Source organism: Plectropomus leopardus, chromosome 10, assembly GCF_008729295.1.
Source record: "Plectropomus leopardus isolate mb chromosome 10, YSFRI_Pleo_2.0, whole genome shotgun sequence".
NCBI lineage: Eukaryota > Metazoa > Chordata > Actinopteri > Perciformes > Serranidae > Plectropomus > Plectropomus leopardus.
In genome coordinates, this window is record NC_056472.1 from 29,339,597 (window position 1) to 29,460,839 (window position 121,243).

The following is a 121,243-nucleotide window of genomic DNA, read 5'->3' on the forward strand; positions in this document are numbered from 1 at the left end:
CCTCTTAAATTCAGTTCATTTCAGTTTTGTTCTTTGTTTTTTTCATTTGCGGCTTGTCCCCCTCCCCCACTCATTATTGCTTTTGGCCACAATAATCTTATAATTAAAATCTGATATTGTGCCAGCCCTAGTCTTCATAATCACAAAATTGTCTAAGAAGGTTTTACAAACAAACACAAGCACACTTTCAAACCTCAGACTATCAGTTCAGATAATCGATGGTCTAAGAACAGAGAGGTTTTATTTTTGCTGTTGGCTGTTTGTCTTATTGCTCCTTTGTCCTAACGTGTGGGAAATCTGCTGAAACAGCTTTTTATTGAGTCAAGTCCACAGCAGGTAATGACGTAAACATTAACTTTGCTATTTTTCCAGCTAAAAAAGAAATAAATACATGAATAAAACTTCACATTCTCTTGTGTGTGTGTGAAAAGTTAAAGCCATGATGGACAGCCGTCAGGTTAGAGTGAAAGAATCAAATGAAAGGCTGCATGAATTTGCGGCCCGTGTCCGTGGGCTCTGCTGTATTTAGTCTGATAATAAACCTGGGAGAGACAGAGGTGGAGGAGCTGAGAGCCTCGCCAGGGCATGATAACACCTTGACAATTCAACCCACATGTGCCGCGGCGTGCTGGGCCGCAGCCTCGGGGCAGAGCCTCAACCAGCATGTGGAAGAGGTTTTCCACTCAGCTGAACGTCCAGTACCTCCAGTACGGCCGCCCTGGAGCCAGATCTAACTCCGCGGTATTAGGCATCGAGGCCAGCTGTGGATTAACACAATTTGCACCTCCTCTCAGTGCAGGTAACACCCACACCTCCCCGTGGAGGTCCAACTCATCAGATTTAGCCTTTGGCTCCACCTTCACAGCCTTTTGTGTCAAAGCCAAAATAAAACACATAAATTCAGACACACACGGAAAGACGCACGTCTCTCAAGAAGCCAGGTTTTGTTACCGAAGATATTACATTTACAAAGAGTAAATTCAATTCAAAAGCCGTAATGAAATAAGAGCGAGAGAATCTAATTTAACATCACTGAACCCCAATGCTGTTTTAAAATGCTTGAACAACTTCTCGAGGCGTTTTGTTTCATTCGCGGCGAGCTGAGACACTGTGGCATTCATACCGTGTTCCCTCACATCCTGCCATCGATCCATCACTTACGGGTGGGGACCCTAACATAACAAGCTCATGATATCAAAGGTTGGGACATCTGTGATTTATATGTAAAGACTCTCAAAACACCTGTCAAAGTCCACACTCCACTTGACAAGTTTGACATTTGCAGAAAGAGCCGCGGCTCCTCACAAGCTTTTTGTTTGTGTTTCTCTCTGCTTTGTGCATATATTTGATCGGAGTCGGATCGAGTCGATTACTGTCAGACTCTTTCATATAGTGATCTGAGATTAAAATGCAAATGTCAGGCATTTTTACTTGAAGAGCTCTAAGCAGAGGTGAGACCAAGTCATTGTTTAGCAAGTCATAACTAAATCTCAAGTCTTTGCAATCAAGTCCAAAGTCATGACAGGCAAGTCCCAAGTCCTTAGCTTTAGTTTAGAGACCTAAAAAAGTCATAATGTCCCCCTCAACAAATGCAATGAAATTTACAAATTTACAAAAATCACAAACACTTTCTAAAATGTGTGTTTATTGTTAAAACAGGTTTTTAAAACAAGTGTGAACTGCAGTAATGTTGACATTTTACTTTTACCATAATGTAACGAAGTAATAATATCTGTACTTTATATTAGTTTTAATATGTCTGCAAGCTTTAACTTGTACTACAATATCATTCCTAATTAAAATGCATACTTTTAACACTGTGGTATATCACATTATTAACGTGTACCACCACATACTGTTTTTGTATGTTTCTGTCTTGTTGTATTTAACTCATCTAATATTGGGAAAGGTCTAAAACTTGCTCGTAACAATAGACTTGGGGGAAAGAATTAGTTTTTTCAAGTCAAAAGGCTAAAGTCCAAGTGAAGACACGAGTCATGAAGGCCAAGAGTTGCAAGTCTTTTTTATTTTGGTGAGTCTAAAGTCTTCAAATTTGTGACTCAAGGTCTAAGTCGAGTGACTCGAGTCCACACCTCTGGCCTCAAAGAAAAGCATTTAATGAGCTATCAAAATAAAAAGCTAGTGTTTATTTAGCTTGTTTTTAGTTGTGCACTCAAGATTAACTATTAGCTAGGAAGGGGTCAAGAATGTAAGTTTGGCACAATCATTTGTCAAAGACAAACACACATAAAAACACTCTGACACTGATCAACTTTCTTAGACGAACAAATGAAAACAACATTAGACATTCAGGAAATTTAAATGAAATTTAAAACACAGAGAGAAGGGGCTGAAAGTTTGGTAGAAAAGGAAACGAGGGGGAAGAAGAGAGTGACAGGAAGAAAGCAGAAGAGAATTTAAGCAGAAAAGAAAAATGGAGGAAACAAGTATCAAAAAAAGGAAGGAAGGATGAGGAGAACAAGGAGGGAGAAAAAAATAAAGAGGAAAGATGAAGCAAAGTAGAGAATGAAGGTGTAAGGGACAGGAGGATGACAGGAAGTTTTTTTTGCTCCTACAAACAGTTGACCTGGGCGAGCTTTTGGTGTTTTTTTGGCGCACAGAGAGGCCGGGGATCAGTGCTGACGAGAGGCTTAGCTGGTGTTGAGCCACAGTGGGCGGAGCATCACAAAGTGAGGAGGGGGGAGACGGGTGGGTTGGAGGGAGGGGTATGGGGGGTGGGCTAGGGGTTTTGGGGGGGGGGGCTGGACTGCCCTCTGACACGACCCTGTCATATGAGAGGGGAACCATCAAGTACTGTGGGCCTGCCAAGAAGCTCAGGTAAAGGTAAGACACTGATTTCATCAACTTCTGTAACTGGATTTATTCACTGTTTTTTTTTTTCTAATTGAATTCAATTTTAAATTGTTAACACCAGATAAATTATCTGTTTTTACACCAGATAAATGAATAACAGGTGTAAAAGCTGTCAGGTTATGTTTGTATCCTGGGGATGAGCAGCACTCCTAACCAGTGTCACTAAAAACAGAACAATCTGTAACAGAGGCTTTTTAAATCTTCACCTTGTTTAGCTTTGCTCGCTAAATACCATACACCAGGTATTCTAGAAATTCACCTGGACAATGTGCTCTCAGCAGCCATTCAGCGGGTCTCAATGACCGACACCTTTCACAGCCTACACAGGACAGAGGCTCACATTCATCACACACAGCCAGCCACAGTGAGGAAAATAAACCTAAAGAAAATAATAAAAAATATATTCTGGTAAGAAAACTAATAAAACATAGCAGAACCACCAAAATATTAGAACATGTAGTATATTTAAATATATATATATATATATTATATATATATATATGATAATAATTTTTAACACAATGTTTTAATAATCATAACTTTATCTATGTCTTTTATGAGCCTTATCTAGCAAGTATTTTTTTAAAAAATGTAAATACGCTCAAAATTATTATTATTTTTTTTTTTACCTTTCATAACCCTAAAAAATCTGGTATGTAGAGGGTTGTACTGTATAGTGTAACACTGTGTTTCCTAGAGTAACAGTTGTGACATCAGAGGTCATTTTTCTACAGTCAGTGTGTATTGTGCATTACTCACACACGCAATAAATGAAAGTCTGCTTGTGTTTACCTGCTTTACACATACTGAATGGAGCTTTGAGAATGGACTTTCACTCAGTATTGCACTGCCCTCAAGTGTTCACAGTTGAAAGTTTGTACTGTAGTTTTTATACTAGAGAGGCTTTATAGCATGACAGGAGGCGTATACTTTGTCTTATATAAGGATTCTTTGCTCAATATAAAAAGAAACAAATACAAATGTCCAAGTAAAGGTTATTGCAGTTAACTAAAACTAAACTAAAAGCTACAACTAGGCGTGGAAAAACATTTTAGTTAACAGAAATATAAATAAATAGTAGACTTTAGGGGAAAAAAACAACTAAATGAAGTGACATTGCGTAGTTACAAAACTAACTAAAATGAAATAAAAATATTCAGGACATGTCTTTAGTCTTTGTCCTTTTGGTCAGGAGGTACGCCTTTTTAATGAGATTGGGATATCTTGCTGTGAGTAAACTGCCTTCATAAAGTGATGTGTTTGCATTTTAATTCCCTGTGGAATTCTTAAATCTTTCCAATAACAAATACCTTAAATATTACGAAAACTAAAGGTAATATTGAAACTACTAAAAACATATGTTTTGTTTTTTTTTATTGTTATGACAAAAACAATTAACTGACATGAGCAATGCCACGCTGGAAACTAACCGAAACTAAACTGAACTGAAAACAAAAAATAACCAAATAAAACTAAAACTAAAAAAAACCTCTGCTCCAAGTATAATTTGAATAAAATGTCCTACATTATGTTCATTTTCAGGTATATACTTAAATTTTGTGTTTGTACTAGAACAAATGTTTATGTGCTTTAATGTTCAAAAACACATTGTTTTTCTTACATTGTACAGGCTATGTATGAGCCTGTCTTTCTCCACTTTAACCATAATTGTTATATCTGTAAAAGTTAGTTATGCTAGTTATACTAGTATTAGAAATTACAGTTAAATGTGCACTTACATTTCCACATATGCTGAATAACAAACACACGCACATAGACGTATGTCGCAAACAACATCACACACATATACACCAGAATCTAATAGCTGAATTTATACAAGCAGGGTTGCTGCTTTTCATATTTACAAACTGGTGGTAGTATTATAGGTACTACCAGTAGTAGTGGTAATACTTGTTGCAGTCATCAATATCCATAGCAACAATACTGTTATTGTGGTAGCATTGGTATCACTATGTTACGACACAGGATTTGTGGCAGTAGCAGTCACGTCAGTATAAGTGGAAGTGGTAGTAGTCGAAGTATGAGTATTGTCAGTGGCAGTCATGGTAACCCCTGTGCTTTCTGTTCTGTTTGTGGACTGTTTACAGGTTATGTGTTATTCAAGAGAGGAGAAGTTCAGCTAAAAGAGAATGAACATTTGTTATCGGTGAGTAAACTTTATAGAGGGAAACACAACAGAAAACCACTGCCTCCTCACTGTTCACACACTCAAAGAAATGATTTGGTTGTCAGGTTTGCATGTATCAATTACATATAAAACTTCTGTCCTTTCAAGTCAAGCCATTCGAACATCAACCAAAAAATATCATTAATGTAACTAACTCAAATAAAAATGAACAGATGAACAGGCTATGAGAATGTATGTAATAATTATAGGTGATAGAATTTACCTAATTTACTTTAAATTAAGTTTGTTCAACTATTGTTGAGAAATTCTGTGTATTTCAAAAGTATTGATCAGTATATTTGAAATACACAAAATTTATTGAAACTTATTAGATAAACCTTATTGAAGTGAATTCAAATATAATACATAAATAATATCCTTTTTTTTCTTTTTTTTTTCTTTGTTTTAAAAAGGAACTTTTTAGTTCATGTTATAATTATTTGAAACAAGGGGCGACCAGTAGCTTACCTGTTAGAGCGGGCACCCAGTGTACAGAGGTTGTGTCCTTGAAACTGCGGCCACAGGTTTTGACCTCGACCTGTCACACTTTGCTGCATGTCATCTCCTCTCTCTCCCCATTTCACACTTAAGCTGTCTTCTTTGAAGAAAAGGCAAAAAGCAAAAAACAATCTTAGACCAAATCAAAAGGATATTCTGTCAACTTTTCCATACCTTTGTTAAGGACTAAGAGTAAACACAAATATTATTTAGAAGGTAGAAGGCAGATTTATTGGTCATTTTTTAAACAAAGTTTAAAAAACAAAATTTCAATTATCCTTGAGATGGTGTGTTTACTATTTTTAATTGAACTGAATTATTTTAAACCCTGAAATTACACCATAAATATAAAAAATCATTTTATAGACCCTTAGCAGATATGAGATCAACAACACAAATGACTGTCAGTGAGTAGAAGAGGTTTGCACCTGTACTGTGTCGTCATGTTGTGAAGCAACTGTTCCAGCAGCCTGTTGCAATGTAAGTTGTTTTTAAGTCACTTGTGCATTCAACGAGGTGCTTCCTCAAGAAATATCTGCTTAGTGTAAACCCAAACCCCCGCCTTTTTTTTTTTTAGGGTAGGCATTTGACTACAGGTAGAAACGGTGTTATACTTTCCATTATACAGGAGTCAAAAGGAGGAAAGTGCCTCTTCAGTTTCCAGAACAGTAATATATTCATTTTCATTAGCAATTAGTCTTTTTTTATTATTAAAAAAATGTCAATCGAAACATGAGATGACACCCTTAAAAAACCCAAAAATTTAACATTTACACTGATGATATCAAGCAGATTAAATCAGAAAATTCTCATATTTAAGAAGGTGGATCAGCAAATATCTGTCCTTGACTGATGTTCTGTCAGTTTTAAGCACAATAGTTACCTAAGATTTTGGGAAGTCCACATCACACTGAGGGTCTTTAAGAGATTATATTCGTCAATGAGGATATTTTCCCCCAAAAGTTGTTTTATTTATTACATCTAAACGCTGCTTTATTTCAATAAATGACCTCAGTATATGCATGTAGCATATTTAGTTAGTTTGGACTTGATATGGCCTCTACAACGTGCTAAGACTATAATAACATTTCTGTTTCTAATTTTATTTGTGTTCTTCGCATGTTTAAACTAGAAAATTTAGAAAAGAAATCTTCACTCTAAAAACAAATGATGTGGCTCAACAAAAAGAAATTAGCCCAATGGTTTGCATCACTCTTTTTGAGTTATGGCAACTTCTAATTATTGCAACGAATGTGTGACATTGAGTTAGGGAAATGTATTTTTAAGTAGCGCTTGCCTAATAATTTATAGCATAAATACAAGTTTTAAGCTAAGAAAATGTCCTCTGTGTCAGAGTTGTTTGGCTTGCAGGTCCCTAACACATTTGAACAACATCTGAATTTGTCCCGGCATGTTAAGGACTTGAAATCCTGAACTTTAGGTGGGGAAAAGTTAAATTATCAAACTAATTTCATTATGTTACTATAACTTAAATGTTGTTTTAAATCAGTTGAGGCAGAAATTACGTCACACATAGTATTAGGCTGACGTAATTAGAAACACTTCAACACCATAATACAATAATAATAAATAATGTTTGCGACTTAATTTTTATCCTGCTCCCAACCATTTAATTAGGTGGTGGTGATAGGTCCCTTGAATAAATTTTTAGAGTGTAATTAATAGAACTAAAACATTTATATTGTTGCTAATTTGATTGTTCAAAGTGACATAATTGTTCATTAGGAGCTACTATTTCTCTTCAAATGAAATTTGCACTGTGATAACATAAGACAGCCCCAGTTACATCTCAGAAAACAAACACAACGAGTATTTTACTTACTTTTTATTATTTTCTTATCGTTGGCAGTTATACCTGTCCAAAGTCGCAGGTGCACTGACGTCAGTTGAGGTTCTGTTGGTATAAAACAGTAAAGTTCATCAATTTCTTCTTCTGTCAAAACACAATACTGTGAAAATGAATAGTACATACTGTATTGATATATAAATAATTACATTTCATTGAATATAATTTGTGAGGTGATATTTTCTCCCTGTTGAGTACAGGACACTAAACAGGCGTTAGCAGGTAGTGAAATCGAGGGAATGGGTTGCTAGGCAACAGACAAAAAAATGGACGTTGTCCTTTAGTTAACGGTTAGCTAACATTAGCTAGCTTAAATGTGCGATTAATTTCGCACTTCAACACTATATTTATAACTGTTAAGTGGCTAAAAAAAAGTTTAAGTAGTGCTCCAGTAAAATCTGTCTCACCTGAAGGTTTCAAGTGTCACTCAATATCGCGAATTTGTTCACTAAAAGTTCAATAACGTCAAGTTAACGGTGCCTTTCTTACGCCGTCTCCCTTCCTCCCATTAAAAGTTAACTAGTATGAGCACTTCTGATAAACTAAAAGCCGTTTTTCACCGCCGAAACAGCCTTGTTGTGTCTCCCAAATGCGAAAATATAACAGCCTACCTTAGCTTGAATTAACGGTTAGCTCGAGTTAGTCACCTGTAGCAGGTGTTACATCGAAATGTGCTCCCCGGTGGGATAGTGTCTCCACCCCGCTGATGCGTAGCGCCCCCCTCGGTAGTTAGCCGAACAGCCAACGGTAGCGTGAATGAAAAAAACAAAACAACACCTGACATCATTTTCCCTTTTAAACCTGTGCAAATTAACTTTATTTCTTTCAAAAACAATGGAAAAAGGCAAGTATAGACTTTAGAAGAAATAACACAAAAAATAGCAAACAATGTAAAAAGTACAGGAAAATTGTCTGAAAATGTGAAGAAACAACAACAAAGAAACAGTAACAAAACCAAACAACCTAAAACGATCTGAATAAAATGTGTATAAAAATTATTGTAATTCTGTAAAATAATTTTAAATATAATACATGAAGATTAGTTTTGAACATTTTTTCCTTGTTTTTTTTAGAATCATTGTCCAAATTTATTAATTTCTTGCAATTTGTGGAATATTTTTTGGCAAGATTGCCCATTTTCCCCACGTTTTCAAAAGAAAGGAAATCAATTTCCTGGTGATCTGAAGGATTAAATACTTGTGAAGACATCTGAATGCACCATAAGAAACCGATGTGGCTCCAGGTTTCCGCATTGTCTGAACTGTAGTTTACCAAAGGTGCAGTTTAATGAGCTTTATGTGACATGAATGGACGCCAACCATGGGAGGATTATGAGACAACAGGCCCCTGGGCAGAGACATACAGAAGGCCCCACCACCTCTCCTACATAGGAACAAGACACACAGACAGAGGTGGTGCATCTCTTTGTTGTCATAATGCAGCTTTTTGTTGTCATTTTGTGTCTCCTTGTGGTTGTTTGTGTCTTTTTTGTCTTAGTTTGGGTCTCTTTCAGGTAATTTTGTGTCATTCTTGGTCGTTTTGTGTCGCTTTATAGTCATTTTGTGCCTCCTTGTGGTCGTTGTGTGTCTTTCTAAAGACGTTTTGTGTTTCTTTGTGGTTGTTTTCCCATTTTTGTAGTCATTGTGCATTTTTTTGCAGTTCCTTTGCATCCCTTTATGGTCATTTTTAATCTCATCCAGGTCGGTTCTTGTTAATGAGAATGACATTTTGCAAGAGAGGGCCTGTGCGCCCATTCAGTAATCCATTTACATCTGCATCCCAGGGCACAAAAATTCCTAAAAAAAAAACCCAACAAACAAACAAACAAAAAACATATGGCACATCTGTGCACCAGTTGTCCATAGTAAATCAAGTAAAGTTAATTTAAGTATTGTACTCAAGTAAAACTTTGATTTATTTAAACTGCATTTAATTACCATTTTATGCTCATTTATATTTAATCTGTGGTACTTCACTGCATAATACATGGGACTTTGGACTCCAACATTTATTTGACATCTTTGGTAATGACTTTACTTCCAAAAATCTGAATATAAGTATGATGCACCTCACTCTTTTATTTATAATTACAAATTTCTACACTGTGGCATTGCATGAAGGATCTGAACACTTAGGCATAAGTAGTCTTAAGTAAATGTTTTGCAGCAGTTTCACCAAAAACTGTGTTTAATGATTAACATTTTGTTTATGTATTACAGACACTATTCAGATTGAACTCACTGAACTCTCTCTGAACAGCTTTTAAAAACTGATCATTTTAAACTGAAGACTGCAAAATAAAAGTTATCACATCATTATCCCCTGTGCATGTGTGTTAGCATGTAAGCCTGTGTACACAGCATGCTAATGTGTGTGCCCATATGTACTACTGTATGTACCATCTGGACCACAGAGCACTGTGTCAGACGCCTCTTGTCCTCACTATAGTTGGAGTCACCATCAGCACATTTCCAGCTTGTGTAAACACAATAAGAGCAAGGGTCACCCTCGGGTCACATACACTGTCGGTGGCTTTCATAGCGGCTCTATGAAAGTTAGGTTCTGACTGACACAAAAGCAACACTGTGGACACACGGACTCATATCTGTTCAAAAAAACCCAAATAGAAAATCTAAAAAAGTCATTTTACTTGCTCAGATGTCAAAGTGTGGAAGCTTGACTGGTGAGTTGTTGACGACGTGATTGGGCTGCATTTGCTGATACGAGGGGCAGTTTCAGTTTGAGCGGTGATGTTGCAACTTCAGTCCTACATGGAGGCTGTGTCGTGTGAGAGTGGGGGATTTTGTTTGTGACAGATCGTTTATTTGTGGTAAGTCTTTAAGCAGAAAACTGTTGAATTTTGAGTCGTTTTTTCATTTTGAACTTGATAGTGTTGTTGGTGCCTGTAGCTGTTTGTCTCACATGCAAAGCAACAAATGCATTTTCCAGATGGCTGGGTGGATAAAGATATGAGGAGTGACTGGAAAGATAATTTATTATGCTTGACAAAGCCAGCAGTGTTCTTCATTGACTAAAGAGATATTTTGAGTGCAGTAGTTTTATATTCTTGTCAAGAATTATCCATATAGTCAGCACATATGTTAAAATCTATCTCCTTAATTATCTCCTTCCTTTTTTTGCATGTTTTATCATCAGTGTCAATAGGCCTCAAATAAATAACTAATGCATTTTTTTCTCACACAGAGAGGGAGGTCGCTGTGCAGAGATGGCTATGGTATGCCTGACAGACTTTGAGGAATATGCTAAAGAGCATCTCTCAAAGGCTACCTGGGATTATTACGCAGCCGGAGCGGACGAATGCTGCACCAGGGACGACAATCTACTGGCTTACAAAAGGTACATTGGGGGATAAATAAAGTTTACCCAGACGTTCAAGGTCATCCCAAACACATAATTCAACCATCTCGATAGTTTTTTTTATTTAAAGACACTCTTTGTCATTTTAATTATCAACTATGACAGCCTTAATCTATGGTAACCATGACATTTATGACTGCAGACAACATTTGTAGCAAGACAAACAAACCTAAACTCAATTAGCTCAATTCATTCACTGAATAATACAAAAATGCCCCATTGGGATGTGACATAATGTATGTGTGAATGATTTTAATGCTCAAACTGAGAATCCTATGAGGGCACAGCCTCTAAAAAGGCCACAAATTAAAGCTTCTGTGGACTTTGGATGGCTGTAATTGATTTCTGTGTACAGAATGTGTGGTTGCGATGTCTTATAATCACTAACAGGCAGTTATATTTTACTGAATACTGATGCTGCCTTGTTCCTCCCTGCAGTGAATAAGAAACTGTTTTGAAAGTTGCATTACCAATGGGACAAAAATTCAAGGTCATGATTTGTTTTATACTGTCATAACATGTCCTTCGTGCATTCCTCTCAGCTTTCCTAATGTCTCCATAAAGACTGATAGACTGCTTCTCCTCACTGTTATGGGTCTGCATATATATGTTTTCGCTACAACAAGCCTGTTTCCAAGGGTTTGTTTGTTGGTGCATTTGGGGTCGGATTAGAGAATTTCCCCCTACAGGGATAAAAGTTGGGTTGTTTCTTGGAAAGAAGATCTTAAGTCATCACATTGGGAAAACCCAGCATGTTCTTTCTATGCTTATTTGGAGAAATATGACTTGTCCACCAAAAACAGTGTTATGTCATCTCAAGAGGGATTTCTCTCAAGATAACGGCTTCATGTGACAGAACTGGATTTTAGGATTTTGCAATGCTTACGAAACACATTAATTTGGTTCTATGTTAAAGTCTCTGAACGAGGAAAAATGAGCTTGAAATAACATAAAATTTTATAGTTATACCTTTTAAAACGGTAAAATGTTGGCTAGACGTTTTTTACAGAGTTATGACAGACTACTCTAAAGATACATATACATAAGATGTATATACTAGATTTGCCTTTTTAATAATTTTCTAATAATGATATTTAAAGTGAAGCTTCTATTAGGGTCAAGCAACTTAACCATACATACTGTAAAATACAATAAAAAATTGTCTCCTATCAGAGATATTCATATTAATAATGTTATGTTCAGTTTCCAACTACAGTCATGCCCATAAAGCCTTCTTGAATTGAATTGATCACTTTAAAGGAATGGTTCAGATATTTTTTAAGTGGAGTTGTATGAGGTATTGATCCATAGTTAGTGTATCACCCACAGCAGATGGCAGTTGGCATGTCCCCAATTTTGAGAAGCATGCAGGAGTGCCGACATGGAGGTTAAACAATGTCCCGCTGTGGACTTGGGCATCAGCAAAACATATGTCTGCAACTTTAAAAAAATCAGAAAGTTTAAGTGCAACCAGACAACCTTTGCCGACAGAGAACTGAAGCCATTATGTGCTCTCCTTAAAGCCACCAAACTCCAGTGACTAAAACAGTCATTTAGCTTGCTAAAAACGGGTGCTGCTCGTCTCCCGCTGCCTCAGCTAGATGGTTTGTTAAATTGTTGTGGAGTTTGGTGACTCTGATCTAACCTTTCTCAACACCAAACTAACAAACTAACTGAGGCAGCAATAGACCAGCAGCTCCTGTGTTCAGTGATGTTAGACCACTGTTTTTCTCAGTGGAGTTTGGCTTTGAAGGGAGTGTCTGATGGCAAGGTAAAGTGGTGAAAATGTTGTAAATATAGCGTACACTTAAACTAAAATAAATGTTTTTTGGAAGCTAAAATGGTACAATGAATAGTACCTTATACAACCCCACTTGAGCATCACTGTTCAATACATGGCTGATATTATAAAATGATCATCTGCTTCGTTAGATGGTCCGAACATGCCTTTTTGCCAAATTGTCACATTTGTTTCAATAGCTGTGATTGGCCATATTTATCTGAGTAAACCTCTTCTTCCCCTGTTACATCTGTTTTTTTTGTTTACATGATTATCTATGCTTCACACTCAGGATCCGTCTGAGGCCTCGTATCCTCCGGGACGTGTCGGTGAGTGACACAAGGACCACAGTGCAAGGGACAGAAATCAGCTTTCCAGTCGGTATCGCTCCGACTGCCTTTCACTGCCTGGCCTGGCATGAAGGAGAAGTGGCAACAGCTCGAGGTAAGGACTGTGACATAAAGTCTGATAACCCCTTTATAAAACAGAGTTAATCAGAAGAGACTGTTGCTCAAAGTTCCTGACAGGTTTGATTTTTATTCAGTTACAGTGTTAGTACACATTGCCAACACTAGATGGGAGCATAAGGTTTCAAATATCCTATAAGAAATGAGAAACACATCATAGATAACACAGTTCCCAAAGAACACCAGACAAAGAGAGAGAGAGAGAGAGAAAAAGGAATGACATTTTAAAAAATAAAATAAATAAGGACTGAATAACTCAAAAATTCAAAACAAAAACAAATAGACAAGAGCATTAGTGAATGATAAACTAAGGTAAATCCGGATTAAAGTTGTACTGGTGTTTTTTAAAAATAATAATACAGCCAGTAACACTGTTTCTACAACCCTGAGAGTCACATGGGTACCCAGACATTGCAACATTGAACTTCTCAGATCTACATTTACTTTTGATCTTCAATGACCACAGTAATAACTTCTCCACTTCTGCCTCACAGCCACGGAGGCACTAAACACCTGTTACATCACCAGCACTTACTCCACCTGCTCAGTGGAGGAGATTGTGGCAGCAGCACCGAACGGTTACCGCTGGTTCCAGCTGTACGTGTACCGGGACCGCAAGCTGTCCGAACAGATTGTGCATCGTGTGGAGGGGCTCGGCTACAAGGCCCTGGTCCTCACTGTCGATGTCCCGTACACCGGAAAGCGCCGCGACGACATTCGCAACCAGTTCAAGCTGCCACCACACCTCAAGGTCAAGAACTTTGATGGAGTGTTCCAGGTAACTTACTTTGGTTTTAACATATTTAAGATATTCGAGCCAAGCAGGAACTTGTTGGCAGTAGTTTTGTTACCAAAGCCTAAAGCAGTTTTAGTGGCAATAACTACGTTTCATGAGACCATGTACATTTATTTTGAAAACCACTATAGCATGTACTGAGCAGACATTGACATGCCCAAACCTGACACTGGAGGGGTTCACTCATCATAGTTTGAAGCTTAGGGCCACTGACCGAACAGCCATATTTCACAAGTTGGGAGTGAGAACATGTCATGTAACAGCAGTGTCAAAACTACCCCATTAAAATAGTTTAGGCATTATCAATAAAAATACAAGCAGTAGTAGTTTAGAATACATTTATACACTTCTAACCGTTGCACCACATGCACTGTAAGCAGGAGACTGCAGCTCCAGAGGAATACGGGATACCGGCCAACACCTTGGACCCATCCATTAGCTGGAAGGACGTGTACTGGCTGCAGTCCATCACCCGCCTGCCCATTATCATCAAGGGAATCCTGACCAAGGAGGACGCCGAGCTGGCTGTGGAACATGGCGTCCAAGGCATCATTGTGTCAAACCACGGGGGGAGACAGCTGGACGGAGGCCCAGCTTCGGTACTTACTGAACATTTTACTTATTTAGTTATATTAAAGATCATTTTGTCTTTAATGTCATGTCAAAAAAAGTGCTTAGACAGTCCTATTTCAAAATAAGAAAGCGAAAAGTCGCCTGAACAGGATCCAATTTGAAGTGTGAAGTTTAGTATGAAAATCCAGTTGGAAACATACGTACCAGCCTGTGCTCTGCTCCTATAAAATACTGTACGTTGGCCTTGTTCTCACCTCTGCTGCTGACAGATTGACGCTCTGTCGGAGATTGTGGACACGGTGCAGGGCAGGATCGAGGTCTATCTGGACGGAGGCATCAGGACAGGAAGTGACGTATTGAAATCGCTGGCCTTGGGAGCCAAGTGTGTTTTCATTGGTCGTCCAGCAGTGTGGGGCCTTGCATACAAGGTACAAACAGTGCCACTGACCAGTGTGAGATACTTTTAGTGTGTGTATGTGGCTGTATTTGATGATTGATTATCAACAAATTACTATTACTATTATCGCTTTTTGTTGCATTCTTTTTTATGGAGCAATTTTAGAGGCAGGGTTCCCACTTGTCAATATTCCACCAAAACAATTTGCCCTGACACCATTTTGCAAGGATACGGTCGCTGCATCGGGGGCTTAATACCCGAGACGATTGTGATTGGTTCAAAGAAATACAAACAAGCCAGAGCATTTTTTTTCCCCTCTATAGCTAATAATAATGTGTGCTTTCCGAAATTTCTCTATTGCTGAAACAACATTGTGGAGAGAAGTCTGGCGATGCAAAACTGTGTCACTGTTTGCAACTTTTGGACCTCCTCTGCTATCTGAACTCAATTGAAACAGCATTCACTGTATGTTTTGTCTTTATCTGTCTTCGGCGATAAAAAAGTAAATAATTGACAAATGAAATGAAAGTTTTTAAAACTTAAGATAATGTTTACTGATGTTGATTATATAGATAGATTACAGGATTACAGATTGTATTTTGTCTTTTGTGTGTCATGGGTCCTGTGTGATTTTTCAGGGCGAGGAAGGAGTGCGGGAGGTGCTGCAAATCCTAAATGATGAGTTCCGTCTGTCCATGGCTCTATCAGGTGAGATATATGACATCATGGCACTAAAAACTGAATATACTTTGTACTGCAATATATACAGCACTGTACTAAAGACACTATAATATTTATCTGATCCAGGTTGCAGGAACGTGGCGGAAATCAACAGGAACCTCATTCAGTTCTCTAAACTCTAACAGAGCAAAAGAGGGCGCCACTGAGGACGATAACGACACCCACTGACAGGACTGAACCAAACCAACAGTGTTGAACGAGAGCCTGGGACAAAGAAACTGAAAGATGTTCATCTCAGAACTCATGACTTTATCATGTCAGGAAACATGCTAAACAGCTTCATGCAAGAGTGTCCGAGTGAGACGGTGTCTTGGGGAAGATGAGGGTCGGCGGCAGATTTAGCAAGTGAATAATGAAAGTGTTTTTTTTAGATTTTGGATTGGAGTCGATGGAGGCACTTTTCATGAAATGAGACATAAGCTTGTAATTTGGTTTAGTTTCCAAGCTGACTGATAATGACGAACACTACGGTTTGAGATGCTGATGGTGATTGTGGTTGAATAAACGCCTGCTGAGGTGATGAAGATCTGCTGCTCCATTTTTGGATTTTTTTTTTTTATAAGCAGATACAAACAGACATAGTTGTGGAGCAGAAGTCTGTCTTTTGTTTTTGTTTCCCAGCTTTATTCTTAAAGGGACTCACCCCAAAATCAAAAATACACATTTTTCCTCTTTCCTCTTTCCAAGAGTTGGCGTGTGTTTGAGGTATCAGTCGTGGAGATGTCTGCCCTCTTTCCAATACAATGGAACTAAAAGGCACCCGGCTTGTGGTGCTCAAAATGCCAAAAATGCATTTGAAAAACTCAACAGCAATGTCTCTTTCCAGAAATCATGACCCAGTTACTCAAGATAACCCACAGACCTTGTTGTGAGTAGTTTCATGTAGGAACTACATTTCTTTCTACTGAACTACACCTGCCATCCGTATCATCGCACAGACTGAAGTGTGCATCTATTCAGGTTGTTGCAGTGCTCGCTCATATACCGACAAAAATACTGCACCACAATTAATATATAACCAGTGTTCAGTACCATGTGAAACTAAGTGAGTTATTTAACAGTATGTCATCACCATACTTCTTTCCCTAAATCTAACCTACACAACTTACATTATTAAGCACATAACTTTATGATGCCCAACCACGTTTCGTTTCTTTATCCTAACCTATTTAACTTTAGTATGCCGAGACCTAATCGTAACTTTACGTTTGAGTATTTAACATGACGACCCGTAGCCATGTTTCTTTTCCAAAACCTCATCTATGTAACTTGCCTAAAGCTGACCTGTGTAATTTTCTGTGAAGTACCAAACATGACATCATTCGTGGGGTGCTAATTCCGTAGATATCTTATGAACCGATCTATGAGGATATGTTGACGAGAGGTTAGTGCTTGTGATAGTGTGAGGCGTATGCACTAATCGTGCCCTCCTCAGCTGAGCTGTAAAAATAGCTAGCTCGGTGATGCTCGGTAAGCTAGTAGTAGATCCACACTTTTGCGCGCCGACACAGATGTTGGGTGTAGTTCGGCAGAAATGAAACTGATCTAACATGAAACTGTTCACAACAAGGTTTGTGGATTATTTTGAGTAACCAGGTCAAGAGACATTGCTGCTGAGTTTTTCAAAAACAAAATTCAATTTTTAAATTTTATTGATTTATTCATTTTTTTGCTCAGATTGTGAGCACCACAAACCGAGTGGCAGACATCTCTACAGCAGATATCTCCGACACTCAGTAACTCACACCAAAACAATCTAGACTGATAAATGGCGCTACAGGTAAGAGGGAAAAGATGTGTTTTTAAACACTGATCTATGGCTCTACACTGTTTTAGCATCAGTTCAGATTCCCACGAACGACAAACTGCCACTTTTAAAGGCCAAAAGACCATTTAGCATGTTGTCTTTGCATTGGATTGGGATGTTTTTATCTTTTATACAGCAAAAGACATAAAAAATACCATTAAGTGTAAGAATAATTGATGTTAGACGACACACTTCTGCATTTGGGTTCTTCATACTTGTCTTATGTGTGTAGGCAATCAACGGCCTGCTTGTGTGCATATACGCTCAATTCAAAACTTTAGAGAACAGATTTTGGCACTTTCTGCTGCTTATTTCACTGACAGCACTACAAGTGTCACACTGGGGTGGGGAGATGTAAGAAAGCGCAAACAGTGAGAAAGAGAAGTAGCACAGGAAGTCACTGAGGTCTCGGTTCAGGCAAAGAAACATTGATGCTCGCTTCGACGCTTTGACTCTCCAACCAGCTGCTTCCACTGCAGCAGACGTCTTCTGCTCAGCGTTCCTCTCAGAGTTTTGGGTAGACAAGCAGGCTGGAGGGAGGCCTCGGGTCCAGTCTGCTGAGGAGGATTTCTTCCAGGTAGGTCACCCACAGGTGTTTGTTTTAGGTGTGGATCCATGTGAGGAAACAGCAGGGACAGTACATGAGAGTAAAGCACCATAGATTTATCTGTAGGACTGTTTCAGCGGTACAGGGAGGTACATTTAGGCTGAATTTCATTTCACTCACTTTAATTATGTTTTGTAAGTATTTGTGATGAGTTAATGTGTCTTTTCACAAATACACCTGTCCGCTCAGCTTTAATGGTCAGGTATGCAGTTGACTGCAGTTTTAAGTTGCTTTCAGTGTATTTACACACAGAACAATTTACAGGAAGCTAGAAAAAAGAAATACAGTGAAAAACAAAGGACAACAACACTGGAAAGGGTAAAAGGTAAAATAAACTAAAATAAGTAGGTGAAAAACAGGTTTGTATATAAAAAAGCAACAGTGACCAAATGTCTTGAGTCAGGTTCTCTGTGGACCAGGGATACTCAACATGCTTTGCCCAGGGGTCCTCCAGTAGCACTTTTTTTTTTGTTTTTTGTTTTTAACAAGTTCTGTTTTGATGCTCTTTCTGCATTCTGGCACCTTATTTACCTTGAAAGTACAAGAAAATCCCAGAGTGAATCAATTTATTTTCACTGGGGGCAACTGGCACCCTATCAAGGGCCAGATTTGTCCTGTGGGCTGTAAGTTGATTATCAAAGCTGTAGACAAAAGAAATACAAAGGGAAACAGTTCTAGATATATTTAGATATATGTTTACATAATATATATGGAGTTGGTGGTTGTATACAGTATATACATTTCCAGTATACATGTCTATATAAAGAATATATAGTGTGCAGGATTTTTAGATGTATGGTATGGTACACATATTAAGGTACACATACTCACCATGAACTAGTTGCTTATTAGCACGCATATGAGGCTCTTTTTTGTCATGATAAATACAAAACATGGAAAACCCAAAAAGTTCCTTATTCTGCCTTTCAAAGATGGTGGTACCACAAGAATACTCATTCTACCACAATCCTTTATAATATGGTCTTTTTTATGTAACAAAACAAAAAATGGCTTGCACCTGTGAGGCGCTTGTCTAGTCATTTGACCATTTAAAGCGCTTTCACACAACAAGTCACATTCACCTGTTTACACACACACATTCACACACTGGTGGCCGAGGCTACTGTACAAGGTGCTACCTGCTTCTCAGTTTAACATTCATGCACAATCATACACCGATGCAATTTGTGGTTCAGTATCTTGTCCAAGGATACTTAAACATGTTGACTGGAGGATCAAAATGGCAACCTTCCAGTTAGTAGAAGACCTGCTATACCTCCTGAGCCACAGCCACTTCCAAAAAAACCCTGTCAAGTTAACTATAAATTCAAACGTTCTAAGTCTGAATAAGTTGCTATTTCTAAATTGAAGTCTTGCTCATCACCAATTCACTAGTAGTTAGACACTTGATAACGGACACAGGTTCCCTTTTCTAAAGTTGCCTCAGATTTGGCGCCCTGTAAGCAAGCTGTGCCATATGTCAGCTGTTTGCCGTTTAAAAAAAAACACACCCTCTGATATGACTGATTCACTCTGATGAAAAACACACAAACGGAAATGTATCGGAAATAAATGCTTCACTGTGCAGGAAACAAAACCTCAGACGTTTCACTGCCCACGAAGTTTGTCAAACATATTAAGAAAGATAAATGCTGTTTGTTTGATAAAAGGTTTGACAGTTTTGCTAAAAAGATTTAGAAAAGGTCTAAAGTCAAGTTTAGAGTCATTTTTACTGTCTGCCAACAGCAAGGCCACTTCAAACGCATATACTGTATATTATCACACTGTGAAAAAGATACCATCAAATCAAGGTAAATAACTCTGTAAAATGAACAAAATAAATAAACTCTAAGATAAATATGACCTACCAGTTGAGAGAGACATAAAAATAGTGTCAAAGATTAGCATTATTACAGAAAAATGTATGTTTTGCATAAACCTGGATGAACATTTCCTGTTGATGCCTTCTTCTGGGGTGCAAACATTAAACTCTCTACCCTAAAAAATAATACTGCTTCACTCATAAAATCTATTTCTGTCATTGAAGCTTTTATTTTGTGTCCATGTAGGAAGTCTAACCAGCGTAACAACCAGCGTCTTCAACCAGAAGAGGCCAATGAAATGGGGTAATGTGTTTTCTTGGACTTCAGTATATTTACATTTCAGTGATATTGCACCTTTTTTCCCATCATATTCCAACACCTTTGTCTAACACTAGTAACTCATTACGTTTCTGCAAAGCACAGATACATTGCATTTGTATGTTATTATGTATTGAAAACGTCAAAACTTTACGATTAAATTATTTTCTGGTTAGCGTGTGGTTATATGCACAAAAACACTCAGCTAAGATTATCCCAGCAGGACACACAGTGGTGAGTCGGTAAATTCAAACAGAAAAACTAACAATTCTTCATGGCACTATCTGACTGGAAAACAAGCTAAAAACTCCCATGTCAGGTGGATAAAAGGTAAATTATTTTTTTACATAATGTACATTATGTAGTTCGTTGTAATGTTTCTTCCTTTCAGTATTTTCTACTATACTTTAAATTCCACCTGGTCTTACTGTATGTGGGCAGCGTGTCAGGAAACAGCTTTAAGCAGAAGTGGTTCACATGAAAACACTTCCTCCTTTTCAGATCACAGGACACACAATAAAAAAACAGATAACTGACTTTTGTGAGCTACAGGGTTCCTTCCAAGAAACAAACTCCATTAATCAAAAGCTATAAATTACTGATAATAAAAGTCAGACTTTAGACCATGTATGCAGTTAAGGTCTGCAATTACCTGAAGAAAGTGGTGTTTGTACACAATCCAAGAGTAAGTATTGAGAGACAAAACTGAAAACTGTTTATAATACTTATTTGTTCAGTCTGCTGCTATTATTCACACATTCAGATTGCACTGCAAAGAAATTCTAGTGTCAGTTTGTTGTGGATTCAAAACTGAGTCAGTAAAGTATAATATATAAGTATCCTCCTCTGCAGGGGAAGTGGAGATGACAGCGGGCCGGGGAGGCTGAGCCGCAGGTTGTCTCGCCTGGGCAGCAGGCATCAGTCCAGGGATCCTCCGAGACCTCCAGCTCAGCCGGAGAGACTTCCTGCTCCACCTGACAGACAAGGTGTGTGAGTTTACTGGCTCCTTGATTTCTATTCACACAGTTATACTCAATCTGACAAAACTTATCAGGACCCAGCAGTTTTCTTCACCTGCAGCAACAACAGCATCATGATGACTCTCCTCATCTGTTCATATCTGTTCTCAACAGATGACCGTGCTTCTCCACCAGCTCCTACTCCACCTCCAGCTCCGGCTCCAGCTCCTCTCCCCCCTCCTGTAGAAATGCCACCTAAACGCCCAGACAAAGCCACAAAGCCCAAACTTCCCCCTCGGCCGCTAGCCAAGGTGTTCAGTAGCTCTCTGCATGGAGCAGCCGTGTTGCAGGTATATAATTGTCACTTATTAATAATAACTTATTTTGGGGCACAAACACAGAAGAAAATTATTTCTTAAATCTTTGGAGTTGGTGGGAGATGCCCCGTCACCCTAATCATCAGTTCAGGGTGGAGTTGTACTCTGGCCCTGAATGTACAGTTGATGTATAGCTTTTTCACCAGTTTATCATTTTTTTACCTAACAGTGGCTGATTACATGTTGTCTCCTGTTACGAGGTGTATTTTATTTCTTTTTTGAATAATTTATCTTGCACCAAACAAAAGGTAAAAAAACATCTTTAAAATCCAATTTTTCACAAACTGTCTAACATGTCAAGCTATTCATCATTATCATTTTATTTAATATCTGCAAACACTCTGTGAAATAATTGTCCATTTCAGTGGCACCTTCATACATAAACACAGTTAAAATCATTGTTTTTCTTGCAGGGCTTTGATGCTTTTCGGGCAGACGAGACTCTCTGTGATGTCATTTTGGTTCCTGGAGACAGCAAAGAGACTTTCCCCGTCCACAGAGTCATCATGGCTTCATCCAGTGACTATTTCAAGGCAATGTTCACAGGTGAAACTTCTTGTTTAATCAGGTGGAGAATGAACTTTTGAGCTCAAGACATGGTGTAATACTCCACTATGTAATGCAGCCTAACACAACAGAAAGTGGGACCTGTTACTGTGTTTCCACTGGGAATCATGCCACAAAAAGAAAGGGTTTTTTTTATGTTTTTTTCTTTTAAATTCAGACATTGTTGTGTTTAAAAAACCAACACATTTATTGCTATCAGGGTGCCACTACTTATACTTTCATTATAAAACAAACATTCATGAATAGTAAAAGAAAGAGGAAGAACTTAAATCACTTCTGCATTGAACTTCCAGCTTCACAGTTGTTATCTTTGGCAACATAATTAACTACAGTACCTTTATTATCCTCACAGCAGGCTCGACAGCCTCAGCTGCGTCTTTGTGTCTTGCTGACTGTGCAGTTTGTCATCACACCACCATAAGACACATCTTCTGCGATGATGCAAGATCATCGTTCACCTTTTGTCTTTGTACTTTGTTTTGTCCTTGTGCAGGAGGCATGAGGGAGCAGGAGATGAGAGAGATCAAGCTGCATGGGGTTACTAAGTCTGGGTTAAAGAACATAATAGACTTCATTTACACATCCAAAGTCAGCCTCGACATGGGTAATCTCCAGGACACGCTGGAGGCTGCAAACTTCTTGCAGGTCATGCCCGTCCTGAGCTTCTGCAATCAGCTTCTGAGCAGCGAGGTGAGAAAATTTATGATGATGCATAAATTCAGCTGCAGCTATAAAAGGAGGTCTCGCTCATTAAGCAGTCAGATCCCTCTGGGTGTTTTACTGCCCTTAAATGCCCTCTCTCTCAGTGTCACTGTACAAAAGACAATCATTCTTTTTAATCATATGACTTTATTCCCTTTATGTGGTGTTTTTAAATGCAGATCACTATTGATAACTGTGTGGAAGTGGAGCGTATCGCCACAGACCTGCTCCTGGAGGACGTTCAGCTGAATATAGGTGAGCACAGTAAAAAAAAAAAGGGCAATCTTTCTTCTTTATAAATACTTAAATGAGGTGAAAGGTGTGATCAGAGCTTCTGTGTTACACTTTTCCAACTCTTCAGACACTCAACAATCCCAAAACCAGTCTGTCACTTCATTATATAACCCTTTGAACCCTAGATCAACATCAGTTTTCTTGTGTTGCTTACAGATGCCTTTCACAAGCTTTGATCCTTTGAAAAGTGAGCAAAATCGGTGTGATTTTTTTGTTTCTATTTTTTAACAAAAAAAAGTAATGACTAACTTGGCAAGAAATGTCCCACAAATTTTCAAGATTTTTTTTTTCTTTTTTACCTAAAAACTGTTTTAAGTATCCAGAAACCTATAGTCATAATTATTATAATTTTATAATTACAATTTTGTTAAAAAAATAACATAATAAATACCTTTTTTCCAATACTTTTCCAGGAGATGTTCTTGTTTATTTTTCCCATCTTTTTGTGCTTAATTTTAGGTAATTTTCTTGTAATATTTTAACAGATCGCAATTTTTTGTCCATCCCCTGGTTAAGTTGCCCTCTAAGTTTTTAAAACAAATCATAACAACGCTCAGGTTTAAAAAGATTAAACCTACTTTTCCATTTTTAAAGGTCCAGTAGGTATTATTTAGGGTTTTTTGGGGGGGCATCTACTGGTGAGGGCTGCAGATTGCACCCAGTTGAAACTTCTTCCAAATCCTACACGAAACTAAAGATTTATATTTTGGGCATCCATTTGGTTCAGAAACTAAGATAAACTAGCTGATCATGACAATCATCGTTGATCTTCTTTGTTGTATCAAATGTAGGTGAGTTTGTGAGCCAGAACCTCTCGGCGTTGGTGGAGTGCGGCCGCTACCTGCAGCTGTCTGAAACCAGCATGGCCAACGCCCTCGCCAACAACTCCCTGAAGGGTTTTTCTGAGATGGAGCTCTACCACATCGCCAGAGGATGGCTGGAACACAACATCCCCATTCACCACTCCTCCGTCTATGCTTTGATGCGCAACATTCGCTTCCCGCTGATGAGCCCCAGTGAGCTGATACAGATCTCCCAGGACGACGAAGAGGGAGGAGACTCCATGATGCGCTCTGAGACGGCCTGTGTCAACCTCCTTCTGGAGGCCAGCAACTACCAGATGATGCCTTTCATGCAGCCATCTCTGCAGACCGAGCGGACACAAATACGCTCAGACGACACCCACATTCTGGCTTTGGGCGGTGTGATGCGACAGCAGTTGGTGGTGAGCCGGGAGCTGAGGCTGTATGATGAAAAGACGGGCCACTGGAGAGCGCTCAGGCCCATGGAGGTGCCGCGTTACCAGCATGGGGTGGCTCTGCTCGGCGGCTTCCTCTTCATTGTTGGAGGTCAGAGAAGTATATCTATAATTCTTGTAATTATAATTTTTTTAATTATTTTTCTGGAAAAAAATTAAAAATATGTAGGATTTTTTTAAACTCTTTCTTGAGGTCACTTTTTGTTTGTTTGTTGTTTTTACACACATATAAAACACCATATAGAGGCACCTAAAATGTCAATCATTGTCCATGCAACTACAGAATAGTAGGAGCCCAGTATAAGTGTGATTGAAAGCTCTTATTCGTTTGTTGATATGAACCATGGACCTAAACTAATCTAACAAGAGTTAAGCTTAACCTTTGGAGGTTACACAATTGGTCATCATGCATCATTCAGACTCAAAGTATAACTGAACGCTTTTCCAAAAAAATTACTGACTCGCTATAATTTGTCCTCCACTTTATTCACTTTCTAACGCTGAGTCTTGTTGACGTCTCAGGCCAGAGCACTTATGACACCAAAGGTAAGACGGCCATAGACAGCGCCTACCGCTACGACCCGCGCTTCGACAAATGGCTTCAGATTGCTTCACTCAACGAGAAGAGGACTTTCTTCCACCTGAGCGCTCTGAAGGGGAAACTGTTTGCAGTCGGAGGAAGGAACGCCTCAGGAGAGATCGGTGAGCTGCTAATTCTTGCCCTACAATAGCTGTTGTGTTCCTGGCAGCCTGATAAATGTGGGACCTATATTCACTCTCACTTTTAGCTCTGTTTTGGTCTCCACCAACTCTTAATGGAATATCTGTCTCTTTAGCTGCTAAATGCACACACTGTCTGTCTGCTGTTTGGCAATCCTGAATATCGCCAGATGACAATGAGCCTCTTAAGGCATCACTTTGGTAAATCTCTGTCAACAGATATCTGTATTTTAATGCAGATACATTTTTAAAAAATAATGTAAAGCTAAATTGTTGTCACATGATATCATAATGGGTTTTTACATTGTATTATGGCCAATTTGTTCTGCCTCTCCACACAGCCCAGTGTTCAGAGGATAATGTTGGCATTGTACATTACTGCAAACCACAAATATACAGTATCATATGTACTTCACTATGTTATGCAACCCAACATAACAGCAAAACTACAAGTAATGTACATGTATGTGTATGTAAATTTGGTTGGGTAAAACATTAGATAAGACATTTTGGAATACACCACAACTTATCATATCACAGCCAAGTGGTCAGAAAAACAATGTTGGCATTGTACGTTTCTTCAAACTACAGATATGCTACATTTGTTTGTTTCATATCATATCATTGTTTCCAAAGTGATGTAGTTTATGAGATGACTTTGTCATCAGGGCCTGGGGGGGGGGGGTGATAGCTAGGTGAGATGCCTGCTAAACTGCACCTCACAGTTAAAGACAAACAAACAACACAACCGGTTGTGTTTTAGCGAGTTATTGCTGTGTTTCATGTGACTTTGTAGACATGAAAATCTGCCGTTTTTCTTCCGAGACATTGCTGCCTTTTTAGCCAGGATTTAGCCGAAAGCATGACACAATCTTTTCTTGAGTGTAACCAAGTGGTTTTTGTGCCTAAACCTAGCCATATGTTAACCACAGTGTTATGGAAACCTAAAGTTTCAAGTTATTTGCTACATAGTAATGCGCAAATATAACTTATCTGTGGTTTGTAAAAATGTACAATGTCAAAAAAAAATTCTGACGACAGGAATGAAATTAGATTTGATGCTCAAATAAAGTTAAACTTTTCTTAAATATTTTTCGTCACCTGCAGACACGGTGGAGTGCTACAACCTGAAGAAAAATGAGTGGACATTTGTGACCAACATGGTGGAGCCTCACTATGGACATGCTGGGACAGTCCACGGGGACCTCATGTACATCTCGGGTAAGAGAAAGCACTGTTCAAGACACAGCTCAAACTATGTCTGATTCTCCAGTCTCTTGATCCTTTGTCATTTATCAAGAAGATTGAAATAAGTGCAAATGTGTTGCTTTTATTGCAGACACACCCAAAACTAGGCACAATAGATTAACTGTATGAGGTCTTCATACCGAAACAACAAAACAAAACTTTCCTACACTACCGCTGCGACTGTTTCAGAAATGACTCAAATGACCATTTTTTTGTTCTGCTACCTGCACGATTCATGTCTGGTTAAGTTTAGCAAGAACTAAGTGGTAAAGGAAAGGTCATGGTCATGTTTGCCCTCACAGAAAGCTTGCCTTCGTGGTCAAACGAAACCAACATTGCAAGCTCTCGGGGGGACGCAACTTTGACACATAGTCAGCACTGTTGATGACACATGCTCTGCATGCTCGATTATCCAACCTCACATCCGCAATACGTTTTTTTTTTTTTTTTTTTTACAGCTGTCTTACCACATCATACAACTTCTGCCTTTATTACTGAGAGAGGACAGTCGTTGTTCGTTGTATGAGCCTGTTGACACCTTCACTTTGTGATCAAATCATAAATCATAACTCTGGGCTTACTTACCTTACCCTGTCTGCACCTATGAAGATTTTAAAAAAGGTATAAAAGGGAGTTTAACATCACTAAAACAGATTTTTGAAAACACTTTCTAAGGTGAATATTTTTCAAAACCCCAGTTAGAGTTTTCTCTGTGGACATGTACTTACAACTTAGTGTTTGGGAAACAATGTCATTTCCTCAAATACATGCATGCTCACTGTTGCATTGTTGCACAATGGAAGACTACCAATTTGTCATATTTTTTAGTACTGCGTGATGCTGTGCCAAAACGCCATAAAAAAAAAATTCATTACTGCATTACTCACACATATACGGCAGCTGGAATAGTTTTGGAGCAGTTTGCAACTCGCAAAACTTCACCCTCAACAGCTGTGGTTGTGCCTGCGGTAGCTAGGAGAGGCAGCTAACGGCTAACGTGGTTTGCAGTGAAATACAAGAGAAATTTGGATGTAAACACGCAGGCTCCGTGCCCTGAAGCAGAGACAACCAAGACACTAACACCAGTTATCAGACTGTCACGGCAGCAAATTACACACCCTAAGTTCACTTTCCACGCATGTTTGGTGTGAACACACAATAAGTTTAAGCGTAAAGTAGTCATTACGGTGTGTTCACACCAAACGTGATGTGGACGCGAAGCAAGTCAACATACAAGTAAATTCAGGGTTAGGCAGGAATTTCACGTGACACTATGTTGTGATAACCTATCAGCATTAAGATCTAATTGAGATTCTGCTGACGTTACCGAAATCCAGAAATGAAGGATAAACAATGTCACGGTCTGTGGACACATAGGTGTTCACTCAGTGCTGCACAGAGTCAGAACAAATAAGGACCTGAAGGGCTCAGAGATCAGTGAGCAAAGCTAAAAAGCTCATGGTGAGCTCTGAAAATACACCATTGTCTTGTGAAAGCTGCTTCTGTTTGGTTGCTTCTCAGCAAAATGCCCTGAGTCTTGGTCTTTTATTGTGGAAAGTAAACGACGGAGGGTGTCTAATTTGCTGCCTTGACAGCCTGGTAAATAATAAAGAGTGTCTGTCTTGGTTGTCTCTGCTTTTTTTGCAAGTCGCGAACTGCTACAAAACTACTCCAGCGGTGTCTGCTGCGCCCAGGGACAGTTGGTCCATTTCAGCATCAACCCAATAATGGTGGTAAACATTTAAGAGTGAAATTGTTGTTGATGAGGAGTGGAAGGAAAACTTTCACAAGTCATTCATATCTTTCAATTTCTTCATCTTTATGTTTAACGAACCAACAGTTACGAGATCTCCAATAAGTGTTTTCGAAAAGGTAACGGTAGTCTGTATACTTTTCTAACTTTGTAGCGAGTGGAGCCTTAAGAGATGTTTTTTCTAGTGTGGACGGAGATATTTTGTAAAATCCGTGTACACTTACACTCGGACTAATACCAAGCAGCTGCGTAAAATGCCTGTCAACAGGGAGTATTGGCAGGAGTGTGTGTAGTGTCGCCTATGTGTCCTTGTGTGTGTACAAGACAAATACTTCAAATGATAATTAATAATGATGTTTTGTCTTGACCCCCTGCAATAAGCCTGGGAGCCTGAGACCCTGAGATTTTCATTCACAACAACCGCTTGTGCAATTGATAATAAATAACTTGAAACTAGCAGGTATGTCTGCCGTCAGTTTGGAGTCTGAACAGCTCAGTCTGCTGTAGGACTTGGAGCTGTGAAGGGATCTTTGAGTATATCATTTTTAATTGCATTTAAAGCTGTTTTTTGTTAGGATCATTTATAACCAAAACAAAAAAACAGTTCAATTTCGACAAAATGAATTATTGACAAAGCTTGCATGGCTGGCGGATTTGAAACCACTTCCTGTTAAGCAGCAAACTCTCATGTACCACTCTCAGCCTGATATCAGGCAGGTTTCTAAGCAACCTTGGACAGGAAACCCGCTTTTGTGAGCCGAAACACAAGTTTCACATGTAGGACTGAGAAGCAGGAAACATAAACAGACCTGAGGTTAAAGTGGGTCATAGTACAAAGCGACAAATTAAAACCAACAACTCTCAAAAGCTATAAATTAGTACTTTAACACCACATTTTGTATATATACATCGTATATTTATTTCATTACACCTGCCAGTTTTTGAAATAAAACTCAGGCTCAGCATAAACTAAACAATAAATACAGACTTGAGCAATAAGTGAAATGTTTAAAACTGCATGGAAATTTAAAAGTTGTATTTTTTTATATCTGTCATTTCATGTTATGTGCAACTGTGGATCACTACAAGAGAGAAAGATTTAGAATACAAACCAGCGAGCATTTAGCTTATCAGCATGTTATGTCTACACCATTTTAACACAAATAACTGCCTGACATACTTACACAACTCGACATGAGACTGTTCCTGGCCTCATTTTTAGTGTCAGTCGTGTTTAATTTACTTTGTTCTGCCTGCTTCTGAGAAATATACTTGTCTCCCTGTAGGTTGCTAAATGCTGGACTATATTTCCTTGAGAAGTCAATTTGTGTGAGCTCCTGTACTTCATGCAACTGATTCCCACCCGCGAGCAACACAGTATTGGATATATTGTGTACTTCCTACATGCAAGGAAGTGTGTTCACGTGTGGCACGTCTGTTGGCCACCGAAAACAACTTGACCATTACCACAGACTCTCCCACATACACTTATATTTTCTCATCCTCCTGAGAACAAAGTTTTCTTGGGTAAAAAATTCTTGTCGTAAATGTCTTTAGATAAGACAGACCAAATTGGAGGTTGATCAGGTTAAATCTGTAGGAGTCCCTTAAAGTATGACCCCTGTAAAGGGCAAAAACAGTTATCAATAATAATAATAATAATAATAATAATTGCACAGAATATTCAAAATTCCTCTTGGATTTGTAGTACAGCTCCAAGAGACTTTTTTTTTTTTATTCTTGAGAGATGTATTGTGCATACCCACTTTTATATTTGTGTGTGTGTATGTAAAACAATTCTGATGCAATTGCAAAGTTTTATGAGTTTTTGAGCCGCTTTAAAATTACAATTCATTTGCAAAAATAATAATTATTCCTTGCATTACAAAATGATCCTCACACCATTTAGTACTGTGGCCGGAATCAGCTGCAACCCTACACTTTTCAAAAATGGAAAACATTAATATTTACGACATGATTAAGTGTAAACATTTTCCTCTTTTAGTGAAACACATGTATGATATTTTTTTAAGGATTATTTGTAACATACTGTTATTTATCTATCGCCACACAGGTGGCATTACTCGTGACACCTTCCAGAAGGAGCTGTGGTGTTACGATCCCACTGCCGACAAGTGGAGTCGTCGTGCCGACATGATGGAGCTCCGCGGCCTGCACTGCATGTGCACCGTAGGCGACAGACTCTACGTCATGGGCGGGAATCACTTCCGAGGCAGCAGTGACTACGACGACGTCCTGGGCTGCGAATACTACAGCCCAGACACGGACCAGTGGACAGTGGTGGCACCAATGTCACGGGGCCAGAGCGACGTCGGCGTGACGGTGTTTAACGGGCACATTTACGTGGTGGGAGGATACTCGTGGAACAGCAGGTGCATGGTTGACATTGTGCAGCGGTACGATCCAGAGCAGGATGTGTGGGACAGAGTGTTCAACGTGCTGGAGCCTCTGGGGGGGATTCGTGCCTGTACGATGACCGTTCATCTGCCAGAGGGGTCAGTGGACGAGGCTCAGATACAGGACTGTCCGCTGCCAACGGCTAAGAGCTGATACTGCACCAAAGAAGGGGGCTTTCTGACTCTGTCAGACCAGAATTGGCATGACAAAATTAAGCTGCATGCTGCGGTGAAAAAAAGGCAAAACAGGAAACAGCGTGGGCTGTAAGCAGAAGCAGGTGCAAAGCTAACATTAGCATTCAACAGTTTGAAAGTTCTTCATCTGTTTATAACCTTAATGCTTTTTCATGTCCTTGCACTTAGTGTGAGCGATGTAGCATTTGTCCTCCCTCACTCATTGGTCTCTCACTCCTCAGTTTTAGCAATATAAATATCAATGAAAGATCAGACCCAAACTCCATCTCAAATTGGCTTTGATCAATTGGAAACTAAGTATTTATTTTTAGCAGGTCAAAGTGACTAAAAGCAATCAGATTAACCCTGTAGAATAGACCAAATAGACCAAAAACAATGATCCTTTATCCTGTTAACACTGTGGCTCTCAGTTGACTGTCAGCCGAACTCTTTGTGTCACACACGGATGGCAAAATGTCATTAAGGAACTTAAATTGGAAATTCTTCTTGGAAAATCTGTTAATTAGGCTTGTAAAAACCACAGAAAGCCATGATTTTCCAAATAAAAGTGAGCCCATCAAAGCAGAGATTCAACACATATGTACAGAAATGCTTGATTTGTTATGTTTTGTATGTTTATATATATGCAGAGTTATGAAAATAAAATAAAATGTTGAACACAATCGTCACATTGTTCACTGTCAATTAAGGCCACACAAGAAAACTTGCACAGGCACAAACATATTAACAAATACACACGCACACATAGACTCTTTATTGCATCTGATCCAAGTGGATGACGATGAAAGCGTCCTTGGGACTTCATCCTTCGCCTTCCAGATAAGACAACAGACAGCTGTGATATCAACTGCTACACCAAGGACCACAAACATTGCAGCCCAGACAGCAGAAGAAAATGTCGGTATTGGACATTTTAAAAAAACCACTGATACTTTACATTTGTATGTTTCATAAGTATCATATTTAAGTTTCTACAGTGTCGTACATCAGCTGATTTTATTATCAGAGAAGTAGAGGTGATGGTGGATGTCGTGCCACAAAGGCAAAATGCCTGCAAAAGTCCAACAAACAACAAACTGGGTGTTTTTTTTGTTTGTTTGTTTGTTTTTTTAATGAAATATTGCTGCGTGTTCTGTCGGTGTAATGAAAAGTGGGTATTTTAAGCCACGAAGATCTTTTCCTAACCATAAGTGGTTTTTGTGTCTAAACATGAACCGTTAACCACAGCGATGTTGAAATGTAAGGTTTCAATGTATCTGCTACATAATAACGACGTGTGTAATGCATCCATTTTTGCAGATTCGTACAATGCCGACATTTTTTCTGGCGATTTGTTAGATCCTGGGGCCTGTGTATCAAACAAAACATATGGTTAACCAGACTCAGACTGGCCATTGGACAATTTTTGTGATCTGCAAGGTTAACACCATCAGTGCTGGAAAAAATGTAGCAGGAGAGGATCAAAATACTCCTTGAAATGTATTTGAAATGATCTAATTTATGCTTATTCGACTTGATGAATTATTCAACACATTCTCATCCCAACTCGCCAGATGTTTCTACTTTGCAGTGGACATCTATTAATTACGTTTTATGTAACCTTCTCATCTGCTGTTTACATTCTGGGATGGCATAACCTTGATGTCAACAAATGCTTATGGTGGGATGATGGGGCACGTGGTTATGTTTAGACAACACAAGTACATGGCAACCAACGCCAGGACGTCAACAAATGCACATGTTGGAACGATTGTTAGGACAAGTCGAAAGACGCACATGTTAAGGGGTAGAAATAAACATCACATTCAGAAGGAAAGCAAACACTGAACTCCTGGATGAAAGCCTGCGGTTTGTAGGATCCATGCACCGCCCTTGCACCCTCATACTCTTTGTATTACGTCATAACTGTCAGCAGTTAAACCTGATGCAAATCCTGCCACATTTCATGCGGACACTGCAATAATAATGATAAATAATAACACGGCCATCGATCTGCGCTCTCATTTGACACCGTCCAGCAGCATTTCATGCACATGCAAAAGGGGTCTTTTGGTGTCACAAACTTAAGCCAAAAGCACTGTCAAAGCAGCGCCATTTTATGAGTTAGGAATGAGAACAGGCTGAATTATTGAGTGCAGTCTGGATTTTCCTCTTTTCAGGCTGTGGTGGGACAGAGCTCACTGGTGCATGTAGATAAATGTTTTACTTGAGTGATGATCAAATAGGACACTATGAGAGAAAAATGATTCTGAACAAACGTATGACTTGTGCGCTGCTCGTGGTCATGGTTTGATATTTTCAGAGGCCTCAAAATCCGTCACACAGGTCATGCATGCATGTCAGAAATAGACCAAAAACAACAATAACTTTATCCTGCTAATGCTGAACTGTATGACTGTTGTCCATGATGACGCACGACCTGAGATGAAGTGTCAAACTCCAAAATGTGGCTCATGAACTCCAAAATGTGGCTCATGAACTCCAAAATGTGGCTCATAAACTATGTTCATGATATCGGAGGTGGGTGGTGCCAAGTCATGAGATGTGAGCCTGACAGCATATTTTTATTATGATTTTGAACTTTAACTTCAACTGGAAATTCCCCAATTAAGCTTGTAACTAATTCTTAAAAGCCACATTTTTCCATATAAAACTGAGTCAATTAGAGCACAGATCCAACAGAGATGCACAAACATGGTTGGATAAATGTTTGATTTGTTATGTTTTGTGTATCTATATTAATATGTAGTGTTTTAAAGGTAAGTATGTTTTCTTTAGTGTATAATCACTTGAAACTAAGAGTTGTGTTTTTGTTGCCTGATAATGAGCCATTTATAGAGAGCTGGTCCTCTTCCACAGAGACGTCGCATAACATCACTCAATCGACAAGCAGTCATCTCGCAGTTGTGTTTTATCGACATTTCGAAAATATTGCTAGAGTTTTATGAAAATCTGTAATGGAAACTCGCCGATTCTTCAGTGCATCTGATGCCAGTGAATGATGATGATGAGGGACCTTCACCTTCCAGATAAGACAACAGAGAGCTTATATTAACTGCTCCACCAAGGACTACAAAAACAAGCACTGAAAAGCGGACAGTTACTGGGACATGCTCAGAGCAGTGCTTTTGACATGGCCTTGTGTCACTGTATTCCTTTTGTACTTAAATCATCAAAAGCAAATCGTCTGCATAGAAAAAAACTTCAAAAGAAACTCAGCATCAAGAGACTGAATGTTTTTGGCTGCTTAAGAAATGAAGAGTGGGAAATATTATTATAAACACGATAATACTGGTTAGAGTTGGTTTAAAATCCTGCAGCACTTGGAATTTCCACCACACAGCCACATGACCCACTGTGCCATTCAATGAGTAAACCATGGACAACTATATTTCATCAAAACAGAAAACTTGTTTGTCCACCCAGCTGACAAATGTTACCTTGAAATGTCAAAATGTGGTTTATTTGTCTGATCTAACCTTGTACCTTGATCAGGAGAGATCTTTTTATTTTGGTAATGAACTGGAGAAAATTGACTTATCTTTACTTTTAAACAAATTTCATTAAACTGTTGCTCTGAATTTCTAAACAAAGCTTAAAAAATGGGTCTGTGCTTGTATATAAATAAGCCCTTTTGTCTCCTACACCATCACAGACTTTTTTATTCACTATTTTTGTCTTACAAGTTAAAGCTTCATGTGATCATTTTTTGAATTACTAAGTGTTTTAGATTGAACTACCCAACAGTATAAAAAGTGTGATGACTGTGCTGTCTCTGTGCTCTCTGCTTGCAGGCAGGTGATCGTTAGTGCAACTGGGAACACCTGCGAGTGTGTGAGGTTATTTCGGCCTGTGGGCAGCTGGTAGCTCAGTTTTGAGCTGAACTTCAGTTTTGCAGCTGCATAGCCACCCCTCTTCGGTTTTGTCACGTTTTTCTTTGTTTGCTTGTATGCACCTTTACAACACCAGCACACATTTTCCACTCATCCACCACCACACACATGACTGAGATCACTGACGTCCCCACGGCACACTGTGAATATTAAGTTGATCTTTATTAGGTTTCATTTGATAAAGTAGATATATTTTGTTTAAATGTACCAACGTTTGCTTTTAAAACGATGACAACATTAATCTTCTGAAGCCTGGATCAGTATCAATTTTCTTGCTCTGCTTTCTGCATTTAATAATTTTAATTGTGAGCAAATTCATTGGATGTCTTTCAAAAGCATGGGGGAAATGAAAGAAAAAGAAATGTCACACAAATTGCAAGAAATTAGTAGATTTGGAGTTTTTTATTTATTTCTTTAAACTAGTGAAAAAGATGTCCAGAGAGCTATATTTGTAATTATCATAATAAATTATTCAAAATTATTTTAAAATAAAATTATTTAAAAAAATATTATAATTTTTAAGCAGTCTTTTGAAGTTATTTCCCTTTTTAAATTTTTCTTTTTTATTCTATTGTATTTTATTTTATTGCTATTTTTTTTTCTTTTTTTGAAAGAAATCAAGCCAAAGTTTCAAAGCATGAAATGCAACTAACATGATAACATCAATGAATCAAATTTCAGTAATGACAATATGATAAATATAACCCTCTGAATGGAGCCATTTCGCATTATCAGTTTAATATTGGATATTTTAGTACATTTTGCTGCCAGTACTTCTGTACTTTTACTTAAGTGAGATATTTACTTGAAACTGAGTATTTGTTTTTGATAGTGGTACTTTTACTTATGTCAAAGATCCCTGTGTTTCTTCCACCATGTATCAGTCCACATTTTGTAACATAAAAGTATTCAAAAAGTAACCTATTAACTCAGCTATCAACCTTGTTTTTCTCCCACAGAGAGAGTAACCGTCCTTGGCATTTAAAACGTTCCAGCCCCTCATTTTATCTCCAAAGGCATCACATTCCAACATTAATCAGCAGAGCTCGTCCCCTTTTTTCACACTGCCTTGGAGCAGATATTTTTTTTATGGTTAAGTTTCTGGGTTTACAAAAAGTGAAAGTGCTGCAGCTGGGAGGACAGAAGGTGCTGTTGCTCTCACACAGAACCCAAAACATCCACCAACACAAAAGTTGTATTTTTCTTTTTTTTCACTTTAAGCCTTTTGCTTTGTGAAGACTCTTCAACAGATCCACTGGAAGAGACGCTTTTTTGTCCTCGTGCTGAGAGTTGACCTGTGATGTCTCTGAGAGGTGAAGTGTGTGTGGTGACGGGAGCCGGAGGATTCCTGGGAAAGAGGCTGGTGAGGCTGCTGCTGGAGGAGGAGAGCGCGGCTGAGATTCGACTGCTGGACAAACACGTTCAGCCACAATTTCTCCAGACTCTGGAGGGTAAAATCTGTCTGTTTTTCTCCTAATATTGTTTAGATGAAATACTCTCAAAGTGGGATAAGTTTGTCTCCATAGCGTGCTGCACTTCACAGAAAACACTGAGTATTATACCAGTTATCATCATATTCAGGATATGGTGTTTACACAAGTTCATATTCCCAGTATCCCAATTTCTTTCAGAGTACTTCAGCTAGTATACAGTATTCGGTTATCTCATAAAGAGAATATGATGCTTCAACATATAAAAATGATACTTCAAAAACCAGAGCATAAACAGGTTCTTCATGATACTGAAGGACGCTTACATGAAACAGAAGAACAAATACAAATACAAGATAGTACTACAAAATATAGAGGATATGATGGTTCAGATTGGGGAGGCAGTGGGAGACAGGTGTTGTAGGCTTTTTTGCATCCTATCAGGACCAAGACCTATGATCGATAAATGACTGGGTATTATTACATTTTGAGGGAGTGTTTCTGTTTTAACCGGCAAACCATCATTGTGATTCTACATATAAAATAACCAAATCTTATGTTAATTTATGAGAGCTGCTTCTTGATTTTCTGTGTATCAGACTGCAGAGGCGACACAAAGTTGAGTGTTTTCGAGGGCGACATCAGAGACGGTGACTTCCTGAGAAAGAGCTGCCGAGGTGCATCAATCGTCTTCCACATCGCATCCATCATTGACGTTTATGACTCAGTGGAGTACAGTGAGATATACGGGGTCAATGTCAAAGGTAAGGACGTCGCTAAAGTGTACTTTTATCGAAATCGATACCTCAACTTCTTTCAGTAATTCAACTTCAGGCATTTTCACACCTTTCTTCTCTTACGGATTTAAATGTATTAAATGATTTTCATTTCTTGAATAATTATCAAGAAATGATATTATTATAAGAAAGAAGATAAAGGCACAGAAAAGTAGGACTAAACACTTTCTCTCCTACAGTTTCAACTTCAGTCATCGCTCAATAAAAGTGTAGATGCAGCTCTCCTAGTTAAACCTGAACAAATTGGTTCAATGTCTTTCAGAGCCATGGGAAAAGGGCAATAAGCAATGTAAAACGTAATGGCCCAAAAATTAGCACAAAAAAGTACATAAATATATTTTTTAAAAAAGAAGATAAAAAAACAGCAATTAAGAATGTAAAAGTGCTTTAAAATATTAATAATTTTGTAAAATAATTTTGAAATATATAATGATGATGATTATAAATATAGTCTTTTGGACATTTTTCCTTATCTTTTAAAAAAAATATTTTCCAAAGCTACTAATATCTTGCAATTTGCAGGACAGTTCACATTGCTCAGTGCTTTTTCTCCGCATGTTTTCAAAAGAAAATAAACCAATTTGCTCAGATTTCGAAAGTTTAAACGACTGTGAAGGAATCTTAACACAGCACATGAAAACTGATATTGATCCAGGTCTCAAAAGGTTAATCTGCTAACTTTCTTGTTGTTGTGACTGAAGTAAAAGAAAGTTTGCCTTTCTCTAGATAGTGATTAAGATTCTTTTAAAAACGTGTGTAAACTCAGTTTGAGTGTGTTTTCTTCGCAGGAACGCAGCTGCTCCTGGAGGCCTGTATTCAAGAGAACGTGGTGTCCTTCATCTACACCAGCACCATCGAGGTGATGGGACCGAATGGGAAAGGTGATCCTATAATCAACGGCAGCGAGGACATGATTTACGACTGCACTCTGAAGTTTGCCTACAGCAAGACCAAGAAGGAGGCTGAAGAGCGAACCCTGCAGGCCCACAGCGAGGTGCTCCAGAACGGAGGCCGACTGGCCACCTGCGCCCTCAGGCCGATGTATATCTATGGGGAGGGCTGCCGCTTCCTGCTGGGCCACATGGGCGACGGGATACGAAACAAGAATGTTTTATATCGTATGTCTCTCCCAGAGGCCCAAGTGAATCCTGTGTATGTGGGCAACGTGGCCGCAGCGCACCTCCAAGCAGCCCGCAGCCTCAAAGATCCACAAAAAAGAAACGCCATCGGAGGAAAGTTTTACTTCGTTTCCGACGACACACCGCTCATGAGTTATTCAGACTTTAACCACGTGGTGATGTCACCTCTGGGCTTCAGCATTCAAGAGAAGCTCATGTACCCACTGTGGCTTCTCTACACCATCTGCTTCATAATCGAGATCGGGTGCATGATTCTGCGACCTTTCGTACGTATCGTCCCGCCGCTGAAATGGCAGCTCGTCACCATGTTGAACACGTCGTTCAGCTTCTCCTATCAGAAGGCGAAGAGAGATCTGGGGTACGCCCCCAGATACACCTGGGAGGAGGCGCGTAAATGCACCACTGAATGGCTCGCGTCAGAGCTGCCGAGGGAGAGGGAGAGAATACTAACTAAATGATTGATGAAAAGTTGTTGTTCTTTGCTATTGGTTTGTTTCTGCTTGTGTTTTTATCTATTAATAAAATAAAAAAATGTCTCCAACGACAGTGAAAACAAAAGTTTAGTGAACGCATTGTGAAGCAAACAATAAAAATATGATGTTTCTTTAAAGGACCTATTTGTGTTTTTTTTTTGTTTGTTTTTTATTTGATATTTTCTTTTCAGATACTCTAATATGTGCCAGCCTTTAAAAGTCAAGCAAAATGGCCTGATTTCTTTCAAAATCATGGGTGGAAAGAAAGGAGCAACCTGAGAAGAAATTACTTTAAAAGTCAGCAAGAAATTATGGGGAAAAAACAATAGAATTACACAAAAAAATATGCCAGAAAAAGAAAGGTTAAAAAAAGGAAAAAGAAAATTACTTGAAAAAGTAAAATAAATTACTTAAATAAATTTATTATAATAATAATAATTATAATAATAATAATAATAATAATAATAAATAATAATAATAATAATAATTGTAATATAAATACATTTTTATGGACATTTTCCCTAGCTCTTTAAAAAAGCTTTTTCACTCTTTGTGTCTTCATTAATTTTGCCTTTACAGATAATTACCTTGACGTCAGGGGAGTTAATTTAAGGCACTGGTGCCCAGTGATATGGTTGGTGGTGTAGCTCTGAAAGAAAATAGTTCCTACATGCAACTGCTCACAGCAAGGTCTGTGAATTATCTTGAGTAACTGGGTCATGATGTTTTTGATTTGGTGGTGAAATGTCCCTTTAAAGTTACTGGTTAATAATAGTCTTCCCCTGAACCCTTAATTATAATTCAGTTCTAAATCACTGTGATTTAACACAAAATGAATGCCAACTGCAAGACTCGACCTGTTTTCTCAGAAAGGATTAAAACCTAAAAAAAAAAAAAGCTCCAGACAAACTTACTCTGTATTCATAACAACAGTTTAGAGATTCACACACAATTCAGTAAGGAGACAGCAAACACTGGTTTAACTGGTTGAAACAATGGAATTCCCCAGTCCAACATACATACATAGAGCACTGATTACGTAAGAGTATTGAGAGTGGAACAATCAATCAGCTAATTATTGATTTCACACAGACACAACAGGGTGACCCCCTCCTTACACACACACACACACACACACACACACACACACACACTGAACTGCCCTCACACAAACCAGTGGGCAGCCAGGCCAGAGTCCAGCATTTCAAACAAACAGCCATTGAACGCCAATGAGGTCATGGCTTCACCGCCAGGCAAAGCGCTTCAGCCACTTGTCGGCCCAGTGCAAACCCAGTCTGGAGGGGGAAAAATAAACACCCACTGACAAACGTGAGCACTGAGGAACAGGACAGTAGAGGGTTTGTAGAGGAGCTTTACAAGAAAAGAAACATAATAAGAAACATATGTGTTTGGACTGCTTTATATGGATTCCCGTCCTGCTGTCGTGCCAGCTGGATGCCAGTTAAATGCTGAGTAGTCGCTCCAGAGTTACAACACTGCACAGAGCCGGGATTTTTTTTTCTCAAAGCCCAAAGTTGACCAATCTGGGGCTGAAGAGAACAGCTGAGAAACGTTAGACGCTAACTGCAGCTCCAAGGCAGCTACTTGTCTCAGTCAGCTGTGTGATTCAACAGAAATGCTTTGGAAACACAAGCAGATCTTCCTCTGTGTGCTGGCAGTCTGCATCACAACACTGGTGGTAGGTAAGTCAAGAAAACACAGAATATTTTTTCCCTGCATCACCTTTTATTTGTGTATTTCTTGCAAGAGTTTATGTGAGGATGTTTGAGTGAAACAGAAAAGGAAAAAGGGGACTGAACTTTGTATGAACCTGTGTAACACTTAACACTTTCTGTTACCGTAATACACTACTAATTACTTTTTATAATAGAGAATAATACATTTGAAACACAATTTCTGACTGCACAATGGCATAACTTTTGTATTATCAGATGGACAAGAAATTCAGTACTTTATGTGTTTAACTCTTTAAAACCTTCTTCTTTCAAAGGACGGGTAAAAAACAGAAACAGCAACTTAACAAGACAGCCTAAGAAATTAGAGGGAAATTCGTTTTTTAAGAAAAGTTAAAGTGGGAAAACAAACAAGGAAATGACCCAAAAAAATCCATAAAAAAAAAGGAAAAAAAGTATACATTTTTTTTTGTGTAACAAAATTTTAAATATATGGTTAAAATAATTACACATGTAGTTTTCTGGACATTTTCTATTGAATTTCTAAATTTTCTTCATCTTTAAATTAATTCTCAGGTAATTTCCTTGTAATTCTCTCTAATTTCTTGCAATTTGGGAGACATTTCTTGTTGTTACTTGCCTTATTCTTCATGTTTAAAAAAAAAAAATTAAACCAACTTCCATTGGTTAGTCTCTTATCATCATCATCGTATCATCATCTTTTGTTCCCTCCCAACAAATATTTCGATTACAATTGATCTGGTAATTTGATGTGTATTTAAATGCAGTATTAGATAGAAGAGCGGGCTTGTTACATTAAATTTTCCCCTCATCCGATGTCAAATACACAAAAATTGAATATTTTATTGTCTGAATCAAACATGTTTGCTGTTTTCTGATGTTCAACATTATATGTCCTCCTGATCAAACAGGCGTGGAGGAAAAGAGAGATGACGAGTGCGCTGACCTCAATAACACCACCTGGCTGGATTACCGGCAGCAGAGGGTCAAACTGCAGGTCCAGTACCTGCTGCTGACCAGGACAAACATGGACTGTGCTCAAATGTTCGATCACGAGTCTCTCGGTGACACACAGCAGGGGCCATCCTACTTCAACGTCTCTCGCCCGACAAAGGTCATCATCCACGGCTACAGGTGAGGAGGCCCTGTTTTCTCTGTGAGCCTCTGACTGTGAGCGATGAGCTCCTACATGAACACTCACCTTTCTGAAGAAGTTACAACAGTTATGTTTCTTTGACATTTTTCCACATCTGTGTTTTTGTTTGTGCTCTTTACTGCCTTGAAGTGGGAAAAAAAAGGATGAAAAATGTGATGATGTCACTGTTTTGATTTCTATGCATCATCCTGGATTTACCAAGATTGATGCACGAAAATGTGATGACAGTTCGGGTTTTTTTTAATTTCATTTTTCTTTTTTTTTTGTCAAATCATACAGCACTTACAGTCCTGATAAAGTAGCTTAGTTGAGCTATTGGTTTTTAAATAATAATAAATAAAAAAAAATAAACAATAACTGATTTTTAAAGCTTTAACTGTGATTTTTTTTTTTTTAATCACAATTATTTAATGTCATTAAAAAATATGCACCCTTTCAGTGTCTTTGAAACATCTCTAAGTCCTGAGCCTAAACAAACAGGAGATCAGTCATTTTTGGAAAGTCCCCACAAAGTGAATGCACTGTTCTTGTCATTTTTTAGGCATTAACGGAATGAGAGATGCAACTTATGTAGGAAAAAAAGGAAAATTTTAGACAAATATTCAAGCAATCCTGGGCCAAATAGATGACATACAGTGTGTAAGACATATAAGAAAAAGACAGCTCTTTACATAATTTTAGACAATATATGTGTTTACGTTTTAAGATTTTATGTTCACAAGAACCTCATCAACACATGCTCTAAAGAATATTCATTGATTGATTGATGTCTTTATTTCAAACATGTAAAATACAATAAAAACAGTAGTTAAAACCATATCAACAAAAGAGAGAGAAAAAAGGGACATGATGAATTCCATCCATTGATTGCATCAATGTACAGGTACGAAAGGGAGTAAGAAGAGGTCTAAAATTATTTAATCCTACCCTTTTAATACCTAATTAAACTGTCATCAAAAACTCCCCAGCATACACATACACATATTTCTAAATAAATAAAATTCTAAATGATATAATAATAAATAAAATTAATATAATAATATAATAATAAATATTTTTTAAAAAAAAAAAACAAATACTTTAAACAACATAAATGTTAGAACATAAAAATTTGGGGAGATCAGTATTGTTTTATGTATGTTTTTAGTCATAGTTAATCATTGATTTATTGAGTACAAATCAATGCCTCCATCTGTCCTTTCGTTCATCCTCCCACCATCCCTGACCTGACCCTACTCGCCCTCCACCCCCGCAGGGCCCTGGGCAGTAAGCCGTCCTGGGTGAAGCAGCTGGCCGAGCCCTGCTCATGGCGCAGGATGCGAACGTGCTGGTGGTGGACTGGATCTACGGCGCCTCCTTTGCCTACAACCTGGTGGTGGAGAATTACAAGGAGGTGGCTCTGCAGGTCTCCATCCTCATCAACCAGCTGCAGGTGAGAGAAACACCAACATTTATAATGTAGTTTTACTCTCAGAAGGAGGGGATATTAATCTGGGAGTAATATTTGACCGCGACTGAACTTTCCAGCCACATATCAAAAAAGTTGTCCAGTCCTGATTACTGCATTGAATCAGTTTTCTCCAGATTTGACTGCTTTCACACCCTCCTCTCTGGCATCAACCAAAAGTTACTCCCCCGCCTCCAACTATAGTTCAGAAAGAAACAGTCAGGCGCACTGGTTTTAACAGAAAACATCGCATCACCCCAATCTTGGCTTCTTTCCACTGGCTTTCTGTTTGTCTTAGAATTAGTTTCAAGATTTTATTGGTCACTTTTAAAGCTCATCTGGGTCTGGCCCTAAGCTATGCGGGAACTATTGACCCCAATTGAACTAGGACAGTTTATCATTAGGACTGTTAAGCTCTCTGTTGTTATATTGCCTTCTGAGTATCCCATTTCTGCTTTTGCTTCACTTGTTAAAAGCACTTTAAAGACTGTGTTTTTAAAGGTGCTATAACAATAAAGTTATAATCATTGTTATTATGTAATGATATTTTTGAAAATGCTTCTATTTCTACTGTTGATACCATAGACTGTAAATACATAAATAAATCTTTATTTACAGTCTATGGTTGATACTAACAATAGGCTCAGTAATGACGCTTTAATACAGATAATTAAGGTCAAATTAAACAATAATTTTTTTTTTTGTAAAACCCTTATTGATCAGGAATTGTGTTTGATCCGTTATGAAGAAAAACTATGGATATATTTAGAACCCCTTAAGTTTGTTTATTCTAATGCACCAGATGTTTATTTATTTATTTATTTATCTATCTATTTATTTAACACCACCAACAAACAGAGCACTGCAAACAAGACATAAGAAAAACAATGAAGACAAAACAAAGACAAAAACAATGCTGGACAAAACTCTATTTATATATATATATATATAGTATATATATATTTGCACTAGATGTATTAAGAAAACCAAAAACATGGTAAAACGTTACATAGCAACACCATAGCAACGCTCGACGTTAAGCCCCTCCCCAGAACGGCCACTGTCCAATCCTACCTTAGCAACCGTAACTAGGCCCGTGACTAGCTTTCAGAGAACCTCAAAGTCCCGACAGCGGATAATATCCGTAAAGTTTGGAGGGAAGTGTGGTATATTTCGCTTTTTCCGAAGCCAAAACTTGATAAAAGAGATGGTGAATATGGATTTAACTGTGTGGAAGACCTCATTTACAGCTGAATACATCGAAAATCAACGAGAACTCCTTCATTCGCTCCAAGGTGAGACTAGTGAGTTAGCTAGTTTAGCACGTTAGCAAACAAGACAGTTGAATGTTAACCGGAAGTGACTCGTGTTTTAACAAAACCCAAAACCTTGTTCTATCAGTATGACTGGAACTGGTACTAGAAATTCTGTTTTAATTTTGCTCTTTTATAAAACAAAGATGCAATTTAGCAAACAATACACTTGTAGAAACACTACAGATAGTTTCAGGTGAAAATAAACATTTTTTAAAAAGTTTGTGTCTCTCTTTTCCAACAGGAACATGGATGCAAACTGGAGTCCTTCCACTTTATTGGGGTCAGTCTTGGGGCCCACGTGGCTGGTTTTGTGGGGACCCTGTTTGAGGGAAAGATAGGAAGAATCACAGGTGAGTCAGAAACACCTCCATGAGAAATACCTGGTCACAGGGAATGTAGAAGAAGTCTTTCTGAGGACTTTAAAGACACAACTCATTTAGTTGTAAATTTTGGATTAACTTTTGCTCTACTTCCAATATGAAGAGTCACCCTCTTTTGTTAGCTAAATAACAAGTCCTTAAAGGAAGAAATTCTGCAGTAGTGTTGGTGAATGTGAAGATAAAAGGTGCCAGCTGCTTTTATTCTGCTGCAGAACAACAGGCCAGACAACAAAGTCTCTCACAGAGCCTCTCGCCTGTGAATGTGTTTGTAGTGTGACCTTGGAAGATTAGTCGGCTCTTCAAAGGACAACGGAGCTTTGATAAGAGATCCTCTCTGAGGCTGTATGGAGACGCTCGTTCCCAGAAAACACTAGCCGACACAATGCACCACTTGTTTATTTTGGGTCTTTTTGTCTGAGTGGGGAGGCTGGTGCAAGTTTGAATGTATAAGTGCAATTCAGAGGAGACAGCATCTGGTCATTAACTGATAAAAGAAATATTTGCAAAAGTTTGAACAGATGAAGTATTTACTGGTGCAAAATCAATTTGACCAAATCATCACAAAGTGAACAGTAAAGCTCTTTATTCAATTACAGAAGTTCAAGGATTTTTATAGTAATTTTACTGAGTGCATTTGTGTTTTCCATTAACAGTCTCATCAATATTAGGTAAATTATTGGTTCTGTATGTAACTTTTTAGAAAATGCTGACACCATTGACCTTAGGTGAACTGCAGTCAGCATCCTGTTAATTGTGCTGGCACTCAATGGGCGCGGGCAAGCACCTCGGCATCGACCAAAACAGTGACTCACCATATATGAGACTGAACGTGATTGACCGGCATCATGTTGATACTATGCTGCAAACTTAAGCACATATCAGTGTATTTTTAATAATGTTACTATCTAAAATGTTCTGCATTTCATTTGGCCCCTTGGCTCTATTATACTAAGAAGCTAGCCATTTATACATTACTTTATCAGCTAAATTTACAAAGGAACTAAAGGCAGATACTTGTAGAGTGGCTAAGTTAGAAGTAGCTGTCTAACCATAGCTCAGGTTACAGGGAGCTAAGTGAATGTCATTGACCTACCTTTTAAGAACGATGTGCCATGACTATTTTGCAAAGGTCTTTATACCTAAATAGTTGTACCTTTTTCCTACGTTTGAACTGTGTCAGCTAGTGCAATCTCAAGAATGTTTGTGGCACATAAAACTTGGACCAATGATAGAAAGTAAGCTCAAACTAGACTGCATTTGTACTTAACGCTTAGCTGGTACAACCCAGTCCTGGGCCTGCTTATCTTTGACTAATGTGTTACCACTTCTGACATCCTACTAGTGGACAAATCCTGTTATCTTGAAAATCTCAGGACAGGATGCACAGACCAGCAGTCCCTATAACAGTGGTTCCCAACTGGTCCAGTCCCAGGGTCAAGAACTTGTCCATTAGTCCAACACAAAAAGTTAGCTTAGATCACAAAGAAATAAAACATATTGCAAAAATAAGCAGGATGGGGTAACATGGCGGTATATTGACCACGAGCTAGGCGGTAGAAAACCTTGAAAATTTCTCTGCCTGGATGTGTTGCCCTGTTGCTAAATGATTTGAAAGATGGCTGTGTGTTTCCGACTTTACATGCAGTTGCTGCTGTCATGCAACTGTGGTTTCTAAAAGAGAACCTGATTTCATTCTCACAGTGGGTTTGTCTATAAACAATTACAACAGCCACAGAAACTTTATTTAGAGTACGACATACAACCAAATTCTCTGCAGAGAAAAATAGAAAAGAAAAGTTCTTATCTTCTGAGAAAAAGTAAAAGTAAACTTTAATTATGAGAGCACTAAAGGAAAATAATCCTCCTGAAATGTAATTTCCCAATGATGTAAATTCAGTGGTGTCTCTTTATTCCCAAACATCTGTTTTCCCCTCCCTCGTCCTTGTGTTTCAGCTCTTGACCCTGCTGGTCCCATGTTCAAAGGAGCGGACACATATGACCGGCTGGACCCCTCTGACGCTCAGTTTGTTGACGCCATCCACACGGACTCTGACTGTGAGACAACTTTATATTAAATACCATAAAGCCTTAAAATGATACTGATGCATTACCATTACACCATAAATTCTAGAAGCACCACTGCACTGACAATATTAATGAGGTTTTCTTCTGCATCAGATTTTGGTATTTCCATCCCTGTCGGTCATGTGGACTTCTTTCTAAATGGAGGAAAAGACCAGACTGGATGTGCTCGCTCCAGGTTCAATTCAAGTAAGTTCTCCACTCAGGAAAACCAGGGTTTCCGTGGATCCTTGAAAGGCATTGAATTCATTCATCTAAAAATAAGGCCTTAATTGGTACTAAATTTACTTAAATTATTCTTTCAAAAGTCTTAAAAATGCTGAGACATAGGAAGTGGGATTATATGAATTTCTTTTTCTGACATTGCAATGTAAAATCTCAAAATAATCAATAATATATATATATATATATATATATATATTATATTATTTATATATTTATTTATTTATTTATTTATTTATTTATTTATTTTTTTTTGTAAAAATAATTGAATAAATTCCTTTTCTTAAACTTGTCATGTAGTAGTCTAAACAATGGAATCTCACATTCAAATTTAGAAACACAAAATTGCCCAGAAAAACTGGCCATGAATGCCAGTTATTTCCCGCTTCTGTAGTAAACCAAATACATACTTTTATGATACTATAATATGTTCATTGTCTTCCATCTGTCACACTCTAAAAAGTTTTTTTCAACATTTGACAAGATAAAACCTGACTTTTTTGACCAGTAAAAAAGTCAGGTTTTATCTTGCAATAAACATTTAAGTAAATTTTTTTCAATTTTGGTTATTAGAAATTTGAATTTTCTCCAGATATCTGGCTCCGTCAGTGTTTCTGTGTGTTGTCAGTTCTTATCTACTTCCCAGTGTACGGTTATGTGATATGTGACCACATGAGGGCACTGCATGTCTACATGAGCTCGCTGAACAGCTCGTGCCCGTTGATGGGGATCCCATGCTTGAGCTATGAGCACTTCCTGAAGGGACACTGTTTGAACTGTGACATCTTCAAGGGGAAATGCCCAACTATAGGTAAGAAAACACAACCAGTACTTAAATTAATTACTTTATAATTATCCATATTTTCTGCATTGTTGGTATTATCTGAGTTGTTCATGTCATCTTTCTTTTTACAATAAAAATATGTATAATATTAAAAACCCCAACCCCTGCATGCAGTACAAATGTGTTATTTTCACCTATGCTGGGGTCCCTAAATAGTCTTGGAATTGCAAAAATAAAGTATGACTGGAAAGCTGAGACTTGTGGATTCAGGGAGCTCTATTTTGTTGAATCAGCTGGAAAAAGCATGTTCACAAAGCTTCAAACTGGGCTGTTTTTCTGACAGCATTAAAAGGTCTCTACTGATAATACTAACTCACTTTTTCTGAGGTACAAATTCAGGATCTAATAGTGGAGTAATTTCACGATTTGGTCGTAAAAAGACAGTGACAGATGTTTTAATGAGGGTGTGGAGGGACAGACAGGCCGGGCAGCACCAAACCACTAAAAGAATATGAACAGTGAATCTCTGTGAAGTCTCAGTATCACCAGCACATATGACATCAGGCCGCACTCAGGCGGCAGGTCTGGTCTCGTCACACGGCGGCTTCTGGCAGCTTCTTATCACTTCAACCCTCTGATACACCAACACACTCTGATACAGTGACACAGTTAACGTACATGGAGACTGTTTGCTTTGTGTGACGTATGTGCTGTTGGTTTTAAATGTGATTGTCAGTCACAAGGGTGTGTGTGTGTTTTCAGGTTTATCAGAAAACAGTGGGATAACCATGCCTCTACTTCCCAAAGAGCAGACGCTGTTCCTCCTCACTACTTCTTCGCCACCTTTTTGCTGTGAGTGTGCAGCAGTCCTCAAACATAATAATCCAAACGCACAGATTTTTGTATCATATTAAATGTTGTTTTTTTTTAGTAGTTGAGGTTTCAAGGCAATTTATTACTTCAAGAGTGACTTATACTGTGTCCTACCTTTATGCCAGCAATCAGTTTCTGCATATGTTGTAGGTCAGTAGTAAATTAATGTTTCCCGCTCTGCTCAGCTCATCACATCCTGCTGCAGCTGGAGTATTCTCCTCTGGATAAAAGCGCTGAGCTGGAGGTGACACTCACAACTGACAACCTGGGAACAGAGAAAAGGCTCAGGCTGTAGGTACCTCGTCTGTAACATTGCAATTTTATTACATCTTCCAGATTGTTGATCTTAACCGGACTTACCTGGTTGCATATGGGTTAAATAAAATAAGTAAGATAAAAAAGTGTTCACAGCTCAGGATGATAAAAAAGTTCACAAAAATACACTTTCTGTGCCAGTTTTCACAGTATTTAAGCATCTGCCTTTGTCCATTTTATTTTGTTTGAAAATATAAAAACTAAATTTGAGATAGTGATAAATCTTCAGCACTTATCAGGTCTTATTATACTGTTGTTTTGAACACCCACAAATTTAATGTGTAAATTATCAAAAGATCCAGGTAGGATTATACTCCGTCCACAGTCCTGCACTGGTCTGGTTGACAGACTCCGATGCAGCAGCCTTTATCACAGAACTCGTACTGTAATTTCCCAGAAAAGCTGAGCGGGCAGCTTCTGTTTATAGAAGAGATGTATGGTATGTTTCACTGTAAAGAGGCCTGGTGGCCAGGTGCAGAAATATGTGCACAAGTTCACTTGAGTTCAGGGGGACTTAAGTCGCTGGCATTGTGTGGATAAAAATATTCTTACAATATTATTTAAATTATATTACATTATATTTAAATACATTTTGCTTATAATACTTCTGTACTTTTACATTTTAAATCTGTGATCTTTACCAACAATTAAGTTTTTTTTCTACTTTTACTTAAGTGATGGATCTAAGTACTCCCTCCACCGGTGGTTTATATCCACTGATTTATTTGTTGTAAAAGAAAAGTGTAACAACAACTGAAAAGTGTAACAACAACTGAAATCAAAGTTAAGGAGAACTTTGGAGATTTTGTTGAGCAAAGCAGTGTGAGATGTAGCATTCAGCCTTTTGTAGGTTGATTAAATCTAAGACAAAAACACAGCAGGAAATTACTGTCTTGTATGATGAACTTTGATTATGTGACACTGTGTGTCTGGTCTTGTGCGGTTATGACAACATTTTTTGTGAGTGTTTATGTGTGTGTGTCTTGCAGTCGGACAGATATGACAGTGTACAGGATGGTGTTGTCCCACCCTGTGGCTCTGTGTGAGATCCACACCATCGAGCTGAAGAACACTGGAGCTCGCTTCTACAGACAGGGAGACGTCCACGTGAAGTCCGTCTGCCTCACCGAGTTCCCCTCTCTCAGGTACAGTAGAGCTGAAATATGATGTGCACACACACATACTGTTCTGTTTGAGCTCAAATTGAAGCTTGATTTTCTTCTTCTGTAAACCAGCAACAGCTTTTTCTGTTGAGCCTCCGTATAAGGTGATGAAGTAGTCAGTGGTGGAAAGTAACTAAGTACATTTTGACAGTTTGACCGCTGTCCATGAGCAGTGATTTACATGATAGCGAGCTGCGTTAGAGACAGCTCAGCTCTGATTGGTTGTTTTCCTTCAGCCACCATTGATTTAAGAAAATGTCATTAGCAGCAATATGAGGAGGAAGAACATTATTTTTTTCTCATATCATTTGTCTCATACTGTAGTAAGTATGTAGTGACAGTTTCAGCAAATATGACAACATTTTGGCACAAACGTTCACTTGGACTCAAGGATGAACTGATTAGAGTTTGGTGGTCAAAGGTGAGGGTCTCTATGATCTCATCACTCTTATTCTTCACTCTGAGGGGATTTCTTCAAAATTGGCACACACAAGTGAACTTAAGGATGAACTGATTAGATTTTGGTATACAAAGGTCAAATGTCAAGGCCAAGGTGACCTCTTACAACATATTTTTGGCCATAACTCCAGGACTCTGGGTACCCACCTGGAAACTGTGCTGATCGTGTAGATCTTTTGTGCTGCTGGGTTGAAGATGTGTGTGAAGCATCTATGTTTTCAGGACATGGATGTGAACTGTAACGAAAACTTGACTGGTCCATGGAGGCATAATACAGCCATTTGGCGGTAAATCTAGTTTGTAAATGTTACATACTGTAGTTTTAAAGAAAGCAAAACATATTGATTAAATTTAAGTGTGTTTCTGTTTCAGGCGAGAGAGGCCGCTGTGTGTGAACAACTTCCATGTTAGACGAGGAGCTCCGTGGTCACATGACTATGTGCAGCTGTGTGGCATCTAAAGATTCGTTTTAAAGAAATGAGATTTACTCCAAAAGACATTGAGGTAAAAAAAAAACACCCACTACAGTGAAGTCACCCCACATGAAGTCCGTTTCAGAGAGCCAAAGAACCACATTTATTTCTGGAGAGAAAGCTAATACTGTAGAGACTATTACTTTACTACTGACTTACGACGTGGCTATGCTTCATTTTTGGGTTATTTGGCTAATCCACAGATCTTCCAACATGACTGAATACATTATTATTTGTTATTGCCATAGTTTTTTGTTATTTCGGTTTGTCTCTTTGCTCACTCCTGCAGCTCTTTTTTCTATAATCTGGTTTTAGGATGTTCCAGTTTTTTTATGTATTTACTGACTCATAGTTTTAATTGTGCTAAATTCTGTCTGTCTTTTAAAGATATTTAATAAACTGGTAACAGCGCTTTGCTTTTTTGCAGTGGTGGAAAGTGAATAAGTACACAGCAATGACTGTAAAAAAACACTTTTCATGGCACTATCCTTAGTGGAAACGTAGGCGCAGGCGTGCTATCAACCTCCCGATGACAAATTCAAAGCATATATTAGCTCATAAAAACGTTGATACGATACGCACTTTTTGAACATTATTTAGCAATCAAAGATTTTCTCAGCCTCGGGTGCTTTAATGATTTTGAGTATAATCAGTGAGTGAGCTCTTTTTAGCCTCCTCGGCCTGACAGAGCTTTAAGGCACACTCGATTAGTCTGCAGCCGATGGAATGGCACAATACAAAGAATGTTTTTATACAGAAAGTGCTTGTTTTTGGTCTATTATTATGTACTTTTTCATCCATATCTATATTTTTCGTACAAAAATATTCCCACCTCTGCGGACACCGTAGTAAAACAATGCAATCATACCCATGTGCTGTGATAGTTTGCCAACTATTGAGCTTTTCTGCAAACACGATTGCTGCAGACAAGATTATACTGGGCTTGTTTTGTACTGTAATGATATGACGCAATGTGATGCCGTAACTAATTCTCTTTTTAGCCATCTTAATTTTTCATTGCTCGCCACCCATGCTGCCGCCACCATATACACAAAGAGTATAGAAGTGCATCACAAAACAGACCTGCCCCCTCTCACTCTCAAACTCAGACCAAACTCTAATCAAACCGTAAAACTAGTCAGGGCTGATCAAATATAAACCATGAATAAGTTACTGCACTGCCTAGTTCATGCCTAAAATGTTTTCAGAAACATATTTTATTGCTGTGTTTAGCTGTGATGGAGAGAGTTATTGTGAGAGGTGAAATAGTTGTTGACGTGGACTTGTGAGTATGACAGAAAGCAGAAAGTGACAGAAAACAAACTGCATTTTCACTGCACACAAAGAACTTTATGGAGAAATCTTGGCCCCATGAAAATACTTTTTTAAAAAACACTGACTTCTTCATGTACAGTAAGTCCCATCTCTGTATTTTGGAAGTCAGTAACAGGAGAAATAGCACATTTCACAGTATACACATGTGTATTAAATACTCAGTTACTTAAAAAAAAACATGATCTACAGGCAAAATATCCTCAAAAAGACGTTGGTGTTGTAAGAGGTTTTTCTACAGAATAATTTGGCATCGAGTCAGCGTGCACTCAGAGAAACAAACTTAATATGCCGACAAAACATGAGAGTGAAATGGAGAAAATCTAAACTACTAAGTTGCAGATTTTGTACCGAAAGTATTCGTACACGTCTGGAAAGTTCTCAAGAAGTATACAAAACTAAATATTTTTCATATCTTCAAAGGATTAAGAATTGAGTAAAATGAAGGCTTGTTGTATTTTCAAGCAGTTGTTTAGTCATTCAGATCCAGAAAATAAATGTGTACAGTATTAGCCTTACATAGTTAAATCACTACCCTTAATAACATTTTGCAAGAGCCGTGAAAAAAAACAAACATCAGAAGTCAAATTCAACATTAAATCATGTGAAGTCCAAAACAAACAATCATAGTTTTAACATCAAATACAAGTGAGATGAAAACCAAGTTCATCTGTTTCAGTGTTACAGAATCTGCTTTTATTACACAACAAAAACATTTCAGACATTTAGTGTGCTGGTAAAGTGAAGGCGTCTGTCCTCAGTTCCAGTGATGGTGTTAATAAAGATTTAAATGACAGTTAAAAGATTAAATGTTAGAATCCACAAGTCTTTAATTGGACTGATGTTTCTCTTTGATAGTTGCAACAGAAACAAATAAATGCTTTTGGAGCATTTTATGTCAGCCATGTCACGAGAAAAAAAGTTGTCATTGTATGTTTCTGCAAACCACAGATACGTTACATCTGCACGTTTCGAATGTGTCATATAAATGTTTCTAAAGTGATATAGTTTATGAGTCGACTTTATCATCAGGAGGTGTTGGTTAAAGACCACTGTTCAAGACTAACAGCCAGCAAAACTTGATATGTTTTAACAGTCATTGCTGTATTTCCAGCAGATTGTTTTTTTACAAAGACATTACTGAGTGTCCTGCCTGAATAGTGCTGCAAAAAGGTTTTTTTTAATTACCGAAACATACTGCTATTCCTACTGGGACAGACATCCTGCTAAGACTGTGTCCCCAAAGAAGAATTTTAAGTCCAGGCATGATCTTTTCCTAATCATAAACAAGTGGTTCTTGTGCCTAAATTAACCACGTTAACCGCAGCATTGTTAAAAAGTAAAGTTTCAACATATTTGCTAGATGCTAACAGGCAAATGTAATGTATATGTGGTTTGCAGAAATGTACAATACTAGTGTTAACTCTGGAGATTGGGTCACTCAGCTTTTTGTATAAATTGTAGATTTTGTAAAACCCATGTTCATTGAAATGTCAATAATATCTAGAAGTTTAATTTAAAATGAATAAATGCAGCGTTTCCCCACCTGTACATTTTTTAGACAGATTTCAGAGCTTCATGGTGGCAATAATCGTGCTTCAAAGATTTTAAATCTTGACCAAAAATATTTAGGCAGTAAAAAAAAACTACAATTGTCGGGCATTAAATTGATAAAAGTTATTATGGTGATAAATATCAGCCACAACAAATATTGTTTTTTAAAATACATCAGTATCAGAGAAGGAAGAGCTTCTGGATGTTCAAGCCTGATGATGTGAACTAAGGTGAGAACAGAGAGCGAGGAGAAGACAGTGTCGTATCAAGTGACATGTGACACATTCATACTGCTATACTGTAGATAATAAGAGTGTTTCCAGGAGAGACTGTCCTCACAGTTTGGGAGTGTCGGTCGGAGCCAGCGGCGCTCTGCCCCTCTGGAATCGAGGCGGTAGATTCCCGTCACTATCACCTCCTGCAGAGTCAACATCGAGGCTTTGATTAGGAATCTCATAATCACAAACTCTCCTGCCATTCTGATAACATGACAGACATGCTGTGTCAGACTGCCGATTAATAGATCAGTTTCTGCATACTCCGACTGACTTGCCCTAACATGTCGTTTATCTCGTCAAAATATGAAAAAGTAGGACAGCTGGAGCCGGTTGTTATTTTGCTTCTCTGTATAAAAATTAGGATTGTTTTGCAGTTTCTTACTGGTGGTCCAAATTGTCGTCCTGTGCAGACACAGTCTCCCTCTGTCATTTCTGCAACCACGCTCTTGAAAATGTCGGTGTTGAGATATTTGCATAAATCCAAACACCTGTTGATGTACAAGTGTTTCATAATGTTTAAAAGTGGGTGTGTTTCTTCCTCTGACCGCACATAAGGGCTTTTCTGCATGCATTGGTTCACCAGCCTTGTAAACCGTTTTCGAGCTGGTTTGTGTACAGCTGTATCCATGACAAGAGCAGACTGTGAATGAATAACAGGCCATGTGTCGCAAACTGCAGTAAAAACTCCAGTTGATACGCATATTCCAAACTGGCTGCATACATGTCAAATAATGCTCCTAAAACCTGAATAATACCAGCCTATTTAATGTCAGGAAATGGCCCAATTTGGAATATTTGAAGGGAATATTGTGTTTATATCACTCACATCGCCCATTGGTATAAAGTAACCTAATACATTTACTCATGTACTGGAATTCAGTACAATTATGTAGTACTTTTACTTAAGTGTTCCTTAAGTGGTATGCCTCGACGCCACAGCATTTACATTTCAGCTTTAAGTACAGTTTGATGTTAACACTGTGTTTATATTTTTTCTTAGTATTTTTACACAGTGGTTTTGTTACTTTAAAGCAAAAGACATGAATACTTGTCGTGCCATGTCTGAACTGAAGTTGTGTTATTACCGTCTTTGATAGATTTGGCCGACTGCTTCACAGCCGCCCTGCAACCCAAACCCGACTCTGACCCCACCGTCCAGCTATGAAATGTGATCCTCCACCTGTGATTGGGCGAGCGCTGCTTTTAGGATAGTGGGAAGGCAGGCGGGGGGGTCGAAGGGTGAACAGATAAACCGACAGACAGCCAAAGGGTGGGCACACTGGATTACTACCATGGTACTGCGTTTTTTTTTCATGGAGATCCCTGAAATTTCCGAGCTGTAATCCTATTCCGAAAAGAACACAGCTGCTGCCTGGCCGACCTCGCTTCTGCTCTTACATCGTCGAACCCGCACACACTATACAAAGTACAGCTACACACAGGACCCGATCGACTGTCTGATCCCACTCTGTGCTCATTTCACTGAGCAGATCTCTTCTATCTGAGTAAACAAATTGGCTACTGTACCAAAGATGACTCTAAGCTTGTGAGTGGCGGAGCCAAAATAAACACTAATGCTGATCAGCTGGCTGGGAATCGATTTTAATCTTAAAGTATGTCTTGAATGTAGCATAAAAATCCAGATATATCCCCAAAACTGAGGACTACAGCCCACCAGTTTAATGTCAATCTACAGCCTCAAATAAGTTTGTTAGTTACCCAAAAACCATTCAAAATTAAATTAGACTGATTGTTTTAATATTAGTATGTGTTTGAAATGCGACAGACAAAGCAGCCAAAGCATCAGATCCTCACATTACAAATTAAATAAGTGCAAAATAACCAGAAAACTAAATAAAAAACCATAATAACATTACAGCAGAGGCTGGACGATGATTATTACTGTAATTTGATTGTCATTTTTTCGAAATAATGTTGTCCAAGCTATTACCTATCAACACATAAGAATAAATACGTCATGTTTTACATGTAACTTAGGTTAAAGGAATCGTCAGAGAGACTTGGTGTTCTCTGCAATTAGGTGGAAAAACATATGAACGTGTAGGTATTGACTATTAATTAGAAAATATCGACCAAAAATCAAATATCCTGCATCCTTACTCACTGCTTCTCCAAAGTTGGGCCGTGCTGACAGACTAACCATAGATAAATACCCCATACAATCTCAATTCAAAAATATCAGAACTTTTCCTTTAAGTAAAAGTAGTATTATAACAATATAAAAATACTCCATTAAAAGTAAAAGTCTTGCATTAAAAAATCTTGCTTAAATAAAAGTATATAAACACTGTGAGCAAAATGTACTAAAGTAATACAATGAAAAAAATAATGACACTTTCAGAGTGTTTTAATGTAAAAATAACTATAGTTTTTATATATACTGTATGTTCTTGGTAATTTTATCTGACTCATAGTATTTGGATCTGTTTTGTAAGTGTTCTATATAAATCTTAAGTAATATAACCTACATTAATTCCCTCTGAGATTGCACAGAAATGGAAATACATCAAATATGTACTTGAATAAATTCACTTTTTTACTTTACACCATTCATTTGCCATATTGTTAGGAAAATATTCATGTTAATGCTGTAATCAACGCCCAGCCCTATGAAGCAGTGTTAGTAAGAATTGTGCACTGCAAGCCACCCATGCACAAACACACACACACACACACACACACACACACACACACACCGCCCCCCTCGCTCTCTGCCCAGGTGAGGTACTTACATGTAGCTTAAGTGGTGACCCCGTGTGTTAGCTCCAGCACCCCGCCCCTCTACCTCAAATAATCCCTCTCACTGCCATAATCCGTTAAGGAGCCCGCCACATCAGCAAAGTCCTCCAGGACCAGGCTGGTGGAGTCCTCACCAGTGGGCAGCTCGGGGTCAGACGCCCAGGGGTGCTGATAGCGGTCGCGCTGCGGTTCATCCAGGGTGGTCTTCCTTGGTCCCTGCAGGTGGGGGGGCTGAGGCTTGGCTGGATCGGACAAGTGGTCGGCCGGTGTCGGGTCCTCGCCCTGCTGCTGCTCCTTACCGCTGCCGCCTTCGCTTCCGCTGCCGCTGCCCTGCGAGGAGGGGGCCAACACGTGGTAGAGGCTGGGCAGGCGGATGTCCAGCAGCACGCCACTCTTAATGTAGAGCTTGTTGTTGAGGTTGTAGAGCTTCTCTGCGATGTCGTAGCCCAGCATGACGGAGAAGATGCGGGCGATGTAGCGCTCCTTTGATATCAGCATGTAGAGGCGGCGGCGACGCCATGAGATGTAGCGGGAGTCCTCCTCTGCTGTCATGGTCACCTGGGGAGTGTGAATGAAACACCTGAATATAAGTGTGTTAAAGGTTCCCTGTGGAGCTTTTTACCAACAGTAGCAGGATGGAGCAACGTTTTGGGCCCCTGTTTGTTTGCGTCTTGCATACACAAAGGGAATCATGGATGTATAAAGAGAAATGGATACCGTGTTGGAGGCGAGCACCCGTTCACTCCTGTGAAGGTTGCTTAGTGGCTCATGAAGCCAAAAAAGCTGTATTGTTAGTTTGGTATGGAATTAACCAGATTTTCCACAGCGTGGGCCCAATAGAGCAGGTGCTGAGTGTGATGATCAATCAGTTAACCCAGAAAGTAAACAGCTGATTGATTATGAAAACAGTCTTTAGTTTGTCCAGGCCTTGTTTCTACTTTAACGAAGCAACAGGATATGTGAAAAACAGCAAGGCTCCTGCTTTGTTAAGCTTATCAGTCAGATGCTGCGTCTGATAGAAGGGACGCAAAATAAAAGACAACTCGATATCCACGTCTTGGTTACTTGTTCCAAAACCTTCAAGTGGCAGCGCTTCAAGTTACTTGAAGTTAACTTGCTGCCACACTTAGGACTGAACAAATAAACTGCGTGTACCTGAAACTTTCCCTCCTCGTTTGGTCTGAGAGACTCCCACTCCGGAGAGTCCAGGAACTGGTGTCGGTGGATGTAGTGCAGGAACTGTCCCTCCAAAGATACGTTGATCCTAAAGGGGGTTTAAAAAGAGAGACGGGAATGAAGACGTGATAATGAGAGCAGAGAGAGAGCTGGAGGTCACTTTGCAAGTAAATGTTTGCATGAATATCTCTGACAGACAAATCTGTGGACAGACTGACGACTGCTCTGTTTTTGACATTTAGAGCTTTACAACCACAGCAAACTACTGTTAACTGTAGAAAGATGAAGTATCTCATCCTGTCCATGTTTCTGATTATATATCTGACTCTGGTAGCATTTTGACTGTCAAATTTTTACTTGCAGTGCAGTATTTTCAGAAGGTTGTATTTCTACTTGAAAAAAAACATCTTGAGTACTTGGTTTGGTTTCTTCCTCTGCCAGGTTTCTTTCAGAAGTCATAGTTTAAGACTTTGGACGTTCCTCCCACAGACGGAAGCTTTATTTTAGAAGAAGAATAACTTCCGCAGAGTGAGATAACCCAGCGCACTAAACATTAAACCTTCATTGGATTACGTCAAAAGCTTCTGTTTTATCCTCATTTCAGCGTGAGGTGAATGTTCTCATATCAGGGCTGCAAACGGTCTGCTTCATGTCAATCACCTGACATCTACTGAGAGAAATGGATGTCTCCTGCAGGAAATTATTCTTGACCAAAACGGTTCTCTTCCTTTGTTATCCAGGACAGCCTCTAAATGTAAGGCAGGACTACTTACAAAGGATAAAACAAAGACATTTAGTTAAAAAGTCTAATTGCAGGTCATGTGGTGGAAGATGTACTCAGATCTTTTATTTAAGTAAAAGTAGGAACACCAATGTGGAAATACTCTTTTAGTCTGGCATTAAAAGTAAAAATACAAAAGTATTGGCATGAGAAATATACTTGAAGTACCACAAGTAAAGCACTGAACATAATGTCCCATTTTAGAAGAATGTAAATTATTATATTATTGTACAATTATTATATTATTATTGAGTTATAGTTATCAGTGCATCACTTTAATGTTGCAGCTGGTAAAGATGGAGCTTATCTGAACTACTTAATCTGCCGGGTAACTTAAATTTACTTCTAGGATAAATTATATTTAATTTAGAATAATTCAACATCATTTATTTGATTATTATATTTTGTATTATTCATCTGGATCTGCAGTAACCAAAGTTGCCAAATTATTATTGGAGTAAGAAGTAAGATATTTCCCTCTGAGATGCAGTGAAGTACAACAGGGTTTACGTAGAAGGCCTTGAAACTATTTATCTAAAAAAAAAGGCCATAATTGACATTAAAATACATTAATTCAATCTTTCAAAAGTTTTTAAAATGATGTGACACTGGCGGAGGGATTTTTTATGAATCTTTTTTTTTTCTGACATTGCTTTGCAAACATTGTATTTTTGTTTTTAAAAATACAGAATTCCTCTTGCCAAATATCACCCCCCGACCCCCAATCTTAAGTTATTTATGTCAGTCCATGTTATTTTCCACATCAACATTGGCTACTGCAAAATCGGCCATAAATTTCAGTCCGTGTGGCATTAAATATGTCTTGAAGAATTATAAAGTAGCATGAAACGGAAATACTTAGGTAAACTTCCTCAAAACAGTACAAGCACATTATTTAAGTAAATGCTTTCCACCACTACTCTGAAATAATCATAAATAGGCTAACACTGGTATTCTGTATTCAGATGAAAGCTTATTTGTTCGCTATACGGAGTCAGTCTTCTTTATTTATACTCTCCACAACAATAGGTGTTAATTTACAGCTACTCTGTACTACAGTATTAATTACTCCATATGGCACTTCACACTGCCAGGGTTAGGGATTTTCATTGGGGAGCCCCGTGCTAAAAATGTCCCTGTACTGATGCTGGTAATTTCCTTTGTGGCACATACAATGAATGGCCAAAAGTATGTGGACACGTGTGTCTTTTGGTTCAGAGCTGCTTTTCTGGTAATGATTTCTGGAAAGAGACATTGTTGTTGAGTTTTTCCGATGTACTTTTTTGGCGCTTTGAGCACCACAAGCTGAGTGCCATCTAGTTTCATTATATCGGCGAAAAGGCAGACATCTCTACAGCCAATACCTCTGACTCTCTGCAACTTACACCAAAACAATCTAGATTTTATTTTTGATTTGGGGGTGAACTGTCCCTTAAATGATAAAGCATATCTCCAACCCTGTGGCAACCATTTGGGAAAAACATTTTCCAGTTTTAACATGACAGTGCCCTTGTGCACAAAGCCAGGTTCATAAAGAAAATATTTTCTCAGTTTAGTGTGGACCTGCAATGAACCTCATCATCTAACGTCAGTGTCGGACCTCACCATTGCTCATGTGGCTTAATGGGACCAAACAGGACTCGGGTTTCAACATCCTGTGAAATGTTGATGGTTTTGGAATGAATATCCCAACAATCATGTGTTCATATGTCCACATACTTTTGGCCATGTTGTACCGTCAGATGTCTTAGATTACACAGTAGTAGTGTATCAGTAATTCCAATCTTAAAATCTTAATAAAAATGAAATAAAGATGACAAAAAACATTATGTAACAAAAATTATTATTAGCTCCTTGTTTTTGTGTGTTGTTTTAAATTTGGCTCATACGCTGAGCTGTCAGCAGCGTGGCCAACATTTAATTTAAGATGATGAATTTATGAGGAGCAGTGAGCGTCTGCTCCTGTCCCAAAGTACAAAGGTATCATTTAACCAGCTGGCAGAGTGCAGAGGGACGGCACGCTGGTGAGTCACAGACGAAAATACTCTGTTTACAACATTTCTCTTGTAAAGGCTCCAGGACTGTGAAATCTAAAGCAGCTCCACTCTGAGGATGTTTGGATGAAGAGGATACGTTTCCTGTGACAGTTTAACGCTGCCAGCAGCATAAAAGAGTCCGAAAAAGGAATCCAGCATTCTTCTTAAATTAGCTTTTTTTAAAAACACTGAGTGAGAGAAAGATTTTAAACAGATAAATACCAGGGTATATACTGTATATCTGTGCTACAGATGTCCTTTGTCTTAATTTCAGTGACAATAAAACCTGCAACAACATACTATTTCCCAAAATTAAGTTTCATACACTCTAAGTGAAAAAGTAAGACAGAACTACCTTTATTCTTGTCCACAAAACTCCCATCATTCATAACAGTTACGCCCAACAATGCAAACAACCGAAAGAGCCTTGAAATACAAATCACTTTTTAGTTTTTGTTGTGTGTCTCAAAAAGTAGTGCAAGTGCAATTTTGAGGTACTTGTTCTTTAAAAGACTATTTCCATTCAATACTACTTCAACTCCACAACATCTCAGAGAGAAATAATACAAGATTAAATTATCAACAGGATTAATGCAGAAATTTGCTCTAACTTGACCATCTTGCAAATTCAAATCAATCCAATTATATGACACAAAAACACTCTTAAATGGGCCATTCTGGAAAATGGACTTTGCTGCAGTGACGTAGACGTGTAAAGTGTGTGTCAGTACTCTGTGACATCATCGTTGGGGGTGGTACTTTGCTTTACGGCAGCTGTCATATTTTCATCACTTAAATGACTTAAATGTGTAATATGTGTAATTGTTTTGCTTTTATTGGTTAAACTTACTTGTTTTGGTTCACTCAGTGTCATTTTCAGACAAACCAGACAGCAGCTTTCAACAAAAAAGCTCAAAAAATCCACTGTGAACTACCTGCTCAGCTTCAAACTGCAGTCACACAGTAACAAGCTGGTGAACATAAGAGCCCTGACACACCAAGCCCATGAAATAGGAGGTCGATCAATGTCGGGCCATCGGTGAGTGAGTGTTGCCCTAGTTTTTGCACTGTGATCGGCCCTGCTGACACCCTTGTTAAGAGGCTGTGATATCCAAACAAACTTGTTTAATCTATTGAACTCTTTAGCAGAAACAGCTCCAAATTGTCTTGTTATTATGTGCTACTACACTGTAGATATCCTTTATTTTTTCAACATCGCGTCGTGTTGTGTGTGTGCTAACTGGCTAACAAGCATCTTGAGTCCCTCCTGTCAGTCTGCCAGTTTCCCTTTTTGAATGATGAACACTGACTTCTGTTGTCTGCCAGAGAGTTATCTCTTCTCATGCAGGTGCAGAACGTATCTGCTAACTGGCCGTCAGCTTTAGTTTTTGTGTCCAAGCAAATGTGTTTGTCTGAGTTACAGGCAAAGTGAGGCGATGCAGCAGTTGGCATTCATCACTGTTAGTTCTTTGATGTCGGCTCAGCCTTCAGGCATTTTGCAAGAATGCAACAACAAAACGTTGTCGATGTGCATCATCCATCTATGCCGCTGTAGTAATAAGAGCAAAATGTAAACCACCAAATTGAGCCCTCGCTATCGTGACATTATTGTGTGGCATAAAAAGTGCGAAGAGGAGGAGAATGTGGACGCAGTTGCAGATGGAAAAAGAGGCTGACTTGGCATGCCGATTGTGTGGCATCGAAGTGTTGGCATCTACCAGCATTTAGCAGTGTCACGCTTATCAGTGCATCATTTCATGCTTTGTTTCTGTTGGTTGGTTAGTAGACGTAGGTTGTAACAGCAGTCATCCCAAAATCTCTCTCACTGTGCAACGTAGGAACACGGTTTTAGAACCGAGACCGAAAATATTGCCATGTTCCTTTGACAGCCCAAAATCGCACAGTATATTCTGGGCCTAAGACTCAAGCCTCTATATGACCTCTACATGAACGCTAATGTTGTTCTGCTGGATGTGTAAATAAGCAGCTGTTTGTTAACACGTTCATCATGTTAACTTCTAAGATGATTATACTGTATATGAGATGTTGTGTTTACAACTTGTTTCCACTGCATCCATCTCGGAAAATAACCAGTTATCGAGGGTTTAAGAAAAACATTTTAGTATTTGTGGTATTGCTGCTTTTACTGGAGTGTGTTGGCTGTACTCTGTGGAGATGTTTTTGCGTTATGTAGCACAGGTGTGTAGATATACACACACATTCCCACCTCCCAGACAGCAGAAAGGAGAGCCGGTCGATGGGCGTCTTGCCCTCCACGGCGTACGTCTCTCCTGCCTTCAGCTCCACCACCTTGTTCTCAAAGGCGCTGGCGATCTCCTTGAACACCTGGACAGGCACGCCCAGCGGCAGGTACACCGCCTGGTAGAGGGAGGTCAGCTCCTCGTTGCGTATGCCCTCCTGGTGCAGCCGAAACAGCAGGTGGCAGATCTGAACCAGGCAGACCAGCAGCAGGAGCAGGTTCCAGGTGAAGACGTCCAGGCCGCACATGGTCAGCCAGCCCCACACCGTCAGGCACACGAAGGCGGGAGCCAGGAAGCCGAAGATGAAGAGGCACCCATAGGCCCCGCTGCCTCCCATGTAGCCCAGAAACAGCATGGTGTTGCCCAAATGGTAGATGGCTCCCTCTGTGTTGTTCGTCCAGCCGTCGCAGACGGGAGGATGGAACAAGCTGTCCAGCAGAGTCGAGTTGTCCACGCTCATGTTTGTCTTCAAATGATAAGCTGAAGGAAGCTTCTGATGCACAAAACAAACCCAAAAAAGACTTCTTATCCAATGAAACCCTGGTGCTATTTCTGTCCCATCAACATGTGCAACTAGTTGTTTGCTCAAAAATAAACAGCGAACGCTGACAGAAGAATGTCAGAAGTAAATGTTTGTTCCCTCGGTGTGCCGTGGAAAATCCCTCAGTGTGAAGAAGTTCTCACGGCTCTGTTTGTTACAGAAACACAGCTGGAATGGGTTTCTCCTTCTTCTCTCATTATGCGTCCCTTCCTCTCTTCTTCCCGTCGTCTCCCGTCCGCCGCTGCGACTATTCTGTCGATTTCTCTCACCCGCCGGCCTGTAGTGCGGAGCCAACAGCTGGAAGAGAGGGGATAAGGGAGGGTGGGCGTTGATCGAGCCCTAGAAGGATAACCATGTTTGGAATTGAAACCCAAGGAGGAAAGAGTGGCGGACAGAAAGCAGGCCTGCTACTTAACATAACAGAACGAGAGAGAGGGAGGCAGGAAACGGGAGGGAGGACAGGGACTCTAACAAATATCTGACAGACTCACAGTGTCACACACATCTTATTTATGTAACCTAATAGCACAAATCACAAAGCTGCCTCAAGGTGCTTTATCGTCACTGAATAATGGAAAGATTTCCCCAAAAAATGGAAGAAACTTTCAGAAGAGTAACCGAGGAGGGATCCCACACAGTTCTTCCTTCACCTAAACATTGTGAGTGCAGTTTACTCTCAGGAGGGCAGCTCAGCCGGTGCATATTTAGAGACACTGAAATAAGTAGGATGACGGCGCAGGTCAGATTTCAGGTATAAACACCCACAGGCACCGCCGCCGCCTCACATATCCAGCTCTCCACTCAGCCTGCAGGACTCACAGCTCACAGCGTCCGTCTCCGTCTCAGGACAACCCAGAACTGCTGGCATTGTACATTTCTTTAAATCACGGATATTTAGATTCAGACAACTTTATTAATCCCGCCAGGAGCAATTTGTTACCTTGCTGTGCACACATACAGTGACATGTAGACACGTAAATAGATTAGTAATAATAATAATTAATAATAATTACATATTAAAAACAAAAAATATGCTCAGAAGTTCAGTTGAATAAAAGAATGAATTAATTATCAATTATACATTAAAACAAAACAAATAAAAATTAACATTTACAGAGAATTTGAAAGACGAATTGCAGATGTAATAAAAGATTTCGAATGGCGGTTAGTGTTACAAGTAGAGGTCCACAGATTTTCGGCCTGGACGATTAATGGGGGATTTTGCCGATTATATGTATCAGTGTTTTATTTTAAAATTGATAAATAAAAAAGTGTGCATATTACACTCAACCAGCAGGGAAGGCAGTCTGCAATGCATGCAGATAGTGTCAGCATGGGAGGAACTTTTGGAAGAGTGTTTCCATTGCAGTTTTGAGAAATATGGCTTTTTCAAATCACCTGAAATACCACCTCATGCAGGCATTAAATCTTTTTGTTGCCATAAATGGGAGTTTTTTTTTAAATTGATGTGTTTCCATTAGGCATGTTTAAAAATGGTTACATTTCTTTCAAAAATAGGAAAAAAGAGCAATTTGGCGAGAAATGCCCTGCAAAATTGCACAAAAATAAAAAATAAAAAATAATTAAAAGGTTACAAAAAAAATGATCTAAAAATTAATCGGATGGGATTAGATTTTTTTTTTTTTTTAAAAAAAGGGAAAATGTCCAGAAAACTAATTTTATAATTCTCTCACTTATAAAAAAAGAAGAAAAATGTGTAATATTAAATACTATTTAATTATTTTCAGGTAATTTTGTTGTAACTTTTCACTAATTTCTTGCTAAATTTTTGGCCATTTCTCAAGTTTCTCAATACCTTCCTCCCATGTTTTTGAAAGAAATCAAGGAAGTTTGTTCAGGTTGTAAAGGGTTAACTGGCCTTGTGGTTTATACATGTTAAAACCATAATTTTTTGGCATTTAATTGAATTTTTTAGGCTGAGGCCATTATTATATGTTTGTAAACTCAGCAAGTGTTGAGTAAGATATTAAATGGAAACAATGATGTTTAGTGTTTGTAACTGTCAATAAGTTATCGCAGGTTTACCTGCTCGTCTGTGACACGTTCACATTAGTCTCTCAAAAGGAGTGCTTGTTGAGATATGAAGGTCACAGTAAAGTGAGAAAGGCATTTACATTTTTTTTTAATTTTCAAATTCTGCAGAATTAGCGTTGCTTTGCATTTCCAGCAGGTTTGAATGTGTCAGACTCGATGTCCACTGTCAGGCGCACTTCAGTAATAGTGACACACTACAGAGGAAGAATGCAGATATGCCAAGTATTGACTTTGCAGGGGCAGAAGTTATTTTTAAGCCTAAGTGCATACCAGGGACAGCAACTGTAGCGAGCACACGTTCACCCGGAGAATGGACCTTCAATACAGAAACCACAACATGAATTCTTTATGATGCAATTAACCCTTAGGGACTGTTTGGTGCATTATATGTGCTTTTCATTTCTCATTTTTGGCTAATTTTAGCTGTGTTCACACGTCATAAATTTAGGCAAGATTTTATATTTAATCTTTAAATTTCCAGCTCAACTCACCTACAATAAGTCTAAAATACACTGTAAATGAAATAGTTACATTAACTGTTAAGTGCAAAAAATGCACCATTGAAATGCATGCAAACTGTGATTTTTGATCAGCAGCCATCAAAGTACAACATGCACTGTATTATTTGTCAAGGAATTGTCATTTTTACTATTTTCCACCATATCTTTTTTTAACCATATTTGGCATATGGAGATGATATGCCATTTCCACAAGGTGCAGTCATATCAATGTTGCTGCAATTCACTTAGATACCACAGGCTGTGATAAGATATTTAAGTTGCATGTAGTATATTGAAAACTTTTTTTAAAAAAGCTGTGTGACAAAATACAGTATTTAAAGGGTTAAAATTCTGACTGATGTTGGTTGAAAAATAAACTCAATGTACAAAAAAAAAACAAACAAAAACTTAGCAAATAGTATGTTAAAAAGTTTTCCTTGGAAGAAAAAAAAAAGAAAAAAAAAAAGTGGCATGACAAAAAAAAAAACAAAACAAAACTGGCATTTAAAGCACTGAAATTATTAAAAGTAACACACACACATATATATATATTATATAATATATATATTATAAATATATATATATTATATATAAGTATATATATATATATATATATATATATATATATATATATTAATATTAATAAGGATTGATGGCTAAAAAAAAAGTTTAAATATTAATGTACAATATTTTTTAAGGCAAATTTGTACAAGTATAGTGTTAGTGGGCTCTAAGGGCTCATTTTAAAAAGGAAAAACAAAATGGGTTTATTGCATAGGACTTTTAATCAGACAGCAGTTTAGATATTCACACATTTCTCAAAAAAGTTGTTAAAAAACAATTTCACAGAAATACAGTCAACCCATCAGAGCCGAAGTGCTTAGTCAAATTTCCCTTCAAGTCGAGGTATAAATGAGGGAGGAAAGGAGGAACACCCAGGGGCATCTCGCACAGCAGCACTGCAGGAGAATAAAAAAAAAAACAAAAAAACATTAGTATTAAAGCGTGCACGTAGCTGACACCTAGTGTTAGACTGCAAAATAGTAATGTTAATAAATAAAAACCCCAAGATCAAGACAAAGGTCGAGGCCTGGTTGTGTATTCAGTAAATGTTTAGTGATTTGGCCACGTACATTTACATTCCCTCCAGCTCACTGACTGAACATTTCTCCTTTACAAGAGCAACTGAGCACCGAGGCGATGCCAGACGGCTAATTGAGCTGCTGAAACGTGAACCGAGCCGCGCGGCTTCAGGCATGTTTCTTGTGTAGTCATGTGAGCACAGGATACTTGCTCCAAGACTGTCAGGATACATTTGGCAACAGTGTGACGCCAGCACAGGCACGCAAACTGAGCATTCAAGTTCTGTTAGGTTTAATTTTGCAGGCAACCAATGAAACTGAGGTCACACCGAAAAGCAAAATACAAGATTTCTGAACAAATATTTACAGTTAACCCCTGCAACTTTACAAGCCCATGCATCTACCAGTGAGTGAGAACCAGCAGAGACATTATACTTGCAAACAAGCTGATGGGAAAATAAAATTTGATACTTACCACGAACACACACACCACACACACACAAAGTGGAGTATTTAAATCTTGAATCCAAGCGCCCTCATGCAGTCTTTGTGTGCCTCGATCAGGACTGTGCAGTTCTCCTCTCCCTTCTCAATGATGCTGGAGGAAAATATGGAGGCATTAATAAAAGTTTTACTTGCAAAGAGGAAAGCTGCAGTCTCTCTGGACAGGTACGTACCATGCATCCCTGACTTTCTTGGTCTCAGGGCAGGCGCAGCATGGTTTCAGTGGCTTCTGCTCAGGGGCCTCAGTCACAGCGGCAGAGTCCACGCCAGCAGCAGACACGGTCGACATCTTTAGGCTGAACTAAAAGAAAAACAAAAATGCTTTCATTCACTTGCATTTTGATTCATCTCAAGGACGGTTTGATTACTATTAGGGAGGGGGTGGTGCAAAAAGGGGGAGGAATGTCAAAATAATCGAGAAAATTACACCATAGTCAAGCTGTAGAAAAAGAATTGTTGGAAATTCCAAATTTTCCATCGGTCCTTGAACACACTGAGACGAACACTTCAGTGAGAACAAAATACACCAAAATCTGCACTGTGTGTGCAGATGTGATATTTAATCAAGATCAATTTATTGGGCGTCTTGTAAAATTTTGCTAAAGTAGTTCCTGCTAACCAATAATTATGCATGACAAGAATGAAAACTGATGGTTTTCATCTTAAACTTCTATGCAGAGTAATTTTTTAAAAATGTATTTTTTCCCCTCAAGAAGAAATGTGTAGTTTTGGGGATGATAAAAAAAAAAAAAAAAAATCATCATTATTATTCTTATGTCACATCCCAGCCACTCTCCTCTGATAAATAAAGAACAGTCCCTTAGAACAGGCTACTTGCAGTTTATCATTTAATTATCAAGAAAACAAGACGAGTCCTGGTCTATTCACAGGTGTTCCCAATTATCTCAGCTGTTTAAACTCCTGTCTCAGGGAAGGCAAGTTGTGTTAAAGGCCCATTTTAAGCAAGAGGCAATTTGATATTTAGCAGGTGTGCAAATGTGCAGCCGAAATGATCTGGCACAACAAATTGAATACGGAAGTGTAAGTAACAACCATAGCGGTTGTGCTGCACATGTATTATAGCCACACAGTTAATGAATGAGGCAGGACTGATGTAACATTAGCTAACATGACAACACGAAATCATCGGAGCACCACAGAGTGTTATTATTTAAATCTTTACGTTATAAACACGTTAAAACAGGTAAACAGACAAACAGAACCATCATTTTCTTGACTTTTGTTATGTTTTAGCAGGTTTAGCTAACAGCTTGGACACATTGCATAACGCTTACGCCGGCTAACACAAAGTTAGCCAACAGTTGCTAACGGTGATGACAATAACGATGGTTATGGCGGATAAATGACACGATTAAAGTCACAAAATGTTGCGCACTAGTTAAAAACAGCTGCTGCAGCGGAGCTTTGTTATGTAACTTACTTGAATGGAGGTCTGTGTTCAAGCTAGCGGACGTTTCACCTTCAAAAGGAAACCACCACGAGAAGAGCAAGCTCACGTGTTGCCTTTTTATACATCGTCACGTGACTACAAGAGCCAGCGGGGACTTCTGGGAAATGTAGTGCTGTGACTCAAAGGCGGGAAGAGACGGAAACTAGCGAAACAAGCTCCACAAATACAGAGACCAGAGCCTCTATGAATGCACAGTAAGTTTGTTAAAATTATATTGTGATATTTCTTAGGACAAATTGTGTTTTCTGTTGAATTTAAAGTATCACTTTTGACCTTGAAAAACAAGCAAACAAACGAAATCTTAACTCAAGGTCCACTCACCATAAGCTAAAACTAAACTAACGTTAGCCTAGCCGAAAGCATGTAAGCTAAGGTTTATTTGTGAATTCTCAAAAACTCTTTTTTTGTTAAATTATTCTCTGAAGTGAACCTACAGACACCACAAGTGGCCCAATTTACAGTACTACCTATACTGTAAATAAAGAAGTTTAGGTAGATTTATTTGTAATTTTTTAAAAACGTCATTTAAAACGAGTTCCACCTGGACCAACAACAGTAAATGCTGTGTGCAAACTGAAGCATTGATTTTAACAACCAAGTCAGGTCATTAATGATAATATGTTGGTGACAGGGCCTATTTTTTGCAGAACAAGCACTTTTATAATACTTAAATTACATATTGTTGTTAATATAACTTTTTTTTTGCAGAACAAGTACTTTTATAATACTTAAACAACATATTGTTGTTAATATTTATTGTATTTTTACACCGTGGATTTAGTAGTTTTATTTAACTAATGAATGTAACTACTTCTCCCAGCATCAATTATTTAAATGAAATTTTATTGATAAAGCTCATTACCACAAATCACAATTTGCCTCAGAGGGCGTTGAGCATGTAATATCCCTCTGTCCTTTCTTTGGACCCTCACACAGCAACAGCCCCCCCCCAAAAAAACCTATAACAGGGAAAATTAATCAGAGTTTAAGGTAAAAACTGAGCAGTAATAAAACATGTTAAACCTCCCTATTTATGTATTTAACTCTGCTTTGTAGCAATTTTCTTAAACTGCTGTTTCAGGTTCAAGCCTCACCAACACTATCATCATCCTCACAGCAGTAAAAGTATGAATTTTTATTGTGCAGGCAGTGACATCATAATTATGGTCTTTATCGGCCTTGACAGTTCATGATGGAGGAGGCAGAGTTTGTCCTGAAGGAGGTGGACATTGCTGCAACTTTGGAGGTGGGTATAAAACACTGTGTTACTTAACTGTTCAGTGTCATTGTTTTCAGGGAGTTATCTTGTGTGTGAGTTGCTTGTTTTGTCTAAACAACAGTCCGACACCCAACTGAATTCACTCCACAATGTCATAATGACATCAAACACAAGGAACCAGCAAATCTTCACATTTTAGAGGCTGGAACCAAAAAATGCTTCACACTTTTGCTTATTAAGACTTACATGTTTCCTTTATTATCACATTTGTTTTTAATTTCTTTGTTAATTGACTAGTCAGTTAATGAATTAACTGTCTCAATCCTAAAATGTTCCTGTTATGTATTAAAATGTGCACAATCGCTTATAGTTTATATTTTTAATTAAAAATGAAGGAACTGTATGAGTTGAAAATAAACATCAGCTGCCACATAGAAAAACTGCTGTTTTTCTGCACTGTCACATCCTTTGGCGGATATCTCATTCTGTGCTGCAAAAAATAGTTGCTGGTGGGGAGAATATACACTTTAGTGACTAGGGAGTTTTTTAATATGAAAAATGTTCATTTTCTGTCCTTACAATACTGAAGTTATGTGTTTTCACATGTCTACTGGGTCTATTGTGCGTCAGCACAGCAAAGCAGTGCGTAAGCAGAAGCACTGAGTCACTTATTCTAGTTTGAGGGCCAGCTGTGTGCCAGATAAATGAGCAAGTAAGCATATTATTCTTTTGCTCTGTAGATATACACCTCCATTTCAAACAGACTTTGCTGAAGTCTTTGTGATTTACACAGAATCAGAGTCCATACGGTGTTGCACAAAGTTGAGCAATGAAAAATATACATTTGGCAATGAAATCCCCTTTAAGTCAATCTCAGTTTTATCTGCAGGCTGCCTGTTGTGATGCTCCCTGAAGAGATAGGCCCCCTGAAGGAGAAGAGGTGTAGAGCCACAGTCCTGACTGTTTGCCACCGCCACTTCCTGTCTGCACAAAGCAGCATCTAGGAAAGCATAAGTGTAAGTACTCTTTTTCTTGTTTGTCTCTTTCCCTTCGATCAGTATCAGCTGTGCAGTGAATTAATATTCTCACATGTACATGAACTTCTCACACACCAACACACAAAACAACAGAGGGCAGCGCTCCAGAGAAAATGGATATAACCCTAAATAAAGGAGAAGACTATCCACAACAACACAGACGTGTCTCCTACTTTAGTAACTACGTAACACTTAACCTAAGCAACTACGGTTTAAGGTACTTTAGAGACATGAGGTCCTAAAGAATCTATAGCGCACCGTCTAAATTGCACAGTGCAAGTAATCCTAGGTATGCTTTGGGGCATAACATGAATTCAACTAATCATAGTGTAATCTCCTATTCCCTTTAGAAGCCAGGTGCACCTGCAGCTGGTGTAACGCTATTTACATGGTAGATATTGCAAACTGTAGAAGCAAGCGGTTTTCTGCTGCGAGAAACCAAGTAAGAGCAATAATAATAATAACAATAATAATAATGATAATACCTTTATTTATATTGCACCTTTCGAAATAAAGTTACAAAGTGCGTTACAAAAAAGACAATAACAAAGCTAAAAAAAATGTGTAGGAAATATAAAACAAGGTAAAACAATACAAAAAGTAACAATAAATACCATCAATTAAGAAAAGGCCAAACAATAACAGTGAGTTTTAAAACAGATTTAAAATAGATCACTAAGTTTTGAGCTCCACGGCTGGAGGCCCAAATAGCAAAAGCTCGGTCACCTTTAGTGACAAGACGAGATTTTTGAAACGCTTTGTAGAAGGATCTCAGGCAGTGATCAGGCTCACAAAGAGTTAATAAGTCACAGATAAAGGCTGGGGCCTGACCATTCAAAGCTTTGAAAACAAGCAGTAAAATCTTAAAATCAATTCTTATACTCACAGGTGACCAGTGAAGGGCAGCTGGGGTCTATGATGTCACTGCAGCAAACATTGTGGGACATTAAAACAGCCAAACTAAAAACTGTAGTTATAAACTTTAAACAGAGGAAACTGAAACTTTTAGCTTCTAAAATAATAAACGACATTATGCTGGTGCTTGTGCATAAATGCGCACAGCATCTCTTTAAATGTGGAGTCAGACGCTCTGCAGCTCTGCTCTGATCTCTGCTATCTTCACATTTTAGAGAATGTAATGAATATTTTCCTCATTAATGATATAATTATTAATTCACCCACCTGTAACCCATCCACACGACCCTGTGTGTGTAATAAACACAGTGTAAGTACGTTGTGACCCCGCCTATGTAGGTGCATCTTAATATCTGAAAAATGCGCTCTTTGAATAGCAGGAAAATACTGCAGTATTCTGACATTAAACCAGGTTTTTGTTGGTCAACGGCACCTACTGCTACCTCAAAACAGCAATACACCACAATGAGCCTGACCACACCTGATTTCAAGACCATGGGCGCACAGATGGTGCAAGTACATTTGCTACTTATACAACGTGGACGCTAGCTATCAAAATGAGTATTGCGTCTTAAACTAGCATTACAGTTGCGCAGTGCTGTGCACCAATTTGTGCCAGGAGTAAGATAAGGCCAGAGCACTTAAAACGACCAACGTATCTTTATGTTTTCTCTTTATGTGTTTTTATGCTGCCTCTGACTCAAATTCTGAACTATAGGCAAGGCAGGTTTATGTGTATAACACATTTCATACAACAGGGCAATTCAAAGTGCTTTACAGAAAAATAAAGTATAAAAAAAAATTTAAAAAGGGATACAGATTTACAAAAAAAGAGTTAAGAAATAAGATGAAAAAAGGTAAAATTATTTACCAAATTATTTTTAAAAAAAAGCAACAACAATAAAAGATGTAAAAAGTTTGCTTCTTTCATCCCATTCCTGGTGTTTCCAATATTCCTCTATTGCAAAGAAAATAACACTGGAAAATTGTCGAATGTTTTTTAAGCAATAATCTCATAAAATGCCCCTCACATCATTAGACACATCTCTTGCACTAAGCTGCCGTAATTCAGCTCACCCATTGCCGTGACCCCTCAGTTAATCCCACCGTGCTGCTACATCCTGTAATATCATCTCTATTTTTCATTTTCCAATGTTGCTGCAATCCTACCAAACTTTCCAAGAAAATATTAAAAAAAAAAACATCCAGTTGAATGAAATCCAAATCTTCCACTTTGTAATCCTTGAAATGAAATATTTCAGCTTCTGTTTTGTTTTGTTACTGATGTGAAAAGTACAAATAAACAACAGAGGAGGAGCTGGCTCAGAGCTGCGAGCATATGTCCAGCATCAGGTAACACGGTACCGTGTTTAATTACATCCCGGGTAGATGTGGCCCATACTGAACTTGTCCCGGCACATGCTGCCAGATGTCTCGTTCACATGACAATAACTGTGATCCCCTCCACACACACACACACACTCACACACACAGATACACACATGCCATTGTCTTCAGTATTAATGTGAGCTGGACCTTGTCCTCTTGACATGGCTTGATTCATGTGGGGATGAGACACAGATACTGAATAGTTGATGAGCTGGGAGAAAAAGAAAAGAAGTGGAGGGGTGGGGGCAGAAATAGAGAGAGGCAGACGGAGAGGGAGGGAGGGAGGGAGCAGAAAGGCGGGTATCCACTCGCCTCGCTCCACACAGCTTCAATAAGCCCTGAGGTTGGGAGCCTTGATGGAAAATTACCTTGTGACCAAGAGGGGAGGTCAGGACTGGTAGAGTCAGACTCCAGTCGCCCTGAGAAGCAGCAGCAGCAGCAGCAGCAGCAGCAGCAGAGGGAGGATGGCCTGTGCGTTCAGCTGATCCGAAGGGACCGAAGTCATGGAGAAACTAAAAGGTCCCGCCGCAGGATGCACCACAGCCACCTGTGGATGGAGAGCCCTGCTTCTCCCGCAGCTGAACAGGCAGTCCCTGTACGTGTACGGCAGCGAGATGGCCGTGGAGAAGGAGTGCATCCGGCAGCTGCAGAGCGGAGTCTTTGTCATCCACCCGTTCAGCCTCATGAGGTATTTAATGTGTTTGATAGATTCAGGCCAGTCCTGTGCTGAGACCACCACTTTTTCAGTTTCTTTAAAAGTTGTTGCACTTTCTGCAAGTTTTTGCAGGTGATTCTTTGCTTCAGTTTGCTGCAGGGGTTAATACACGATCTTATGACTTTGCTCCATATTAGAGCTGAAATTATTAGTAAAATTAATAGAAATCTAGTCTGCAACTATTTTTCTAATTTTTTTTTAATGGCAAGCAATTTCTAATTCTAGCTTCTTAATTTGATAGATTTGGCTGTTTTCTATTTGTCTTTTACTACAGAAAAGCAAATACTTTTAGGTGTTGAAGTGTTATGTAAAAGAAAACAAGCATGCTGATGATGTCATGTTGAGTGTTTTTAATATTTTGTGTCATTTTATAGATGATTAATCAAGAAAATAAAAACCAGATTAGTCAATAATGAAAATAATAATTAGTTTCACCCCTACTCCGTATTACTGGCATGTTGCATGACTAATTAGCGTTAAGCATTCGTTGACAGAGCAGTAATTGATTATGATAATGATTTGTGTTGCACTTATAAATGCACAAAAACAAAAAGAGATGCAATATAAATCAGAATCTAAAAAATAATTTATTGCAAAGTAGGTTTTCACTTGCAAGGAGTTTGCTTTGTTTTTTGGTGCTTACATTAAACTACAAAAAAAAAGCATCAAATGTAAGAGCAAGTAAGCAGTAACCTGAAGGAGCAGTTAAAAGTTAATCATCTGAGAAGAATTTAAAATGATTATTGTTGGAGTCTTGTCAAAGGAGAATTTCTGTCACTGATTGGGACAGAAAATAAAGTTTATCTCATCTTCTCTTACCTCTAGTTTTGTAAAGGGAGTTTTAAGATCAAATCGGAGGACTAAAGGGACATAAACTGATGGACTGAATGACCTCTATAGGGAGCTGGTTTTGCATCATCCTGCAGAATTGTTATTTTTAGTTTATGAGGTGATAAGATGGATTGAAAACAGAGATGTAATAAAACAATTGGAGATCAGAGATCAAAGGTATTTGAGCCTGGCAATCGAGCCCTGACTGAGGAGATGTGCAGTTACAGTATCCGAGTATTTGGTGTGCATAAATCAGCTTTCCTTACCGGCTGCAGCGTGTCTGTCTAATGAGACCTCCTGGCAAATGAACTGAGAGTTTCTGCTGCAATCCTACATGGAAAACAACATCTAAGGCTCACTTAAAAGTCACACTTTTTTTTTTTCTTTGTGATCTTCTCCTGCAGGAGTTACTACATTATGTGCATGATGGCCATCACGTTCCTGAACCTGATTGGGATTCCCATGGAGATAGCATTTCTGGACGGGAACAGCGGGCTGGCATGGGAGGGATTTAACGTGTTTTCAGACACGCTTTTCCTGATAGATGTGGCTCTGAATTTCCGTATGGGCATCATAGCAGAGGACGGCGAGGTGAGAGTGGCTGTGCTCTATTTTCAGACACAATCTGGAGGACTATAATCCTCGCGCAGACAAGCACACACAATCCATCTCTGCCCCATCTGTAATCTACTCAATACACGAAAGGCTAGATTAACAAACCCCCCTCCCTCTGCTTGTGGACATGGGCAAAATTGGCACCTGCTGTTTGATTTTATAACCAGGATTATGATGTATTGGATAAATGAGAAGTATAACATTTCCAATTAAGTATTACGCAGACTATATCCTGTTTGTTTTCATCTGCTCATACTCTGTGACCTCTATCTTGCCAATCACAAATGGCACATCTGTGTTTTTTTCCTGTCCGTGGTGTTTACTCTGGACGGCACAAACATCTGGATTTTGCCAGATTTATTCTCAGTCGGTTTCTGCCCCGCTTCAAATATTCATGTATGCGCTTCATGTATGCATTCATGTATGTGTTGATTTTCTCTGAGCACGCTGCTAATTTCATCCGACACCACTGTCTCCCTTAATCTTGGAAAAACTCCCAAAATATTGGTTCAGTTCAAGTGTTAAATTATACATCTAACCGTGTCACGCGCTGCGCAGCATCTTCATCCATCTGGCTCAATCTGCTGCTCTGTTCTCTTTTACAGGAAGCTATTCTGGATATCAAGCAGATCCGCGTCAGTTACCTGAGGTCATGGTTCATACCGGACGTTATCGCTGCGTTCCCGATCGGCTACATACTGCTGTTCGCGGTAATTATGAACAGACTGTTGGGGCAGAAAACAGCCAACAGTGTGTGTTTGTTAAAACACTTTTACATGATTTGATCCTGGTCGGACGATGGACATGTCTCCATTACTCTCTTTTTTTCTATCAGAACAACAGGGTTATTGATCCAGGCACATTATACAAAAATCAAAAGGCGTATCTTTTTCAAATCAAATTACTGTTTTTGAGAGAGAATAGTAGGAAATGTTATTCTCTCTGTCTCAGCAATAAGATTGGTTGTAATGTTTCCCTGATTCTACGAATTATATGTAACTGATTTTGGTTTTGTATTTGAATAACAATTAGGGATGCATGATTTTGGATTTTTTGTCGGTATTCATTATGCCAATGCATAACAGCTCATTTGGCCAATAAACGATGTATTTATATCCACTTTTTTTCCCAACTAATTTTAGTGATCATCAAGTCTCCTCAAGCATAATCTTATCATGATGGCTCACCAGCTGATGGAAACATAAAATACAATGCTTTTTAGTGTATGTAATATTTATTCAATGTGCAAAATAAGAACTTCAACTTAGGGTTGGCGTTTGGTAGATGTTTACTGTGTCAGTAAAAAACACTGGTTTGTTATTTAGGCAGAGATCAGCATGTTGGCCGATTCTGATATTTCATTTTAAAACCAATATCTGTCGATACCCATGACATGCTGATATTATCATGCATTCCTAATAATAATAACGTTTTAAAACTTTTTTTTAAACTAGTAGCTCCTCGAGGCTACTTCGAGCTACAACTACACTTAAAGATAAAATGTGTAAAATTTAGTGGGATTTGTTGGCGTCTAGCAGTGATTTACAGATTGCAGCCAGCTAAAGTTTCTCCTGGTCAGAATTCCTTCAGTGTTCATTGTTCTGCAGGTTTTTATCAGGAAACTTAATTATCCACACAGGTCTCCTCCTCTCCAAAATAAACAGACCCCTGATTTAAACCAGTAAAAACACAGAATATAATAGTTTCACGTTACAAATCAGTGTTTATCCTACGCTGTTTGGCATCTCGTAAACAGGCAGATTGACCACGACATGATTTATTATTGGTTCACTCTTGTTCTCTGATGAGTAAGTGTGTGCTCACCATTTTGAGGCCGAATTATCCCCAGAGGTCTCTTCCTCTCTAAAACAAACAGACCCGCTGATTTAAACTGCTAAAAAAAAAACGGAATAAAGCAGTTTCACGTTACAAATCATTGTAACTCCAAAAACACGGATTGCCTTATCTGGAGACAGTGTTTGGTTTGTCAGTTTTGGGCTACTTTAGAAACATGGCAATGCAACATGGCGATCTTCGTGGACGAGAAACCGCTCCCTATGTAGATATAAACGACTCATCGTAATGTAACGAAAAACACTATTCTTATTTTCAGGTGACTATACACTAAAGAAAACACTGATTATATTATATTCCACAATACAATATAAATCCTACACACTGGACTTTAAAGTATGTTTTAATGGGACATTTTCTCTTGTCATAATGAATGACTGTTGAGCAGAAAATAGCCAGCAGTGTGCTGCATTATTTGTCAGCTCACAAAACAATTATGCACTTAGTTTTACATTATTTGTTCATGGTTTATAATTAGAGACTTATGTAACACTCAGAGCAGCTAGACAGTGTTTTACAGACGATAACTACCGAGAATAAGACACTAAACTAAACACATCAGATGATTTTAAAAGACTAATTTTATGAGAATTGGATGATTAGAATAGTTTCAGCTATTTTCATTACTCTGACATTGTTAGCACCTGCTTTATAATGTTTCATGTTTCATGTTTCCGGATGGCTCTGGTGATCTCTAGTTTCTGGCTGTGAAAGGTTTTAACTACAGTTTTGGATATAGTTGCCCTTGTTGTTTTACAAATTAAATCCTCTACAGACTCAGTGAGTTCATTGCTGTCATCAGTGATGTTGACGGTGGTGTCCTGAAACGTGCTCCAGACTCTGATTGACGTCATCTCTTGCGTCACTGGGATGAGCGCTTGGTAGTTTTTTACATATGTTGACTTAAGCAAGGCAGCGACTCCACTCTGCAGCTGCCTCTGAATAGTGTAATACAGTAGACGGGTTTCTATTAAAGATTTGCAGAAACGATAACAATAACATTCAAAGAAGTATGGTGATGGATGTTCAAAACATTAGCAGGTTTATTTCTATTGCAGCCACTGCACTAACTGTCATTAGTTACTATCGAAGGCGACATAGACGTGTTATACGAGCTATAATGGAAAGGCAAGCCCCCTATAAATGGTAGCAGCCTTGTATGAGGGATTTCTGGGAGGTAATAATCCACATTTTCACAGAGGAAGTGTGAATTTGAAACTTCTGTATTGTCTGCTGAACTTTTGAATAGTTACCACATTATGCGAGTGGAAAAACTTTTTTTGTGATAAATGGGAGTTTTTTCAAAACTTACGTTTCCATTAGGGGTATTTTGTATTCGCAATTTCAGTCTGTGCAGTATAAGGGTTAATGGAAACCTGATCCAGGCAGTGATCAGGAACAGAACAGCACCTCTAATTCCCATCTTATTTACCATAAAACACACACCTTGTTTCCTTCTCTTGATTGATGCTGTTCAGGATCTTGCCAAATTTCTTCAAAACAGAGGATATTATAGTTTTAATGTCCCATGGGAAACAAATGCAGCACGGAGGTCGTCCGGTTTATTATCAAACACCTGCACGATGGCCAGCAGGATGCTAGTTTCTAGTTTCAGGGACCTGATTTTATTTAAAGTGGCACTTTGTGTTATATTTTGATAGTATGAACAGTATAAAGTCTAATTGGTTGATTTACAAGAAATCCACCATTGGTAGTTAATTAAATCTCTCTGTATTTTATACACCCAGGACCTACAGTACCACAATGATGACAACCCCTCCAAGACCAACAAGATGATGAGGATACTGATGTTTGTGCGGATCCTCAGCTTGATCCGGCTGGCTCGAGTGTCCAGATTGGTCAGGTTTTTCAACGAGGTGGAGAAAGTAAGTTCAAACGCCGGACAAAGTCTTCAAAGCTCACCTTTGAAATTCAATCATCCTTAATCTCCTACCTGCAGATACCTTACCTGCTGGCGTCCGATGACTGCTCTGACTTTTAGCGCTTACGATGTTTGTAAAACAAGAGCTGACATGTTGCTCCAGCATCAACAGGGTTTTTTATTTTTTTAGTTATCTAAACATTGGGCACAAAAATAAAGGGATAATTTATGGATGTCCACATTAATCTCAAAATGAAACATTATATTTCTTGGAACAAATCTTGCATGTTGCATAATGTATGTTGTCTGGAATTGGTAACTCCAAACCTTTAATCGGCTCCCGGCTGCTGAAATAAATGGTTTCTGGTGTATGTTTTCGGTGTAACTGGACCCTGTTGCTTTGGAAATAAATGTTTTGTATCCCCACTGATTTATTAATTTTATGCAGATAAATCGGTTTACTTAACTAATCCACATTGAGCTCCCTGCATGTTGAGCCTCCCTGAAGTCAGTCTTGGCTAGTTCGTGCATCACATTTCTGCGCCAGGTCAGTTTTGGTCTTCCAGGTTTTTTATTTTGCCTTGAGCAGCCTGACTGTTCAAATCACGCTGTCTGGCCGTCACAGTCGCCTCAGATTTACTACAGTAGTGATGAGGTTTTTATGTATAATTTCAGGGGTATGTTGTCAGGCCAGAAGATGCTAAATAACCTTCACAAGCATCCATAGCAGTTTATTTACGACCTGGAACAATACATGAGAACTGACTTAAAATCACAGTGATATTAATGGTCCCTTTTTTTGTAAGCTGTGTTGCGTGGACTTCCAGATGTTTTGCAACGGAGAAATACACCTCTGGTTCTCCCCAGTGTTACGTTGATGTCTTGTGTCCTTGCTTTCTAAAAAAAGACATTTTCCAAAAGTCAAATCATTGAAGGTGTTGGTGTTTGTGCTTCTTTGCTGGCAAATACATCAAGCTTTCCTGTCTTTTCCTGCATGTTGTTGGTGCAATATATCTGTTACTGCAACACATTCTCACTCTCACCTCGCTGAATACAAACGCTTGTTCAGTGACCTATCATATCAAAATATGATATGTCAAAACAAACTTCAGTAAAGGAAATGTACTGTTTCTGCACCACTTGATGCCTGCGAGTGAATGTATATGTACGGATTATATACTGTGCACAGGCTTAGGAGAGGACATCTTACATCAGGCTTATGCCCAGATTGTACAGTATGTTTCACACACAGATTGATTGACTTGCTTACCAAATGCCTTAATGTCTCATGGTTTCTTGTTATCTCCTCCTGACAGGTGTCGAATGCAAACTTGGAGGTGGTCCGCCTCTTCTTTCGTGTCTTGTCTCTGTTCATGATGATTTTCCTGCTGTGTCACTGGAACGGCTGCATCCAGTACTTTGTCCCCATGCTGGAGGAGTTTCCCTCTGACTGTTGGGTCCGCAAAGAAAACCTGATGGTAAAATGAAACTTTAGACAACTCCAACCTTTTAATAAATAGTGTGTGGGTGATGGTGGTTGTTGATATCTAGGTTCATTTACTCAAGTAGGAACTTTCCATTTTATATAACTTTACACCTACACTATACTATACTTTTTAGTGCACTACATTTATCTGACAGCTTCAGTTACCTTTGAGATGACAGTATTTTTATCCCCTTCCAGTGCGATAAAAAAAAAAACACGTTCTCATCCCAACTCGTCACATGGTGCCGCTTTGTCAGTGACCTTCTGCCTCTACTTATGACGTTTAGGTATCCTTCTGCGTCAGCTGTTTCTGCTGCCATTATGTGAGCAACAAAGTCACAGATGGTTAAGTTTAGGCAAAAGAGGCGCATGGTAAGGTGTAGAAAAAACCCCACACATCTCGATGGGAAGCGAACTCTGCACACCCACATGAAAATCAATTGCTTGCAAGACCCATCCACCTCCACACCTGAAATTGCACTCCTTATATAGTGGTTACGGCAGCATTATTACCTGACGCTGTCCTTCAGCGTTTCATGCACACGTCTGGCCACGTTCTCAAGTGAAGCTGCTCGTGTGCGTTGCATGTGGACGCGCCCTGTGCCATTCGGCCGTCCATCAGCATGATAACAACAGTAAAGGTTTTGTAAAGGGTTTGAAAACGTCTTTCACCACTGGCTGTGAATGACGTGTTGAAAATAAGTAAAATATTTTAGTAATTGGGCCGTTTCTGAAATTACTGTGAGACATGTGGGGATAAAAAACAGTTAATGGTACTTTAAACATCTATAACACATATTGTAGGATAAATTCATGTTAAGATTTATTGTTGTGAAGCTCTCACAGATCTACAAAAACTTTCACTAATGATGAAAAAAAATCTCCCAGAATGCCACAGTGATCGTGAAGTACTCCTGGGGAGTTTTTCGAGCTCTCTCCCAGATGATCGCCCTCTCCTATGGCTCCATGAATGCACCTACAAGTGAGAATTATTGATTTTCTTTATGCACCACAGCTGGAAAAAGAAGCGCTGGTATCAAATTCTCCCTCAGATATAAATACCCACCATTTCAGCTGTAAACTGTCCAGAGTGTCGGTGTCTTGTTCTCAGATTATGTCGAGATGTGGATCGTCATGGTCAGCATGGTGTCTGGCTGTCTGATGTACACCGTCCTCGTGGCAAACGCTACAACCATGATCGCAAACATCGACCCAGCAGCCAAGGAGTACAAGAGCAAAGTAAGAAGATACCTCACACACTGAGTTACTATACTGTGAATGTTCCTGTTTGGTTTTTCTTTTTTTTTTTATAGTCATTTATTTAGATTATTGTAAACATTTGGAAAACAGCCATTTTAAAGCAAATAATATATTCCCCACCAAAAGCACTTGACAATAACAAATGACAATAACAAAGACCTGGAGAAGAAAAACTAGAGTAAGGTCTCCCATGGTTCATTAAAATCCTTCACAGTTTGTTAATTTCAGGGAGAAAATCTTGAAAATAGACAATTAGACATGAAAACAAGCTAAAAAAAACGTATCCACTGATTTACAGCCTATTTCAAAATCTAAGTCTATAGGAAAACGTCTTTCTGGGCCTGGCCACTGATTGGCCACCATTGGAAACTGGTTTTAAAGCCTGGCGCTGTGCCTGGGGGTCTTTTTAAAAACTGACACCTTTCTTTCACCGTCGCCTTGTTTGTTGTTGTGTGAAACTTTTGACTCCGCCCTGTGGTGCCATCTATTGGCTGTTTCTATGCCAACATGAAGGAAGGAATGAGGGCAGTGACATTTATGACATTTGAATCTGAAATATTAATTTTTGTACATAAAGTAGTATAAATGCGTCCTTATGAGGAAACAAACTTACAAGGAATCTAAATGTTAATGTCATTATTCTGTTGCCTTTACACGATGAATCATTTAAATGCCAACATGCAAATTGAATCAATGTCATTGTGATGCATTATAAACATGCAGCTTGAGTAGATCTTAGCACCGTATAGCTGTTTGTCGTATTATTGATGGGAGCTGGATCCTGAAAGCACTGTGACTCCACAGATGAGCCGTCTGGAGCACTACATGGCCTTCATGAAGCTCCCGCCAGAGCTGCAGCTTCGAATCAACAACTACTACCAGGCTCGCTACGGAGGGAAGTGGTTTCATGAGAAGGACGTCATGGACACGGTGTCCTCAGCGCTCAAAGAGGTACAGCTGTGGTTTGTCTGCGTAAAGCTCAGTGATGTTAAGGTTTTGTGCCTTTTGAGTTTTTGTAATAATCTTGTGTTTTCTTGTAACACAATTGTTTATATTATTTGTTTTTAGCAAATCCTGATGGTGATGTGCAGCCGGCTGCTGAGAAAAGTACCAATGTTTCAGAACAGAGATGAAAACTTCATCAACGCCATCCTCCCCAAATTGGAGTACGACGTGTTCCTGGAGGGAGACGCCATCGTCCGACAGAACGTCCCAGGCGACCGAATGTTCTTCATCGACCACGGCCAGGTGCTCATGGAGACCGATTCCTACGAGAGGGAACTCTGTGACGGAGACTATTTTGGAGGTGAGTCTGATTTACTGTGATTATTGAATGTCTGGAGTATCATTCAGAGATTTGAGAGGTGATTTCCAGTCAGCGATAGCCAAAGAATTTAAACTGGAAAGGAGAAAGAAGATCGGGAATTTCATAAATGATTCGCTTTAAAGAAAATAACATACCAGAATCTGTTTACAGCCTTTCTCACAAACTTTCATCAAATAGCTGGAAGTGCAGATTGTTTATGCCCAGATTAATTCCAGTTTTTAGCTCACAGGAATCACTTAACTTTAAAAAACACTTAGTAACATCTGTATTACCTAAAGCAAAAGTACATTAAGTACACAACAATGCTGTTATGTGTTACATAATGGATGTAATGAAGGAGCGGAAACGCTAATAAGTGCTACAAGCTTATTTATATTTACTTGTATTTATTATATTATTATTATTTATTGTATTTATATCTACATATTTGTATTTTGTGCTTTATAAATATGTATCTACTGGTTTGCGCAGGTTAATACTCTTATGATCTTATGGTTTTCCTTAGATGCAGTTTTCATCCATATGGAGTTTTGTTTTCTTTTTCACCATTATGTGTGTTCAAGGTTGGTGAATTAATAATCATACTGGAGTGTATTCACTTCTGTATTGTGCTATGGAAGTGTACTTTAAAAGGGTCAGTTTACTCAATTTACAAAAACTTGTCGTAGTGTCTGGTCATGCTGGCTGTATTTGTTTTTTGTCCAGATTTTTGAAACACCCTCCTTTCGTCTCCCTCCTCCTAATATCGTGAGGGTGACTGGAATTTCATTTGTTGTGCTCAAAGTGATAAAAAAAAATTACGAGCAACAAAAAAGTGTCCCTGTAATCCACAGAACTTGCTGTCAGCTTTCATAGGCTTTTTTTTTTTTTTTTTGAGGAAAATACTTACATTATAGCTGTTTGAAAGCCATGCAAAGTAACTGTAATTTAAAAAAGTAATCCAACTTGGACGGTGAAGAAGGAGCGCAAAGCTCTCGATTTACCAGTCCATCTATGTTCCAGCCCTAACCTTTGGTCGTGAGCTCTTGGTAGTTACCCAAAGAAAGAGATCACGGATGAAAGCGGCCGAAATGAGCTTCCTCCGGAGGGTGGCTGGGCGATAGGGTGAGGAGCTCGGACATCCGGGAGGAGCTCGGAGCAGAGCCGCTGCTCCTTCCTTGCCGGACTCTTGCGAATTTTATGCTGTCGTCTCTCTTAGAGCTCCAGACACACCAGGCCGCTTTCAAAGACCTTTTGGCAATGAAGAACAACAGTTGAGACTCCTCATGTCTTCTGTGTCTCGGCCAAAAAGTTGCACCTGAACACATTGCAAAGACTACAGTTAAAAGGCGGACTAGCACGTATGTTCTGCACCGGTTTGAGAGGAAAAGGTGTTCAAATAGAACAGGTCGTCCTCAAGAAAATGCATGCATTATAGTTCCTATAATATCCTACTTAAAAGCTCCCCATGAATTACATTATGTTCTTAATGTAAAGTCACGCAATTAACATACAGTTACGGAAGTTAGGTTTACGTAATAAAAGGTACCTTGAGAAACATGGTTGGGTGTTTTTAGGTTAAGGGAAGTAAAGTCACTGAAACAAACATGGTGAGGACGTACCTTAAAATGACTTAAAGTTCTCATGATTCAAACGTCCATCATTCATCTCAAACGTGAATGGCCCACACCAACGTGCCTTTTGACAAGATTATTTGGTTTACTCCCGTCGGTGCACTGGTCACGTGATCGCAGCCATTTAAAATTCGTGGGATATTTGGATGCAACATTTTTTGTAGGAAAACGTACCGATAGTTTGTGAAAACAGCGTAAAGAGGAAATAACTTTCCAAACCAGCAGATGGTGGTCATCTGTATTTAAAAAAAGGAAACAGGATCACTGACTGATTCAAGATGCCAGTGAGTGATGTAGTAATGATATTTAGCGCGCACTAGCAAACAAAAACACAACTACAAATCGTTGCTGTTAAGACACAAGTTCCTGTCAATATCATTTCCTGTTGAGTTTGTTTCTTCACTTAAGTTTCTCTATTTGTGCTCTGAGCTAAACTGCTTATCAGAGCGATTTCTCAGATACAGATTCAACTCAGCCAAATCAGCAAAAAAAAAACCAGACAAAGGCCGATTAGTGCCAATGAGGTGGGACACGCCACAAAATCTAGGGCGACAGACGCTCACCGACACAGACCAACAGCCTCTGTGGGCTTGGTGTGTCAGGGGCTACGAGGACATTAGGCCAAACTCCATTTAAAATCTGTCACTTTTTGTCTTAAAAAAAACAGTTGAACTCTGAATAATCCCTGTGAGCAGTTTTCACTGGAACTGATTCCTACCACAAAAACCGTCTCCGTGAAAACAGCCGACAGCTTGTTCTGTGGATTAACTACAGTACCAGGGATAATGTTTCTAGGAAAAGATGTTATTTTTTGTTATTAAAATCTGGACAAATGAAAGAAAACTTTCTGCATGGCTGAATACCACAGGAGATTCATTAACACCGTTTAAGTACATAAGAAGCTGAACATGTTAAAATATCAAACTTAAGCGACTGTCATGTGGACGTTAAGTTTGCTTATTAGTTTAATGATCATTTTATTACTGTGGAATAGAGGACACTGAGAGGGTTAAGGTGGGTTAAGATGTGGACTTTCTGCAAATTCAGTGTGATTTTGAAAGTTTCCAGTTGTTTTTTATTGCTCAGCATTCATTGTTTTTTTCACATCACATAAATACTGTCCACCTCTGCAGGTTTATTTGCAGCAGTAAGCAAGAAGCATTCTTTAAAAACAACACTGTCAAACCAAAGCGAATGAATCTATCTTTTCCAATTTGGGGGATTTATTTAATTCTCGGGCTTTAAGTGGGAACAGGTCCTAATCTTTTTGGCAGCAAACCTCTGCAGCGTTTAGAGCTAAGCAGGCTTCCCGAAACAACTCAGCTAAGTCCGGTTATTTAATTTAGGATTAATTGTCAGATCTCATCCCCGTCATTAGGGTTTACTCGCTCATTAACCACGCTCCTGTGGTTCCCTCTGTGTGTACAACAGAGACGTGCGTGCTGACCAAAGGCAAACATCTGGCCACAGTGAGGGCGCTGACCGACTGCCAGTGCTTCTCTCTGTCCTGGGACGACCTTCAGGAGGCGCTGGAGGGCTTCCCAGATGTCAAGAAGGACTTAGAAAAAATGGTTCAGCTCGACTCTGATGGTGGGCTCGTGTAAGACCAAAACCAGTACACTGGACTTTTTTACTGTACGAAAAGGACAGGAGGTGCGGATATTTCCTGGACATTTAATGTGATTGTGTGATGGACATGGACTGTGGCTGATTCCTCGTGTGGACGTGAGTTGGACACTTTGACGTGATGGACAGTTTCAGAGCATTTCATTCTGACTGGTAATTATTCAGCAATAAACAAAGACCTCAACAGTGAAGACGGGTCAAACTTTTGATCTCTGCTTCAGTGTTTATGTTGCGATTAGCGTTGATGTTTGGCAAGTCAATGAGATTTGGAAAGCCTTAAGAAGAAATTCTGATTTAATGCAACTTGGACTTTATTTTATTCTATTAGAAAAAACAACATTGTACTCACCAGGTTTATTGCTGAACTCTGGGAAAACAGTAACTAAAATAAAATAAAAGACTAGGCGAGAAACAGACCCCCTTTTCACCTCATATTAAAATGCGTTTTGGATGATTGGATTCCAGTTGGATAGTGCTTTGCCACATGAAAATACAGTAACACAGTACATGCACCCAAAACGCAATGAGGACGGCTTGAAACCCAATCGGCCAAACGGCCATTGTGACCACAAATTCAATTGTGTTTTAATTCAAATACAACAACAAGCTTACGTGGGTGGAAATTCATAATCATGCGCAACTGTTTCAAAGCAGCAAGGGTGCAGCGGCTGTTGCTCAAATGATGCTGAAGTGAGGGCGCGCACATGGTCGTTCTTCTCGGTGTCCGCCTCATCTGTAGTATAATCTTCCTGTTGGTCTTGACAATCAGGTCAACTTATTTTATCGTCATCGACCTCGCTGTTGCCTTCTAAATTTTTCTGACTGGCTGTTTAACAAAGACAACTATGGAGCAGGTGTGGGGGGCTTTACTTTACAGGCCGGAGTGAAGACGAAGCCAAGTGTCTGCTTTCATTTTGGTCCGACAAAAGCGTACAAACATAACTTGGCAATATATGTCGCAACCGAGCCATTTATGAAGCTTTGCTTAGCAAATGGGAGAGAATAGCTACAACTGTTGACACAAAATAACCCTTTGAAACCTGCATCCACATCACTTTTCTTGTGCTGCGTTGAGACGCTCTGAGCAAATTGGTCTGATTTCTTTCAAAAACATTAGATAAAAGGCAACTTAAATGAGCAACTTGGCAAGAAATTTGCTGCAAATTACAAGAAATTAGTTTTAGAAAATTATTTTTTTAAAGCTAGGGAAATTTTTCAAGAGAACTATATTTAAAATGTTCATGATTATGTTTTTAAAACTATTTTTATAGAATGATTTTTAAGCATTTTATTTCAGGTAATTTCTTTTATAGTTTGTTTGTTGTTGGTTTTTTGGGGGGTGGGGCAGTTGCTAATATTCAGGTACTTTTTTTGTACTTTTTACTAATTTCTTGCTTAATTTCGGCTCATTTCCTCTTAAGTTAATCATTGCGTTCTTCCCATGTTTTTGAAAGAAATAAAGCTAATTTGCCATGGTTTCAAAGGGTTAGTACCAGGCGTACATGTAATAATCATGTCTACATACAGTCTGGATATGACACACATTTTAATATCGGGCGTAAAGGGGGTATTTATTTAGCGTGTTAGTATGCTTAAACATTTTGTAATGAAACACAAAGTATTGTGGGTAGGTATTGAGTTATAAGCCAAAGTACTGGGAACGGGAAATTTTGACCTCATAATGGCGTTTGATTAAAAATTAGAACATCACCAAAGTCATGACAGTTCATCGTCTGAGGACCATGAGTGTCCGTAAAAAATGTTATGCAAATCATCCAGGATTGGTTGAGATATTTCAGTCTGGACCAAAAGGATCTGAAAAATCAAGTTGTAAAAACTGTAGTTTTACTTGAATAGAAAAGAAACAGCACGTGTATCATAATTCTTTTTCTCTAAAACGACATTTATTTGGAAGTAATATTACATGAGACATGTTGATGCCACTGTGAAAGCAACAAAAATAAAGCCGATGCTGTAATATGATTATGAAACATCTGTGTGAGAACAGCCGGTTGTTTCCCCGCCCGTCATTCTTTCATCCAAACACACACACGGTGCCCGAGGCCAGCCGGTGTTTGTACTCGTAGAGGTAGTAGGAGGCTGGGGGGAAGTTGCACTTCATCTCCATCCTGCCCGGCACCACGTGGACCGCCACGCCGGATCCCAGACCCTCCTGTAGCTTCCTCAGCATGCGTGAGGCCAGGTAGCGCCGCGCCCTGCCCGGGTCTTCCTCGATGGAGGCGTACACCTCAGGCGGCGGGTTTGGGATCTTCCACTCCAGGTCCTGGATGAGCTGGTGGATGCGGCTCTTGTCCAGTGAAGTGGGCGTGTCACGGTAGCACGCCACCACGTGGGGGATCGGTGCTTCAGACGCCACATTAAGGAAGTTGTTGTTCTGCTGTTGCGGTGGCTCAACTACCTTTTCTTCCTTTGTTTCCTGCGCCTCTTCATTCTTCTCATCTGTCTCTTCTTTGTCGTCCTTCTCGTCCTCCATGGGACCCACGGCGGGGTGGAGCATCACCGCCCAGCGCAGCCAGTCGTAGTTCTTCTCCAGGGTCTTCAGGATGTTCCCCGCCGCCTCGTCAGGGGGTGCGCGGTTCTGCACGGCCTCTTGGAGCTGCTGCCGGATGTCCACCTCCGCCTGCTCCAGAAAGTAGCCCAGGCAGCGGCCTCCCGTGTTCTTCATCTTCCTGTAGAGGGCGCCCATGCGGTCGGACCAGGTCTTCATCAGCAGAGCCTGGTCCCTGCCCGTCAGAGACGCCTGCGTGAAGAGGCACAGCAGCCCGGTGCCCAGGACAAAGTTTATCTGTTGAGATGAACAGAAGGAGAAGGAGAGAGCGTGAGCTTTCAGGTAGACATAAAAAATGTGTTAACTAGGGGTCGACACATCATCGGCCTGGACGATTATTTGGGCCGATATTTGGCATTTTGCTGATTATCTGTATCAGCATTTTATTTTAATGAACGGCAATAAAATGAATTAATTAAAAAGTGCAAAGAAAGTGTCTGAATGGGAGACTGTAAAACCTCAGGGAGCTATGTGTATTTATTCATTATTATTAAAAAATTTCGCTTAATAAAAAAAGGGAACTTGCTGAATATGAAGCTTTGGTTAAACATTTGCTAAAAACATATGAACAAAGTTTTGTGATGGACAAAGTTTTGTGATGGAGTTTGTTATATCCCAAATTCTAAATACTGAGGGATTTGCAATTTTATTGTAAATGCATCCTTTCCAAATATCGGTCATGGGTCTCTGGGTTAACTAATAATTGGTATCGGCCCTTAAAAACCAATAGCTGTCGACCCTTACTTAACCCTGTATCCCAAGTCAGCACATATTGCTGCTTTGCAGTTAACTTCCACGTGCTCGTATTATGCTCTCGGTATCCCTCTGCGTCTGTCTATGCACAAAAGGGACACAAATACTAAAATAAAATGACAATACAATAAAATTGGTGCTACATTATAGATTCTGCATCCCTTCTGTTACTCTCAACAGAGTTTTCACTATAAATTAAAGAGGAATTATTCCTTTAAGAGACATTTTAACTGATAAAACTATGAAAGTTTATGTTAAAAACATGCAGCTTTAATGTTATGTTGACACTGTTTTGCCATCTGGGATTTTAGTCGACTACACTGAACTAGTGTTTTCCAATTCTCATCGTTACAGCAGAGCAGAGGCCGGTTGTAACTCTTTTGGCTCGTCCTCTTAAACCGAAGTGAACACTTAGCCCTGAGAGACTGTCCGAGCTCGTCTCTCTCCCCAAAATAAACCACGCAGATGTCACAAACTCCAGAGCTGTTTCCAGGGTTACTGCACAGAGTCGCTGTCTGCAGATCGTTACGTGACGTCACACAAGATTTCAGGTACGAAAATCAATCAGTGCACAGATTTAAGTTTTGTCATTTTCATCATTTCTGATGTGGATTTTTTAAGATTTACACAAAAAAAGAGATCATTTTTGTTCTTGTCCCAGCGTGACACACAAACTTATCGCCCACGACTTGTTTACACATGATAAAATCTTCAAGGTGAAAGCCAAATGGCTGCGGTTCCTTTACTCAACAAGGTCGTGCTTAGAGCGGTGACTTTGATTACGAGCAGGTCTGACGTTTTGCTGCCCTTCTCTAGTAAAAACCACAGCTGTGATTTCTCAGCTCATTACACAGAATAAAGTTAGATTATCTGATGGTTTATTGGATAATTTGACTATGACTGCACAGTAAGGACACATTTAGCGATTCTGTGCGCCTCAGTGAAAACACTAAGCTTTTATACTAAAACTCATTTATGTCAACAAGTCCTTGACAGGAGCTCGACACTAACAAGTCACTCGTTCAGCTCCAATTTAAAGCAGAAATTGCTTCAGCATTAAGGCTAATCCACTGAGGCTGGCTCCCTCACACCCTAAAGCCCCTTAAAGAGTCGACTCCTGACTCTGATTTGAGTTTCTAAGATGAAAACTGTCCGTCTTTACAGCGGTGGCTGCAGCAGCTGTGTTTAAGGACTGAAAAGCATTTACACTTATAGGCCAAAATTAAAAATACACGATTTTCCTCCCTACTTGTAGTGCTTTTTATCAGTCTAGATTGTTTTGGTGTGAGTTTTGGACTGTTGGAGATATATATTCGATATAAAGAAACTAGATGACCCTCAGCTTGTTGTGCTCAAAGCACAAAAAAAATACATTTGAAAAACCCAACAGCAAAGTTTCTTTCCAGAAATCACGATCCTCTCACTCAAGATAATCCGCAGATCTTGTTGTGAGCAGTTTCATGTAGGAACTATTTTCTTTCTGCCAACTGTATCATGGTGCAGAAGGAAGCGTGCATCTACTCATGGACGAGATGCTTCGTGACAGCTCGAGATGTAAACATTAATGGCGTCCGCCTTGGCTTCACAGCAGCTTCTCAAAAAAAACTGTGATGCGTGTTGCAGTTTTTACAGACGCTTACAGACGAGGCTTTTTGATTTAAAAAATGCTAAAATAGTTGCTATACTGTCTGAGATTTGTTGCCTGTTGTTTTGAGTATTTGGTGTGGGGGTTTTTTTGGGGGGTTGATCACAGACAATCAGCTGTTGCTGCCATCAGAAGCAGCGCTGAAGAACCATCTCTTTGAGCTGCTCTCCTCCTGCTGCTCATCCCAGTCAGCACAAGCTAACACAGCCGTTAGGACCCCCTAAATCAGGGATACTCAACTTGCCTAACCAGGGGCCACTTTTGCAAAATGACAGGAGGCCAGGGGCCAGATTCAGCGGGCCTGCACAGGTCAGGTGTATGTAGGGGTGTTCCTACAAACTGAGGATTTTTAGGGCTTAGACTGGACCTCTCCCTCTTTTATGCTCTCTAGCACCTTATGTATACTAAAATTACAAAAAAAAATCCCAGTGTGATTAAATTTGTTATTATTGTGAATTAGGAAATGGTTGGGGGGCCACCTTGCACCCTTTCAGAGACCAGATTTGGCCCTCAGGCATAAGTTGAGTATATCTGCTCTAAACAGTCCTAACAATTTCACACCGTCACCGTCAACCTGTAAATAACCATTTTTTAATGTTTGTTGAATGTTTGCTGAATTTGCGTTAACTGTGGTGATCACAACATCCCGGAGAGTCCGGCGAGCTCAGTGGCAGTAGATGCACGCTGTCCTCTGCAGGACGCTTGGTGGGTGTAGTTTGGTACAAAGAAAATAGTTCCTACATGAAACTGCTCACAGTAAGGTCTGTGGATCATCTTTAGTAACTGCATCATGATTTCTGGAAACAGACATCGCTGTCTTGTGTGTCTTGAGTGATGGATAAATAGCATTACAGGTAAAAGAGAAATTTTTTGATTTTGAGCTGAACTTCCCCTTTAAAATGATCATACATGTAGCATCAAAGCCAGTTTGTGCCCGGAAATATGTTTAAAAGATAATTATATAATTACTTTTACATAACGAGGACGCCCATGACTGCTGCAGTGTGTATTGAGGACCATTTAACCGCACAGTGGACGGTCGTTATGTGCTAATGCTCAAGGGCATTTGGACAGATGGACTTGTGGACAATGACCATCCAGTCATTTGGCTTTTTTTGTCTGTTTGACCATATGCACAAGGGGAACTTTATGCCCTCGCTGTGACTTTTGTGGGTCTCAAACTTGTGACATCTCAGTCCCAGTTACATAACGCTGTTTCACACTGAGTCCAGTATTCAGGCCTGTTTTAATTTGAAGTTTAAAGCCTGAGCAAAGCCTTTTAGTGGATACAAAAAAGAAACGTTTGTTCGCGTACCAGCAATGTAGGCAAAAGGGAATTTGCCAAGTCAGCTCACAGGAAAGACAACAGAAGGTCACAGCTCTGCTGAATTAAATATTCAGTTTATTTTCATACCAAGAAGATAGATGCAGCATGCTTCGTTCCCCCACAGGACCATCATGTTTTTCAGTCAAATGTATCTTTTTGGTCTGGAAACTGAATATTTAATCCTGTAAAGCTGTGCTCCTCAATGCTTTTGTTTTTTTATAGTTGTCCTCATGGAGATTCAGTATAGTTTTGCATTATTTATTGATGAAACGTCCTCAGAAATAGCTCCTTAATTCTTGGATACACATTAATGACAGATTAGTTTCACTTCAGTTAAAGTTTAAAAAGAAGTGCAAATGTCCTTTTTCTTTCTGTAATTACTCTTCCTCTGTGTGTGCGTGTATGTGTGTGCGTGCATGTGTGTGTGTTTTGCTGTGTCACCTCGGGCTTCCTGCAGCTGTAGTTAAGCGGGAGTGCATGCCCTTGTATAATGATTTGTAAAAAAAGAGACTATGAAACTTTAATGACCCCCTGTAGGGAGATGACTTAAACACAGAGCCCCCACCGCCACCCCTCCGCACTGCGCCATTCACACTCACCAACCTTGACATTGAACTCCCTCAGCTCCCAGCGTTTGGGTTTGCGACTCAGTATGAGCTCCTCCAGCAGCGTGGGCTGGTCGGTCAGCGCCGACACTCCCATCAGACGGTTGTAGAGGGCCGTCAGCTGCCTCTCCAGCCGGTAGTCCTGCACGTACTGCAGGAACACCTCCGTCTCCTTCTTGGTGAATTCTGGCTGTGCCCTCACCTGAAACAAGCAGGGATAGGTTTAAAACCTAACTTACGGCCTGCAGGGCAAATCTGGGGTCGGGTGGACCCCCAACTATTTTCTAATTCACATTAAAAATAAAGTGGTTCACATTAGGAATAGATAGTATAGTACATAAGGAGCTAGAGTCTAAAAATCAGCATTAAAATAGAGCTTGTTTATATTTTAAAAAACGTGATGAAGGAGGATCCCTTGCATCCCTCAACAGAGGTCCCAGCTAAGCCCCTTAATGTCCTAAAATCCAACAAACATCCTAAAAACGCCCTATAATACAAGAGATGTCTTACAGTCCGAGAAATGAGCTAAAATCCTAGAAATTTCCTCAATCTTAAAAGCCTCTTAAAATCTTAAAACTACCCTAAAATCCAAGAAGCTTAAAAAATCTAAGAAATATCCTAAAATCCAAGATATATCCTAAATCCAAGAAACATCCTAAAATCTTAAAAACGTGCTAAAATCAGAAAAATGTGCCAAAATCCAAGAAATGTCCTAAAATCTGAGAAATTTCCAAAAATCCTCGAAACGTGGCAAAATCCGAGACACGCATTAAAAACTTAAACTTAAATGTCCCTAAAATCTGAGATATGTGTTAAAATCCTAGAATTGTCCCTAAAATCTTAACAACATCCTAAAATCAGAGAAATGTATTCAAATCTTATAAACCTCCTTAGATCCTAGAAACGTGCTAAAATACGAGAAAAATCCTAAAATCCTATAAACATGTTTGCGGCTGCTGCGACTGACCCCTGACCTCCTGTCATTTTGCAAAAGTGGCCCCCAAACAAAGCAAGTTAAGTATGCACCGCTCAAATTAGGTGCTCAGATTTTTTTTGGATATATCACAATGATATATTCCGAAAAGGGGATTCATACGAATGTATTTTTACTATAAGTAGACCCAAAAACGTCCTTTACCTACCCACCGTCGTTTAATCCTCCTCCCTGCTGTTCCTCCTTTTTCCTAAATCCCAGCTTGGCTGCACATTCAGCCATTTTTTTGCACATTTTCTTCAGTTTTCTCACTCCAGAAACAACCTTCACTTGTTGTTAAATGGATCCAGGAAAGTATTTATTTTATTATACTTTCAGATTCGAATGTTTAAAAACTTCAGGGATGAATTAACTGCTGTACTCGGCCAGTTTTAAGAGATTTGTACATTTTGAAATAATTAAGCAGAAAATGAAAAGCATTAGCCTGTTAATACTGAACCAAACAGATGCCTCGATCATACATCTGGTCACATATTTACATTTACATAACACGCTCAGCCTGATGAGTTCACGGTCACGTGCACATCAGTTTAGGAAAATGGCAGAGCGCTTGTTCAAGGTCAGCTCCGCCTCAAGGACCTTTTGACCATGTTTATAAAACCAACAGGTGAATTTAAATGATCACTTTCCTGCAAGCAGCCGGTCACAGAGAACTGTCCAGCTTTATTTTAACCACTCATATCAAAGTCCTTTACTCTTTGCTTTTTATTTTATAAGCTGACGGGAAATTGTCTCAAGGCTGTTTCAAGGACATAATCATCAACTACAGTCAAATTAGAAAAGAACATTTTGATTTGGGGTTTTTAAAACTAGTTGTATTAAATTAATAAATTCACATAATTCCTCAGAGAAAACAAAGTTTAAGTCATTTAAATTGCTGAGTTTCGGTCCTGCTGAGGTGTCCTTGAGCGGGACATTGTGTCCCCGCCAGCCTGAAGAGGGTCTGTAAGCTGAGAACGTATAATTTGTTTCGACGCAAAATAGCTGTGAGCTCATATTTTTATTTACACTGTGAGAAAAAAAGTGGTTTCACCTTCAAAAGAGTCAAGACGCCAAAATATGATGATGTTGTTCTAAGTATTTTGAGTAGTTGTTCACTCACAGTGCTGATCTATTGATTAATTCATTGATCTTGAACTAGAAGAGTATTTATTTTTAACACAAATGAAATTGCTGCATGAGGAGAAGTGAATACATGAATACACTGTTTATATTTTTTGAAGCAAATATAATTGATAAAAATATTAACAATACAAATTAGTGCTGCATTTGTAGATTATTTTAAAGATTAATCAATCAGTCAAACAAATTTAAAGAAATTACTTGGTCTATTTTGTCAGGTTTGCATGTTTCTATTAAATATAAAAATATCCATCAAATTGAGTCAAGTAACTGTAACATAAAAAAATCAGTCATGTAATTAAATCTAATTAAATTTAGATTAATATACTATTAGATCTAGTAACTTTAGGTCATAAAATTTACTTTATTTACTTTAATAAAGTTTAAAATCTGTTATATATGTTCACTATTATTTTTTTTTTCTGTTTTCTTAGTATTTTAATTTGTTATTTTATTAAATGTTTAAAATAAGTTATATTTTATTCAGTATGTAAATTGAGCATATTTGAAATGTATAGAATTTAATAACAGTAATTACATTGCTCTTTTTTTTTTTTGTTAATTTCTCCTTATTAATTTTGGGTAATTTTTTGCAGCGTTACTGATCGTCATCTTGTAATGTTTTCAGAAGAAATCAGGTCAATATCTTTGGTTTCAAAGCATTAAATATCAAACAATAAATCAATGTTTATCAAAAATACCCCCTCCACTGTCACTAATATAAGCAGGAAAATAACTGAGAAATGTTTGAGATCCAGGGGGACCATTTCCTCACCGCTGTGCCCAGCTGGTAGTACACCACCGTCAGGTCGTCCTCCAGCCGGTGGACCTCCAGGTCGTCCAGCAGGCCGTGACCCGAAGCTCCCAGCTCCTGGTCGATGTGGTCCAGGTTCTTCTTGGCCCCTCGCTCTCCTCTGCCGAGGCGCTGCCGCCCAGGTAGGAGCAGATACCCTGGACCAGCACCCTGAGTACCACACACACACACACACACACACACACACACACACACACACACACACACACACACACACACACAATATAAATAAATAGAGAGTAGAAATGTGTTTGAACGTTTTATTATTTTAATGTTTGACGTGTTTAAACTCACCTCACAGTTTGCATGTAGCCCACTGGCTCCAAAACCTTTCCGAACATCGCCATGGCTCCTGAGCTGCATTCAGACAAAAGGAGAAAGTGAAATTATTTTGAAATTATTCCTTTTTTTTTGTACAAATCTGTTCACTTCTCTGATAACCCTTTACTCAGACCAAACTTGAGTTCGTTTTTTGCGACTCACCTCGGTTGTTCCCTGTGCACGTTTGTACTGACCTTCACCGTTTCTCCAATATTTATACACTCTCCTGAACAACCTGTTCGCCTGATAAGAGCTCTCTGAACTTGAGAGGAGGATGTTTGATAGGAGTCAGTTTAGAGCCGATTTTAATCACCGAAATGTCGAGAGAGCTATGACTTTTTCTCTAATTTTGTCATAGTTATATGTTAGTTGTTTTAGGTTTACATTCATTATCTTGTCCTCTTTTATTATTGTTTTACTGCATTACATTATGAATTATTACCTTTATTGTGCCTTATGTTTATTTAATCCTTTGAAACCTGAGGAAACTGGCTTCATTTCTTTAAGAAACATGGAAAGAAAGCAATGAGCAACTTCACAAGAAATGACCCAAAAATTAGCAAAAAAGTCAAAAGTTGGAAGAATATTACTTGAATTTAGCAACAATAAAAAAAAGAAAAGTAACAATAAAAAACAGAAAATTACCTGAAAAAAAAGTGCTAAAATAAAATAAAAAACTAATAAATATATATAATAAAAACAAATGTGTGTTTTTATGTACTTTAATTTTAATATATAATTGTAATAATTATAAATTTAGTTTATAATTAATTAATTATAAATAATTATAATTATTAATTATAAATTAATTATAATTAATTTATAAATTTTTTTTTCCTTCGATGAGTCTCTCTTTTTTTCGTCACTTTTCAATTTTTACATTTTTTTTTTTTCATTTTGGCTTTGCAGGATATTTTATGCCAAGTTCAAGCCAATTCAACCAATTTGTTCACATTTTAAAAGTTAAAATGATGGTGGACGGCGTCTGACACATGCACAGGAAAACTGATGTCAATCCAGGTTTCAAGGGTTAAAATTATATTATGTAGAAAATGGTAAGTGTTTGTAAAAAGATTTAGTGAAAGCCAAACCCAAAATTTTGGAAATAAAAAATATATTATTATAATTAATATTATCTTTTGGATTTATTGTGTTTATTACAAAAACAAGGACAGAAAACTATTGAGAAATCGACACAGATAAACAACTTAGCAAAACAATGGTTTGAAAATAATAATAATAATAACAAAAAAATAATATTTGCAAATTCACAATTGTACTGTGCCCCTGCAACTTTGGTGACCTTTATCTCTGACCTTTGTTGTTGCTGAAAACAGCTCCATCTGCTGGCTGCAGGGCCTCACTATTTAACCTCTGATACGGTCTTGGTTATAGATTAAAAATAAAGAATCTAAAGTAAAATCAACATATAAATAATGATGTATATTATTGATTAAGATATAACCATATAATCCCCTGATGGGAAACTGACAATCTACCCAGCAGATAAAGTATACTTTTGCACTTCAGTTACAGTCACTTTTCGTGGGCTGCGCTCAGACGGCTTTCACGAGCACATTTATAAACTTGAGCTCACTGTTTGGAATTTGTCAAAAACATTATCAGAAATAGAAGATAAATTAGCAGCTTGTGTGTCCCACAAAATGACAGAAGAAAGTGACAGAAAAAAAATCTGAAAATGAGCTAAAAGGGAAAGATAGATAAAAATAGTTTTTAAAAAAGACAGAAAACTAGTGAATAATATCAAGAAAAATATATTTATAAATATTATATATGTAAAATTATGTCAAAAAAGTGCATCATATTTGTATTATTATTATTATTATTATTATTATTATTATTATTAGTATTATTATTAGTAGTAGTAGTATTAGTATTATTAGTATTAGTATTATTATTATTATTATTATTTACACATTTTCCTATTTTAGCTTTTTTTTCAGGACATTTCTTTTACCCACTTTTTTATTGCTAATTTTCGGAATATTTCCTTCTAACTTTTAATAAATATGTCGTTCACACCTGTCACGTGAGGGGGCGCGAGTTTAACTATTTGGACATTAAAAAAAAGAAGAAGAGGAAGAAGAAAAGCTTCCGGGCAAAGCCGGAAGAGGCGCCAAAATCGAAAAGTTTTCCTGCCGGAGAAGAAAAGGTAAACAAACGGTCAGTCCGGGAAGATTTTCAGTCAAAGTTTTGATAATTTCTACTTTTTTGGGAAGATGGACCCGACGTCTCTCTTCTTTACGAAGCTGAAAAAGCTGGCGGTGACTCTGGAGTCAGAAACTACGACGCTTCAGCGCGCGTTTGAGACCCGAAAACAGGACGGTGACAGCGGTGAGACACACACCGACGACCCGGCAGACAAACAGCCTGCAGCTCGGCTCCTGGAGTAAATATATACATGATTGAAGTAGTTTTAACAGTTTAATGTCTGATTTCAGAAACCGCGGCCAAAGCTCTGCGAGCGTATCACGAGCTGAACTGTGACGTCAGGAGCCTGAAGGTAATTTATGAATAAAACTGTTAAATAAACTCTGTTATTTCATCCGATATTTTAACGTAGCGACGTTTTCAACAGCATTATTAAACTTTGACACACCCACAGCAGTCATTTAAATCACCAAACACTAACTTTACGTCGCTGTTGTGTTAGTTTAAGTGTTTGGTTTCTTTAATCATCGTCCGTTGACATTGTTTTGGTGTCAGTTGGTTGAATCGGTTAAACCGTTAAAATTGATATTTTATTTGACTGATCTGGTTCTCTAATTACCTGCAGAATTTACCAGGAGACCCAAACTAATACCATTTTTAACACTTTTGGCATATGGAGAAAATACGTGCACATGCACAGTCAAAATCAACGTTGCTGCAAAACATTGACCTATTTTTCAGGCTGTGATAATGATTTTTTGTTTTTTTATCTAGTTTGCGTGTAATATATTAAAAATATGACTTTTTTTGTGAAAAACAAAAACCTGGCATTTGAAATGATTAAATATTTGATATTTATGATTAGGACTGATGTTGGTTAACATAATAAACTCAATGAAAGTACAAAATCATATTTTCAATAGCCTGATTTTGAAATGTACACGCTGTGCGCAGAGAGCAGTATGAGGGTGAGTATTTGACACTTTGACAACTTTTTAAAAAAAAACTAAAAACCAATGTTGATGCTGCCATTCACTGACAGATCCCAAGCTACTTAGCAAATAGTACATTGAAAATAATTATTTTTTGTGTTTTCTTTTTCATTTAAAAACATAGTGGCATCAGGACAAAAAAAAAAACAGTCATTTAAATTAAAATTACTGAATATTTGATGTTTATAATTAGGACTAATTAAATCATATTAATATATAATGTTTTTAAAAGCTTGGTTTTGAAAGGTGCATGTTGTGTGCAGTGAGATACAAGTGTGTAAAACAAAGAGGATCACATCACTCATGCTACTTGGAATGCAAAACTTTGAAGCTCAATAACTCAAAAACCGCTGAAAACGCAGATATAACATTATAATTTTAAGGTGGTATTCTGCTGATGTCATGTGAGCACACCTGGAGTTTGCATCAATTATTCAGGCTGCTTTCCTTCCTTTTATCCTCCTCTGATGACCATTTAATTTTAATTTAACTCAAATGTCATTTGTGGAAATGCAGAGCTAAATTTGTTCCGACGACCGTCCCTGAACACAATCTTTATAGCACACGTCAGTTTTGTGAAGAACATTTTCACATATAGTTTGTTAGCAGGAGTGCGCTGTTCGACTCTGACCTGTCCTCACACACCCAGGGGCAGATCCAGGGTCAGCTCGCTCAGCAGAAAGCACGAGAGAACGAAGTGAGCAGCTTCATTAACGCCTGCAGAGTGATGGAGCAGAGAGTCAGTAAGGACATCCAGACACTGAGGGCACACTGGAAAAATACGGTTACCAAGCTCCCCGAGAGACGCAGAGACCAACCAGTAAGTAATGACAGTAACTGTATTATTGTTTATTATTATTATTATTATTATTATTAGAATAAGTCGTCTAGGTAGTAGTGGTGCTGTTTTTGTTGTTAATATTATTATAAACTTTATAGACATGGCACTTTTCTATCAAGTTTACAAAGTGCTTTACAAACAAAAAACAGAAATTATGTAGTGCAATGACAAGACTGAAATAAAATCAAAGCAGCTAAACATAGAAACAAAAATAAGAAAAAAGAATACAAACTTGAGAAGAAGCAAATGAAAGCTAATTAAAAGCCATTTTTATAAAAATCAGCATTTTAAAAAGCACACATATATTACCTGTAATATTTACGTAAATAATCCATAAAAAAGAAAAAAGCATTTAAAAAATAAAATATTTTCAAAATATCGATTTATTAAAAAATCATTTTTAATCCATAATTATAGTTATGTATAGTTTTCTTGTTTTTTCCCTTGTTATTTATTCATTTATTTTTCATGTTTCTCTGTATTTTTTTTCTAGCTAATTTCCAGTTTTCTTTTCACCTTTTACATTTTTTTGCAATTTGCAGGAAATTTTACACCAAGTTCAAACCAGTTCTATCTATCTATCCTCCATCCATCCATCTTCATCTATTTGCTAAAGGAAACAAGATTCAAAACATTGTCCCTTTCTGTCACACAGAGGTCAAAGGTCATGAGTCAGAGGCTGAAGATGAACCAGCAGATGCAGGTGACAGTAAGTCAGCAGAAGGAGAAGAGAGCCAGGAGGAGGCAGGAAGTGATCACTCCTCATCGCCTCCAAAAGTGGGTCCGCCCCCCTTCACTGACGCACTGCGAACCCCGCAGCTCTCCGACTTCGGTCTCTCTGAGATGCAGCTGAAGAGAAACCTGGCCGGGGCCGAGTGGTGCTCCGAGGTGCCCCCCATGCCCGAGATGAGCCTCCCTCACCCTGCTCTCAACACGCCTGCACCGCCACCCCTGCCCTTAACCCCAAAATGTGCCCTGCGGATGGATGACGATGAGTTGCAGACACCTCAGATGCACGACTTTGGCATTTCAGAGCACACCATGTGTCTGAACAACGACTTCACAATGGATCTGTTCCGCAAGAACGTTGAAAAGCCCCAAAGGTAGAACATAATGAGATTTATATGGTGTTTACAGTGTATGACCTCTGCTGGGAATGTGCAGGCTTTGCAGCACTGCTGCTAAAAATATTCCAAAACATCGTCAGTGGTTTTTACTGCTTTATGATATCTGAGCGTCCTCTTCTTTAACAGACCGTCACAGGACGCACCTGCACCGCCAGTCACCTCTCTAATGGAGAGTTTGCAGACAAAAGGTATGAAACTATTGGAGCTCCTCTACCTCAGCTGTGTCTTGAATGTCATCCTTGACTACATGGTTCGTACAGTCATGAAAACCCTGGAAAAGTTTTGGAAAACCAAATATACCCTGAAAGTTTTTAAATGTCATGGAAATCTGTTTCACAAACTCTATAGTAACACGTTATGCATCTGAGGACTGGCAGAAATTTGTGGGGGATTTTTTGCAGTTTGTTTTTAATCCCAGTTTAAGTGTGAAAGGGGGAGAGCAAAGGGCCAGAATCGAACCTGCAGAAGCTGCAGCGAGGGCATAGCCTCTGTACATGGGGCGCCCCAATTTTGGTGACTTTTGAAGTAAATATGCCTGCAAATCTATTCTTCAAAAATTACAAAAAACTAAAGAAATTACCAAATTCTTTTCTTCAAAAATCACCCCCAAAAAATTAAATGCCAAATGTTGTTTTTGAAAAAATGGCCGATACAAGAAAAGTTTTCTTTTTGAATTGGTGGTAAAATAATGACAAAATACACCATTTAGGGTTGTATGCCCCTCCCCTAAAGCCACAATAAAAAACAACGGTCCGTTCCCGGCACTTAAAAAATTATGTGGCATGACTCTACCTTCTGGAACCTCTTCCTCCTCTGAATAAATAACGAACAGTCCCTAAATCATAATTACATGCTCGGTTCTCATCCTGTTCTGAATTAATTAGTTTTTTTAGTAATATGTATTTAAAAAGCTATACTATAGTATATATAGTAATGAAAACAAACCGATAAAGGAGTATCAGTGGTCATCTTTAAAGTCATGGAAATTTACTGGTAAAAATGTGTATGGATCCTGACCTGGTTTAATAAATTCACAAACTACCATCATCATCCCAAAATAAGAGGAAGCACTAAAATGAAACATGTTTCGCTCTTCCCTCACCTCACGTTGTCCTTATTTCCTGCAGCACAAACCCTGGAGTCCCCGGAGCCGCCTGTGTTTTGCACCCCGGGGTTTAAGATCAAAAAGACAAACGGTCACTGCTCCCCAAATGCCCAAACCAACGGTGACCCAGAGTCCCCCGGTCACCCCGGCAACCTTCCTACCACCCCTGAGGTCCCTGCGTTTCAAACTCCATACGTGAACCGACTGGTCAGCACCAAAAAGGTATCAAGGATGAATGTGGGGAACATTTAAATAATAACTCATTTATTTTATCTCCTCAGCTCAGACTTTCTTCGTGTGTTCACAGAGCGCACGTCAGCCCGAAACGGTCAACATGCAAACTGATGATGACACCCACACCTTCGAACTTCCATCACCTCGAAACGGAACAACCGGCTCCAAACGCACCTGGGAATACGACGTGCCAGATATCTCCATCATGGGTATGGAGGACAAGCAGATGCCCGAGATGCCAAACCTGGAGTCGGTTTTGGGAAATTCTTTACAAAATGTAAGACCAAATGTCGAACTGACAGCTGTAAAAATGTAACTGCCCACTTCAGTTTTTCCATAAACTTCCCTTTTCACCTGTCATGTTTACCTGCAGAGAAGTGCAAAAATGCTGAAGAAGACAAGTGAGCATGAAAAGTTGACCAAGGAGCCTGCTGTCAACCGTCTGGAGCTGGATGGACCCACTCAGGAGTTCAAATTTGGGACACCGCGCGTCCACATGTACGACCAGGAGCCCAGCACCCCTGAGATGCCAGACCTCAGCTCTATAACACAGGACATCTGTAAAGTACGTCCCGTTTATTCTTAGCTGATTACCTGCAGATATTGTGTATAACCAACAATTTTCTACACCTTAAAGGGACAGTTCAGACCTTTTTGAAATGTGGTTGTTAGAGGTCCATAGTCAGTGTATTACACACTGTAGACGTCAGTCGGCACATTTCCAGTTTGGAGAAGCAGGCGGAAGTCCGACATGGAAGCTAAGCAATGTACTTCTGTGGACGGGACAGCCACAAAATATGTTTTAGATATAAGAAATATATTTAATTCAACTGTTTTTCAGCCATGTAAGTTCTGTATTCCTGCACAGAGGCCCAACTGTATTGTGCACTGTAGTGTAGAGCAGCTTTTAAGGCCAAAAAGTGACATAGCCAGATCAAACTGACACAAAACTTTACCAACGATATCAAATCAGTGTGTGGGTGTGTTTTGCGGGCTGTACAAATAGAAAATGAAAATGCCTGTGGCTAGTTGCACTAAATAAATACATAATTACTCTACCTTCAAGATTAACATTTCTCTCAAGAGGATTTTTTTTTTTCTTTTTCATCTTTTTTTTTAAAATAATTTGGAGTTTTTGGGTGTTTATTTTTCTCTTTTTTTCTGTATATAATTTCGAGTTTTTAGGGTTTTTTATTATTATAATTTTTTTTTTGTTTTTTAAGTTTGTTTTTTAAAAAAAAGATTTTTCTGCCTTGGTTACTTTTGCTCTTAATTCATCAAGTACATGTTCCTGGTTATACTTACTTTTACTTAAGTATCCTTCTCAATGCAGGACTTTTACTTGTTACAGGGTATTTTCATAGTGTGTTATAATCACATTTAATAAAGTAAAACTGAATACTTTGTCCTCTGCTGTACGTGGTATAACATACACTTTGAGTGATTTTTTTTTTTTAGGTAGGCCTTTAATTGGCTAAAATAAATTTGCAAATTAATAAGTCACATTTAACCATACTTTTCTCGTTTTCACTTTTTTCTTTTATTTTGCAGCTTGTGTCCCAGGCTCAGTTGAAGAAGACTGCCATGGCCGTCGTGCACCCAAATGTCCGACCAGAAAATGATAAAAACAGGTAAAATAACTCGAAAACAACTAACCTTTAACATGTGATTAATCCACCCTGAAGAATTGCTTTAGATAAAGATGGTAACACTTTGACTAACATTTTCCTACTAGAAGTACAGACAAGACAAAATCAGACTGCTACTGAGTAGAAAAGGGTATAAATGTAGTATCATTTGTGTACATGTACATGTTTTTGAAGCGGCTAGTTTTGTCAGTTCTGTCTGTTTATTATCATGATTGATGTTTATTTCCTTCTATATTATCTTCTTCAGAGCTGTGAGTCTGACTGTGGTGTCTGAGAGTGAGTTCAGGAGTTTGCCCAGCTACATGAGGCAGATGACTCTGAACAACCTGAACCAGGCGGTCCACAACATCAACAAATTCCTGGCAGAGTGTCCAGGTCAGTGTTGCAGTAAGCAGCTTTCAGGCTAATTATACATTTATGTGCTTTTGGATACTGCGCATTTAGATGCAGCAGCCAGTAGCTTCTCAAATACTCGGTTTCTTTTTTTTTTTTTTTTTTTTGCTGTATTTTCCAATTTTTTGACTCCATTGCCCCTTCTGCTGAAGCACGAATTTTCTACAATAGAGAAGCATTTATCAACATCGAGAAAAGTTGTGTGGTGTTTGGACTGAATGCAGCAGACCGCAAGAGGGTCTCCACCAACAGCATACGCCAAGCGGCCAGTCAGACCAGAGGGGAGAAACAAAACCAAAAGTTCTGGATGAAGAGAGGGATGAGAGCCAGCATCAGGGCAAGGCTGACCCGACTCGAGAGCTGCTCCTGTGCCAAACCTTCTTCTGGCTAATGTCCAGTCCCAGGACAATATAGTGGATGAGACGAGACTGCTCTGTGCACATCTTCACAGAGACATGGTTAACCCCTGACATCCCAGATCAAGCTGTTGCACTGGATGAGCTGATCTTGTTTGGAGCTGAAAGGACACAAGACTCCGATGCAAATTTAATGCCATCAACAGCAATTTGCCCAAACAACTGCATGAAATTTTCATAGTAGCTGCAGTTTTTTATCAACTCATCCTTCAACTCGAAAGATGTACCAGGAATGAGGAAAAATTGTGATTTCATTTTTCAAACTTTGTTTAAAAACATGACTAATAAATCTACCTGGTACCCGTCTGGGGGAAAATAGTATTTTTTGGTCCAATGCTATTTGGCCACCATGTAAAATTGGCTTCAAAGCCTGGCACTGTTCTTGGGGGCTTGTGGAGTACCCACCGGAAAAAAAGTGCAACACAGGCATTCGGAGAGAGGACAAACAATGTCTGTTAAAGTTTCCATGGTTACAGAACTTTCCGCTTAACAACTATGGAACTCTACCAGCTGCTGTTGCCGCTAGCAACAGAATATTCAACTGAAATCAGCTGTTTTATTTCATGTTTTTCTCCAATTAAACATTATATCAAAATAACAGAGATACCAAAACACTGTTACTTGTCCAGTTTAAGTCAGAAGCAGGATAAAGCTGAATTTTGGTTTATTCCATAGACTGCGCCTTCACTTGGCCAATTCACTAACATGGAGGGGCGGGCTTTATGACCGATACTGCAATCAGACACCAGGGGGCGATCCAAACTGAAAAATTGCAACAAAAAAGTGCAAAAACAAACAACATGGGACCTATTAAGAGCACTTTTGGACTTATCTGCTGTTTCTAATCATACTTTGTTTTGTGTTTCTCCCTGCAGGAGAAAAGTCAGAGTTTCAGATGGAGGAGCTGAGGAGGATTTGCTGTGTTGGAACTAAAACGCGAGTTTACATTCTCTGTCTGACCGAGCTGAAGAGGCTGAAGCAGATGGAAGGAGCCAGAAACACCTCTGTGTACAAACTGAACGCACACAACTAAAGGTTGTTTGGATATATTACACCGTCAGATTTTTAATGCAGAAGAAATAGGGTCAGACTGTGTCACATAACATTTTTATGTAAAGACATTATTAAAATGACAACTTTTAGAATCTGGATCACAATCAGTTTTGTTTGGCTGCATTCAGACACCTTTCACAGGCATCTAAACCTGAGAAACCTGAGAAAATGTGTTTGATTTCTTTTGAAAATATGGGAAAAGCCAAGGAAAAGGACATTTCTGGAAAATTTGCAAATAAAAATAAAAAATTAGTAAAAGGTCATAATAAAATGACTTGAAAATGATCTGTTAGGAGATAATCACATATTCCAAAAAAGGCGAAAAAAATAATTTTAAAAAATCTTTCAATTCTTATAATTATATATTGCAGGAAAAAAATATATTTCTCGCACTTAATGTAATTTTTGTCTTTTTTTTTAGTCAATTTTCATGTCAGGTTTTTTGTTTTTTTGTTTTTTTTCTAATTGTTTGGTCATTTCTTGTTATGTTGCTCATTGCCTTCCTGTGTTTTTGAAAGAAATCAAGCCAATTTGTCCAGTTTTCAAAGGGTTAATGTAACTCACTTTCAGACAATCTTGAACAGTATTTGGTTATCACACTGAGAGATTATAATGTGCCAGCCTTGATGTTCATCTAAAATGCTCTCTGAATTGATTTCTCTGTGTTGCAGAAACAAATTAAACTCTGTGTGATATCTCTGCCTTACACCCAGAATCTCACCATGCACATTTATGCTTTTCTCAGTAAAAACATGCCTGTAGTTTATTTTATCGTCAGAAGTCGCGTAGCTTCACTGCTTGGCTTTGTTATAACATCCTGTAGATGTCTTTATGTGCACGTTTTGCTCTGGATGTGTGTCACCTGCCATGTTTCTCTGCAGGTTCACCTGTTGAAATACTGTAGATGTTTTTCTAAAGCTTTTTGTCGCCCTCGTGTGGACGGAGCTGAGAACCGCTTGTATGATGGTTTTTGTGTGTAAATCTTTCACTGATCTGCTGCTTTTTCTCTCTTCTTTATCGTTGTCATATTGTTTATTGCTTCCAGTTTGTCCCTGCTCTCATGCTCGTCTCTCGTATCCTTTTCTATGTTCTACTTTTTTATCTCTTCTGACTCTTTCTCTGTTAGGAAACCAACCTCATCTGGACTTGCAAGAACCTGCATGTACGTCTGTCCTTAATTTGTACACATGCTGTTATCTGCTTGCTTGTTTTGTTCTGTCCAACTTACTCAGAAAGAAGAAACACAGAGACGAATCCTGACTAATTCATCTTACCAGAGAAAACACTTTTGGTGACTTTTATGTATAGATTGGAAATTGTTTTGATGCATGGCTAGTAAATAATTTGTACTTCTGTGGTTCTGTTCTGCATATAAAAACTGTATATAATAAAGTTAATAAACACTATTACTGGACATAATATGGAAAGTGACCCCACGGAAGACTATTATAAATGCGGTATGTTTGAAAGTTTATCATACATTGGTTTTTAAAAATATTTTTTAAGTGTAACTAATGACGTGGCATTAAAATTTAGATATTTTATCTCTTGACCACATCTCTTTACCCTGATTTTAAACTACAAAATAATCAAAAAAAATTGTATAATTTATTGTTTTTGTAGAAGTTAATGACATTGTAATTGGGATATGGAAAGATCAAGTACTTGTGGGAAAAAGCTCAGTAATTATATTCCAAATTTCGACAGAAAAAAATAATTAATTTAGTTCTGTAATTATCCCAGTAATTATTTTATGCGTGTGTGTGTGTATAGATAGATAAATTTGCACAATTTAAAGAAAATGTGAGGAATTAACGTAAATTTATGTAAAAAATTTTGCTGTACAACAGAAGTTGCCCTGCTACACAACTTAAGGATTTCATCATTTTTCAGTTTTATACGGTAAAATTGACCACATGTTCGAAGAAAAGCTGAGTGAAATTATTTTTTATTGATACCTTCATATTATACTTACTTTTTGTATTTTTTAAATGTGCATTATCCTTTATATTCTCTATTTAGATATTTATATTAATTTATTTCATGTATTTTTTAAATGTACATTATTTTGTGATTTCATTTCACTGTGTTTACATGATGAGGACACTTATATACAATTTAATTGATTTAATATAAATATTTGGCTCAATTTAAAGAAAATACGAGGAATTAATGTAAATATATGAGGACAAAAATGTTGCTGTATAACACCTGTGTGTGTGTGTGTGTGTGTGTGTGTGTGTGTGTGTGTGTGTGTGTGAGAGTGTAAATATATATACGTGTGTGTGTGTGTGTGTATAAATGTATTTTTTTAATGTGCATTATTCTGTGATTTCATGTTTACGTGATAAGGAAGAATAAATAATAATAAATAAAAATAAGTAAATGAATAAATAAAATAAATATTTGAATTGAATGAAAAGAAAAATATGAGGATATAATGCAAATGTATGAGGACAGAAATGTTACCGTATAACACCTATATGTGTGTGTGTGTGTGTGTGTGTGTGTGTGTGTATTTTTTAATGAGTATTTATTTTGTGATTTCATGTTTACGTGATAGGGGAGAATAAATAATAACAAATTTAAAAATAAATAAATAAATGAATAAAATAAATATTTGAATTGAATAAAAAAAATATGATATATATATAGGATATAACGCAAATGTATGAGTTCAGAAATGTTGCTGTAATAACACCTATATATATATACATATATGTATGTGTGTGTATTTTTAATGAGTATTATTCTGTGATTTCATGTTTACGTGATAAGGAAGAATAAATAATAATAAATAAAAATAAGTAAATGAATAAATAAAATAAATATGAGGATATAATGCAAATGTATGAGTACAGAAATGTTGCTGTATAACACCTATATATATATATGTGTGTGTGTGTGTGTGTGTGTGTGTGTGTGTGGTGTGTTTGTATGTATTTCTTAATGAGTATTATTCTGTGATTTCACGTGATAGGGGAGAATAAATAATAACAAATTTAAAAACAAATAAATAAATGAATAAAATAAATATTTGAATTGAATAAAAAGAAAATATGAGGATATAACGCAAATGTGTGAGTACATAAATGTTGCTGTATAACAGAAAGACACTAATTTTGGGACCGTTAGTTTGTTGAAGCAGCGCGTGAGTAAAGATCGAATTTCAGTGACGTCGCCGGAGGACGGACCAATCAGATCGCTGCATGCAAACGGCCGTTGATGACGGTGCTTCAGTTTCTTTTTTGTTTTTTCTTCTCAGCCTCTCTCGTCGTCCACCATTTTGGGAGTCAAAACAGCCAACAAACAGCAGCGCACACCTCCACGCTTCTCCCGTGGCCTTACTATGGTTCACACGTGTGTGGTGGCCGGCTGCAGGAACAGAAGGACACCGGGAACCACCCTATCTTTCTACCGCTTCCCCCGGGACCCCGAGAGGAAGCAGCGCTGGATCGCTGCTGTGAACCGAGAGGGCTGGGTGCCTAACGACGGCAGTCGGCTGTGTAGTACTCACTTCATCTCAGGTACGACTGCAGCCCACACGGAAACTACAAGTATCCCACCGTCTGTGTTCAGCCAGGACACATTCACGCTGCAGGACGCGCACACGGGGACACACAACCTGCAAGATTCAAAATGATATTTTCATGTCTGCAGGTTATTGATATTTCCTGCAGATGTCTGTTTTTACCAGATTTATTGGATATCAATCATCTTTGACGTTATCACGATAGGAAATACATTTAATTTAGGCGTTATTGCAGTTAATTTTAAATAATTAATTTAATCGTGGATTCATTTTTTTATGTTTTTGATTTGGCCAGTATGTCAGTATAGTCTAAAAATACTCAGCTGTTAGTTAAAAGTCCGGAACTTAAAATTAGGGGTCTTTTTTCATGTCATCAGTACTTCATTCCTGATTTACCTCAGTTTATCTTCCACTATTGCTCGTGTCTTTTTGTTTGTCTTTTGGTGTTACTCAATCCTTATGTATTTTTTTTTATTTTTATTTCTTCTGTCTGGTGTTTTTTGGGGGATTGTGACTTCTGTGGTTTTGTTTTGTTAAAAACATTTAAATTCAATAAACTTTCAGTCAAAACAAAAAAAAAGGGGGGTTCGACTGATGTTGGAGTTTCAGGGCCGATACCGATACATATTATTTGTACAGACCGATAACCGATATTTGAAACTGATATGCATTTACAATAACAATGAAAATATTTCTGTCCAAAATTTGGAATATAACAAACTCCACAAAACTTTGTTTAAATGCCCTCAGCAAATGTTTAATCAAAATGGGAACTTTCAACATCACACAGTGTTTCCCTGCAACTTTTTTTTGTTAAAGTTCAGTGAAAATTTTAAGAAAAAATGAATGAATAGAAAAAGCTTCCTGAGGAAGAATTTTCTCCCATTTTGACACTTTTCTTGCATTTATTGTACCTTTCCTCGTCTTTTTTGAGTATAATATGCACACTTTTTTTATTAATTCATTTTGAGGGCAATCATTAAAATATTGATACAGATTGATAATTGATAATCTATTGACTTCTACTTAAAATGTGATATAGGGACTGTTCTTTATTTATCAGAGGATGGGGATGGCTGGGGTTTGACTTTGTTTTTTGGTTGGTTTGTTTTTTTACTTTCTCCCGAAAGTATTTGACTTGGGGAGTATTTGACTTTCTCCTCTCATTTATAAACAAAATCCTGGTGTTGAAGAGAGTTTTAAAATATTGTTTATTTAGTGATTTTTGAGAAACATAAACATGTATCAACATACCAAAATTAGGCGCACAAAAATATATCAACCTGGACAATACTAGCACTCGATTTTTTTGCATGTTGGTCTCACACAAAATATTTGATGAAGCATATATGAAATATGTCTTTAAGAAAACCAGAAAGAAAGAAAAAAATATGTATAAAAAGAAAACCAGAATAAGAAAAAGATCTTCAAAATTTAGTCTTAAATTTGGTAAAAAAAAAAAAAAATCTTCAAAAGGTCTCAAAAAGTGTTACATTTAATTATTTGATATCTGTCATTCATCACTTTTTAAAAAAAAATTAAACTACATCTTCTTGTCCTCGCGCAGGTAAACAGGTGAAGAATCCACGTTCTCCAGATTATGTTCCCTCTGTGTTCACGTCAGCTCCGTTGTCCCCGGAGATGAAGGAGCCAGGTGCGTTAGAGATCCTGGACAAGCAGGAAGCACGCGTGGAGGCGGCTAACGCCTTGTTGTTCCTGCAGGGTCAGGGCAGGTCCGTGGCGGGTGAGCGGGTCCAGGAGGAGCATCCTGAGGAGAGGGAGCCGGAGGCCGCCGTGGAGGAGAGCGCGTCCTCCTCCCTCAGCACCGATGATGAAGAGGACGACGATGATGGATCTATGAGTGACAGTAAGAAAGGAAAGTTCGCTCAGGCGCCGGATGTTAACTTTGACGACGTCCTGAAAGCGCTAAAGAAGGAGAACCAGATCCTCAGGGAGTCTGTGGACAAAATGTCGCTCTCTGAGAACTCCTTGAGGAACGATGCAGAGAAAGTGAAGTTCTACACTGGTTTACCAAACTACTTTGTCCTGGAGACGGTCATGTGGCTGCTGGCGCCGCACATGGACGGCATGAAAACCGTGAAGCTCTCCAAGTTCCAGCAGCTGCTGCTGACACTGATGCGACTCCGTCTGGACCTCCGCAACCAGGATCTGGCGTACCGCTTTGGCGTTAAAGTCGGCACGGTAACCAGAACGGTGCACCAGATGGTCAACATCATGTCCTCCACTCTGGTGCCGACAGCCGTCTTCTGGCCCTCCAGAGCCGAGCTGCGGAAAAACCTGCCGGCGGCTCTGCGCGCCTCCCACCCCGACTGCGCTGTCATCATAGACTGTTTCATGGTGCCCTTTGAGGAGCCGGTCTCCAGGGGCAACCAGCAGCAGCAGAAGGTGGCGGCGAGCTGTCTAGTGACGGGGACGAGTCATAATGTGTTAAAGTATCTGATCGGTGTGGCTCCACAAGGCGTCGTCACCTTCGTGTCCAGGGGCGTGCTGGGAAACGTCAGTGACAAAAGCCTGGCCGAGGGCTGCGGGTTTCTGTGCAAGCTTCTCCCGGGCGATGTCGTGTTGGCGAGTCGCGACCTCGACATCGCCGATTCTGTGGCCGCCCGAGGAGCCCTGTTTAAAATCGCCGGCAGCTACCAAGCCGAGGCGCACGGGAGCTCAGAGGGCTCGCCGCTGGCCGATGACACAGTGAGCGTGCAGAGACATGTGGAGAGGGTGATCTCCATGGTGAAGCAGAGGTACGCCATGCTCACAGGCCCGGTGGAGAGCCCCTTCACCACGGTCTCTGAGCGCACGTCCAACCTCTCGACATTTGATAAGATTGTGCAAGTCGCCTGTGCCTTAAACAATCTGTGCATCTCTGCTGCTCCACTAGAGTGAATCGTGCAGAAACACTTAGTGCTCCTCAATGCTGGTCACTTAAGTTCCCTTTACTGCTTTGGACCTGATTCCATGTTCTGCCTCTCCCAGTGTCGACGCCACAGGATTACCAGCGGAAACTGGTTTATACTCTTCAGTTTACACTGTCAGTGTTCCTCCCCGTTATCTAACGGTTTGTATGTGGAAACAGTAAATCCAGAAACCACGCTGCTACGATGTCATGTCATTAAAGGGATATTTCGGATCTTTTGAAGTAGGTTTGTCTGATGTATTTGTGTTTTACATACAATAGATGTCAGTCGGCACGGTTTGGAGAAGCAGGCTGGAAGCTAAGAAATGAACAGCTGTGGGTGTGATTGTAGCTTTCTAAGGCCACGTTTAGACGAGATTGACCCTACCGAAAACGGAAAAGTCTTTCTGTTACCATTCTCGTGTACACGGATATGCAAAAACAAGCAAAAACAACCAAAAACGCTGTTGGATGTATTCCAGGCCAGTAGTTGGTGGTGTAACTTTGTAATGGCACAACTTAGAAAAAAAACATGTATGTGTGAAGTGCAGCCGTGTTGTTCTCACCTGGTCCGCACAGTTTACACACGGAGGGAAGGGGTTGCGTTTTCAAAGGATTACACTCTTGAACCGGTATTCAAACGTTGTGCATTTTCAGGCCTTTCAAAACTCGGTGTTGTTGTTGTGTGAACAAAAGGCCAAACTACAACAAGTTTCCATGGTCATGGAAAACCTTGAAAAGTGATGGAATTTTACTATCACATATTTCTTGGCCTTGAAAAATGATGGAATCATTAAAAAATATTGAAATATTTGAAAACGAATCTAACCTCTGGCTTTTTAATGCAGTGGGGAAGTGTATAATCGGCATTCACACCCAGGACAAATAACTCTGCAGTTGTCGCGGATATTATTCTCCTCCAGCTCAGATTTAAACACAACACGCCAATTTTAGCCCCTTAATGGGTGAGATGCAATGACACGCCACCACAAAATATCATCCATCTCCTCCGAAGCAGCACTAAAACATCAATCCAAAATCCACACACACACACACACACACACAAAGTCGTGCTCGTCTGCTGCAGAGCCGTGTACACAGCTCTGCTCTCCTGGCAATGTCTATAGTCTATTCGTAGTGGCTTTACCCATGTTTAAAAACGTGCATATATTCGCATTTTTATGTGGAAAAGGGGGTATAAAACTGTCTTTTTTGTAGGTAATACTATTTTTAGGTGGCTAAAATCTGTATCTCTGCTGCCCACATCCACAGCAGCACATTGCTTAGCTTTTATGTCTAACCAGCAGACATCTACTGTATGTGATGCACTGACAAATGATAACTACCTCATACAAAACCTCTTCAAAAGATCCGAAACATCCCTTTAACTTATGCAACTCAACTGACATAAATGGCAGGCTTGCAGGCTTTTTTCATGTAGGTTTTCAATGACAGCTAAGTACCTTTAAATTAATTTTAATTAGCCATTTGAAAATATAAGGTGTGTAAACTGATGGTGGTGAAGACAATGTTCCCATTAACCCAATCCTGTGCAATCAAGAGTGTGTTTGAAGAGCAGCACGGATAGAAACACAGAGTTTCTCCTGCCTGTTCCTCATGCAGAGATAAAAATATGTCTTAGTTAATGAGAGTTTTGACAGATTGCCCACATTTTTGCCTGCCAGCTAGATTTTATAACAATAGAAAACAATCACTCTGGGATGATTAGCTACCTGTTAGTGCAGACAAACATACCACCCACAGACCAACATACGGCCAAAGTCTGGCGTTAATTTATCTGCTGCACAAACACAGCTCATTTCCAATTTTTTTTTTCTTCCAAAAATAGCTTCCAGGTTGAGCGCACATCTCGGGAAGGCAGATGTCTTCCCCAACACGCCTTGACTGGTATTGATAATAGGCTTTATCAGTATCTTTTTTTTCCCTCTCACACCTGCATAGCTTCCTGACGTTTCCCGAGGGTTTAAGGTGTATGACAGTATTTGTTTAACACCTGGCAGCCTGAGCAAATTGGCTTGAAATGAGCAGCTCAACAAGAAAATACCCCCAAAAATATGCAAGAAATGAATAATGGCTAAGTGAGAAGAAAACGACCTACAATGAGAAAGAAAAAGAAAGAAAAATAAAAGAAAATAAACAAGAAATGACCTGAAAGAATTGCTAATATAAAAAATATAAATAATTATACTAAAAATTTTGGTAACCTAATTTTAAATAGATAATTATAATATATTATAATTAGAATGATAAGATTTCTAATGGTTTGGGTTTTTTCAATTTGTGGGGTATTTCATGTCAAGTTGCTTATTGCCTTTTGTGCCATGTTTTAGATGTTTAATAGTTTTCTAATGATTCTCTCTCTCTCTTTTTTTGAAGCAATTTTCAGGTCGATTTTTTTTCCACATATTATATTTATATATTTTTTTCAAACCAGTTTGCTCATATTTCAAAGGTTTAAGGGCTTGTGAAAGGTGTCTGAACACAGCACAATAAAACTGGTGTCGATCCAGGTTTCAAATGGTTAAAATACAACCCTAACCCTTTTTCAACAAACTACTCCCATACGTTTTCTGTTAACTCATCAACACACTTCATTCAAACTCTCCAGGAACAAATGAAACTCAGAAAAACCATCTTGGTTAGTCTGTCCATTTTTCAATAATCGCAGACTCTAGTTTGGTCAAAATAAATTTTTATCAAGTTAGATGTGAAAATATGCAGCTTTCTCCACATTCTCTCGCTGCAATCACTGGACATCGTTCTACTCGTCCTGTAACGTTATCCCCATCACTCGCATTTGTTACCTTTCTCAGCTCAGCTGCCTGTTCTGTCAGTGGAGACTGACCTCTGGTGGTGCGTGCTGTGCACCACACCACCTGTATACAGCATCACTTTAATGAATCTATATTTCTGGCAGTACTGAAAAGCAAACCTTCAGGATTTCTAAATACCCTAGAAATTACTATAAGAACAGGTGGATGCTTGTCTAATCAGTGACTGTATAATAAACAATGATGTCACTATGTACCACAGTATTGTTTGAAAATGTTTGTGCAGGCTACATTTTTTCCAGTCCAGTGTTTTCTTTCAAGAACATGGGAAAAAAAGGCAAAGAGCAACTTTGTAAGAAATGTTCCACAATTTTCAAGAAATAAGTGGATTTATAAAACTATTTTATAAAGGCAATACAAAATGTCCAGGGGGGGAAAAGCTACGGAAAAATTGCAGTTATAATTAAATTATGTTCCAAAATTATTATAATGAACAATTATTATAGGTCATTTCCTTTTTTTTACTCTTTTTTTCTTTCCTTTTTCTAATTTCTTGTACATTTTGCTAATTTTTGGGTCATTTCTTTTTTTCTTGCTCATTGCTTTCTTCCCATGTTTTTGAAAGAAATCAGGCGTCAAAGGGTTTAAAACCTTCTTATTAAATGTAAAACTAGATTTGTAAAAAAATATATATTCTTTGTTCAGGTGAGGAAGGAAAAATTACTGTTGTTTTCCCAGTTCATTTTCTGTAAATGTATATCGGTCCAGCATCACCATCTAATTAAGCACCATCCCTTTTTTCTTTAATTGACTGAAAGATGTTATTTTTCATGACTATGTGTTTTTGTTCTAATTTGGGGAGGTTACAGGACATTAAAAACAACAAAGCCCCCTCCTATAATCTGTACCAAGAGGACTTAAAGAAGTAAAATAACAAGAATTATAACATTAATCAAAAAATTTGCATACAGTAATAAATAAATCACAGGACGTAATGAAAGCGCAATTTGCTGGTCCAGGTAGTTGCAAAATTAGCCCTGAATTTAGCCATATGTACAGAATTCAACATATTACAAAACTGTCACTCGCTATCTCAACTACTACTGAGGGAATGTTACATATGGAGGATGAAAGCTGCCAAAATAAAAAACAAATAAATTACTCAATAACTAAATTAATATGTCGGTAAATGTAAAAAAGACTTCAATTAATTGATAAAATGTGACATAAATTGATATTGATATATTAATATTTCTTAATTTATTTACTTTTGTATGAATTCCTCAATTTATTTACTTTCCTATTTAATTTTCCCTTTTTATTTGTTTAAATTTATTTGTAATCATATTTATGTGTTCATATCTTTTATTTTTCTATGTATCGTAGATCTAATCACTCCAGAATGCATCACAAATTTATGAAGAGATCCATATCCAAGAAAAAAGGTTATGGACATTAGGGATGATTGAAGCATTTGAAGGAAAAATAATACACTTAAAAAATTAATTTAAAACAAATAGAAAATAAATGCAAAATAAAGTTCGAATTAAAACAAATATCTATATATGTTACATTTTATCTATTAATGGCTATATATTTTTATTACTCTTATTACACTTAATGGTCTATTAATTAATTTATTAAGTCATTTATGTATTGTAATTTATTTTGGCAGCTTCCATCCTCTGTAATAAGTACGTAGTCTCAAGGCACAGTCTAAAAAAGATGGTATGGAGCAGAAATGTGAATGAGGAGAATAAAATTGCAAATTGCTTGGATCGTGTGTTGCCAGAATATGAAAAAAAAAATGTTTGTTGTTTTTTTCCACTGAAGCGGTAACAAGGTTTAAATCAACACACTGATCAGTCGAGCACGCCACATGGAGAATGTACATTTAATTTATGATGCTTTAATTCTCATCTGATTTGTTTAATGTGTTCACTTGTAATTGATTGTAACTTTTATGGCACGTGAGCACACACCACCGAGGCGTTTCTGTAGGCTTCAGTTCAAGGCTGCAGGCTATTCTGCATGAAAGGTTACCCCGCTGTTGAAATGCATTTTTGACATTTTTAATAGTTTATCATATTAAGCTGAGATACGGGCTCACATGAAGTCACATGAACGGAGAAATCAGTTTCTATATCTTGAGAAAACAACTCATTACTTGTGTAAAATAAGACCCCGCTAATTGAAATGCATCTTTTGTTGTCCTGCATTGCTGGTGCCTTAGTTTATAAAGCTGGTACTGCTGTTACAAATCAGCCTGCATTTTCTACAAATGTTTATTTTTGCATCTTATAGTATGCTTTAGACCCTTCTCTGGTTAACAAGCTACATGTGCAGCATCCCTTATTATTCACTCAAGGTCAAGTTTTGTGCATGGTGAGTAATAATGTTCCCATTGATATTTGTGTTTTCTGCTCTTCACTCTCCTGCTGTTTAATGTGTATAAATTCCAAATGATGTCAAGTTATTATACATACATTATCTCTTAAGAGAAAAGTTTATAAGGTTTGTGCTTTGGCTCTGGGCCCTAAATCAATTGGGGAAAGGTTGTTTTTTGTTGTTTTTTTTAACATATGATGAGAAGCTTCCTTTCATTACTGAAGCAGTGTGTGGTTCAGACAGGCACGCTACGAGAGCCCAAAGTGGAACGTGCCTTCTTGGACGGTTGTACGGTTGTGTGTCTTTCATATATTTTATGTGCTTGTAATGTAAACTGTAGTAGTTTCTGAAGAACATCAAACTGGTTTTATGTCCACCTGTAATTTTTCTCTTATTCTTTTTTTTGTAAGGTGTTGCTGTCTGTCTTTCTTTTTTGTTTCAACTATAGCCATGGTGGTTATCACTGTTGATGTTAACTACCCACTCTGTCTTCTGTTTATTCTAAATTAACCAGTAACATAAAATTAGTCCCTTTAGGATTTGGAAGGCTTTTGGGGGGATTTTTGCAGCCTAAAATGTGGGTTTTTATGACAGTTTTTCTAAAATCTTGTGATGCAAGTTGCAATATTTTTAGTCTTTTCTTTTGCAATGAAAATTCAGGAGTGAAAATTGCAAAAGTGGTTGTGAGTTTTTTGCAAATCCATTAAAAATAGAAGGCGACTTGTAGTGAGAATAAAACTGCCTGAAATAAGGTTTGTGGTTAACACAAGCTGAAGAGGCTTTCACGTTTTGTTCTATGACATAAAATATGTCAGTAACCACTCGCTAACTCTGAGCTACCAAACCCCCACGAAAACATGAAAGTCTCTTCAGCTTGTGTTAACCACAGACCGTATTTCAGGCTTCTAACCAAAAACCCATTCAAAAAAACACATTGACTTTTGAGACGAGGGAACCAGAGGTGCTGAAAAGCTAATGAATTTTGGGTTTTTGGACTCATTACCGGGGCACTCTATGTGCATGTGAGATTTTAATGGATGTGACTTGACTGCCCGGAGTGGTTACATTGCAGCCTGTTTTGCTGATGCCGGCTGCAGCTCTCTCTCAATGCTGACCAATATCAAAAATTGTTCCCATGAGTCACTTAGACATAAAAACATGGGGAAATGGTTGCAAAATAATTCTTTGAGAATAGTTAAAAGCAAATTATTTGACTTTCACCACTTTCAATAACTTCTACTTTTGAATAATCACCTTCATGTTCAAACTGGTTACTATTTCTGTAAATGTTTATGTCACTCCTCTGTTGTCATGCTGTTTGCCTGTTATGGGTGCATGAGCTTTCATGATGTGTGTTTCCTCCTAAAAGTTTAATTTCCTGTTCAGTTGTTCTTTGTTGTTTCCTCTGTGACTGAGAAATTAAAGTTTGGGAAATGCAGCAGGCTTGTTATGTGTACTGAAGCGTCCTGTCCTGTCTCTTGTCCGTGTTTAACTTTCTAATAAGGCATAATGTGATAAAAAGCTCTTTATTTGTGTGCACACTGATTCACGGCCTTTTGGCTGATTGGTATAGATTTATTCCAAGGCCAGAGAGGAGTGACTGAGTAATGTACTGATTTTTTTTTTGATTTATCAAAGAGAGAAGTGCATTGCAGGAAGCCCCTCCTAGAATATGTGCGGTCAGAGAGGAGGAAATGACCAGACCTCTCACTCTGTTGCTCTTTCAGAAGTCGGTATGTGTAGAATTTGAAATTTTCAGCCTTTGGCGCCCCTGGTGGTGTTAGACAGCGATGCAAAACTGGTTCTCCAGGATTTTTTGATTTTTTTTTTTTTTTTTTACCAGATTATCATATTTTTGCACAAACAGAAACTCATGATGTTAGGATACTTTAAAATATGTAATACTGACACATAAAAACTCCACACATAATGGCTTTAAATATATAGTGGATGCCATCCATAATTTCAATGTGCACACTGGGATTAAAAAAATATATATAAATATCATGCTTTAGATGCACTTTTTCTTGTTTCAGTCATGTTTTTAAATATGAACCAGACTGCCCCATGCTAATTCTAAAGAATGAAAGCTGCTGAAATAAAAATAAATAAATAAACAATTTGATAATTAAATTTATATACCATTATATACACAAGAAATGTTCAAGATTAAATGTAGGCATTGATTTAATATTGCAGTAATACCCTTTATTTATTTTTCTGTTTAATTGTCCCTTTTGTTTATTGATTATTAATTTCTAAATTAATTAATTTATTTTTTCAGTGTTATTTTACAAAGTGAAATACATATCTTCAAAAATTTATATAAATAATCATAGAAAAGGGAAAGAGTAAAATACAAACTACAAGAGGATCAATACAAAGATAAATAACTTAAGAACTTAATTAAAACCTAAATATAAGAAACATAAATTGGCCTTTGACTATGCGGAGAACCACAAGTGTCACAGAAATAGCAATAAAGCATTTATTTATTTATTTTTGCTAATTTTCCGCGTTTTGTTTGTTTGTTGTAAAAAGGGCACTGAGCAGCTCAGTAATAAATGTTTCACACATTAAAAAAAGTAGATTTAGAAAATTATTTTTTTTAAAAGCAAGGCAAAAATTATTAAACTTACTGTAAACTTATGTTGCAAAGTACTTATA

The 121,243-nt window shown here is 38.4% G+C and overlaps 9 protein-coding genes and 1 long non-coding RNA gene across 13 annotated transcripts; 9 read left to right on the forward strand and 1 right to left on the reverse strand.

Annotated features, from left to right (window-relative positions):
* The first annotated feature begins 2,799 nt into the window (after positions 1-2,799).
* On the forward strand, positions 2,800-16,089 carry hao2 (hydroxyacid oxidase 2 (long chain)). 3 transcript variants are annotated; one of them, XM_042494923.1, is made up of 9 exons: positions 2,800-2,844; positions 4,983-5,041; positions 10,632-10,784; positions 12,878-13,029; positions 13,547-13,830; positions 14,226-14,447; positions 14,691-14,849; positions 15,457-15,526; positions 15,626-16,089. In XM_042494923.1, the coding sequence occupies exons 2-9, from the start codon at positions 5,025-5,027 to the stop codon at positions 15,679-15,681; spliced, it is 1,113 nt and encodes a 370-aa protein (XP_042350857.1). In that variant the 5' UTR covers positions 2,800-2,844; positions 4,983-5,024; the 3' UTR covers positions 15,682-16,089. The 3 variants fall into 3 exon arrangements, with proteins under 3 accessions (XP_042350857.1, XP_042350858.1, XP_042350859.1); XM_042494924.1 differs by having other exon boundaries at positions 14,229-14,447; positions 15,626-16,087; XM_042494925.1 differs by lacking the exons at positions 2,800-2,844; positions 4,983-5,041 and adding an exon at positions 10,008-10,257 and having other exon boundaries at positions 15,626-16,087.
* A 1,705-nt stretch (positions 16,090-17,794) lies between these two features.
* Positions 17,795-31,259, forward strand: si:rp71-68n21.9 (kelch-like protein 9). Its single transcript, XM_042494855.1, has 11 exons — positions 17,795-17,943; positions 20,043-20,099; positions 20,967-21,100; positions 21,248-21,423; positions 21,864-21,996; positions 22,511-22,707; positions 22,899-22,974; positions 23,805-24,362; positions 24,794-24,973; positions 26,099-26,212; positions 30,067-31,259. Exons 2-11 carry the CDS (start codon positions 20,095-20,097, stop codon positions 30,561-30,563), a joined length of 2,070 nt encoding a protein of 689 aa, XP_042350789.1. The 5' UTR covers positions 17,795-17,943; positions 20,043-20,094; the 3' UTR covers positions 30,564-31,259.
* Positions 31,260-35,649: 4,390 nt separating this feature from the next.
* Positions 35,650-38,321, forward strand: hsd3b1 (hydroxy-delta-5-steroid dehydrogenase, 3 beta- and steroid delta-isomerase 1). Its single transcript, XM_042495075.1, has 3 exons — positions 35,650-35,948; positions 36,527-36,691; positions 37,513-38,321. The coding sequence occupies exons 1-3, from the start codon at positions 35,798-35,800 to the stop codon at positions 38,319-38,321; spliced, it is 1,125 nt and encodes a 374-aa protein (XP_042351009.1). The 5' UTR covers positions 35,650-35,797.
* A 1,262-nt stretch (positions 38,322-39,583) lies between these two features.
* Positions 39,584-51,132, forward strand: pla1a (phospholipase A1 member A). The gene is given in 12 exon segments (XM_042494413.1): positions 39,584-40,039; positions 40,963-41,185; positions 42,463-42,497; positions 42,500-42,639; positions 44,212-44,320; positions 46,304-46,405; positions 46,529-46,621; positions 47,283-47,465; positions 48,201-48,290; positions 48,497-48,602; positions 49,616-49,771; positions 50,621-51,132. Coding segments are annotated over 12 exon segments (1,392 nt in total). The 5' UTR covers positions 39,584-39,972; the 3' UTR covers positions 50,709-51,132.
* A 917-nt stretch (positions 51,133-52,049) lies between these two features.
* Positions 52,050-63,720, reverse strand: popdc2 (popeye domain containing 2). Of its 2 annotated transcripts, none has more exons than XM_042494415.1 (4): positions 62,866-63,720; positions 57,801-57,909; positions 56,780-57,203; positions 52,050-54,025 (listed from the first exon to the last, which is right to left on the reverse strand). In XM_042494415.1, exons 1-4 carry the CDS (start codon positions 63,357-63,359, stop codon positions 53,943-53,945), a joined length of 1,110 nt encoding a protein of 369 aa, XP_042350349.1. In that variant the 5' UTR covers positions 63,360-63,720; the 3' UTR covers positions 52,050-53,942. The 2 variants fall into 2 exon arrangements, with proteins under 2 accessions (XP_042350349.1, XP_042350348.1); XM_042494414.1 differs by having other exon boundaries at positions 53,937-54,025; positions 56,639-57,203.
* Positions 63,721-69,023: 5,303 nt separating this feature from the next.
* On the forward strand, positions 69,024-71,426 carry LOC121949330. Its single transcript, XR_006106233.1, has 3 exons — positions 69,024-69,246; positions 70,199-70,298; positions 71,161-71,426. It is a non-coding gene; the product is annotated as an uncharacterized LOC121949330 (long non-coding RNA).
* A 2,689-nt stretch (positions 71,427-74,115) lies between these two features.
* On the forward strand, positions 74,116-81,991 carry hcn5 (hyperpolarization activated cyclic nucleotide-gated potassium channel 5). The gene is made up of 6 exons (XM_042494048.1): positions 74,116-74,300; positions 75,563-75,749; positions 76,379-76,483; positions 79,376-79,513; positions 80,826-80,987; positions 81,884-81,991. The coding sequence occupies exons 1-6, from the start codon at positions 74,116-74,118 to the stop codon at positions 81,989-81,991; spliced, it is 885 nt and encodes a 294-aa protein (XP_042349982.1).
* Positions 81,992-82,141: 150 nt separating this feature from the next.
* On the forward strand, positions 82,142-87,468 carry LOC121948680 (potassium/sodium hyperpolarization-activated cyclic nucleotide-gated channel 1-like). Its single transcript, XM_042494077.1, has 4 exons — positions 82,142-82,234; positions 83,060-83,206; positions 83,324-83,561; positions 86,627-87,468. Exons 1-4 carry the CDS (start codon positions 82,157-82,159, stop codon positions 86,797-86,799), a joined length of 636 nt encoding a protein of 211 aa, XP_042350011.1. The 5' UTR covers positions 82,142-82,156; the 3' UTR covers positions 86,800-87,468.
* An 11,642-nt stretch (positions 87,469-99,110) lies between these two features.
* On the forward strand, positions 99,111-107,086 carry ska3 (spindle and kinetochore associated complex subunit 3). The gene is given in 12 exon segments (XM_042495034.1): positions 99,111-99,326; positions 99,434-99,495; positions 100,785-100,911; positions 100,914-100,955; positions 101,632-102,079; positions 102,230-102,291; positions 103,231-103,430; positions 103,516-103,719; positions 103,816-104,007; positions 104,994-105,073; positions 105,339-105,466; positions 106,776-107,086. Coding segments are annotated over 12 exon segments (1,818 nt in total). The 5' UTR covers positions 99,111-99,211; the 3' UTR covers positions 106,934-107,086.
* A 3,168-nt stretch (positions 107,087-110,254) lies between these two features.
* On the forward strand, positions 110,255-113,386 carry LOC121948649. Its single transcript, XM_042494049.1, has 2 exons — positions 110,255-110,480; positions 112,053-113,386. Exons 1-2 carry the CDS (start codon positions 110,303-110,305, stop codon positions 113,384-113,386), a joined length of 1,512 nt encoding a protein of 503 aa, XP_042349983.1. The 5' UTR covers positions 110,255-110,302.
* The last annotated feature ends 7,857 nt before the right edge of the window (positions 113,387-121,243 follow it).

Bases quoted from the DNA above. Each gene is read 5' to 3' on its own strand.
- hao2 (XM_042494923.1), top strand. The intron at 14,448-14,690 runs GTACTTACTGAA...TGCTGCTGACAG, and splicing joins TGGACGGAGGCCCAGCTTCG to ATTGACGCTCTGTCGGAGAT. The intron at 14,850-15,456 runs GTACAAACAGTG...GTGATTTTTCAG, and splicing joins TGTGGGGCCTTGCATACAAG to GGCGAGGAAGGAGTGCGGGA.
- si:rp71-68n21.9 (XM_042494855.1), top strand. The intron at 21,424-21,863 runs GTATATAATTGT...TTTTTCTTGCAG, and splicing joins ATGGAGCAGCCGTGTTGCAG to GGCTTTGATGCTTTTCGGGC. The intron at 24,974-26,098 runs GTGAGCTGCTAA...CGTCACCTGCAG, and splicing joins GAACGCCTCAGGAGAGATCG to ACACGGTGGAGTGCTACAAC.
- hsd3b1 (XM_042495075.1), top strand. From the start codon at position 35,798: ATGTCTCTGAGAGGTGAAGTGTGTGTGGTGACGGGAGCCGGAGGATTC. The intron at 35,949-36,526 runs GTAAAATCTGTC...TCTGTGTATCAG, and splicing joins ATTTCTCCAGACTCTGGAGG to ACTGCAGAGGCGACACAAAG. The intron at 36,692-37,512 runs GTAAGGACGTCG...TTTTCTTCGCAG, and splicing joins ATACGGGGTCAATGTCAAAG to GAACGCAGCTGCTCCTGGAG.
- popdc2 (XM_042494414.1), bottom strand. From the start codon at position 63,359: ATGAGCGTGGACAACTCGACTCTGCTGGACAGCTTGTTCCATCCTCCC. The intron at 57,910-62,865 runs GTGGGAATGTGT...AACCCCCTTTAG, and splicing joins TCCTTTCTGCTGTCTGGGAG to GATCAACGTATCTTTGGAGG. The intron at 57,204-57,800 runs GTACACGCAGTT...CACACTCCCCAG, and splicing joins ACGAGGAGGGAAAGTTTCAG to GTGACCATGACAGCAGAGGA.
- hcn5 (XM_042494048.1), top strand. From the start codon at position 74,116: ATGGAGAAACTAAAAGGTCCCGCCGCAGGATGCACCACAGCCACCTGT. The intron at 79,514-80,825 runs GTAAGTTCAAAC...TCCTCCTGACAG, and splicing joins TTTTCAACGAGGTGGAGAAA to GTGTCGAATGCAAACTTGGA. The intron at 80,988-81,883 runs GTAAAATGAAAC...AAAATCTCCCAG, and splicing joins TCCGCAAAGAAAACCTGATG to AATGCCACAGTGATCGTGAA.
- LOC121948680 (XM_042494077.1), top strand. From the start codon at position 82,157: ATGTACACCGTCCTCGTGGCAAACGCTACAACCATGATCGCAAACATC. The intron at 82,235-83,059 runs GTAAGAAGATAC...GTGACTCCACAG, and splicing joins CCAAGGAGTACAAGAGCAAA to ATGAGCCGTCTGGAGCACTA. The intron at 83,207-83,323 runs GTACAGCTGTGG...ATTTGTTTTTAG, and splicing joins TGTCCTCAGCGCTCAAAGAG to CAAATCCTGATGGTGATGTG.
- LOC121948649 (XM_042494049.1), top strand. From the start codon at position 110,303: ATGGTTCACACGTGTGTGGTGGCCGGCTGCAGGAACAGAAGGACACCG. The intron at 110,481-112,052 runs GTACGACTGCAG...GTCCTCGCGCAG, and splicing joins TAGTACTCACTTCATCTCAG to GTAAACAGGTGAAGAATCCA.